The 123,255-nt window shown below is 52.3% G+C and overlaps 1 protein-coding gene across 5 annotated transcripts; it reads right to left on the bottom strand.

Annotated features, from left to right (window-relative positions):
- Positions 1-8,847: 8,847 nt before the first annotated feature.
- OTOF (otoferlin) lies at positions 8,848-119,776 on the bottom strand. 5 transcript variants are annotated; one of them, XM_086624725.1, is made up of 46 exons: positions 119,536-119,776; positions 113,267-113,325; positions 101,728-101,816; positions 83,104-83,203; positions 76,633-76,844; positions 53,377-53,450; positions 50,808-50,934; positions 50,369-50,423; positions 46,852-46,983; positions 46,328-46,390; positions 45,819-45,903; positions 44,703-44,862; positions 42,876-43,062; positions 42,350-42,536; positions 41,480-41,703; positions 39,899-40,007; positions 39,230-39,413; positions 37,032-37,152; positions 36,312-36,412; positions 35,784-35,874; positions 34,790-34,906; positions 33,421-33,573; positions 32,754-32,943; positions 32,234-32,358; positions 31,209-31,343; positions 30,560-30,721; positions 29,005-29,124; positions 27,674-27,835; positions 27,219-27,381; positions 26,354-26,484; positions 25,410-25,439; positions 23,879-24,016; positions 23,101-23,167; positions 20,365-20,519; positions 19,643-19,777; positions 18,623-18,760; positions 17,402-17,529; positions 16,621-16,791; positions 15,921-16,081; positions 15,062-15,204; positions 14,474-14,562; positions 12,244-12,342; positions 10,336-10,577; positions 9,783-9,961; positions 9,503-9,603; positions 8,848-9,028 (listed from the first exon to the last, which is right to left on the bottom strand). In XM_086624725.1, exons 1-46 carry the CDS (start codon positions 119,612-119,614, stop codon positions 8,848-8,850), a joined length of 6,054 nt encoding a protein of 2,017 aa, XP_086480851.1. In that variant the 5' UTR covers positions 119,615-119,776. The 5 variants fall into 5 exon arrangements, with proteins under 5 accessions (XP_086480851.1, XP_086480840.1, XP_086480848.1 ...); XM_086624714.1 differs by lacking the exon at positions 25,410-25,439 and adding an exon at positions 72,807-72,893 and having other exon boundaries at positions 119,536-119,614; XM_086624722.1 differs by having other exon boundaries at positions 20,365-20,489; positions 119,536-119,614.
- Between the last annotated feature and the right edge of the window lie 3,479 nt (positions 119,777-123,255).

The following is a 123,255-nucleotide window of genomic DNA, read 5'->3' as shown; positions in this document are numbered from 1 at the left end:
AACGCTGTGAGAGGTTGTTTGATCTGAAATCTTAGAATGTCGCTTTGTCTCCGTGATGCACTGTTCCTCCACTGTCTCGCCCGGCTGTGAGCTGCTGCGCATTTGCGGCATGTAATATACCCTGAAAACCCCCTTTGGGAAGTGACAAACACGTGGAAGCCGGGCTTCCTCCCGAAAGTCCTGCAAATACATGTCGTGCTGGAGGAGAGAGATCTCTCTTAAAAACTGAAACCACTTCCTATCTGCACAGGCTTTATCTTTGGAGAATCCTGGGTTTTTGGTGCCTTAATGTATTGCACCTTGAAGCTAGAACAGTATCTCCTTAAATCAGCGCTGGCAAACAGGCTCACTCGTCCCGAGTGCTGCTGGGCTCGTAGCAGAGCCAGGAGAGAGCAGACCTGATCTCAGTGCACACGTGACGATGTTCCCGACTCGTGCTGCTGTGAAGCTGGGGTTGAGTTTCTGTTTGGGCTGTTAGAAACTGATTTCTGCTCCCAGATTCTGGGAGGCGAACAGAAACAAATAGAAAAGACCAAACCATCTTGCCGTGGTGAGGTGTGACATGCTGAGAAACAAACTATTTATTAATAATAGTGGTTTTAAGTCTTAAGGCTAAATGCATTCCTGGCTATCAGCATCTGAGGGTAACTGTGTCACGGTGGCGGCTGCTCACCCCACTGGCTCTGTCCTGCAGTGGGATGTGCGCCCGGCGATGGGACAGGGGCATGTGTGGGCTGGGTGCGACGTACGTGTGCTCGCTCCTCAGCTCCTTCTTTCCGAGAGCTCATCCGTGTTTATCTCTTCTTCCAGGGATAGCGTTAATCATATTTCCCTAATTACTGATGGACCTGCTGAGTGGATAATAGGACTGTCTTATGCTCTCCTAAGTCTGTTTTGCACGTTTTATCTTGATACAGAGTATTACCAGGAAAAAAAAACAAACAAACACCTGTTCAAGGAGGGTTGGAGTCCTTCAAGACCCGCTGAGATGTCAGCCTCCCGGTCTCAGGCTCCAGGCAGGTCCTTGTGCAGTGGGAAGAGGTGCCCACCACTGCCAGCTCCTTCTGGCCCTCACCGCGCTGCGGCTGGTCCACCTTCACTCCGCAGCAGGATTTTGTGGGACCGCAGGACATGCCCGTGTGCCAACACAGGACTTGGGTAGCCGGGGCGGAGAGGCAGTCCTGCTCGCAGCCTCCTTCATCTTTGTCCCGCGGTTTGTGCCACAGCTCCTGCCTCTGCGCCCACCTGGGGGCCCAGCACAGGAATTCAGTAGCGGAGCTGGGACTGAGGGGGAAGCGCAGGTTTTCCTGGGATTTGGGCAAAACTGGCTGTCACACTAAGAGCAACGAGTCTGACGAGTGCCAACACCGCAGCCGAGCTGCGGGCGTCGGAACGAGCGCCTCCGCGCTGTGCTTTCAGCTCGCTCCTTCCCTGTGGCGCCGCTGCGCCCCTGTCAACTTCTCTCTGCTGCTGTCGGCCGCCACAGGGTCTTTCCTCTCGTAAACATCAGCTTTGGCAGAGCCGGGGGAGCAGGGTGGTGTAAGAATGAGCTTCTAAGGCTCCGGAGACGTATGTTTAAGCTCCTTAAACAGAGCTGGCCTGGCGTTACCTCCCGGGTGCACTGAGCACCTGCAGTTCAAGTTTTGATCTCGGGTGGGTCAGTTCTAGCAAGATCTCTGAGCTCTCCTCCTCCTCGAGCGTCTGTGCCTGCTTGCAATAGACCTGGAAAGTCTCTGGAGAAGTAGTGCTTTTTGGAAACTAGCTCAGATCGTCTTTTTTTCATACGTGGATCCAAGGGAACAGTTGATTTGTGGGCAAACACAAACCGTAGCTGAGCTCTGCTTACCTTAGTTGATGGCAAAAACTGTGCATGGGATTTCTGTGTCTTTCTGAAACCTGCAGGAACCTTCCCTGAAGCTGTCCCCTTTCCACTTGTCCCTTTTAGCTTAGAGTCCATCGCTTGCTTGAGGAGTGGGAGCCCTTCAGCACCGGCCTTCCCTACACAGCCCCATCCCAGAACCTTTCCATGCAGTGTGTCAGCCACGCTGCAGCCCTGGTGGAGCCCTAGGTCAGCTCAGAAGCTTGTTTGCTCTTTGCTTTTCTAACGTGGATCTGCGGCCCTGGCATGGGGTGGCAAACTTGACCCATCCCACTTTTGCCCCCCACCTGTTCCACCTTGAAGCAGCGGCTGAGGTAATGTGGAGCCTGTTCTCAGTGGGACGCGGTGACGGTGAGTGCTATGCTGACTTCTCTGCTGCTGGAAAAGGTCACTGTTAGTTTGTAGAAGACCCTTTGGCCCATGCAGGTGTAGTCAGACCTGGCTCGAGAGGTCCCCAGGCTGCTCTTCAGGGAAGTGATCAGGGCATTGATGCCCCAGGAGCAGAGGTTCCCAGTGAAACTCACCGCTCGCCCTCCACAGTGCCGTTCATCTCAGCTAGCGACGGTGGTGTGGGCCGTTTGGTAGAAGTTGGTGCTGTGCTTCAGGTTGGAGACCTCCTTAGCTAAAACCTTCCCCCCTGCTTTGTGATCTGATCTAGGTGATCCTGCTCTGGCAGGGGGATTGGACTAGATGATCCTTTGAGGTCCCTTCCAATCCCTAACATTCTGTGATTCCTCCCGGCAGCATTTCAGATTGACCTGCTGCTGTCCCTCCACCTTGTAGCTGAAGTGGATGCTGGTTTAGTCAGTGGTCTGTGTTGCACTGGCACCAGCCCCTCTGGAAGAGGAGGGTGGTGGGTCCCAGGTAGGTTTTGGCCCTGGTCTTCTGAGTGAGTGCTGAATCATCGCTTCTCCAGCTGTAACCCTGTGCCTAAGGGCAAAGCAAGGCAGCAGCATCAAAGCCAGCCGGCAGAGGAGGTGTGAGCTGGGGCATTTCAAACACAACCTGGCCATCCGAGTGGTGTTGCAGACAGTTGCTGCTCTCTGGGCTTCTACCGCTGGGTCCCTGCTGGAAATACAGGACAGAGAACTTCTCCGCAGCCCTTCCGAGCACCTTCAAAGGCCTTTGTCCTGTGGCTGCTCAGTTTTCCTGGGCAGAGTGGGGAAGGAGTTGATGCTGCTCCCTCGTCCTTCTGGATACAAGTTTGGAGGCACTAACTGGACTCTGCAGCTCACTTCTGCCACCGACTCCCTGCGCAGCGGGGCTGGAGAGCCAGTGCTGCTGGCTGCTGTCCTGTTCCTGGAGGTTGTGAAATGATGCAGGGAAAGATGTGTTTGGTGCTGGTGTGGTTTGGTTGAAACCTTCCCTGTTGAACCTTTCTGAGGAGCTGCTGCCAGCAGCGGCCTGGCTCTCCTGGGGCTCTGGGTGCTCTGCTGGGCTCCTCACCAGCACTGAGCGATCTCAGTCCCTCTGCATGAGGTTGCCCCTAACCAGAGCTCAGATGAAGCAGGTGGCTGTGAGCAGTGGTCCCGGCACTGCTGTGGTCCCAGGGACCCCACTGGTTTCCCTGGGGTCCTGTCTGGGAGTTTAGGTACTGCAGTGGGTTTGAATTCCAGTCTGTTAAATGCTATTACTGAAGTATTTGTTGTGTTTAAACCAAACAAAATAACTATTAAAGTTCAGCAAGGAATAAAATTTTCCAAGCCTTTTAACGGTGTTTGTCCTTTTTTTGTTTGTTTTCTGTTTCCTTTCTGCTGAGCAGGCAGCCCGACGTGAGGAGGAACTTTTGGGCAGCAGTGCCTGGGCTGGAGCTGCAGCTCCACTGGGAGCATCTGTTCGTGCTGTGGCATGGCTGGAAAAGCTGCAGGAGTGATGCCTTTTATTCCTCTGCTGTGTCAGGCTGTGGTTGTGGTGCTTTTCAAGGTGCTGCTGAGCAGGGAGGGCGATGGCTGTGTTGCCCTGGGCTGACTCTGCCCCATGGCACCCCCCTGGGTTAGTGGGACCTTCAAAATCATCCAGTTCCAACCTCCCTGCCATGGGCAGGGACACCTTCCACTACACCAGGTTGCTCAAAGCTCCATCCAACCTGGCCTTGAACACTTCCAGGGATGGGGCAGCGAACTGCTCTGGGCAACCTGTGCCAGTGCCTCATCACCCTCAGAGGGAAGAATTTCTTCCTTAGATCTCACTGAAATCTCCCCTCTTTCAGTCTAAAGCCATTGCCCTTGTCCTGTCACTACACGCCCTTGTCCAAAGCCCCTCTCCAGCTTTCTTGTAGCCCCTTTAGGTACTGGAAGGCTGCTCGAAGTCTCCTCGGAGCCTTCTCTCCTGGTTGAACAATCCCAACTCTCTCAGCCTGTCTCCATAGCAGAGGTGCTCCAGCCCTTGCATCATCTTTGTGGCCTCCTCTGGACCCACTCCAGCAGCTCCATGTCCTTCTGATGTTGGGACCCCAGAGCTGAACACAGCACTGCAGGAGGGGTCTCAGGAGAGCAGAGCAGAGGGGCAGAATCCCCTCCCTTGACCTGCTGCCCACGCTGCTTTGGATGCAGCCCAGGACACGTTGGCTTTTTGGGCTGTCAGTGCATGTTGCTGGCTCATGTTGAGCTTCTCATCAACCAACACCCCCAAGTCCTTCTCCTCAAGGATGCTCTTAATCCCTTCTCCGCCCAGCCTATACTTGTGCTTGGCATTGCCCCGACTCGTGTGCTAAAGCTGAGGTGTATTTAAGTGACACCTTGTCCTTTATCAGCCGTCTCGACGGCCGCCCCTAAGAGGATTGTTGCGGTAGGTGTAATATACTTAAGGGATTGTCAATAACAGCAGTATTTCGGCAGCTCACCCTGTGCTGGCGGCACAGGCTGCCATCACCGACTGTTTAGACATCTCAGATTCACAGGATGACATAATCTGTAAATTAACCTTTATGTTATGAGCCTATTAGGAAAGAAAATGAACAAACAAGTGCTCCACCCCCTTTGTACAAACAAGGCTAACACGAGAATTCACTAATTAATGATTTAATTGGAAGGGGAAGGGCTGTATCTGTGGTTGCCACCCATATTTATCCAGCCATGGTCTCCTCCATCTTCCCCCGCCAGTGCACGGTGCCCCGGTGATGGGCACAGTCCCCACTGGCAGCTCCTTGCACATCCTTCTGCTCCCCCTCCCAAACTGGAGGGACCCTTGCACTTTCTCCCAGCTCCTCTAGGGAGGGGGGCTACCTCCCCTTGGGCACCTAAAATCTGGGTGCTGCGATCCAGTCTGGGTGCCCATGGCACTGGACCTGGTCGCGTGGCACATCCGCCCACCTTTGGACTCGGTGGGGAGGGAGGACAAACCTCTCTCTGATAAACACTTGATGTTGCTCCAAGAAACGGAGCCAAACACGCAGCCCCGGAGCCCTGTGTCCTCTGTGCCACGTGACCTGGGTGACGTGCAGGTGCCAGAAAGGGACCGATCCGCACCCAGCTCCCGATTGTGCCCAATTTCAGGAGTCATTTGGTGTGCAGATGGGTCAGGAACAGTGAGAGGCTGGGGAGATGATGGGAGCAGCTGTGAAGGTGACCTGGTTAGAAGGGGAAAATTGCTGAACAGAAAGAAGAAACAGAAGAAAATATCTGCTGAAATAGTGGCAGAGAAGAGACAGCCTGGAGCATCCTTGAGAAACACAGTTGGTACCTCTGGAGTGTGGCTGGGTGCCGAGGAACTGGAGCTGTCCTGAGACACCAGTGGTAAGCGCTGAGACAAGGAACTGTAACAGCAACTTGTGGCCTGAGCAGGTGAAAAATAGTCTGGAAATGGGGGGAAAACATCCTGAGAATGTAAGAAGGGGTAATTGTCACTGGATGTTCTAACTGCAAGCACAAGAAAACAGTCTGGAAAAATAAAAATTGGTCAGAGTGAACAGAAAACATCATCATCTATTGGCTGTTGCAGGTGAAAAATAGGAATTAACAGCATATATCCATGGAATTGTAGAATCACAGATGGGTTTGGGTTGGAAGCGACCTCAAAGATAATCTAGTTCCAACCCCCCTGCCAGGGGCAGGGACACCTTTCACTACACCAGGATGCTCAAAGCCTCATCCAACCTGGCCTTGAACACTTCCAGGGATGGAGCATGGATCATCTTCAAAGTTAAGTCTCTGTTATTCCAGCAATCCTGCTCTGGGCCCCGTGCTGGGGTTGGTTTGGTTTGCCCTGCCACTGCTAGGATGGCTGTGTCCCCTTCTGGGATCTGTCTAATGCGCTTGATATTGCACACAGACGTGTGTGTGTGTGTAAATATATGTATATAAATAATCTATCATAAATGTATCTGGAGTTATGTTATATGTAAGTTTACTTCACTAGTAATAAGACTGTAGTAATCCATAATATTATATATATTTGATTGCTGTTATTGAGTGTTGCTATACTATTGATCACTGATGATAATTTGTAATGGCTCGATACAGATCTATTCATAGAATCACAGAATCATTTAGGTTGGAAAAGACCTTTAAGATCATCGAGTCCAACCATAAACCTCACGCCGCCAAGGCCACCACTACACACAGTGTACACACCAGGGGTAGTTTGTGTGGTATTTGTGCCAATGTGTAAAGAAGTAGAGAAGTTTAGAGTCTGAGCTTCCGTGTCCCTGCGTATTATGGAATCCCATGGACCTTTAGTCACCATGTCTGCACACCCGGAGGACGGGGAACCCTTCATGTTGTGATACGGGTTCAGGCTGGGTTTGGGGTCTGGCAGTGGGACGTGCTGGTCTGGGGCTGCACCTGCGCAGCCTGAGGCCACGTTGCTGCACTGCTCGTGACCCGCGCGCATCTCCGGTGCCACGGGTGATGGGCAACAGCAAAGGCAAAGCTCACGGCGATGGGCACAGCGGCTCTGCTGCCTCCAAAATCGCATGGCTGCTGCCGAAAGCAGCCCAGGACTGACAGGCGCAAGCGTGTGCTGGGGGGGTGATGCAGACTCAGCTGTTGCTGAGTGGAGATGCTGCCGGAGGAAATTTCACCTTTTTTGGGAACCACCCAGATGATGAAAGATGACAAAAGTGCCCCAAAGAGTTTTGCTTGATCTGTCCAGATCCAGGGAACAGGGGCTGGTGCAGCCTGAAGACCAGAGTGCTGGGGAGTGTTGATGGAGAGCGGGGCTGGGGATGGCGGAGAGCCCGGGCCAGTCTGCGGGAGGGGACCGGCCGCTGCCACCCACCTTCCCTCCATGGGCTCACCCACCCCTCGCTCTGTGCCTCATGCTGCGGGGCTGGGCCTGCCCCATGGCCCCGTGTCCCCAGACCCTACCTGACCCAGAGCATCCCTGAGCTGGCAGGGCTGGCTCCTGGGAGCTGGGAGATCGCCCACCTGCTAGGGAGAAGCCAGAGAGAGACTGCTGGGTCTATCCTGTCCCCCAGTAGATACAGTGGCCTGGGAGTGCTGGGATGACGGGGAGAGATGGGATGGCCTCTCGCAAATTTTCCATTTGGACACAGAGGGAACTGCTGGGAGGGAAAGCAGGCGGAGAGGCAGGACCCAGCAGAGCCAGAGAGGCGCAGGGCCCTGATGCATTGAAGAGGCCACATGAGATGAGGATACTGTGGGGCATGCGGAGGGGTTAATGCCAGGGATGCCCGGGAGATGCCCACTGCTCACACACCTCATCTCCTCTTAAGTCTGAGCCCTGTTTGGACTCCAGTGCTGGAGAGAAGCGACTGGGGCTTCCCTGCCCGGCAGCAGCCCCTCTCGGTCCCCGCTGTCCCCAGGACATCGCTGCCTGCCCGCTGCCTGCCTGCGTGGAGGGGACAGCAGGGCCCTGCCTGCTCCGTACCCCTGCGGCTGAGGGATCAGGGCACGGAACTGGGGAGAGGCGGCGGGAAAGGAGACTGTGACTGGAAAGCAGCAGGAGGGAAGGAGGAGAGGGCTCATCTTGACGACCAGCCAGCAACAAACTCTCCTCTCTCCACTAACGCGAGTTCTTGGCGGCGAACCCAGATGTGAAATCCAGATGTGAAATCCAACCTTTAATGACTGATCAAAGCAGTAGTACCCTAAAAACATCCGCGAGATCTCCTCACTGAGGGTCCTGCACACCTGAAGCCGAGAAAGGCAGCTTTCCCACAGCTGAGCCTCGCCATGAGCTGGGGGGAGAGCCCGTCCCTCACGCCCCCGGCAAGACCCCCGCCCCAGCACTGCTCAACCCAAACGAAACCAGCCCAGAGCCCAGGCTGGGGAGAGAACCCGGCTCCCTGCGAGCCCCCGGGGATGTCCCGCCACCACCACCCCTCCTCCATCGGGAACCTCAGGAAGATGTTGGAGGTGCCGGACCCTCCCCCGGGGAGGCAAGGGCCGGGGCTGCCCCCGCCCGGCCCCGGGGCTCTCCGCAGGGCGGTGCCGGGGGGCGGTGCCGGGGGGGTCCCCGGGGTGGGACGGGCCCCTGCGCCGGGGGGCAGCGACCTCCGGGGCTTACGTGTGGGGCAGGGACGGCGCTGGCCGGGGGCACAGGCTGCGTCCCGCTCGGGGGGCGGGCACGGCCCCGGTTCTCCCCGCTCCATCCTTGTTTCCGAACGTGCCTCCGAGGAGCCTTCCGGGAGCGCTCCCGCGGCTCCACCCACGCAGCCCCGGCTCTCGCTCCCCTTCTCCCGGGGCCAGGGTCTCAGCTGCCCGGGAGGGCACCAAAGGGCTCTGAGCCCCCCGCCCTGGGTGCCCCGCAGTAGCCAGGCGGGCACCTCCGCCAGCCCCGGCGAGGGACGCGCACCTCGGGATCGACGCTATCCCCCAGCCCCTTTCTCTGCGCCCAACGCCACGGCCGGGACCCACGGAGGAGGGACGCCGAAGAGCAGGTCTAGCAGCAGCGGGGAGGAGACGTTCCATTCCCCGAAGCTGCTGAGAGCCCACGGGGAGGAGAAGGGCACGGAACCGGGGATGGCGCTGGCACGGGGCTGGGGGCGTGGGGGAGGCTCCCATGCCTCACGCTCCCAGCAGCTTCTTGACCATGTAGCCCGGCATGCTGTAGAGGAAGAGGGCGATCATGATGAGGAGCAGCAGGGCCAGCACGATTTTGATGATGAGCCACTTGTAGCGTGTGCAGATGAGGTATTTGATGGACTTGAGCGGGTTCAGGAACCAGATGAAGGACGTGTCCGGGCGGCTGCAGGGGAAGCAAATACCCATCTTTAACGCCCTGGCCATGGAGAAGGGACACCCAGCTGGCAGCGTGACAGCGGACACGGTGGGCGAAGGGAGGTGCAGGATCCCCTTCCCTGGGTAAGTCTGCACAGAGTGAGAGAGCCCAACCAGGAGGACCAGGAGGGTGGACAAGGGGAGTCAGTATGACACAAGCCAGATGAAGAAATGGAGGTTCCTGAGGGAGCGTGAGGATTCCAGCCAAAGCTGGACTCTGGTGGTGAGGACCAGAAGGGAGGAGGGGGTGCCAGGAGGCCAAGGAAAGGGGATGGAGCCAAGAAGAGAGGCAGAGGAGGAACAGAGTAAGGAAAAGCAGCGGGGCAGTGAGTGGCAAATGGTGGGGAACCATCACAGATGTCTCTGCCCATGACTCTCATTCCTGCATTCCCAGGCGCGACCCCTCCTTGCCACCCCACGAGGAGTGGGGTTTCCTCCTTACTTGGGTTTCTCCAGTGGGTCAGGCTCATTGCGAGCCAGCCCGGCGGGGGATTTCTCTGCCTCCTCTGCTGTCAGAAGGTGTAGCTCAGCCTCGACTTTGCCCTGCCGAGAGCAGAGAGCTGTGCTGGGACCAAGGCCGTGCTCTCCCACCTCAGCCCCTCTCCAAGACACAGTGACAGAGGGGACCTGAGGGAGCAGAGGCAGCTGCGGGATGGGAAGAGGGTGTCTGCATAAAGCGCAGTCCCCAAGATGCCAAATCCCTCCCTTTTCCCCATCCTTACTGTGACCTCCAGCTCATCGTTCTCATCTCTGGCCACGAACGGCCACCATCCCTTAACTCGCTTCTGCTTGAAGATAGAGACCATGGGCAGCTCTGCCTCATTCGTCACCATCTCCAGGCTGCACTGCTTCGATGTCTTGGCTCCCCGGGGGAAGCGGTTCAGGTCCAGCTCGATGGCCCCTGGCAGGAGAAAGGGGAGCACAGATATTGACACCCCCAAAACGCTGAGTCCTTGGCTGGGGGTGAGCTGGGCCAGCATCTCCTGCCCTGCAGAGCAACTCTGAACTAGCTCTGGGAACTAAAAAGCTGACAACTTTGCTACAGGAGCTGCCTTTGAACAGCAGCAGTGGAGATGAGGGCTCTTGTCCTACTCACTCTTACCAGCAGCATCTAAAGGGGTTTGTAGGACGTTGTGGACTTGAGGAGCAAAGCCGCCCTTCTAGGTTCTGTTTTTCTGCAGGCTTTGTCTCATCCCCAACTGCTCCCGTACTTGTCCAGCCATGGGCTCCTGGCTGGCTGCCCCACTGCCCCAGCTCAGCGGACCCCCCACTCACCGAGGAAATCATCGGCCGAGAAGTGGTCGGCGTCCCAGACCTGCAGGGTGAGGCGAGCCGGAATCTTGTACTCAGTCTCATCCCAGGAGAACATGGACTCCTTCTTGGAGATGACGATCTTCTCCTCCGCCATCAGGTAATCAAAGGGGAAGATGTAGCGCCAGTTGAAGTTGCCTTCGCCGGTGAGCGAGTGGTAATGGACATCTGTGTCTTGCTTGTCCTCCTGCTGCCCCTTCAGCCACCTGCAGAGCCCAGAGGGGTGACAGACGTTACAGGAGGGAGGAGAGGGCACAGGATCACCCTGTGCATGTAGCCAGCATGTCTCCAGGACAGACTGGAAGGACCTAAAAGGCGCCAGCAACAGGCTGGGGCTGCTTGCATCCCTGCAGCTGCATCTCCAAGGTCTAGCATAGAGGCAGGAGGGCTTTAGAGGGCGTCAGGGGTCTTTCTCTGGGCAGGGACATGTCAAAGAGGTGGACAGGAGCAAGGAGCATTGCTGGGGAGCCTGGAGCAGAACACGCTGGAAGGATGTCCCCATCTCACACTGGTGGAGAGGACAGATCCAGGAGAGGCTGTAGAGACCTTCTCACTCCACCATGGGGTAGTGAGGTCTCCCCTGATGTCAGTCTGTGCTGGTCACCACAGGCTCTCTGTGTTAGGACACATCTGTCCAAGCCCATCGAAGGTATTTAGGGCTCTGCATGAGGGTGGGGTTGTCTCTGCTGATCCCACCTCCAGCGAAGAGACCTGAAGCACCCAGCTCAGCCCTGCACCGTGGAGACAGTGGGGTCCCAGTCCTGCTGCCCTGGGCAATGGGGTGGCCATGCCCACCTCCACCATTGCATCTGCTTGTGCCACCCCATGTTCTGGCTCCAGTGAGCAGGATTCCTAGGGCAAAAGGGACACAGAGGATGGTCCATACCAGCAAGTCTGCGCCCCGGGGAACGCAGCTTTGTTTTAAAGACCGTGAGAGTCCCCCCATCCCCTTTCTTTGATGAGCCCAGGCATCTCCGCTCCCCAGGGTGCTCTCAGGTTTTTGTGCATCTGTTTGTCCCGAGGGGCTGCAGCCATCAGGGACAAGGCTCCATGCTTAAGCACCCAAAGCAGGTTCTTCTCTAGGCTCCGAGCATGTCCATGCCTTGCTCTGCCCCGCAAAACGCAAAGGTCAAGCGATTCCCCCACCATATAGATGGGGAAGGGCTGGAGCATCTCAGATTCAGAGCTGTTGCAGAAAACCACTAGGCTGGTGGGAGCCAAGATGCTAAACCAGACCCAGTTTCCGAGAGCAGCATGAGATGGAAGCAGTGGAGACCTGGCCTGAGCTGGCGAGGCTGCGGAGGAGGCTCTGAGGAGCCTGGCAGCCTAGTGGGAAACCACTGCGTAGTTGGCCACCAGCCTGAAACGCCATTGTGTTGATCTGAGGTCTTGTAAAGAAGTGGGCTATGGGCAGATGGAGGTCCTTCTCCTCTCTGTATGGGTGAGTTTTGGAAGGTGCTCTCCCCTACTGCCGGGTGAGAGTGAAGCAGAGGTGGGAACAACCTGAAAATTTGGCTCCAGATGTTGGAGCTGGAGGTTGCGGGGATGAAACGCCAAGTGGGGGCATGAAGGGGGAGACAGGACCAAGTGGCGAGGCCTTGACATAGATGTCAGACACCATCTCTTCCACCAGGAAAGCATCATCTTCCAAAACCACCTCATTGGGGTTCCAGATAACAACCGACCCGTTGTGCAGCCGAGAGAGAAAGAGATGGAGAGACAAGAAGACAATGGCAGTGTTGGCGCTATCTGCCCCTGCCCCATAGTCCATGTCCTATCCTCACCACTTCCCCGCTCCAAAACCGCCCCAGGGATCCCTCTACCCCAGGAAGAAGCTGAGGAGGTGGTGCTGGCATGTCACGCTGTACCTACCCCCTGACGAAAATGTCACTGGACTTCTCGCCTGTGAAGTAGTCATCGTCCTCCAGGATGACCTCGTCTGTGTTCCACACTATCACTCTAAGCTCGTATCTGGCAAGAGGAAGGGAGACAAGGAGGCGAGGTGTGGGGGCACGGGGGTGATGCTGCCAGAAACGGGAACTGCTCACAGGGACCGTATCTGAGGGACCCTGAGGGCAGGAACAGGGTGGTGGGATCTCCGCATGAGCTCAGGGCAGCCCGGGCAGGGTTCAGCGTTACCTCTCTCTGCTCTGAACCTCTGCAAGGCTCAAGGGGACAGCCCAGGTTTGGTCTTTGGTCCACTGGTGGCTAAAATGGAGTCTGCAAAACACTCTGAGACTAGCTCTCTCCCTGGTTTCCCCACCTTACTCAGCAGGGCTGTGTCTCCCTCCCCTAAAAATGGGGGGACATTTGTTGCTGCCTTCAGAGTGGCCCCTGCTCCCATGTCCAGGGCAGCTCGTTGGGCATCACCATCCTCCTTAGGACTCTAGAGGGTTCAGAGACTCTTGAGATACTCCCAGCGCTGCCATTTGTGTGCAGCAACTCAGGGTTTCCCCAGCCCCATTCACATTGGTTGGGAATTCTGGTGATGGAGAAAGCAGCTCTGGTGGGAGTGGGTGGGGGAAGAGCCGAGCCAGGTTTCTCGCAGGGCACAGCTGCAATGTGGAAAGGCTGGAGGGAGGCTGGGGGACGGTGGCAGAGACGCAGCCATACTGGCACAGACACATTGCTAGAAGCACCAGGGAGTCCTACTGGTGAGGGGAAGGGGGTTTACAGCCTCCTTACCCCACCTCCTCTGGTATCTCCCTCTGGCAAACCCTGGCTGAGCCCAGCTGTGGGACTTCAGCCCCAGCTCCCTCCTGTCTTCTCCTGTGTGTGGGACCTTCTCCTATGCTGAGCGTCTCCAGCACCTACAGCCAGTGTCAGGTGGTGCCCAGTGCTACCAGCAAAGACAGGGGAGATGGGTTAAACACCAGCCGTAACCGTGCTTGAAACAGCCTCTCTATAGAATCATGGAACGGTTTGGGTTGGAAGGGACCTTCAAGATCATCCAGTTCCAACCATCTTCCATGGGCAGGGACACCTTCCACTACACCAGGTTGCTCAAAGCCTCATCCAGCCTGGCCTTGAACACTTCCAGGGATAGGGCAGCCACAGCTTCTCTGGGAAACCTGTGCCAGTGCCTCACCACCCTCAGAGGGAAGAATTTCTTCCTTAAATCTAATCAAAATCTCCCCTCTTTCAGTTCAAAGCCATTGCCTCTTGTCCTGTCACTACACACCCTTGTCCAAAGCCCCTCTCCAGCTTTCTTGTAGCCCCTTTAGGTACTGGAAGGCTGCTGGAAGTCTCCCAGGAGCCTTCTCTTCTCCAGGCTGAACAGCCCCAACTCTCTCAGCCTGTCTCCCTATAGCAGAGGTGCTCCAGCCCTTGCATCATCTTTGTGGCCTCCTCTGGACCCGCTCCGACAGCTCCGTGTCCTTCTGATGTTGGGGTCCCAGAGCGGAACGCAGTAAACCCTATCCGCAAACCTATCTGCAAAAGAGAGCTTGAGCCAATCAATAGGAATATCTCAGCTCCAGCTCATGGGTCACCACTGAGCACAGCTCTCCTGGGCTGCACTGTAGATATCCCTCTGCTTTTCTAGTCTGTGCCGGTGCCTAGATCTTGCCCTTGGCCTCAGCTTTCCCGCAGCTGCCTGCCCTGCTGTTCAGACCCCAGCTGCAGCCCACTGGCATCAAGGGCCATTCTCTCCATCCAAGGAATCATCTGCTGGGCAGGGGAATGCTAAAGAATCCCCCTGGGATTGCCCAGTGTTGTCCCTGTATCCTGGCCCTGGGGTGGGAAAAGGGGCCCAAGGACATGGTCTGGCAGGGTAAGGCAGGGCTAGGAGGGATGCCGAGGGAAGAAATGTCTGTCTTCTCTCTAAATGATTTGGGAGAGGGCAGGGTGGGAGGGAAGAACTCTTTATTGTACTGCCTGTTGCCTGCTCTGTGCTGCTAGATTGACGAGCTCTGTCCCAGTAACCTTCCCTGCCCTGGTTCTAGCCATCACCTCCTGGAAAGGGTCCTCCAGTCTTGGGATCTCTGGCAATGCCAGTATGGTTGAGGTACCCAGGCAGTGGGCAGGGCAGGAGAGGGGAGAAGCAGGGCTCCATTCCCAGCCTCGAGTTTCCCGGGAGCTGGTTGGCTGGGAGGTTCCTTACTTCTTTGGTTTCCTGGGAGAAATATCAGTGGCAGGGCCAGGCGCTGGCATGTCCATGGGAAACATGTCCACCCACATCTCCAGGCGACCCTGCAAGGTTGAAGAGGTGCAGTCAGCTCCCCTTGTTCCTCCTTGCCCCCCAACCTGGCAGTGTCCCTCCCCCCCAGCTCCTCTCGCTCTTCAACATCAGTCTGGCTGTGCCAGATGTGGGGCAGGGCCTGCTGCACTGAGCTCTGCCAGATATGGGGCAAGGCAGGGCTCCCCTGTGCCACAAGTCCTTTTCCACCCCCTGAAGTCCTTTTCCATCTCCTGGCATGGTGTGGTGTGGAGGTGCACAGGCATGGGGGAATCAAGGGACCAAGGGACTTGGGGGTATGACATGGATGCAGGTTGGGGCAGGACAGGCATTGGAGATATAGTCTGCTTGGGTCAACAGGTGACTGTTAAGGGCTGTTGATGCCCAAGTGCCAACTCTTTGCAGATTGCCTTCCTTGTCTCTGCTGCCCACAACAAGGTGGGTTATGGCTGGTCTGCTCAGCTAATGTCTCTGCTCCCTGTTTGGAGCCCCTGCAGCTGGGACTTTGAGGACCTGCTCGATGCCTGGCTTGTCAGGGTTCAGCAGCGGACGCGTCTCCACGTGCTCGGGGACCAGCTTGCAGCCTGCCCGTGGGATGTCCTCCCAGTGGCGCAGCACAGCCAGGGCCAGGTGTTCATCCGTCTGCTTCTTCTGACCTGTGCGGGCAAAGGGAGGGCTGAGCTCAGAGAACGGGGCAGAGAAACACCAGGGACAGCAAACAACCTTCCTCCTCTACCCTTAATCCAAGGGAGCAGAACTGCCTACTAGATAGTCCTCTCTGCTTCCTTGTGTACACTTTGTCCTTCGGCCAACACTTCCTAACTCCTCTCCTTCTCCTCTCTCTGCCCCTAGTCACCTACAGAAGGTCCAGATCCCCTGCCAGTCTGCATTTTCCCAGGCTCAGCAAGCTCCATATCCATTGACCACGCTCTTCTCCTCTTCTGCACCCCTCCTGGCCTGCCTTCATCTATTTTGAGCACACCTGAGTGCCTTGGGACACCACCATGGCTTGGGGATGCAGTTTCATGGAGAATGGCTTCCCAAACCCTGGAAAGGCCAGGGTGGGCTGTCTTCATTGCTCCTTGGGCATGCACTTCCAGGAGGAAGTTTTCAAAGGCAGCTTTGGTGATGCTATGTCACAGACGTCCATGAGTGATTCTGAGCACAACTCACTGGCCAGGGTGGTCTACAAGACTCCATCTAACTGGTCACGTACTGGAAAGTCCATTTAAGGTGGTGGATGGAGAGTGGTTGCAGTGCCGCTTTGGAGTGATGGGACCACTATATCTTTCTGTGATCCTGAATGAAGAGGGGACACCCCAGACCCCCTGCTCCCCTCCCCTCCACAACCTTCATCCCATGGGGCAGATACCATTTTCATCCTCAATCTCCGTGGGGCCGGTGAAGACCCTGTTGGCAACTTTCACTCTTCCTCCCGGCCCAAAGTGTGGCCCATCCACCTTGCCCTCTTTGCACAGCTTGGAGAGGATCTGGGAGGGCTTCATGGGGTCACGCCAGGCGTTATAGCCATGTCTGTGAACAGGAGGGCAAAGTCAGTGTAGCAGTAGCAAGATTTGGAGGAAAAAGCCATTTTGTTCCCCTCTGCCAGCAAAACAAAGGATTCACAGGGAAAGGATCTGAGGCAGCAAACGTGAAACTTCAGAGCAGACCAGGTCCCTCTGTGGCTCCTCTCTACGCTTTGCTAACACTCTCCCACCCCAGCCCCTTCACTCTGTGCTGACTCAGACCTGAAATTCCCAGTGCACCCCACTTGTCCCCCTGAGGCTCAGCATTGCTCCTTTGGACCTGCTGCTATTTCACTCTGGCCTCACCCCTCTACCCAGTCCCACCAGTGCCCTTCAGTTGCTTCCTCTCTGCCCTGGGCTCCTTAGAAACTGCTCCACCACTGCCCAGCTGTGCTGGTCACAAAACCTGTCTTAAGAGTGAGGGTACAGCACAGACTCCCTCATTATCAGACAATCTATCTCCTGCAGGAGATCTAGGCTTGGTGTGGAAGATGAGACAGGCATGGGTCCAGGCAGAAGGTCGGGCAGGGAAAGCTTTGCTCGTACATAGAGTAAGTCTGTGACACCCCACAAGTAGCTCGATGCTTGCTGTAGTAACGGTTCTCCAGATCAATCTTGGTCTCTCCAATGAGGTCGTCAGTCCCCACCAAGTCCCAGTCGTAGATCGCCACTGTCAGCATGGACTCCATGGGGAAGGTGGCCTCGATGTCAAAGGATCTAGGTGAGAGGAAAGAGAAAAGTTGTTGAAGGGTTTGGTTGCTACTCAAGACAAACACATGGGTGAGATGGGTCTGCTCCCATCTCTGGACAGTGTTTAATTTGTGTCTACCACTGCAGGACATTCAAGGTAGGAGTTTCAAGTAAAGCTGTTTCAGATCCAGCAGCCCTAGACAGGAGGTGGCACAGGGTGCTTGCTTGATCTGGATGTCTCAATAACCTTGAAACTACATTTGCATGTCACTGGAGATCCAGGCCATACCCTCACTGGAGATCCAGGTTATACGCTCACTGGAGATCCAAGCCATACCCTCACTGGAGTTTAGGCCTAATGGTTCCTAAAGCAGGTACATCATCTTGATCAGATATGGATGTTTCTTGAACACCCCTTACTATATTGACCATACCGCTTGGCAAAGAAGGACAGATGGCTGAAACGAGGATGCCCTACACTGCTTGCAAGGACAGTACTGTGTGATGAGTCTCGTCTTTTGAGGCCAAGCAGCAGCTGTGGGACGGCTAGGGTGCTGGTCCAAGGGCTGGCAAGCTTGGCTCAGGCTTGGCTCACCCCTTCCAGGTGCAGACAGGTAACAGGGCTGGGGTAACTCACTTTCCAAAGACAGGGTTCAACTGCTTGGAGATGTAGTTCTCCTTGTCTTTGATGTCCGTCTTCCCCAGCTTGATGGCAATATAGGGGTCAGCCTTCCCATTGATGTCAGCTGGGTGAAGGTCTGTGGCCTGGAGAGAACAGATGAGATATGTCAGTGCCGTCCACAATAGCGAAGAATTCAGGGATGGCCCTGTTCTCCATCCCTGAGACCGTCTGGCCATAGGCATGTGGCAAAGCACTTTGGATCCCCTAAATACAGTGTCTTGGGGATAAATCCTGCCTTGTGTTAATCCCTGTCCCGATTTGGGGAGGGGTAGGGGCTGGCCGTGTCCCCACAGAGAGACATAACCACAGTCTCCTTTGGCATCTCTTTCATCAGTGGAAGGAAATGTGTTTCTCTAAAGAAATACCAGAGTGACAATGTGACCAAGATGTCAAGACAACTGTCCTCTTCCCCTCTTGTTCTCTCCTCTTGCTACATTAGGGCCAAGGGCTCCTGGCTTCTTCCCATAAAGGAGGTGAGTATTCCCAAACTCTCCAGTCCCAATCTCCATCATGGCACACAACAGCAGATGCCCAAGCCAGGACGTATCCAGCCAGTCCTGGCTGGTAGTGGTGTGATCAGGCTGGTGTCAACCATTGCAGCCTCAGTCTGTTGGTGATGGATGGGAGACTTGTTATCCCGCTGGGCAACGGGATATACCATGGATGATCGGGCTAGCAGGAAACGTAGCTGAAAGTAGGTTGCACTTGTAAAACACCAGGACAAGGTGGTGACAAAGAGCAGCCCAAGTGCTTCTAGCAGGACTGAGATCCCTCAGTAGCCTCTCCCTGGCTACAGTACCTCATTCATGTGCTCGGGGACACAAGCATCACTAGTTTAGTGGTCAGGAAAGGATTTTTTTCCAAGAGCACACTCCACATAAAGAAATGCTTCACTTAAGCACTGGGACAGTGCTGGTCCCCCCTGCATACCAGGAGAGAAGTTTCTGGATCTGGCAGGAGCTTGGATCTGTCTTGCTCCCAGCGCTTGGAGCACATGGATATGGAGACACCATTCAAGTCCTCGTCAATCAGCTGCTTCAGTCGTGCTGCATCCTTGGCCCTGATGCAGTAAGCACTAGAACCTGACATCTCCACAGCTTTGGGACCAGCTCCTGGATGCGTGCCGTGGAAGGGAGCGCAAGACCACCCCTTGCCACACCGCACGGTCATACTCACCCGCACAATATAGACTCGGACCAGCACATTGATGGGGTCATTGCTGGGGATCCCCTGGAACATGCCGAAGTTGGGGTCGTATCCTGCTTCCTTGGTGATGTCATCAGGGAGAGGCACTTTGTAGACACACATGGAGCCCTGGTGTGAGGGAACGCACAACCTGATGAGAGTCCAGCTGCCCAGGGGCATGGGGTAAGCAGACCCATCCCAAACTACCCTTCCTGAGGAACCGGCCAATATCCTTGTTTCTAGCCATGTGCTGGAGCAGACAGGCCAGATCTGGAAATTTCCACCACTATGCAAGGACCTCTTCAGGGATTGCAACCATGAGCAGAGAAACAGGTCAAAGAAAAGGAGGTCGGCAGAGGAATCGAGCTAGGAAGGTGATCATGGACAGGGATTTCCAAGAGTAAAAGTGACAGGAGGACAAAAGCAATGGGAATAAAAGCGTTGACAAGGGATGGGCTGGAAAATCTATGAACTACCACATGAAACACTGCTGATTTCTACACTCCCTAAGCATCTGGTCCTAGCTAAGGTGGGGAACTGCCTGCTCATCTCCTCTGCTAAGCAAACAAAGGGCAAAACTGGCATCAACAGGCTTCATCTGGCCTCAAAAAGGTTCTTGTCCAAGAATCTTACAGCTGACAGACGTGCTCCTACGTTGCCTGAGGGACTGGCAATGGCGCAACATGGCCGTGAGCCCAAGTTACTGATATTGGTGAAAAACTGTTCAGAAAGATAACCCAGGGCATGACTCATTTCCACAGTGGGCAAGAAAGAGGAGCTGCTTTTCCCTTGGCCTTCTGTAAGAACCATCAAGGACCTGTCTGCCCGCAGATCACCATCTCGGTGGCTGCGCTCTTTGAAGCCATCTGATTTCTGGGGCTATCTCAGGAGCCTTTCTCTCCCTGCAAGGTGCCTGCAGCTGAGTCAATGCAAATTGGTTTCTATCGCGTCCTGTTGGCAAGGGCTGCCCAAGCTGCCCCTGCACTAGCCCGACTCGGCCACCAAACTCACCTTGAACCTCCCCACTATTCGCTCCTCCTCTGTTGCATTGTCATCGTTGTCCCCGATCTTCCCGCGGAGCAGGTTAAAGGTGTGCAGCCAGTCCTCAAAGTTATCAAACTCTGATTCTAGCTCTTTGTTGAAGACCTGAGATGACAGAAAGTTAAAGGAGGGGAATTAGTTTTAAAAAAAAGAAGAAAAAAAAGTGAGGAAAAGATATAGTGACTACTCAGGTCAACTCAGAGGGAATATGGACACCTCAGCTCCCAATGCCCAATTCTCCAGGGAAGGAAAAGATCTCCAGGGTCATTGGGTTGGATCTTGATGCCACGAGCACCTCCCCAAACTGATAACGTACAAGAGGGAAGCTCAGCTGACAGGACGAGGCGGTTGTCCCCGCTCTGTGCAAGACCCAAGTTCTGAACCCTTCTGAACCCTAGAACCACAGACTATGTTAACCCTAATAAAGACCACGGGCCAGTACGCTGAACCAGAGCCCATCCCTACCCTCAGTCCTGGCTGGGCCGGCCATTGCCAGCCTGGAAAACTCTCCCCCTTCTCTCAAACTATGGAGAGAAGCTGGCAGTCCCAAGGCACGTCTCACCTAGGGTTAGATACCCCTCAGAGAGGCAAGGTGCCTCAAGCAGGGTTGATCCATCCTGCTCTGGTCTCCAGTGGCTTCCAGCCTGCCATTGAGCAGGCAGCGTCTCCTCCTCCCCTGCCAACACACGCACCTTCAGTTCATCAATCTTCTGCTTGTTCTTCTTCTCGGGAAGCTCAGGGGCTGACTGTTGCTTCTTCTTCTTATCGTCTTTGGGTGCTTTGGACTTCTCCTTGTTCTTTGCATGACCCTTGGAGCCTTTCATGAAAGAGTCATCAAGTTTGATATCTGAGCTCGAGGGGAAGCAGCGGGGAGGGAGGAGATGGAAATGAGGGTGAGGAGGGGTGGAGGAGACAGGGAGGGGGGACTTGATCAAAGTCCTTCAAACAGGAGGAGCATGAAAGCTGACAGCTGCAACTGCCTGCAACTCCCACCCAGTCCTCTCCTGCCTTTCCTTGCCTCTGGCCACTGCTGCCCAGCTCACATCTCCAGGAGCCCAGAAGTCTCTGTGCAGGAAGCTTCCAGAGTTGACCTGAGCAGAAGTCATTCAGAGGACTATGAAACATGGACTGAGAGTGCTGGGCTCTGCCTAGCTTCAACAGCAGTGCGAAGACCTGATCCTGCCCACGGCATCTCCTTTTTTTTTCCTTCTACTTGAGATTTTTCCTGCCGTGTGCAGCCTGAAGAGTAAAACCCCAGCCCAGGTATCACGGAGGGGACAATGCTTGACCCTCAGCACCAGATCACAGGCTGCTGCCCTTAAGGAGGTTTTGCCCATTACCTACTGCAATGACACGTTGTTAAGGTCTCTATTCAGAGCAGCCACCAGCCAGGGACATCAACTAACCTGGGAAGAGGCTGCCTGGAAAGGCACACGTTCAAAGAAAACTTCTCCCACCCCTCTAAACCCCCACCCCTCACTGCCTCTGACAACTTTCATGACTGCCGGGATGCAGATGGGGACAGACTGATGACAAAGGCTTAATGCGGAAGAGGAAAAGAGGAAGGAATGGGAATGCCAAGGGGAAATGGATCCTTCTTAGAAAACAGAAAGAAAACAATGAGGGACACAAGACATCCCCTCCAGCAACCCTGCTGTGACAGCAAGCCCAGGAAGAAGCTGCTCAGAGTTGTCTCCAAGCTCAGCAAGACCCAGCCTCATCTTTATCATGATATGAAGACTAGTCTTCCAAATGAAACCAGGCTCTGTATTTTTCTCAGCTAATGGATTTTGCGTTGCCCGGGCATGACAGCAAACTGCTGTCATAGGGACATGGAATATAGGGACAGCACGGGTGAAAGTCTTCAGGGAAACTCCTCCAAGCCCCACTGGTGGGACTGGGCCTCCAGGCTGCAAATGGACAAACTCACCCTTGACCAACATGTCTCGGCTCACCAGTATTCTTAGCCCACATCATAGAATCACAGAATGGTTAGGGTTGGAAGGGACCTTCAAGATCATCCAGTTCCAACCCCTCTGCCATGGGCAGGGACACTTTCCACTATATCAGGTTGCTCAACGCTCCATCCAACCTGGCCTTGAACACTTCCAGGGATGGGGCAGCCACAGCTTCTCTGGGCAACCTGTGCCAGTGCCTCAGCACCCTCAGAGGGAAGAATTTCTTCCTTAGGTCTCATTGAAATCTCCCCTCTTTCAGTTCAAAGCCATTGCCCCTTGTCCTGTCACTACACACCCTTGTCCAAAGCCCCTCTCCAGCTTTCTTGTAGCCCCTTTAGGTACTGGAAAGCTGCTGGAAGGTCTCCCCGGAGCCTTCCCTTCTTCAGGCTGAACAGCCTCAACTCTCTCAGCCTGTCTCCATAACAGAGGTGCTCCAGCCCTCACATCATCTTCATGGCCTCCTCTGGACTCGCTCCACTTGCGGTACAAAATTTGTCTCACCCAACTTTACACATCTGCAACACCCCATCTGAGCTACAGACCCCTGAATTCCTTCAGAGAAAAATGCATTTAGGACACAATTCATCTTATTGTAATATAGTATTGAAAACAGGTCAGAGAACTTGCCCTAAAAATGTATATTTTTCTTCACTGCCTGTGCTAGAACAGCAGGCAAGGAGGACTCTACATGCAGGTAAAAGCAGTCAGATTAGATAAATCCCAGACCTTTTGTCTGGTTGAACCTTTCCTTGTGAAACTGGAGCAAAATAAAAAATAAATTTAAGCCTCCTGGAAAATGAGGATGGAAAACCACATGAAGGTGATGTAGAAGTATCTATTACTTGACATGGGCCATAGACTTCAAGCACACAGCACTACAGCTAACACATCTGCACGGCCAAAGTGACAGGACTTTTGATGACATATGGACTTGTGATTGCACAAAAATGTCCTCAGACAATAACACGGATCCTGGTCACTAGTCTTCATTACTTGCACATTGCTGTCCTTCCAGCACGGAAGGGTTGGAGACTGCCACAATACCATACTCTGATTTGGATTCAACTGGCATTAGCATCTTCTTCCCCCTGACGGTGGTGAGGCACTGGCACAGGTGGCCCAGAGAAGTTGTGGCTGCCCCATCCCTGAAAGTGCTCAAGGCCAGGTTGGATGAGACTTTGAGCAACCTGGTGTAGTGGAAGGTGTCCCTGCCCATGGCAGGGAGGTTGGAACTGGATGATCTTGAAGGTCCCTTCCAATCCAAACTGTTCCATGATTCTGTGTTAACCCAACACAGCTCACACCAGGACTGCATTCACAAAAATGGTGATGGGGATATACAACACACTACGAGCATCTGGTTTGGCAGAAAAGCAGTGATGGACTCCAAAAGGGATGTCCAGACATCAAAAGGAGTCCTGGTCCTACCTTTCCCTGCCAGGCTCCCTCTCTTGTTCGCAGCCTGCTTACCCTCTGTAATCTCCATCTCTTCCTTCTCTTCTGCTTCTGCTGCGGCTGCTTCCTGCTGCCGGAGTTGCTGGGGAAGAAATGAAGCAAACAGGGAGTGGTAGAGGTTTCTGTGCTCACTGGAAACACACGTAACTCAGGGACATGTAACTCAGGACAGGTTGAGGGAGGGGATTCTGCTCCTCTGCTCGGCTCTCGGGAGACCCCCTGCAGTGCTGCGTTCAGCTCTGGGGTCCTCAACATCAGAAGGACACGGAGCTGTTGGAGCGGGTCCAGAGGAGGCCACAAAGATGATGTGAGGGCTGGAGCACCTCTGCTCTGGAGACAGGCTGAGAGAGTTGGGGTTGTTCAGCCTAGAGAAGAGAAGGCTCCAGGGAGACCTTCCAGCAGCCTTCCAGTACCTAAAGGGGCTACAAGAAAGCTGGAGAGGGGCTTTGGACAAGGGTGTGTAGTGACAGGACACGGGACAATGGCTTTAAACTGAAAGAGGGGAGATTTCAATGAGATCTAAGGCAGAAATTCTTCCCTCTGAGGGTGATGAGGCACTGGAATACCTGTGTCTGAATACAAACCAGTCAACCTAGACTGCACCCAAGGAAGAGGAATCCTGCTCAGCTCTGCCTGGTCAAGAAAAAGACTTGCCGGCAGTTGGTCAAGGTTAGCGAGGAAAGTGCCACAGCCTGCAGCCTTTGGAAGTAGCTGGAAATAGGTGAGACCTTACAGGCAGGAAACGTTTTCCTCTTCCATCCTGACATACACCCCTCCTCTGCTCTGCACCCACCTCCTTCATTGTCTCAATTGAAGCAAAATACTTGGACCACCAGTCCAGCATGCTCTCGTCCGGCTCCTCCTCTTCTACTTCCTCTCCTCCTCCTCCTCCTTTCTTCTTCTTTTTCTTTTTCTCCTTCTCTTCCTCAGACTGCAGGGACAAGGGAAGCAAAGACAGAGAAGAAGAGGGATCAGACAAAAGCAAAATGTCTGTTAAGTACAAAGGTGATGGGTGAAGCACTTGAGAAGGCAGAACCTTGTCCTTGCCATGGGTCGGGATGCTATCCAAAGCACAAGTACAGGTTGGGCTGAGAATGGATTAAGAGCAGCCTTGAGGAGAAGGACTTGGGGGTGCTGGTTGATGAGAAGCTCAACATGAGCCGGCAATGTGCGCTGGCAGCCCAGAAAGCCAACTGTGTCCTGGGCTGCATCCAAAGCAGCGTGGGCAGCAGGTTGAGGGAGGGGATTCTGCCTCTCTGCTCTGTTCTCCTGAGAGCCTCCTGCAGTGCTGCATTCAGCTCTGAGGTCTCAACATCAGAAGGACATGGAGCTGTTGGAGTGGGTCCAGAGGAGGCCACAAAGATGATGAGAGGGCTGTAGCACCTCTGCTATAGGGAGACAGGCTGAGAGAGTTGGGGCTGTTCAGCCTGGAGAAGAGAAGGCTCCTGGGAGACTTCCAGCAGCCTTCCAGTACCTAAAGGGGCTACAAGAAGGCTGGAGAGAGGCTTTGGATAATGGTGTGTAGTGACAGAACATGGGGCAATGGCTTTAGACTGAAAGAGGGGAGATTTCAATGAGATTTAAGGAAGAAATTCTTCCCTCTGAGAGTGGTGTGGCACTGGCACAGGTTGCCCAGTGAAGCTGTGGCTGTCCCATCCCTGGAAGTGTTCAAGGCAAGGTTGGATGAGGCTTTGAGCAATCTGGTGTAGTGGAAGGTGTCCCTGCCCATGGCAGGGGCTTGCAACTGGATGATCTTGAAGTTCCCTTCCAATCAACCCATTCTACAAACCTCCAGGCTGAGCGGCCTCCTCACTTTTCCCCATTTACAGCCGCAGACACTGCAACGCAGAGCAGTAGAGGAAGTTGTCTGAGGCTCCAGAGAGACACTGTGTCAGAGTCCTGAGACACCTCCTCCTGCAAATCATCCCATCCATCTATTTCCCAGGCTACAGCACCTGAACCTGACATGGCGGCAATCCTCCCTCTGCTGCCAAAGTGCCCCGGGTCCACTCCGTGGTGCAATTAACCCTTTCGCAGCTGGTACCTGCTTGTGGTGGGAATAACCTGCATCTCTCCCACAGGGTGCTGCCTGCCCAGCTCCTCCTGGGACAATCAGGCTGAGAAGTCCTGGCCCAGAACAGCTTCCCAATCTGCAAAGACCTGGCTACTGCCATATTTATTGATGAGACAATGTTGCTCTGTCTCTGCCTTGGGATGAAGGGGTGCTGGTCCCCACCTATCTTGGGGCTGGTGAAGATGCCTGGTCCGTTAAAAGCCACACAGAAGAGTTGGAAGCAGGGATGAGGAGCAGATCCATCACTTACCACGTCCACCTTCACCACTGCATCGGAGTTCTGCCAGCCGGGGTGGAAGGGAACAGGGAGAGGGAGAGCAGGTTAGTGGCGCAGCCTCAGTCGAGTACACACACACTGGTACATGCATGCACTAGAAGTCAAGGACACCTCCACAGGGATGAAGGAACCGAACACCTTGCAGGAAGAGCCTTGGGGTAAAGCTCTGCATACAGGGCAGATGTCTGCTGTGGAACACCAAACCCATCTTCACGTGGGAGATGTGTCCCTGCTAAGGGAGAACCACAGTCCTAAATAGTGAGACATTGGGTCTGGAGAGACGCTTTGGCTTTCAGCATAGATAACACCTCTCCGCTCTCAGAACTTGTCTATCTAGGAAGGTCTGCAAGCAACTGTGGTAGAATTCAAGCAGCATGATGGTGCTGGGGCGTTCCAGACATACTCATGCACACATATCCTGCCCATGGCAGAGGGGCTGGAACTAGATGATCTTGAATGTCCCTTCTAACCCAAACCATTCTATAGTTCTATGAAATTCCAGTTCTAGGCAACAAAATGGGCAAAGGTACATGTAGTGTGTGAACAAAGCCTGATGCCTCTGGCACACATCATAGAATCATAGAATCATACAATGGCATAGGCTGGAAGGGACCTTAGAGATCATCACCTGTCCGATGCATGCAGTGCCACGCTTTCAGGGCAAGCACAACAGGTCTAAAGAGCTTTGGCTGCCTCAGATGGACTCTGTGTGGCTGGATCAGCTCTATGGCACATGCAACTGCTGTGTCTTGTGTGGCTCAGGCTTGCTGCATGGTGGGTGTGCAGCAACACCATGCTGACCACCCAACCCCATGTTCAGCAGGACAAGGCAGCCTCTCTTTGGGTGGAATCCCTCAGAGACTGGCAATTCAGTGAGGAAAGAGATGTTAAAGTGGTGCTGACATATGGCTACTCACAGCTTCCAGCTTCACCATCGTCTCCATCTTCTTGATGGGAACCTCAGGTTCCATATTGACGACAATCTCCCCTGTGGGGTGAGAGTGATGGGCCCCGTTGGCCATTGCCAGATAGCCGTTGAGATGTTTAGCTGGAGAGAGGACAGAGAAAGAGAAAGAAAAAGAGAGAAGGACAGTGTAAAGGAGAAATTGAGAGCTCAGGTGAGATCCTACAGGATTCATGCAGAAGGGAAGTGCGACTGCCTTGTTGAGAGAAGAAGAGAGGTGGAAATGAGAACAGACCCTTACAGTGTGATTAAAAATCCCTTCCACAGCAATGGAAAGCAGATGATAAGAAAGGCTTGTTATTTTCACCTGCACCAGCCTCCAGAGGAGAAGTAGCAGAGGAGATGATTGCCCCAAAAGTATCAGCTAGCATGGACATGACCACAGGTCCAGACCTCTGGCTGGAACAAGTGGTGGCCCTCGGTAATCCCTTTGGAGACCTCCTGTCTCTGCCCAGCCAAGAGTGCTTCCACTTCCACCAAGGACTGGGAGGAGATGAGCAACTCCTGTGGCTCACCAAGCCCTCAGCTGCTGCGCTGGGTGCAGGGCAAGTGGGTTTGTGATGGTTTTTGCTGTTATAGCAGTGAGACTCCAGAGCAAAAAAAGAAAAAAATCAAAGGGGAATCATGGCTTCACACCATGTGCCTTCTCACCTCCCCTTGACCCAAACCCTGAAGTGCTGCTTGCTTAACCAACAAGGAGGTAATATCCCATAATTCTTACAACCTTCTACTCAACTCCCTATTCTCCGTGCCCCTCAGGTGTACACAATGCCCTAACAACCCATACCAGCCAGGTCCCCATGGCCCAAGCCTGGTACCTGTCATATTCCAGTGCTGGGCTTTCTTATCTGGTGGGCGGTAGATGAACTTCCGCAGGGAGCTGACAGCGTGGGACCCCACCAAGGTGTAACGCCCGAAAGCCCGGCAGTCCACCACCCAGATGTTGAGGGGTGGGTGGAGAAGCTCATTCTCTGGGAGGTCCTGGGAAGCAAAGATGTGCTGGTTATCAAGGGTTGGATGTGGGCTGTGGGATGTCTACTGTGGTGGTTGGAAAGGCCAGTAGGGATTAAAACAGGGATCTTGTTGGAGGAAGGGGTCCGGAGCAGCTCCAGCATGGCTTGGGAGCCCTCAGAGAAAGGCCACCACCAATTTGGCTTGAGCTCGTGTCCTCCATTGCTGTGGGGAAACTGAAGCAAGGGGCTAGGAGCCATGGTTTGGGCTCCAGAAAATCTAGGTTTCAGCTGAGGGCTCAGGGGGAAGAGGAAACACTCACCACTTCAAACCACTTGACCAAAGTGCTGAAATTGGGGTTTTTCTTGTAGTTCTGGATGAGGGCTGACTGGACTCCCTTCCCCGCACACTCAATGTCCACCCGGGGCCGGTCCACCTGGGCCAGGTTCACTCTCTTTAGATCCCTCAGCCCCCAAAACAAGATCTAGGGCAGGAGGAGGGGAAAGAGCACAATTGTGAGAGGGACTGTCCCTGGCTGGAGCTAGGGTGGAGGCAAAGGAACTGGTTCTCCATATCTCCCAGGACCAGGGACCCTACTGTAAACATCATTGCCTGGGCAGTGGTGGATCCCTGAGGTATCTTCTCTTCCTCCACATGGCTCAGGGCTGCAGCACAGTCTCTCTCACTGACACCCCACATAATCCATCCCACGCCTGATCTGCAGAAGCCTAAGATCTCCAACCTGCTGCCCTCAACACTCCTTTTTCTGCCTTTCTAACCTTTTTCTGCCATGGGACTCCACAGAGCTGGACCAGACCAGCTTTGCCCACCCACAGTGGCTCTTGATTCAGCACTAGCATCATTTTGTCAAAACGGTATCAGTATCACCGGGGAAACTTGGCTCTCCCTTCTTAAGGTAACAGATAGCCACTGTAACCAAAAGTTCCCCTAAACTGAGATTTTTCCACCTCCTGATTCCCCATGGCTGTGTCCACCTTGCACATTAGAGGAGAACAATTTATTTAACCAGATGCAAATGTGTGGAAGACCATCAGATAGGATTCTTCTAGAGACCTGGAGATCTGGTCAGCAGCATCTCACCTGAGCAGAGCATCTCAGGCTGCTCAGCATCTCACCTGAGCAGCCCCTTCAACCACAGGTGAACCGTGCACTGAACGTCACTGGCTGTACTGCCTGGATCACCACTGTCCACCAGGACAACCAAGAGAGAGGGACCCTGACTGGATGCAGCACCCTTTAGATATCTACAGATACATGAGAGGCATCCTGCCTTCAATGTCTGAGATGGGTGGGATGCAGCTCATCCAACTGCTGCACTTGCAGATGTATCTCTAACGTGCCCTGCATTGTGTCTCAGCCCAAAAGCCACTCACCACAGGGCTCTGGACTTGCTGTGGTGTCCACATTTAAGACAGCAGGGAGTGATCCAGTCGCCTGTTCTTTTAGGGCAGCTGCAGCCTCGCTCCTTGCGCGGCCAGCACAGGCAGACCCTTACAGTGCAGATATCTGGTCCTAGTGCCCAGATAGTCATCAGAGCCTCAACGATCCCTTCTGGCCTTCAAACACTGATGGACAGGCTCTCCTGCCCCACGCAATGCTGAGCATTACAATTTGGTGCTCCAAGGTGATTACCTCCACTCTGTATCTACTCAACACTGGCCGAATCCCCAGTGGCACTGGCAGGATGGGGCCCCGGTCCATATCTGTGGGGCCGTCGATCGGGGGCAGGTCTGACTTGCCCCCAGGGCCGATCTGGAAGAGATGCAGTGTGGATTACAATCTGTTTGTTGAGCTGGTGCTCAGCTGCTGATCAGTCTCAGCTGTAACTGGCACACCCTGGTCTCACACATTGGGTCTGTGTTGTCTCAGAGGGTGCAGGAGCAACAAGAGTTGCTGAGCATCCAGCTGACCGTACAGCGCAGGTACTCTGACAAAAGGCATATGCATGAGCAGGATGTACGGGGTGGTCCCGTGCTTCCACACAGGACAGACCCAGCAGCAAAGTGAACTTCTCAGCCCACCAACACACCCCAGCCCCAGGGCTAATCCTTTTCTTCCTGCAAGGAGTTGTATCTGCCTGGGCTGGGCGTGAAGAGATGCAGAAATGGTCCGAGAGCTCAGCCCAGGAGCAGGCTTCAGGTCCCATTTCCAACCCAGGGCATGAGGGAGATCAAATATCCCATGTGAGCCATTCCCTAGAGAAACCACCCCACAGCAAGGACAGTTGGGAGGGAAAAAAAAGGGCTTGGATGAGCACCTGCCCTGGCAGGCAAAGGAGAAGGGAAAAGCCCCTTGGGGAGCAGGACAGCAGGCTGCAAAGCTGCCCTGATCTCACCATCGTCATAGGGCATCTGAGGACCTTGCAGAAGGACAGGCATGTAAAGGAAAGTCTCCTTTGAAATAAAGCGGAGACTCAGAGGTGAAGGGATCACCAGCTCCGAGGCACTGCCTGCTGCCGGCACACACAGATGAGACACCAGCCTTGGGACCACTGCCCCTGGCTCGGCTGCATTAGCCGTGCCCAGGGCAGGTCGGTCCTTGCACATCCCAACCCACCAGCACCATGCTGAGTTTGCTGGGGCCTCTCTCTTTTCAGCTGGGACGTCTCATGCCCCCTGCACACCAGGAGACTGCTGAGACACGTCCATACACACACAACAGTTTCAGTGGAGGGGAAAGGAGGCAGGAAAGTGGGAGAGTGGAACTCTGCTACCCCCACAGACTCTGAGGCTAAAATTTCATAGAATGGGTTGGGTTGGAAGGGGCCTTCAAGATCATCTAGTTCCAACCCCCCGAATTTCACCCTATTTCTGGGGTGCTGCTATGAATTCACACCCCTTTTTCTCAAGACCTTCAAATTGGCATCTCCAGGAACACCAGGACTCCCATTGGCATCTCCCATATCCCAGTGATAATGCAGAGTTTGGGCTAACACAACACTTCAGTGGGGTGCCTTGTCCAGCCTGGGACTCACTGCACATCATCTTGACCAGCACAACTGGGCAGGAGCTGCCCTCTCACTGGGTTGGTGGCTGTGTTAAACCCTTCTAGCTTTTCCAGGACCTATGAAATACCCGCTCTCTGCAGCACCTAAGATATATAAGCACAGGTGAAGCCCCGCTCCCTTGCAACCCTCCATCTCATCTTTTCCATCCCTTAGTCTGGGGTGGCTTTGGCCAGCTGGTACCTGGAGCAGCTCGAAGGCAGCCAGCAGGTCACCAGCTGTGGAGTTGCCCCGGTAGATCTGGTAGTACTCCAGCTGCGGGGGGAAGCGTGGCAGGCAGTAGTGCTCGTCTGACATCTTCACCACCGGTTTGGCAAAGGTGCGGCCCATGAAGTCAGCTTTGCCCTGTAGAGGCAGAGAGAGCACTTGGGAGACCTCGCGTTGGGTCAGCAAACCCAAGGCAGCCCCACAGCTCTTCCCCATCAGAACAGGACCAGCCTGGTGGGCCTGGGACACCAAAGCTCAGTGACAGCTTTCACTCCTGGCTTCCTCAAATAAGGTGAAGGAGGTGGCCTAGGGCTGGGACAGCAAGGAGGCCAGGGCTGAGCATTTTTTCTAAAGGGAAAGACTCGGGTAATGTCTCCTTGCCTCCAGCCTCACAAAAGCTCTTGCTTTGCTCTCCAAAAATAAGATATCATTAAGTTAAGTCTGAGATCTAATGAGCAGCAGAGGCTCCTGGTCCATGCCATGGGAGATGTGGAAGATCCATCTTTCAAGGGTCAGGAGAAAAGTTCCTTCTCACATCCTCTTCACCATCTGCCCTTGCCTTTGACTCAGGAGTGATCCCAGCATCTAAATCATTAACGTTTTTCTTCGCTGAGAGTCATCTTACCACCGTGTCCTGGTCGTAGATCTCAATGACAATTATAGGAGGGTCATCCCGCATCTCATGGGCTTCCCCATAGAGCTCCACGTTGTCAAAGACCAGCAGCTGGTCCCAGGTTGGACAAAGAGTCTCATTGAGAACCTGGAAGAACAGGAGAGAAACTTACTGCTCCAGATAAGGGCTAAGGCCCTGCACAAGGGCAGCAGACCAGGCGTTGGTCTCAGCTTCCTGGCAGCACTAGTGGGCTGCTGCACAACTTTTTGGACCAGTGAGGCATGGGGTATCTCCCAAGGACTCCTCTGAGAAAAAACAACAACCACCCAGCAGCAGGCAAGCAGACACAAATTATTCCCAGTGCCCACCAGGCTTGCTAAAGTTTGGTGGCCCTCAGCCCGGGAAGGGAAGACACAAAGACCACTTTAACATAGAATCATATAATAGTTTGGGTTGGTTGGAAGGGACCTTCAAGATCACCTGGTTTCAACCCCCGTGCCATGGGCAGGGACACCTTCCACTACACCAGGATGCTCAAAGCCTCATCCAACCTGGCCTTGAACACTTCCAGGGATGGGGCAGCCACAGCTTCTCTGGGCAACCTGGTCCAGTGCCTCACCACCCTCAGAGGGAAATTTCTTCCTTAGATCTCATCGAAATCTCCCCTCTTTCAGTTTAAATCCATCACTCCTTGTCCTATCACTACATGCCCTTGTAACATTGTGTGTGCATCTTAGGAGAAACATGCTCCAGCTCCTCCTAACCAGGCAGGTGAAACCCACAGGGACATGGGACAGCTGTGCGCTGGTGCGGGGCGACATGTCGTGAAGGTATTCCTGGGGAAGAGCCTTCTGGAGACAGTCAAGCCCCAGTGCCATGACTGTTTTCCCACCCCAGGACCTCATCATCAACCTAATCCATGATCCACTAGCAGTCACGAGACTGGATGAAGATGAAGGATGAAGAGCTGATGGGACCATGCAACCATGCAACACCAGAGCCCAGCCCAGCCTTCCAGGTCAGGAGATGGCCTTTACCTCAGTGCATTGGCTCTGGGAAATGAAGAAGACTCGTGCAAAGGGGTCCGAAAGGCCACTGCTGTCGGCTGCAAATAAGCTCCTGGCTTGATACATATGGGCTCGCAGCTGGAAAACCTGCTTCTCTGCAAGAGAGAGGGGAAGTGAGACAGTTAGACACACAACCCTGGAGCCCCGTTGTGGGGCTGAGCCTGCAGAGAGGTCCCAGGTGCATGCCTTTGCTCAGGACCAGCACTGATGAAGGGCACAGGCTCAAAGCATGAGCCCTGAATGGGTACGGACTTCCTCCATGTCCTGCTCATGGTGTGCAGAACGACAGCTAGGAACAGGGTAGGGAAGAAGGTGCACAGTTCCCACACCCCAGCTCCCCATGGGAGCAGTGGGATCTCAGACTGGGACAACTGGAATTATTTCCCCTCCTAGCTCCTGGAAGCCCTTGGTCCAAATGGCGTCTAGCCAGGCACTCTCCTGCCCTCTCCATGTCCTGTCCTCAGACCCGCTGCAGGCAGGAAGTTCTTACTGGTGTAAAGGAGGCTGATGGGTGGGAAGGATGGCAGGTTTTGGCCTCTGGCGGTCTTCTTCTCCTCGAAGCCACAGGGCAGGCCGCTCAAGAAGTCTTTGCGCTGTTTGTTGAGGCCCAGCCACAAGTACATCTCCATCTTGGCCTGAACTGTCCAGCCAGCAGGTCCAAACCCCCTCTTCCCAGGTAGCTAAGCGCAAAGGAGAGAAGAGTTTACATGGATATAGGGAAGGCCTTGGAGATGGAGAGACCACCTCTTGCAGCATCCAACTCCTTCTGGTGCATCGTTTTTACCGCTGCCGCTTAAAACCAGGGACCCAGCCTTCATCATTTTGGATCATGACACTGCTTTGGCTCATGAATTACCTTCTTCCCACCATGCTGGCTTCCTCTTTCTAAGACAACATCCTCTTTTGTGGCCAGCTGGATCAAACATCTCCTTCCAGACATTTCTCGCTTACTGGACTGGGTAAGATCAGTGGCTCACACTTCCTAGCAGCAGAATTCCACCCCTACCAGTAGAGTATGGGTCTGTTTTGCCTACTATTTAAGCCCCAGCAAAACTGGATACACAACTCTCTCATCTCCATCTCCCATCCTCCCAGTCTGTCCTTCCTCCAGCTCCCTCCTCTTAGCTGCAGTTCCCCCAAGGAAGACAGACCCGCACCTTGAGGAAGATGGTCTTCACTTTGGCGCAGTCTTTGCCCATCTCCTCGTCCACAATGGAGTAGAGGATATCCTTAGAGGGGATGCGGGCGTAGGCAATGCGCTTGTTGTTACTCATCATCCAGATGAAGATGTCGGGAATAGTGTGCTGGGGCTGTGAACATCAGCAAAGAGCCCTGTCAGTGTCTCAGCTCTTTCTGACCACCGAGGCATCAGCAGGGCTGGAGACCTTCTGAAGGCAAATTCAACAGATGCCACAGGAGGTGGGTGTACCTATTGTCACATTAGAGCCATTGAAATGGTTTTGAGCCTCTCACTGTAGAAGCTTTTCTGCTTAAGTCACTCAGAGCTAAGCTCAGCAGGGTGAAGCCTAGCAGGAAAGAAACTGGGATTTACATGTGTTCTAGTTTAAAAAAAAATTAATTTTGGATTAGAAGACTAAAGATGTTCCTCTTCTCTTCAGTCAGTGGCCACGGGGACCATATGGCAGGGGCCATACCTCCATTCCTTACTACGGAAGAGGTTCCCAGTCTGGACAGGTCCCATCACACCTCATAGTCTGGTTTATGTTCTGCTGTGGTGAGTCAAAGCCAAGGAAAGCCTCGCTGTAAGAAGGGACACATGGTCGAGGCTGGGAGCCTGCCATGGGAAATGAGAATGGGAGGTGCAACGACTACAGCTCCCATGGACCAGTAAGCCTCAAAGCTGACCCAGTCCTAAACTGTAAAAACATCAGAAGAATGGTGTAATCTTCTGAAAGAAGAAAAGGATATTTTGCAGCTATTTGGAAAATATTTCCTTTGGAAGTTCTGTGCACAACTCTAATCCATTGGGTTGTTATCTATTACCCATGAGCTGGAGTGAAGAAAGAGTATGCTGCAGCAATAAAAATTAGATGGTTTGAATTCTGCAAGAGGACAGGGCTTCATCCCACAGCCCTTTGAAGAGCCAGTTACTTTAACAACTCCCTACCGAGCCAGGATCCGAGTCAGCTCCCTGCTGCTGACTTCAACGCTGCGTGGACACGTGCCACCTTCCAGTGACTGATCCCCCAGGGAATGGCATGGCCACACAATGGATGAAGATGGCAAAACTGCCTTCGGCTCAGCTGCAGGAGAATCCAGCTCTGTTACTGGCTGGGACAGGCTCTTAAATCTGTTTTAGCATTGACTCGTTCCAACCCAGCTGTGAATGGGCAACCTGGGAGGCATGGGGTGGTGGGTAGACTCGGAGTGGCTCCTTGCACAAGACCCGTGCTACTGGGGACCTCTCCTGCTTAGAGAGCTTGCAGAGAGGTCTCCATCCATCTCAGGCTGCTGTCACCATGTGCTGACCCAGCTAACGCTGTCTCTACATGCAGAGGGACTCACCTCATCCACCAAGAACCGGAGTTTCTGCAGGAAGTTTTGCACCAGCTTCAGCTTGTCTTTCATGGTGTTCTTCTTCACCTGAGACCGCAGAGTGGTGGCTTGCTGCCTCATGTTCTCCTGCAGTTAAAGGGGAGCCAGGACATCACATGAGCAAGAGCAGAAGGGAGCACAGAGAAGGGAGCAGCACCAGGCAGGTCCCTGGCATTCGGGACGGGGTGGTGAGGAGGCAGATGCCTTAATCCCACCATGTGCATCCTGCTGATGGTACTTCTGACACCTGTTCGTTAACCTTGGCACGATGCAGGCAGGGCCCCTGACCGTGCAGAGATGTCTGTCCCAGGAGAAGATGCGCAGGGCAGAGAGGTGTCACCTGTGCTTAGGGTATTTTGGGGTGGCTTCAAGCCTGGTGTTAAGGATGGTCTCTCCCCTTCTGCTGACCCTGCTGTAATTCAGCACCTGACCATTCAGAAAAGGGGATGTAGAGGCTTTTGCACGTTAAATTCACTACTCTGTAGGAAGCAGCTGGCTACTGGAGCCAGTGTCCTTGGCTGTGTCAGCTGGATAAGCCACCTGCTCTTTGTACATCCCTTCTGCACATCTAACTCCTTTGCAAGGAGCTGGGCTACCAGCCCCAAACATCTAGGCCATATCTAGCCCTGGAGCAGCTGTGCTCTGCAGAGCTTCCATAAATTACTCCTTCCCAGTTTGCTCAGCCATTTGACAGCAATGTAGCTCCTCCTCTGCACTCCTGGATTTCTTTACAAGGCAAAGCAGAATGTGGTGGAGGGGAAGCAGCAGCATGGACCCAAGCACCACCTGGAACTCATGCAAGACCCATGTGGTCTTAGGCTCCTCTATTCAGAAATAAACCTCAAACTCTCAATCCAGAGAGACTGGAAATCAGCACAACTATGGACCAAAGCTCCGCACTGCATTGACGACATCCAGTCCCCGCTCATGAACCCTCCTCCCTGCCCGTCTGAATCCCATTTACCAGCTCCCGCATGCAGGACTTGAGCCTCTCCCGGTCCAGCCTCGTGCGGGAAGAGTGGTGCTGGTCCTTGTCAGCCAACGTCACGAAGCGCCTGGTGGAAGAGGTCAGCAGCATGAATCCCATGGGAGTCCACGGGCTCTCCCCAAGGAGCCGTGGCCAGCTGGAGCACCTCACTGGAGGAAATGCCCTTGTTGCCCCCAAGTCTTCAATGCAATAGTGGCCAAGAGGCCTCTTTGCACCCAACGCTGAGTGTCATGCATGGGGTGTAGGTACTGATCAGGTACCCGCCTGAGGAGGCTATAAGATTGAGACTTTCACCACTAGTTTGGAGTCTCTGGGGTACAGATGTGTCACCTCACCCATGCTCCAAGCCAGAAGGCAGCTGACATGGCGCTGTGCCAATGGGATGAAATGCTTGCCTGTCATCTGAGAGGATGAGGCAAGGTGACGTTATGCTCACAACCTTGCCTGTAGCCCCGCAGAGAGCAGGGGTCTGCAACGTGCCACCTTTGCCCATCTTTTACTCACAAGCACCCACTGCTCAGCTCTTCCAGGACTCCTCGGAGCCGGCGCTCTGGGTGTGGCTTCTCAGTCTTGATCATCTCCTGCACGTCATTGAGCCCCTCCTCCTGCAGCATCAATGGGGGACGCAGTGAGGGGGTGGTGGGGCAGATCTCCATGGTCGGGAAAAGTCTCCCCCTGAGGTCCAACCCCGTATAGAGCAGCTCTGTGGGGGCTGCCAGTGGGAAACATCTGCTGCTTCTCCAGACCTGCCAGCCTGAGGGCTCAGGTCTGGCACACATTTGGCTGTGGAGACCTGGCTTTGGGTGATGGGAATGGCTCCACCACCCTTCACGAGACTAGCTGGCCAAGGTCCACACTGTCTCGGCTGGACCTGCCAGGCTCTCCCTTTGCAAATCCTGCTGTGATCCTGCCAACATGCAGCCATCACAAAGGCTCCTTGGGAATTAGCTGAGACTATTAAGGAGACTCTGCCACCCAAGTGGTTCACCCCTCCAGACCAGGGAGACAAAGCCTCCCTGCTCCTGCTCCCTTTGGTGGGCATGCCTGGGTCTGACCCATGGAAACTTCAATCAGCTCCTAGGATTTGGACGTTCAAATTGTGGAGCATTTGGCACTGGGAGATGTTCCCCTTTCTGGCACAAGAGATCTTAGCTGCAGAGTTGACGTGCCCCATGCCAGCCCCATGCCCCAAGCCATCTCCCTCCCTCCCCAGCACGCACTGACCAGCTTGTCCGCAATTTTGTCCATGATGTTGGCGTTATACAGCCTGCGGCGCTGGTCCTGCCACCAGCTCTTGATATAGATGCAGGGCTTCTTCTCAAAGTATGGTAGGTGGAAATAGTTCCTGCAAGAGGAGGTAAAACAGATGCTCAGTGGTGGTAATGCTCCTGGCCAGGAACAGCCCCTGTCCCACACCTCTCCTCTCCATGGAGGCAATGCTGTGATGGGGAGGGGGGGTATAAAGGAGGTCAGGCATGGGAGAGAGGGGGCCAAGGTGAATTGCACCCTGAAGAACAGAAGCTCCAGCTCTCCTAGAACCCTTCTCAATGACAGAACTGGGGTGGATGGGTGCAGTGCCCAGGGATTGCAAATTTACCATCTCAGACCTGGTAGCCCTGAGAGACACTAGAGAAGGTCCCACCTCCGTGACCTCACCCTTAGCCCAGCAGAGAGCAAACCTCTCCAGCGTGGCAGCAGTGTGAGCAGGGAAAGGGAAACTGAGGCATGAACATCCTTTTCTGAATGCTGGTGAGCATATCCCACAGTCCCCTGCCCTTCCCAGCAAGCAGAGCTCTCTGCCCTTTGCAGTGCTGACAGGTTTCCATACTCTGGTGGGACGGAGGGGTAATAGACATGGTAGAGTTAAAGGGAGGACAAGGCTGAAGAACATGTTCATGCTTCTTGGCTGCCTCAGCACCAGACATGAGCTGGAATCCACCCAGTGTAAAGCCACTGCAGATCCCTCTGCACCCTTAGTGAAAAACCAGCTTCAGTTCATCCTTCTGAACCCATTGGGCTGTTTCCAGCCAGCAGATGCCAGCAGAGCCCCACGGGTGAGCATGAGGCTCCTGGTACCAGGAGATGGAGACATGGTGGACAGAGCATGAGAGGCAGAGCCCAGGGGACAGGCTCAAAAACAACATTGGTGCTTCTCCCCTCTGTTCGGCATACACCTTGACAAAGGAGCTGGTGAGCCCCAGGTAGACACGTCTATCTGATGTGCAAATGTCCTCGATTCAGTGTGGTTTGTTTAATTTCCCACTTGAACTAAGTCAGGAAGTTAATTCTATTAACATCTACCTACTGCTATAACACAGTTAAAATCCACTTTAAGCACATCTCATCAGCTTAAATCCAATTAGCTTTCCTTTGTACCAGCCCTTTGTATTCAATCCAGGCTGTGGCTGAAGCCCAGCCCAGACATCCCAGGACATATGTGCTGATCCTGTTCAGGTTGGGGCTTTCTGATCCAGCTGCTTGGGGCAGAAGCACCCACCAGAACCTGGATCTCATCCATATTTTAGGGTGACTGTCACCTGCACATAGAATCACAGAATGGTTTGAGTTGGAAGGGACCTTAAAGATGATCTCATTCCAACCCCCCTGCCATGGGCTGGGACACCTTCCACTACACCAGGTTGCTTGAAGCCTCATCCAACCTGGGCCTTGTAAAGCAGACCAAAAAAAATACTAAATTGTTGTAATTTTATGGCTGGAGGAAGCGAAGCAGAGAGAATAGAAGCGATTTGTCCACTGACAACCAGCTGCTTCTTCCGGCAGACCCAGGGTAGGACCCAGTTCCCCGAGCCCTGGTTCAGCTACCCACCAGAGTGTGGCTGTTGGTGATTGTATGTAATGGTGACAGACAGATTGACCAAAACTAGGGAGACTGAGAGGATTTTGAGTCTTTTACCCCAGTCTCCTGCCTAATACATTCTCAAGAACTTTCTCCAGCAGTTTTTTTGTGTCTCCGGAGAAGAGAAGGCTCCAGGGAGACCTTCGAGCAGCCTTCCAGTACCTAAAGGGGCTACAAGAAAGCTGGAGAGGGGCTTTGGACGATGGCGTGTAGTGACAGGATGTGGGGCAATGGCTTTAAACTGAAAGAGAGGACATTTCCATGAGATCTAAGGAAGAAATTCTTCCCTCTGAGGGTGGTGAGGCACTGGACCAGGTTGCCCAGAGAAGTTGTGGCTGCCCCATCCCTGGAAGTGTTCAAGGCCAGGTTGGATGGGGCTTTGAGCAAACTGGTGTAGTGGAGGGTGTCCCTGCCCATGGCAGGGGGTTGAACTAGATGGTCTTGGAGGTCCCTTCCAACCCAAACCATTCTATGATTCTATGATTCTATGATTCTATGATTCTATGATTCTATGATTCTATGATCTCTGCCCAGTGCACTTCAGTGGCCAGGTGGACATGCTTACCTGTCTGTGACCAGGGGCTTCATGGGTTGAGATGAGGAAACAGAGACCAGCTCTCCATCCTCATCACCTTCATCCTCACTTGAGTTCTGAAGCAGCTCGGACTCCTCCTCGTCCCCATCTCCTCCCTCTTTCTTCCTCCGTAGGATGGGTTTGGTCATGCCATCGATCTGGTTCCCATAGTTACCTCAAGAAAAAAAAAGTGAAATAAAGTCACAGGGTTGTAACTCCCATGGGGCTCAACCTCTTGGCTTTAATTCAGGCTGGACAGAAGTTTTCTGTGCAGGGACCATGAGGGACAGTGGAGTCCAACTCTCTGAAACTAAGCCCAGGAACCACAAATGAGCTATGGGTGTCTGTCCCCTGCTCAGGTCCCCTCTGGAGTCAGTACGAACACACACTGTCCATTTGGTGGTCAGACTCAAGAGGCACAAAGCCAGGGCAAGAGAGGGAGCAGTTCCACTGGCCATAGCACACCCACACCAGATGAGGGGCTCCGTGTAGCTTGTGCTGGTAAAGTAGCCATCACCTTCTCTCTAAACTGAGAGCCCTGCACGCTCTAGCATGTGTTAGCATGGAAAATGGGGAATAAATCCTGCTCTTGGTCTCATCATACCCTGCATTCCCTGCCAAGCATGCTTCAAACCCACCCTCCTCAAAAAAACAGCCAACCTATGGTGACCTCGAAGTTGATGGGTTTGTCACCAATCTTCCTGTCGATCATGGTAGCTTCCAGGAAGGCTCCAAAGAGAAAGAACTCCTCCATCTTCCCAGTGCAGTTCTGCAGGAAAAATCCCAGGGATCAGGGCTGAGCTTGGACAGAGGAACACCTAAGAGGGCAGGTCCTCTCAGGCAGAGGGGTGCATCATTCTGCACCTCTGAGCACCCTTATAAGCTCTGTGAAAGCGAGATGACTGCTGGGGCTTTCAAGAGGACCACAAGGGTCTTCTCTCCCCAAGCCCGAGCCACCTCTAGGCTCACTGCAGAGAGAGTTTAATTTAAGATTTTAGCCTAACTTTTAAATGTGCTGAGATCAGTCATCCCTTGCACATGAGGGACTGTCTACAGGACATTCTGGATCATGAGCCTGAGTTCATTCATAAACTGAATGAATCAAACAACACCAAACCAAACCAAACCAAACCAAACCAAACCAAACCAAACCATCTGCTTGGATGCTCATTCAGAACTGGAATGGCTTTATTCCCAGGTGGCTTCATTTCCCCTGGAGATGAATTAAAGCCACTTCTGAAGGAGAGCTTTCACACAGAGTGTGCACTGCCATCAGACTTCTCCATCTCTATTTCACACCCTTGGCTCATATGAATTGACATATGTGGGCATCCCCAGGTAGGACAAGGCTGGATGTGTCCGTTTATGCAGGCAGCAGCTTTGCAGGCTCTACAAGTCAGGACTAAAGCCGTGGGGCTTCTGTTGTTGGGAAAGAGCCACTCAGTTTCTCTGACCAGTTCCACCTTGCCAGAATTGGTTGGGAAATATATTAGCTCTTGGCTTCTGTTTGAAACCCATCTTCAGTCGGCATTAGGAGATGGGTCTCTTTGTCCTTGTTTAACTCGCAAGTGGAGAAACATCTCAAAGCTTAGGATATTCCCTCACTCAGATATTCCTTCTGCCCATACTCCTAAGAGAGGTGAGCATTTGAACGACCAGAAAATCTGAAATCCTTGCAAGGTTTGTTTTCATTTTGCTGGGGGATCCAGAACATTTAAGTAAATGAATGTAATTTCACTAAATGAAATGATAATCTGAGAGAGTTGGAGTTGTTCAGCCTGGAGACGAGAAGGCTCTGGAGAGACCTTCCAGCAGCCTTCCAGTACCTAAAGGGGCTACAAGAAAGCTGGAGAGGGGCTTTGAACAAGTGTGTAGTGATAGGACAAGGGGCAATGGCTTTAAACTGAAAGAGGGGAGATTCAGACTAGATAAAAGAAGAAACTGTTCCCACTGAGGGTGATGAGACACTGGCCCAGGCTGCCCACAGAAGTTGTGGCTGCCCCATCCCTTGAAGTGTTCAAAGCCAAGTTGGATGAGGCTTTGAGCAACCTGGTGTAGTGGAAGGTGTCCCTGTCCATGGCAGGGGGGTTGGAACTAGATGGTCTTGAAGGTCCCTTCCAACCCAAACCATTTTATGATTCTATGATTAAATCCTCACTTTGTGAGGCCAAAAGATAATTAACAAAGAGGTCTGAGACCCAAAACTCACCACTGGCAGCTATAGGGTTAGGGGCGACTTACATCAGCAACTGATGTGGCCTGCTCGACTTGCACCTCGGTGGAGCTGTTGATCTCCGGGTTGCTGGTGTCCAGGATCTCCACAGCAAGACTCATCAAAAGCCTGGCCCGGAAGGAGACGCCTTCACCCAGACCCTCGTTCAGCTCTTGGTGCTCATCCATCAGGGTGTAGTTCCGAGTGGAACCATACATGTTCACCCACGCGGGGCCAAAGGTGGGCAGGAAGCCTGCAGTAGATTGGACATGCACATAGGGAAGGGGATGTGCAAGGAGGATGGCCTTTGCCTCAGGGTACAAACTCACTCATGGATTGGCATCACTTTCCTGGTCTGTGTATGGTGATGTGTGTGTGCATGGAAAGACACGATTGCAACCATGCATGGAGACATTTCTGCAGTGAAGGAAGTGATAGGGATGTGCAGCTCACCAGCCCAAAGACAGACGTGAGTCTTCCATTGGGTGAGTCTCCCAACATGAGAGTCAAGAAAAAAGAACCCCCCGTTAGTCCCCTTGCTAGGGTCATCTTTGTTTTCACATTGGTCTTGCCTACGCATGCTGGTATGCTCATGTGTGTGTGAATGGAGGAACCTGCCAGATATTCATTGTTCTTGGCAATGAATTTTTTGTTCTTGGGCGTCTTTGCTTTCAAGTATCAGACTGGAGGCTTGTGACGGGGCTTGGTTTTCAAAGAGCATGTGTTCAGTGATCTCAGAAGACCACTGCAGCGAATAAAAGTCTCTCCAGCTGGGCACCAAGAAGCATCTATCTCCAGGAGCAGGGAAGGAGCCTAGGCTACTTTGCTAACTCTCTGCCAAAGGGATGTCTCTCTACCGTGAAGAAGGTAGATCAATCTGGCCCTTGGCTTAGCTTTACCTTTGTCTCCTTCGTTAGAGATCTTCCTCAAGTCAATGAAATGGGTACCAATGGCCACATCATTGACTTTGTCTGAGTCTCGGATCTGGATCTTTATCCGCTTGCACAATGGAGGGAACATTTCCGTGAAGACTATTTGCTCGTTCCAGAGAGGCTCATAGCTGCTCTTTTGTATGGATGTCTTCCCCTGCCGAGTGGGAGGAGACAGACGTTTGATAAGGGTTTGAGCTCCCAAGCCATTCCTCACAACCTGAACTGCTCCCTCGCTAATGCCCACTGAAACACGCATTCTGTCTCATGACTCTCCTCTCCCAAGTAACAAACTCCTTTCCTCAACTGGAGAGTGCTGCAAACCCATCATAGTCTACACAAGAGAGAAGAAACATAGCAAACAAGGTGGCTTCGCCATGCATCTCAGCATCTACGTGCCAGGACAACTGAGATCATCTCTGGCCACCTGTACAATGTCTGGTCCTGCTCACGTTACCTCCCAGGGTCACCCTGGTGCCGCATGCAGCCTGCTCACCTTCTGCCCTGCAAAGACCACCTGCACATAGGGGTCTACCAAGTCCTTGTTCTCCCCAATGAGAGCCTTCTTCACATTGGCCATGATGCTGGTGTTCATTCGGGGTAGCCCCTCTGCTCGATAGATCTTGATGTAGAAACGAGCCCACTGCCTCTCCGGAGGAACCCCATCCGGGAGGAGGAGGTTCCTGCAACATCAACAGGTAGGGTTGAGAACAGGAGCTGGGCTAGCAGGTTTGTCAGGAGAGGTTACCAAAAAGGGAGAAGCTGCCCCACATTCTGAGCACAGGCTCCATGGAGGTGGAAAGATGACCGTTTCTGCAGCGTATGTTTTATTGCTGTTCTGTTTCTGCCCATCCTCCTGTTTTGGGGTAGGGAGTTGTGGTTTTGTAAGAAAAATCTTAGAGGAGCCCCTCGAGGTGTCCCTGGGACAAAGGGCATTGCACTAAAGGGGTATAATTGCTATTGTCAGTGGAGTCTAGGGGACAATTAAACTCAGCCTAACTTAGAAATCTAAAGCAGGCCAGATGAATGAGATACTAGAAGAGCCTTTTTTCTTCATCAAGGTACAAGGGGAGCTCCACCAAATTGTTTTTCTTGGCACATTTGGCTTTCCTCTTCTGGGGGAAGAAACGAGAGCCATGGGGGATGCCATGAACAAAATAATTTTTAGAGGAATTGCTGGAGTTGTCCATGAGAAAGTGGGATATCATCACCAATACATCATGGAATGATGACCCAAAGTTCTTCAGGTGATGCCTCGAGCCCTCAGGTCCCCAGCAAGTCAGGAGAGCTGCACTGGTATTTTGCTACTAGTCTGGGTTTCTGACCATGTGGTCAGAGGCTGAGAGGTAGACTTGAAAGCCTGTGGTTACACTTGGAGATATTGAATTGACTTGAAATGCTTTGGGGCTGGAACTAAGTTTTAAACTCTCCTGATTTTTCTTCCATAGCCTTTTAGATGCTCTTGGGAGTCACAGAGCCCTGCCCACCCACTAACCCTGGGAAACTTCATCCAGACCTCCCTGCTCTGCCTTGGCAGTGAGTGATGAGACCCTATCCCATCCAAGGGCCAACAGGAGCACTGGGTAAACAGTGGGGACACCAGGTTGGTTGACATCAGGCTGGTGTTGGTGTAGAGAGCTCAATAACCAGTAGACGGTCTGACCTCATAAAAATGGCTGGTTTGTTCTTGATATGGCCTGGATTTGCACCAGAAATCTGCCACGTGTTCTCTCTCTGAAAAGCAACTTATTGGTTGCTCTGATTTCATTGCACAAGGTAGGTATGGATACTATAGAAGAGCTGTCAGCCTGATCTGGTAGAGATGCTGTCCTCATTGTACAATCCAAGGTAAAGAGACATCAAAGTGGCTGAGAGAGTTGGGGCTGTTCAGCCTGCAGAAGAGAAGGCTCCGGAGTGATCTTATTGCAGCCTTCCAGTACTTAAAGGGGGCCTACGGGAAAGCTGGAGAGGGACTTTTTAGAAGGATATGTAATGATAGGACAAGGGGCAACGGATTTAAACTGAAAAAGGGTAGATTTAGATTGGATATAAGAAAGAAATTCTTCACTCTGAGAGTGGTGAGGCACTGGACCAGGTTGCCCAGAGAAGTTGTGGCTGCCCCATCCCTGGAAGTGTTCAAGGCCAGGCTGGATGAGGCTTTGGGCAACCTAGTGTAGTGGAGGGTTTCCCTGCCCATGGCAGGAGAGTTGGAACTAGATGATCTTTAAGGTCCCTTCCAACCCTAACCATTCTATAATTCTATGATTCTATGAAAAGTCATTCCCAAGCAAGTCTGTGTGAAGCTGGCTCTGCAGATCCTTACCCTTCAATATCATCCTCGTCCGTCTCATTGGCTTTGTGTGGTGTCTTGATGTTGTCCCCTTTCCCTACCACAGCGATGTCACACTTTAGGTAACCTTTCAGCCCAGCAGTGAGATCCTCAGGGTCGGAAAGGATGGCCCATTTGTGGTAGAACTGGTGCTCTGGAAGCCAGGGGACAAGACAGTCACTCATCAGAATGAGGCACAGCAATTACTGCGGAGACTGGAAATGTAAGAGACATCTTCAGGTGTGAGGAATTCAGATAGAAACCCCTGAAAAATTCATTAGGAAGATGGGTCTCACGTTGAAGGCAGAGAAGCAATGGGGATAAACAGACTGAAGAAGGATGGAGCCTCTCCATCACTGGAAGTCTTTAAGGTCTCAGGTGCCTTTTGGATGGAGTTAGAAAGACTTCATCCTTCTGTGGAGCAGGGAATCAGACTAGATGCTCCCTTAAGGTCCCCCTCATCATTTACTGATGACCCCTGAAGTGCAGACTCTGGGGCTTCATTTACATCTTAGCTCTTGGGGTCAGTGATAGAGGCAGAGTGCTGCAACAGGCATGACATAGGAGCAAGGAAAAAACCCCCAGTGATTTTGGAGGTATCTTTTCTGAAGGGATGTCTATGTGTTCAGCTCTGGCACGCTGCAAGCATCAGGCCCTCAAAGAGGCATTGCTCTTCTGTTTACCATCACTGAGCGACACAACAGCAGCTCTACTCAACCTCTCTTTTTCCGTTGCACACCAGGCATCTTCCTTTCTTGGTTTAAAAGCCAGCGACAGAAGACAAGGTCCATTCCATGACCTTCAGCTATTTGGAAGGCTGATACCTTGCCTAAGCAAGTCACCTTGGGTCTCCTTCCTCAGGAGGTCAGTGGATAGACACCAGCACACCCAGAAGGCATCTCAGCTGTAACATCCTATTTTGGGATGGGATATTTAACCTTTTCCGGAGGTGCTGAGTGCTCCTTCTTGACCATGGAGGGAGCCCAGATGACTTGCATCTAGGACACTAAGCTAGATAAGCATCATCCAAGGACACGAGCACCTGCCCGGTACCTTGCAAGGACATTTATCCAATGGTGCAGGTACTGGTTGCAAACAGTATTTACATACCAGGTTGGGTATAAACTGTTCCAACATCCATCTTGAAGGAGCCTACTAACGTCCCACTGCGCAAGAGGTTTTTTGAGTGGATCACCTGGAAATCAAGAGGGGGGAAAACAGGTCAGACTTTTTTCCATGGCCTGGAAGCCATAAAGCTCTTTGCAGAGGTGTTCAGTGTCAGTTGGGAAAGGAGCTGATGCGTTTCCCTTGGTCTGTACAAGGACACTAAGAGGCACAGTGGGGTTGGCAGCTCTTGTATACTTGGATTGAATAGAAAAAACTGCAAAGAAATCAATCTTTGAAACAAGATGCAGTTTTCCAGGCACTATGGAAACAAACACTGGGACATTGACCTGAAGAAAGGGTCTTTAGGATGCTTGAAATCTATGCTCTGATTCCCTTTGTGAGAGAAATTGTACAGCTGGTCTGCGCATGGGACTATCTCCAGCACATACACAAAATGGGCTGGTATCTTCCAAAAGCCCCGCAAAAAGGACAACACAACCACGCTCACTTACAGACAGCTTGATGATCTTGTCGAACATGACATCTGGGGGGACGTGGAAATCGAAGACGAAGTACTGAAAGGGAAAGAGTGGTCATGAAGACAGGAGAGCCGGGGCGGGTTCTTTTTGGGTTGGAAGGCAGTACTACGGGGCACGCAGCAGCTAGAGAAACTGGGACTGCCTGGAGGAGCATCCTGCAGCACATGACGCGGCAAGGATGCATCCGTGAGAGTCCCAACACTGAGAACCTCTGCAGTCTGGGGAACCAGGAGGAAGCACTAACTTCTTAGAAAAACAGAATAATTCAGCATAGATCAAGTGAATGCACTTTTTACCATTTTTTCGCAAAATACCAGAGGGCAAAGGTTTCATTTCTCCTTCTGCGTGATTCGAGATTTCATCTCATTCTGACAAGAGGTGACAGAAGAAAAAAAAAAGAAAAAACCCCAAGTGACAAGAAATGACATTTAATTGACTAAGGCAAAGTAGACCCTGAGGAGCAGGTAGCTGTGAGCATCACCGGAGGACAGACTCACCTCATTGTAGTAAGGGCAGTTGGTCGACTCCTTCATGGATGTGTATTTCTTTTCCTCTCCAACCTCCACGCAGACCACGGGGTCCATGTTGAGCCCAACCAGCTGCCGGGCCTCGATGATGGTGATGCTGACCTGGGGAGAGGGATTCACACACCTTCAGCTCCTGAGAGCAGTGTCAGATGCCACTCACTGCCTTAACCCCCGTCGCCCCATCTCCCATTTTTTGAGGCATTTTCAGTTCAATGGTGGCAGCTAGCTCTGGGGTCTACTGGTCCCGCTCAAGACACTGGGCAGCTCAGACAAGCCTGAGCATGCTGCAACATGGTGTGGGATGCAGGAGACCTCGGGCATCTCTGTTGCTTCAGCCCCAGAGCATGGGTGGCTTCACACGAGGTGTAAAGTCAAATGGATTTAGCTAAGCTGTGGGAGCTCTGTTGGTGAGACGCCAGTTGACTTCACTTCCTTCAGCTAGAAATCACAAACGGATGATCGTTGTAGGTCCCTTCCAACTAAAATATTCTAGTCGAGTCTAGTCTATTCTATTCTTTATTATTTCTGGAGTATCCCCACCATTTCATGGGTCAACTCTCCTATATGCCTGCATACACACCTGCCATTTTATTGAAATTAAGTACTCCTGTATGTGGTACATGAAAAATAAATTAGGTCCAACAGAATATGAGCAAATCATCCAGATGAAACATTTGCATGTATTTATGACACAGAAGTTTGTAATTCATAATTCAACCCACCTTCTGACATTAAATTAATATTGGGGATTTAGACCATATCTAAAATCCTTCCTTTCAATGTTTAATTAGCATTAGGAATTCCTTCTTAGATTATAACTAAATTTCTTAATTTAAATAAAAAACTAGAGGTATATTTCTATGTAGGTAACAAATCTTTCAATTTCCAGCAACCTTTCTTCCAGAGTCATCTCTTTAAAATCTATTACAAGTTGGTGGTGGGACAGCTAACCTCCAGGTTTCAAAGCACAGAATCATAGAATGGTTTGAGTGGGAAGGGACCTCAAAGATCATCCAGTTACAACCCCCCTGCCATGGGCAGGGACACCTTCCACTACACCAGGTTGCTCAAAGCCTCATCCAACCTGGCCTTGAACACTTCCAGGGATGGGGCAGCCACAACTTCTCTGAATTCTATGATTCTATAAAACTTCTCTGGGCAACCTGTGCCAGTGCCTCACCACCCTCAAAGGGAAGAATTTCTTCCTTAGATCTAATCACAATCTCCCCTCTTTCAGTTTAAAGCCATTGCCCCTTGTCCTGTCACTACATGTCCTTGTTCAAAGCCCCTCTCCAGCTTTCTTGTAGCCCATTTAGGTACTGGAAGGCTGCTGGAAGGTCTCCCCAGAGCCTTCTCTTCTCCAGGCTGAACAACCCCAACTCTCTCAGTCTGTCTCCATAGCAGAGGTGCTCCAGGCCTCGGATCATCTTCGTGGCCTCCTCTGGACCCACTCCAACAGCTCCATGTCCTTCTGATGCTGGGGACACCAGAGCTGAATGCAGCACTGCAGGAGGGTCTCACGAGAGCAGAGCAGAGGGGCAGAATCCCCTCCCTTGACCTGCTGCCCACGCTGCTTTGGATGCAGCCCAGGACACTGCTGGCTTTCTGGGCTGCAAGCGCACATTGCTGGCTCATGGTGAGCTTCTCATCAACCAGCACTCTCAAGTCCTTCTCCTCAGGACTGCCCTCAATCCATTCTGCACCCAACCTGTACTTGTGCTTTGGATAGCATCCCAAACCTTCTAGGGAGGCTTGCAGCCAGGGCCATCTCTGCATAAAGACCTCCTCTCCACCCCTGCCGCGACCCACACCAGCTCCTGGAGATGACTTTCCTGGGCCCCATCCTCTTCATAGTCAGCTGTTCCACAAAAGCCAGTTACCAAAGAAAAGCAGACATAACGGAGGTCAGCCAGGCACCTACCTTGTTCAGGAATGAGCCCAGCACTGCAAATCCGGTTATACTCCAGAAATCAGTCATTTCCGCATCAACACCAACCTAATGATCCTCCTGTTTGCAGTAGCCAAATAAGTGGACCCGGTGGTCCTCTTGCCTCTTGCTTGTAATTTGTTTTGCACCTTCCCCCTCCTCTTTATGTTCTTTATGTTCCCCCCTCCTGAATCAAGCACACTCATTCCCTGTAAGCTTTGCAATTTGGTCCACAGCGGATGCTGCAAATGTTTTGCAATAAATCTCTAACAAAGATCATTATTTGCATCGTTTCAAGATATCCCCAGGAACGTGTTGCTGTGCTGAGAAGAAAGGACATTAAGCTGAATTACTGCTGAACCAGCATGACTTGGGCGTAGTGGTTGATGAGTAGCTCAACATGAGCCAGCAATGTACACTGCAGCCCAGAAAGCCAACCGTGTCCTGGGCTGCATCCAAAGCAGCGTGAGCAGCAGGTCAAGGGAGGGGATTCTGCCCCCCTGTTCTGCTCTCATGAGAACTCCCTGCAGTGCTGTGTTCAGCTCTGAGGTCTCCAACACAAGAAGGACATGGAGCTGTTGGAGCGGGTCCAGAGGAGGCCACAAAGATGATCCAAGGGCTGGAGCACCTCTGCTATGGAAACAGACTAAGCGAGTTGAGGCTGTTCAGCCTGGAGAAGAGAAGGCTTCAGGGAGACCTTTCAGTAGCCTTCCAGTACCTAAAGGGGCTACAAGAAAGCTGGAGAGGGGCTTTGGACAAGGGTGTGTAGTGACAGGACAAGGGGCAATGGCTTTAAACTGAAAGAGGGGAGATTTTGATTAGATTTAAGGAAGAAATTCTTCCCTCCGAGGGTGGCGAGGCACTGGCACAGGTTTCCCAGAGAAGCTGTGGCTGCCCTATCCCTGGAAGTGTTCAAGGCCAGGCTGGATGAGGCTTTGAGCAACCTGGTGTAGTGGAAGGTGTCCCTGCCCATGGCAGGGGGGTTGGAACTGGATGATCTTGGAAGGTCCCTTCCAACCCAAACCATTCTATGATTCTATGACTTGGCGAAAACGAGAAGAGGAGCCAATGTACGAATCATTCTGGCACGAGTAGTAAAAGAAAAGGGAGCAGCATGGATCATCCTAGCCTTGGGAAACTAGATGTATGATTCTTCTAACTCTAGACAAAGTGTCAGGAACAGAGCATCACTGAACAGGGCAAGAGCAGCCACATACCAGCCTGTTTGAGGAAATTCAGTGAGTAACCTATCGCCAGCCTCACCGATCTTGAATACTAAGCAGCATATTGAAAGCTCTTGGGGAGTAAGAGAAATGTATTGGAGACAGCCTGTTTCAGTCACAGGTTAATTTGGGCTTTCTGGGCTTTGTAAAATGAAGAGAAAAAACAGTTAATATTACTTGAGTTTATCACTCAACCGTTTAAATGCCAGCTCTTGGAAAACTGTGTTTTGTGAGAGCAGTGTGTTGAAACTCAGCACAAACTTGTTCCCTGCAAAATGTTTCCCCCCGGGTTGTGACCCCCATGAGCTGAGGTTGAGGGCATTACATTGTCACGTACCTGGTAATCCATTGGCCTCCCAGCACTCGGCTCCATTTTGATGTCAGGCTTGGACCTTTGGAAGGGCAGAAGAAACTCTCAGTCAAACCACAGATGGACACAGGGGTGTTGGAACTGGATGATCTTGAAGGTCCCTTCCAACCCAAACCATTCTGTGATTCTATGAATTAGACCTTCTGCAAGCTGTGACAGAGGATTTGTAGGATCACCCCTCAAAGTTCCTGCCCTCTTTGAATCTGAGGAATATAAACCCTTGGGGGTGTGAAACACCACTGAACATCGGTCCTTTTTGCAGCAGGTCAGATGTTTCCAAAAAATCATCGGCCGCATGGAGCAATGTGGTTTCCATCATACCCCATCTCAGGGGACATGTGGTTGTGGGGTGTCGGCCAATGTGCCTTCACCTCTTGGCTTGAACAAGCTCACATCTGGCTCTCACCTCTTATTTGAGACATTGGTGGTGACAGCTGTGACAGAGGCCAAGGAGATGGTGTCTGGCTCCAGTCCACATCCCTGTCTCATGGCTTTTCGGTCCAGGTCTTCTGCCTCCAAAACAGCAGGTTCATCTGCATAAAGGAGACAAAAGAATGTCTCTTGTTGTTTCCACTCAGTGAATAATTAAAGGCAAAGAGAAAGGTAACCAATACGTCCTGTCAACCTCACCTGATAATACAAAGAACAATGGTCACCAGGTCAGGTCATGGGTAACCTGGTCTAAAAAGGGGTTGAAAAAAAGAGTTTCGCCTGGTGTGACACATTATTCTGCCTGGGCAGCGTGTCTCTATATGGTTTTGTGAAGGCAGAAAGAAAATAGAAAATGAAAAAAACCTCCAGACTTCAAGGGGTGGAACAGCATTTGATTGAGTGTTGCATCTCTAACGGCCAGAAGAGCAGTTGCAAAGACAAAGGACCATCTAGCTTTGGGGTAGAGGTGTGGAAAAAACAGGAGAAAGGGGTCATTTCCCAAAAACAAAAATTGCTGCAGGAAGAGTCAAGACCTCAGATCCCACTGGCACTGAGACACAGCTGTTTCCCTCCGTTCCACGTTTCTACTGGGAGAAGTTGCTGAGATGCTCCTTTCTTGTCCACAATCCTGTGCATGTCGTGTCTGCCCCTCTTACCTTTGCTTTGGTCAAGAAATGACCACAAAGCAGAAATGGTTGGGTTTTTTTTGTCTTTCTGTTGGGCCAGAAACACCAGTACAGCTGTTGGGTCGCTGGTTTGCTTTGGTGGCACTACATCCCTTCATGCAGCACAGACACTGCTCCAGGGAAACACATTCCCTGTCTCTTTACTAGCCTAGGCAGGCTCATAGCTTGCTCCAGGAGACTGGTGTGCTCCAGAAGATCAGAAATCAGGTTTTTCACCATAGTCTGGCCTGGTTTTGTGAGATAACATGGGCTTCAGCTGAAGCAAGGGAAATGTAGGCTGAGTATTAGGTAAAGGTCTCTGCCAGGGTTGAGACACACACACTACTGCAGGTTGGGTGGGGAAAGGGTGTCCTGAACTCAACTGGGAGTTTTGAGATGGAGTCATAGAACCATAGAACGGTTTGGCTTGGAACGGACCTTCAAGACCATCTAGTTCCAACCCTCCCTGCCATGGGCAGGGACACCTTCCACTACACCAGGTTGCTCAAAGCCTCATCCAACCTGGCCTTGAACACTTCCAGAGAGCCACACCAGCTGGGAAGGACCTAAGCAGGTTCGATCCTGCCACATGTGGGTGGGTGGCCAGACTCACACCCTCCTAGCTTGGTTTTCAGTGATTCAGTGGGTCTGCTTGACCTGAGCAGAACCAGCAGTCCATATGGGAGGAAAACAGACCATGGCACCAAGAGGGATGCTGGCTTGGCCAACAGGCAGAGGGTGCAACACATCCACTCCGTCCCATCACCAGTTGGCCAGACCAAGGGTAGGGATCACAACCAAGACAGCACTGAGGCGGAGAGAGGAGAGCCCTGGTGACGTGTGTGGAAGCCAGAAGTAGGTGGATAGCTAGTGAAGAAGTGATTGCTGTGTTAATATCGGCTGCCAGGGAACATGGGGAAGGAGGGAGAAGGTGGAAGAAGGAGCTCCATGGCCCCACTGACCAAACCATGCAACATGGCAGCTGCATTGCAGCAGTTCCCTGACTCCATCTGGGAAGGAATTCTACTATCTGACTGTGCTCCCTACTCCTGCCTTTGCATCCCAGCTGCCTTCCCCATGGTCTTGTGTGAAGCTTCAACCATGAGATGAACGCCCAGGCACCAGGGAGAGAGGGAGGCCACTTACATTTCAATGCCATGACTTCCCACACCCCGCCAGTGTCTCTATTACACTGGTGTCCCAGGCCAAATTCCCCTTTTCCGACCCTCAAATCCATTTGAAAATCAGCAGAGATTGGCCCAGAAACACTACCTAAAGCAATGCTTTGTCTTCACCCGCGTCCCCCCATTTCTTTGCTGCTGAAACCCAATCCTTTGATCTGGATGGAAAGGACGACAAAATTCCAATCGCTGACCCTCTTGAGCGTTTCCAGAAAGGTGTCCCATTTCAGCAGTGCCCAGCCCGGGGAACATGCAGCCCCACCACTGCTGAGCCCTTCTTCTGCTGCTGCACCGCGCAACCAGCAAGGTGCTAGGGTTGAAGCCTGCCTTGCACTGTCACATTTGCAAACCATCCCTTAAATATAAGCCAGAAACCAACTGCATGACTCCCAGGTGTTGCCAGAGTTGCATGTGGTGAGTGATATCTGGCCAGGGCACAGGTTGCCCAGAGAGGTGGTCAATGCTCCATCCCTGGAACCATCCAAGGTCAGGTTGGACGGGGCTTTGAGCAACCTGATCCAGTTGAAGATGTCCCTGCTCATGGCAGGGGGTTGGACGAGATGGCCTTTAACGGTCCCTTCCCACCCAAACCATCCCGTGATTCCATGGGGTCTCCCAGGTGCTTTCTTGAGGTGTGGAGGACAGCCACAAAGCAGCCTCAGAGCAGGGAACAAACCTCCTCCCAGGAACAACCTACCTTGTTTCCGATGGTCATCTTTCAACGGACGTGTCTTACCAAGCTTCATGGCTGAAAAGACTCCTTTCCCGGCTCTGGAAGAAGAGAGGGAAGAAAAAAACACCAACCATCAGTGACTGTATTTTCAGTGCTGTTTTCTGGGACTCAGGGGTGGGAACAGGAGCCTTTCACAGCTCAAAAGTGAGAGAGAAAATATCAGCTAAAAGATTAATCAGGGGCTGCTGCAAACATGCCACAGGGCAGAGTCAAGACAGCAGCTAAACGTGTCGCTTTGTCACCTCAAACCATGAACTGAAAATGAAAACATCCAACCGCTTCCCCTACTACCTTGCTGTGAGAAGAAACATTAAAAAAAAAAAAAAAAGAATAATCTCTTTCTGGATAGATCAGCTGCAAACCTCTGCAGACCCTGAGGTCTTCCTGCAGCCTGTTGCAGCAATGTGATTTTTCTCCTTCCGGCCTGGTAAACAGCAGGTTGGTCTCAGCTCCACGTCTCCCATCTAGACTGAGGTCAGATTCACCCAGGGCAGTTTGGGCTGGACTAGCTGATAAAAATCATGGTTTGCCAGTCGCTTTTCTAAAAATATCCATCATTTCAAGGCCAGTTGAATAAGTGTAACTTCTAGCTCCAAATGCTCCAGCTCAGCAATCAGCCTGTGCGACCACAAGCTCTTCAACAGTTTGGGCTCCTGCGTGACTTGGTGTTTGTGACACACATAAGACAGCAAATACCTACAAATACAGCAGTTGGGAAATAATAGGATTTCTGCACTGTAAACTGGGTTGCTCTCAAACGCAAGCGGGCACAGACTGTTAAAGACAATAAGAGGTATTTTCGGGAGACTGTTCCCTGTTTTTTTTGGAGGTAAGTCCATGCTGCTGTTGCAAAGAGGTCAGAGGTTCTGAGTCACCCTGGTGAAAGTTTAGGGAGGCTGGATGTGATGTGGATTTTTAGCCTGAAGGTTCAGCTGAAAACTTCAGTAGGAAAAAACCTCCACAGGATTTGTGAAACTGAAAGCAGCAAGAAGCAAAAGTCAATAAACGCTCTTCTAGAGAGCAAACAACTGGAGAGAGACTTGAAGGCAACGACCTGTGACTGTTGCAAAAGCAGAAAATGGTAAAGCCAAAGGGAATTGTTTTTTTATCAGAAAATAGAATCATAGAACAGTTTGGGTTGGAAGGGACTTTCAAGACCATCTAGTTCCAACCCCCCCGCCATGGGTAGGGACACCTTCCACTACACCAGATTGCTCAAAGCCTCATCCAACCTGGCCTTGAACACTTCCAGGGATGGGACATCCACAACTTCTTCAGATAACCTGCTGCAGTGTTTCACCACCCTCAAAAATTCCCATTAACAGAAAGCGTTGCTCTTTGCAGAAGCTTTGCAGGTCTGATGGACACGTTCTTGGGCCAGCTTGGAAGCAATGAGGAACCTCATCTCCAGCCTGGACCTCATCTCCAAGCTGGCTGCCAGGGCCAGGGTAGCCGGGGCTCAGCACCAGCCCTGGATGCAGCAGGATGGGGATGTGCTGCCCATGAGCCAGGTGACAGCAGTGAAGCTGTGGGATCCTCCCAGTCTCAGCTTCGATCATCTCTGGCTGGGGCCAAAGGATGAAGTCGCACCCTTTTTTTTTTTCAAAACAAAGAAGTCCTGGCCCTGCAGCCACAGCCTGATGCATCTGTTGTCTTAAATTAACAACTGGGAGTTCACAGGTTGCTGGCAGAGCCAGAGCAAAGAAGAAGAAAATTGAGGGAAATAGGAGGATAATGTACGCACCAGGCGAGGGGGAATCCATTTGGGGCAGAAGGGCAGCATAAGGTACAGGAACTAATCACAGCTGAGGTTTGATGGGGACTAAAGCAATGCTGGGGCCTCAAGGCAGCCCCTGGTAGCTGTGATTGATTCATGGGATGCTCAGTGGAAGGGCAGGTTCTCAATGGACAGAAGGAGGGAAGATGAGGGCTAAGTTTCCACGTCTATAACCCTGCCAGGGAACACCTGCCTCACGGTGCTATGGGGGAAGTAACACTTTTAAGCTATTTACAAACTTTTTTTTTTTTTTTTTTTATGAGCAAATGCTGTAGCAGCTCAGTCTGTGAAACTCCGCTCTGAGACCATTCTCCATCACTGAGTCCTTCCAGCAGCTGCAGGAAATCCAGCAGACACAGAGCCCCCTGTAAGACAACACACTTCCAGGATCGGTTATGTTACAGACCCTTCTTTCCAGATAATTTCTTAAAAATGAAGAAAAAAAACCCAGTAAATCCCACCAGCCATTTGATGAAGGCAATTTGTTTGCAGATGGTTAGTGATAAAATCATGGAATAGTTTGGGCTGGAAGGGACCTTCAAGATCATCCAGTTCCAAACCCCCTGCCATGTGCAGGGACACCTTCCACTACACCAGGTTGCTCAAAGTCTCATCCAACCTGGCCTTGAACACTTCCAGGGATGGGCCATCCACAGCTTCTCTGGGCAACCTGGTCCACTGCCTCACCACCCTCAGTGTAAAATATTTCTTCCTTAGATCTCATAAAAATCTCCCCTCTGTCAGTTTAGAGCCATTGCCCCTTGTCCCATCTGTACCTGTCCCGGGAATTTCTGAGGTTCCTCGGGAACCTCAGAAATCAGGTTCCTCCTCCTTAGAGGAGGCTGAGAGGACACCTGATTACGGCGTACAAGTACTTGAGAAGGGATGGTGGGGAAGTGGGGGAAGGGCTCTTTACGTTAGTGATGGGTGATAGGACAAGAGGAAATGGGTATAAGCTTAGTCAGGGGAGGTTCAGGTTGGATGTTAGAAAGAATTTCTTCTCTGAAAGGGTTGCCAGCCACTGGATTAGGCTGCCCAGGGAAGTGGTTGAGTCCCCATCCCTGGATGTGTTTAAGAAAAGGGTGGATGTACTGCTTAGGGACATGGTTTAATGGGGGATTAGGGACGGTTGGACTGGATGATCTCTAAGGTCTTTTCCAACCTAGAAATTCTATGAAGTAAAACAAAGCAGAAGAGCAACTGGTGATGGAACCAGTGGGACTCTGCAGGGAAGACATTGGCAGCACTGGTCCTCTACCAGGACCCCAAAACAACGAAGTCCTCGCTCGGGACTGAGGTTAGCACAGCATCTGGTGCCCATCAGTAGAACGATGAAGCTGGTTTTGGGCCACGTGGAACAAGATTGGGATTGAGCACCTGGTCCCAGCAGCACTAGCCCAACCCAGATCCTTCCAGAGGGGTGCACGTGGGAGCCGGTGTCACCTCCAGCCCCTCCAGAGCGATGACCCTCACTGTCAGCTGAGCCCCAGTAACCGTGCCGGGGACATGGGCTGCAGGAGCCTCTTGGGGGTCCCAGAAATGATAAATAGCCCAGCAGCCTCTAGCACATCCATGAGATGAGCCTCAGCTCCAGCTGGTTTGGAGAGCGAAGTCCAGCGGGCACAGGGTCCCTTGGTGGCATATAGCTTCCCTGTGCCCGTGCCCTGGGCACATCTCCCCGCTGCTCTTCTCAGCCTGTTACAACATCTGGTGCTGCCTCTTTTCCTTCACCTCTGTCCTTACTGGTACTATCACAGTGGGTGGGAGCCCTGCGGGGGGCAATCATCTGGGAAATGATGGGGTTTAGGGGTCACTCAGGGGAGAAAAGAAAGGAGAATGGGGGGTGAGAAAAAAAAGGAGAATGGGAGGTGAGAAAAAAAAAAAGAAGGAGAATGGGAGGTGAGAAAAAAAAAGAAGGAGAAGCGGGGGGAGCAAAACAAAAGAAGGAGAAGCGGGGGGAGCAAAAAAAGAAGGAAAAAAGATAAAAAGTGGATTTTGGTGGATTTGGGCAGCACTCAGTACATGCTAAGGAAAAGGGAAGCAGCAAGTGAAGGATGAAACGAAGCTGTCCTAGATGCTTTAGAGACAGCTGCCCAGTGGCTCACTCATCCCCCAGACCCATCTGTCACCTTTTCAGAGCCAGATGAGCACCGACACATCCCATCCACCCCCCTCTTCCCCTTCCCATCCCTCGGGGGTACTACCTTCACCCGCAGCTGTCCAGGACTGGCCTTCCCCCAGGAGGAGATGCTGGAAGAGCTCAGCTGAGAGAGGAGAGCAGCCAGCGGTGTGCCTAGGGTGGGGTGGCCATCGCGGTGCCAAGGGCAGTGCCGTGCCCACATGCAGATCGGGGCTGAGCAGGGATGGGGACCGCGGCCAAGGCTCCTCTCCGGGCACAGCAGGGTCTTTGCGGCATTAAGCAAAGGTCGTGCCAACTGCTCTGGCTGCTCCAGCCAGCATCCGACGGCGCGGATGGGAAATCGGGCGCTGGCGGAGAGCTGACACTGTCCCCACATGAATATTACATGAGAACCCGCGAACCTGAGACGCCAACACAGGCTGCGGCAGCACCGAGAGCCCCCTCCATTGCCGAAGCCCGGCTTGAGCCTGGTTTGCTAAAGAACCGAGACACCGGAGAAGATGATAGAATCACAGAACTGTTTCAGTTGGAAGGGACCTCAAAGATCATCCAGTTCCAACCTCCCTGCCATGGGCAGGGACACCTTCCACTACACCAGGTTGCTCAAAGCCTCATCCAACCTGGCCTTGAATACTTCCAGGGATGGGGCAGCCACAACTCCTCTGGGCAACCTGGCCCAGTGCCTCACCACCCAAGATGCTGCTGCCCGCTCCCCTCCAAAATGGTGCAGGCTGCTGGCCCATCACAACCCAGTTTGGCAGCAGGGTCAAGACTGTGTTCCTGCAAGTTTTGGGGTGTAGGATGGAACACCTTGCCTCTGTTCCCAAGCAGGGACAGGCTTCCAAGCAAGCTCAAACCCATATGAGACACCAGAGCATCCACCCAGCCTCCCACCACACTCGCCCCGTGGATTTTCTGATGTTTGATATGGGACCGAGCAGGTGAATGGTCTTCAGTTGATGGTGAAGCACATGTCCTCCATTTAGTTTGCTGTTCCCAGAAGCACTTGGCTTTGCCCTTTAGGGTTCCACCTGTACGACTCTTCGGGACGCGGGCACAAAGGCAGGGTTGGAGGCACAGGCAGGGAGGTGGAAGCAGTCCCTCCCTCCCGGCCAGCTTCTAGTTAAAGATACTGTTACAGGTTACTGGTTAATTATTCATGGCTGAAAAGGACATTTTAATCATTGCATTTTACTGGGGAGTTTGGAACAGGGTTTCCACGGCTCATTTCTTTGCAGGAATTACACCGCCTCCATCGCCCCCATGCTAACAAGACTTCCAGTTCTCCCACCCGTACCAGGGACAGACCCCACAGGATCATCCTACACACACCGCCCTGGAGCCCAGGGAAGACCCCACCCCTCGGACCCACCCTCCTCTCCCCCATCCCTGCACAGCCGGACTGTGGAGGGCGGTCAGTGAGGACCGGGCTGCTCCATGCAGAGAGATCTCTTCCCATCTTGTCTTGAAGACATTTCTCTCCTTTCCCCTCATCTCTTACACCATTAATCAGGAAGGCCCATCAGTAAGATACCGCCATAAACTGATCCTGCAGCTGCAGAGCACTAAATATGAGCCGGAAGAGCCCTCACTGACTGGTAAGTGCCCTGTGGTGGCCGCAGGGATCATCCCCTGGATGCAGGGCACCAGCCTGCGCTGGCAGGAGATCCCAGCTTAGGTTTCAGTAGATCTGCCATACTGGAGAGCTGGAGGATGCTGTTGTTGGGAGAGAGCTCAGACACAACCTGGTCTGGTACCAACAGGAGGGATAAAAGAAAGGCAGAAGCTGAAGAAACTTGTCTACATGGATGATGTGGCAGCCTGATCTGTGGGCACAGGAGCTGCAAAGCTGGTGCCAAGTCCCATTTGCCCAGCCCTGCACTGATGACCTCCACTCAGACCTTCTCCTACCCTGACCCCTGGTCGGGTTGTCCATGTCCAAGCTGGGAAACTCTCCCCCCTGCCAGGACCCATCAGAACCTTATGGGAGCCAGGCTTCTCTCCAGACCTCATGGTTCCTTTCCAGTGCTACCAGGGACCACTCCAAGCCTGTCTTTTACATTTGGCTTTTGCTGTAGATAAATATTCCCTGCAGACATCAAGGTCTCAGGCCACACATCATCCAAGAGATCCAAGCTCCTCCAGAGCTTGCAAGCTCAGCTTTAGAGAAAGGGAGAGCACACCAGGTACCGGATCAGCCACAACACAAACTGGGAAAGCTGGAAACAAGAAGGAGGAGAAGGCGCAGGGAGAGCAAAACCTACTTGTGCTCCTTCGTCTTCTCTTTGCCTTTGCTGGAGCCGGTGGCCACGCATCAGGGGAACAAAAAGCAAACAAGCTTCAGTGCACTTCGAGTGCTTCAAATCAGACCGTAACGTCAGATCAGGCTGCTTTTCCCTTCGCAGCTTCCCTGCTCCTCCCACGTGCTCCCTGTGCCCCAGCCCCAGGCTGTGGTCATAGGCAACCTTCTTCAGCCAGGCTGGCCCCAGACCACCCTGTCCTGCCCACATCTGTAGTTGAGGTGGATCACATTTCTCTGTCACCCTCTGCCAGGCTAGAGGTGATTAGGGGAACCACACCAGGAGCTGGAGGTGATGGGCATTCACTGGATGCCTGTATGGGGCCAGTAAAGCAGCTACAGATGTTCACACATATGAGCAGGTAGATGCACAGATTGGAGATGCTAGCAGAGCTGGAGACAAGGCTGTTTCTCCTTCTTGGTAGATGGGAGTGATCTTCCTCAACCTCCCACAAAAGTATATTCATATCAGCCCTCCAGAGAGGGCTCAGCTGGAGGAGATCATGGAATCACAGAATGGTTTGGGTGGGAAGGGATCTTCAAGGTCATCAAGTTCCAACCCCCCTGCCATGGGCAGGGACACCTTCCACTACACCAGGTTGCTCAAAGCCCCATCCAGCCTGGCCTTGAACACCTCCAGGGATGGGGCAGCCACAATTCCACTGAGCAACCTGTTCCAGTACCTCACCACTCTCAGATGGGCTGGATCTGGGAGTCCTCATCCCTGCCCAGAATGACACTGCATCCTCCCGCCCCAACACCAGGCAGGAAACATTGACTCCTCACCTCCCTTTTTCGCTTTGCAGACCCCTGCTCTGCCTCTGCTTTCTGCCTTTTCAAACCCATTTTCCTTCTCTCATGGTTCCTACATGTCTCTGTTCAGGTCCTGCCTCCCTGGTCCCTCTTTCTTTCCTGGCTAATCTCCCCCTATTAGGCATCAGCAAAGTGGGGAGGAGAAAGCAATTAACCAGCTCTAGAAAGTAATTAGAAGGGCTGCTTTTTAATTACAGCTTGTTACTCTACCCCATGGCCACATCTGTGCTGGGGACATAGGGCAGGAGGGTGGCTTCAGAGCACAGACCTCTGGCTCTCTGTGCACTGAGCTGCTGGAAAACCACCCAGAAAAAAAGACTGTGTTGCTGGATGGGTTTTTAGAGATGTGGAGTCCAGAAGACCCAGCTCCAGCACAAGACAGAGGATCAGGACTCAGCACTGGGTGGGAGCTTGGGAAGAGCAGGGTCCTCTTGTTCAGCCAAGGAAACCCACCTAAGAGCTGCTTCAGATGCACACACTCCTGCCCTCTCCTCACACCGATGCTTGCTCCAAGAGAGAATCTGAAGAAATTATTCCCTTGCCAGCTGAGCTCCTCGTGGGAACAAGCCAAGAGTAATGCCAGCAGCTCCCCTGGTTCATCTGCATTGGAAAAGTTGCCCTAGTGCCCCTGCCCAGGGCCGGGGAGAGGATGTAAACCACTCCATGCTTTCTCTGGCAGCTCGTGGACATGGTCCGAGCTCCCCGTGGAGCCATGGCTCATTGCCATCTCACCTGGCACCGTGGCTGGTTGGTCCGGGTCTCAACATGTGAGCCCTTGGCATGGCTGTAGGGATAAGCATCGCCGGTGCAAGACCCTTCCCTGCCATAGCCAGGCTAGGAAACTCTCCTTTTTCCCCTCGGTGCCGACTCAAACTGCCAGGATGGAGGGCAACACCCTTGGGCAGGTGCGACAGGGCAGCGCCTGAGCCCCTGTCCTGCCTCTGTTCATTTCACTGGTGCAAACGTGGCCTGGATGAGGGATGCGAGAACATATCTGTGGTTGCCCTCTTGCTCCCAGCATCTCCATCCTCTGCTCTCCGGGCTCCCTGTTCCAAACCAGCTCCATGGTGCTGCTGGTCCTGGGCACTCGGATTGTCAGTGCCGGGGTGAATGAACTGACTGCACTGCGTGAGAGGTCCAGAGGTCCTTCTCCAGGGGCGGGGGGAGCAGCTGACACCAGGCCATTCATTCTCCCTCCCTTCTTTTATCCCTTCCCCTCCATCCCTGACTGCTAAAGGTGCCTCTTGGACTCCAGACAGCCCCAGTTTGGGCTCTGGGTGCCTGGAAAAGGGCATGGATTTTCCATCATTTTATGCCTTCACTGGCACAGGTGGGCTCGTGGTCCTGCCCTGCGGCCGTTGTGAGGGGACACTGTGACACTGCTGCAAAGGGCTAAGGGCTGGGGCTGGAGAGGGATGGGGGGATCAGGGTACCTGAAGGGTAACATGAGGTGTCTCTTCTCTCTCCCCTTGGCCTTAGCTCTGCAATCACAACAAGCGATTTGTTCAGGCGTGATTCATCCCACTGTGGCGACAAAGACCCCCGCCTGCCTCCTCCCCCTCGAAAGCCCCATCAGCAACATGCACCGAGGCATCAACCACACCCAGTTCTCAAGGATGTCAGAGGGAGGTCTCGCTGCGACAGGACTTCCTAACCTGCTGGCATCAGGGCGCAGAGATAGTGACAGTGCTGGTGGTGCCAGGATGAGCTGGGAGAGGAGAGGGTGCATGAACAAGACACAGCAATGGAGAGAAAAAGAGCATTGCTTCAGGGTGGAAGGATGCATGGTATGGCTCTGGGATGGCTGGTGTTGTGCATAGATGGATGGACAGGTAGCATCACAGTAGGATGGATGGGTGGGATAGGTGGATAGAATGGTACTGGGATGAATGGACAGACAGATCTGTACTGCAGTGGATAGATGGATGGATGGATGGATGGATGGATGGATGGATGGATGGATGGATGGATGGATGGAAGGATGGACGGATGGACGGATGGACGGACAGATCGTGAGAATTGCAGTGATAGATGGAAAGAAACGCAATGAGGTGGATGGATGCATAGGATTGTCTTGAGATGGACAGAGTGGTGGATGGTAAGAACTGCATTGGGATGGATGGAAGGATGGATGGATGGATGGATGGATGGATGGATGGAATGGCACTGGGATGAATGGACAGATAGATCTTGTACTGCAGTGGATGGATGGATGGATGGATGGATGGATGGATGGATGGATGGATGGATGGATGGTGAGAACTGCAGTGACAGATGGATGGAAAGAAATGCAATGAGGCGGATGGATGCACAGGATTGTCTTGAGATGGACTGATGGACAGATTGGTGGATGGTGAGAACTGCATTGGGATGAATGGGTGGATGGGTGGATTGATGGGTAAATAGCTAGGCAGACAGGCAAATATTACCCTCAAAGGTCCTTTGGAAGGCCCCTGAATAGAAGGAAATGTGTCCTTGCTGGACGTAGGGGACAATAGACCGAATACAAAGAAGCCCTGCTCTTTGGGGAGGAGGGGATGGGGTGAACACAAGAAAGCTCTGCTCCCCATGAAGAAGAGGGCAGGAAGCAGGTAGGATCTTCCCCCAGGTCCAAATGTCATGCAGGGACGGGTATGACAACACATGTCACACACATGCACACACGATGCCCAAATGGCCTGAGCGATGCAGGGGGTCCATGTCCAGTACCTAAGATCTTCAGGGTCTTCGCTGTTTGGAAGAGACACAGCCAGGAGGATGAACATGAGGAAGAAACAAACCCACCCAAAAAGATATACCCCGCCCCCAGCCCGTGGGACCTGGCCATGACAGGGGAAGGGGCTAATGGCTGCCATCCCCTCCACTCCGGGTGGATCCTCCTGGGCTGATGCTGAGAAGGTCTCAGCTGGCACTGCATGGCGAGGAGGCATGGTCCCACAGCTCTTTGCGACCAGCCAGGTCCTGCTTGCCAGTGGCTCTTCTGCAGGTTCCTTCTGCATCCTCTCCACCTCCCCTCAAATACTGAGCAGCAGCAATGAAGAACAGACTTACAGGGATGGGTTGGGGCTGGGATCATGGTCCTGGACTCACTCACACCAGATAAATTTATCAGCTCTTATTCATGGTGCCTTTGGGAGTCCTCTAGCCCTACAGATGGGGTGATCATCATCGTAATTTGCAGGATTTGGCTGTAGACGGACCACAGGACCTGCCTTTCCTTTGCAACGTGACATGGAGGAGGTCTGCAGGTGTGGCTGGGTCCTGCAGAAAACTCCTGGAGCACAGGGCTCATGTTCTACCCTATAGCCCTTCCTTCCTTGCAGGCTTCAGCTCAGCTTCAAGCCCTCACATGCTGTCCTGCACTTACAAGACCCAGCGCTGTGCTGCTGGTACATGAACCATTGGTTCCACCCAGGTCTGGAACATGCATCCCGCTCTCCTGGCTTAAGATTTGGGAATTAATTTGAATTAAGGAAGATTTGGAGCTTAAACCAGATTGTATCTGGCACTGTATCCCAAATCCTGGGTGCATTTATGGCTAGACAGTCACATATTCATGGGACTGGGATGGGCTGGGATGAGAGCAACCTCCCGCCACCCCAAAAAGCCAAGATCTCACCAGTCATGACATTTTGGTACCTTGCTACTGACTTGTATCCATCGTTAAACTTAATCCTGAGTGAGGCACCAAAGAGAAAGAGAGGAAAAAAATAATAATACCAGTGTCAGGCTTCTCGAAACAGCCCATCAGCAGTGAAGGACACATGGACGTTAAGCAACCTGGTGTAGTGGAAGTTGTCCCTGCCCATGGCTGGGGGGTTGGAACTAGATGATCTTTGAGGTCCCTTCCAACCCAAACCATTCTATGATTCTATGGACTTGGTGAGTGCAGGGACATCGCTTCCAAGGAGGGGTGGTGGTGTGTCCAAGCCACAGTTCCCTGTCACAGGGTGCTCAAAGGCAGCTGATGGGTGGTAACTTCAGCCCAGGCTCCTCTGCTCACACTGTCTCCAGGAAAAACTCAGCCAGAGACAGGATCCGCGCTTCTGGCACAGGGCACAAGAGCCGTCACCACCCCAGCAGCTGGCATCATCCGTCGCTCTGGCCAGGTCTGGAAGATCTCCTACACTGGAATGGTTTGGGGTCAATCTAGATCAGCTTCCAGGAAATATGTCAAGATGCTGGAGGCTCTAGAGTCCTTGAGACCTACAGCAGCATCCCGTCCATTGCTTTGAACATCTTTTCCTACGCCTTTTTCCTGCTTTTCAGGGTCCTTGGGATGCATTTTTTCCTAGCAATTTAATGGTGCACTGGAAGGGTTGCAAAAAGGATGGGGGAAACTCGACGGGCTGATTGTCTTTGGGAGATGATTTCACTTTTCTTTGCTCAGGACGAGAAGGACCCTGGACTTGCCCATTTATGCTGATGGAGACCTTGGTCCGGTGTGTGACATCCCTAAGGCATGTGCCCAAATGCCACACTTGAGTTAGCAATTTTGGACTCTCCTTATCTACTTGAAGGTTACGAACTGTCCACACTGGTCTTCCACGATAGCCACAGATGGAGACACACACATCCAAAGGCCAAGTCAGATCCTACATGGGTAAACATCCCTTGGGAGATTCCTCCTTCCTTTGACCTTAGGGGCAACCTAGGAAGATTGGGATCATGGCAAGAGCCTTGCTGAGCTTCCTAGGGCCATGCAGGATGGTGCTGGGATGCACCTCATGCATTACCTGATTTCTACCTCTCTATAGACACAGCAGCTCTGGAAAGCCAGCATAAGCAGCAATAGCACCAAGCAAACATGTCTGTACCATTGACCAGCCCAGGTTGACCAGCAAAGCACTCAGGCCTGACAGAAGAAGGGAGTCCTGCTTCTCCCAGCCTCCCGTCATGGGTATTTTCATCCCCAAGTTCAACTCCAGTGCTTGTTAATGACCCCAGCTCTGGAGCAAGTGACCCATGGGCATAATGAATTGGCAGGCGGAGGGTTGAACTCAACCAGACGTGTTTTGGATCCACTGGGCACGCACAAGAAAAGACATGATCAATAATTCACCGTGACCAGATTGCTTGCGGCTCTGGAGCTCTGTCCTGCCCATGAATATTTCAAGGTCAACAGCTATCAAGTGATGCTTCCTGGGATCTCAGTTTCAAGGTGGTCAGGAGCCGTGACATGCACAGCCCTATCCCACACACATTTTGGCAGTCCAGCATGGTCTCCCCTCTCCCTGAACCACCTCTGGAAGTGCCCATCTCTCTTCACTAGCCACAGAGGCAATCTAAGGACACGTCTGTATCAGGAAATAAACAGGCCAAGGCTCATTCTCTGGCCATGACATGGCTCGTGTCTGTACAGGTAAAGCCCTTTCTCTCCACAAACTGCATCCCAGCTACCTGTTGGAGAGGTCTCTGGTCTACCATAGAACCATAGGACGGTTTGGGTTGGAAGACCCAAGACCATCCAGTTCCAACTTCAAGACCATCCAGTTCCAACCCCCCTGCCATGGGCAGGGACACCTTCCACTACACCAGGTTCCTCAAAGCCTCATCCAACCTGGCCTTGAACACTTCCAGGGATGGGGCAGCCACAACCTCTCTGGGCAACCTGTTCCAGTGCCATCACCACTCTCAGAGGGAGGAATTTCTGCCTTAGATCTCATCTTTCAGTTTAAAGCCATTGCCCCATGTCCTGTCATATTGCAGCCCTGTGCTTTCATCAATATATATTGATGTATATGGAGCCAAAGCCATGCTGGGAACCTTGCTAACGCCCTAACAGCTGGGAAGGTGCTACCCCCTGTGCCCTGGCTTGCTTCATCATATGGATGCTGTAAAGGGTGAGCAGGTCCCTGGCCTGTGAGCCCTGGTGTAATACATAAATCTAGACTAGACAGATCTAAGCCTCCAAGTTTGACATTTAGGCTTGGATTTAAGCAAGACTTTCAACATGTCCCAGCTCTGCAGAGGCAGGATTTCAGGGCTAGTGTCTGAGCAGGGCTGGTGTGGGTATTTACCTAGAGTGCTGCTCTTCTTCCGCGTCATCTCCAAGGCTAGGGCATTTGCAGAGAGAGAAGAAAAAAACAAACCACTGTGATATGAAGATGGAGGGTTCTTCCATTGCGTCAACGTTTTAAAAAACCAGGATGATTCGCTTCAGGAAGAACTTCAGAACATTCCAACACAGCAAACCACTCCATGCAGGAGAACTCATGACTACCCTGCACTGGGCCAATCCTCCCTCCACCACCCCTGGCTGTACCTGTGGGGTCCATGCATGACCCAAGCTGGGTTTTCTGTGGCTATTTGACTGGCTGAGCTCCACACGAGAGTGGAAGTGAACTGGTCCTCTCCACCCCGACCTCCTTCCCACACTTCTCCCTTTTGCTTGGGGTGAATCTGCCTGAGAACGATGCTCTGATGGTTTTAGCAGCACCGGTCCAAAGGCACCTCTGCTCCTGACTCCATTCGAGTTGCCTCCCCTCTCCCCAGAGCAGACCCTGCAGGTGCTGGGGATGAGGCAGAGGTCCCACGCATGGTGATCCATGCTTGGAAAGCTGCTGGGTTGCTCTCAGACGGCTGCTTCAAGCAAAGCACGGGGGTTCTGTTTACACCAGTGACAAAAGTCTCACACTTGGGGCACCTGCTGGGCTGCAGACACACGAGGGTAAAACACTCATAGAGGCGCCCTGCAAAGGAGGGAGAGAGGATGGGGATGACTTCTATCAGGGCAAGGCATCACCCGGGAGCCAGCACTGGCCAAGGAGGACACTCTAATAGGTGTAAGAAATTAAAAATAAAACAAAAAAAAAGGTCTTTTTGTCCCAAGTCTGAGCTGTGTTCGTGGAGACCAGATTGCTCCTGAGGGTAGGAGTCAGAGCCCAGCATGGTGTCTGCAGTTAAGGCTATTTCTCCCCAAACCATGTCACTTGAGCACATTTCAATGTGAGAAACCATCTCTCCAGGGGCTATTTCAGCTGGGGTGCTAATGGTTTTCCTCCTCCTCACTTGTACCAGCTGCTTTCTCCTTGTCTTGTCTCCAACTGGCCACCCAAGACCCACGTGCAAAACAGGGAGGCAGCCCACGTGGGAGAAGATGAGCAGTCAGAACTGGTCAGCAGAGACTTACTGCTGAGTTTCACCTTTGGTGGGGCTTTGATCTGCTGGTAGCACCAAAGCCTAGTCACCTGCATGGTGGGAACCTGGTGCAGAGACATCCACGGGGCTCTGCAGGAGCTGGATCGAATACAATGTGCGGACCCTTTGCTGATGCAGATGAATCTGGCATGAGGTGAAGGCACAACCTTCAAAAGCCTTGATGGAGATTTGCAGGCTGGGGCACTGCTCTGCTCCATGGGAAGGTGGCAGGACTGCCTCAGGCCATGCTGAGGATGGAGAGGGCTGCGCCTCTGCTACCAGACCTGCCAAAGCTGTGTGATCTCTGGACTGAACCATCTCGGGGATGTCTACGACTGAGACATCAAATCATAGAATGGTTTGGGTTGGAAGGGACCTTAAAGACCATCCAGTTCCAACATCCCTGCCATGGGCAGGGACACCTTCCACCACACTAGGTTGCTCAAAGCCTCATCCAACCTGGCCTTGAACACTTCCAGGGATGGGTCAGCCACAGCTTCTCTGGGCAACCTGCTCCAGTACCTCATCACCCATCAGAGGTGCTTCAGCCCTTGCATAATCTTCGTGACCTCCTCTGGACCCGCTCCAACAGCTCCATGTCCTTCTTGTGTTGGGGACCCCAGAGCTGAAAGCAGCACTGCAGGGGGGGTCCTACAAGAGCAGAGTAGAGGAGCAGAATCTCCTCCCTCAACCTGCTGCCCACGCTGCTTTGGATGCAGCCCAGGACACGGTTGGCTTTCTGGGCTGCCAGCGCACACTACCGGCTCATGGCGAGCTTCTTATCACCCAACCGTCCATCAGCAGGCACGAGTTATGCCATAAGGAAGCATGGCTGAGGGCTGTGTTTTAAGAGGAACATTTCCAGCAAGGCAGCAGCCTCCAACAAACTGCTCTCTGCAGGTCTGGTGAGACTGCAGCCGGATTTCTCAGTGCGCTGTTTGTCTCTGCCTGAATCATTACAAAGGTGTTCCGGGCCCTCGGGTACTTTTCTTTGTCACGGAGGAAAAATAGCAAAAATTGCTTTGCATCTGCACTTCCTTGCCAGGAATCCTGCTGGGATTTTATGGGGAGCAAATGGCCATCTGTCCTGGTTTCAGCTGGGGCAGAGTGCGTTTTTCTTTTCAGCAGCCAGAAGAGCTCTGTGTTTTGGTTTAGTCTGGGATTTGCCAGGAGAAGAATGCTGACAGTGCACTGATGTTGATAGTTGGTGCTGAGACATCAAAGACCTTTCAGCCTCCCGTGTTTTGCCACTGTGCAGGAGCACAACAGGCTGGGGGAAGCACGGCTGGGACAAAGGGCTTCCAACTCCCCTTATGATTTCAGCTTAGATTTAGGATTGAGAGAGCTAATTTGGCCAATAAAGTATTCCATATCATGCAACATCATGCCCAGTGTATAGGTGAGGATTGACTGGGAAGTTGGGATTCTCAGGGTCTCTCTCTCCCTCTCTCTCTCTTTCAATCTCTTTTCTGGCCTATTTCCCTTCTGGGATTGTGGTTACATTATTATCATGATATTATCTATATTATCATATTTTAATTAATATTTTAATCATTATTACTTTAATTATTATTATTAAATTGTTCTTATCTCAACCTACAAGTTTCCTTCCCTTTTCCCCTTTAATTCTTTTGCCTGTTCCCCAGGGCTGCGGGAGCGGCTACCTGGTGTTTAATTGCCAGCTGGGCTAAACCACGACACCTTCACTTAAGGCTTTGTTATAGAATCATAGAATCTATGAATCAAATCATAGAATGGTTTGGGTTGGAAGAGACCTTAAAGACCATCCAGTTACAAGGCCACGGGCAGAGATACCTTCCACTACACCAGGTTGCTCAAAGCCCCATCCAACCTGGCCTTGAACACTTCCAGGGATGGGGCAGCCACAACTTCTCTGGGCAACCTGGTCCGGTGCCTCACTACTCCCAGAGGGAAGAATTTCTTCCTTAGATCTCATAGAAATCTCCCCTCTTTCAGTTTAAAGCCATTGCCCCTTGTCCTGTCACTACACGCCCTTGTCCAAAGTCCCTCTCCAGCTTTCTTGCAGCCCCTTTAGGTACTGGAAGGCTGCTCGAAGGTCTCCCCAGAGCCTTCTCTTTTCCAGGCTAAACAGCCCCAACTCTCTCAGCCTGTCTTGTTCCCACAGCTGAGGGTCAGGTGGTCCCTGCACAGCACACGTTGGGACAAAGCTTTCAAGTCTTGTTTTGCTACAGGAGATAAAGCACAGACTGGCAAATAGAGGGCAAACGCATCCCTTGCTCAGCGCTGCCCAACAGCTCAGTGCTGTTATCATCCCAAACATCCCCACCAGCCTTCCCTAGAGCGACGGTTACCTCCTTGGGAGCCCTTGGATGTAAGGACCTCCCCACCTCTAAGCCACCGGAAGCAGGTGACACTAGCCAGGAACCTGGCCAGACCTCCACACCTGACTGCACGCAGGTCTGACCTTCCAGGCAAAAAAGCTAAGTCTGAGCCCAGGCAGAAGTTCAGTGACTTTCAAGGCTACAGGTCAACAGTAAAGGTTTGGAGCCAGCTTGGTGGTCAGTGTGTGGTCCCACTGTGATCCAGTTTTGAAAAACACATTTAAAAAGCCCTGAAGGGGTTATTTATTTACTTCTTGACTTTTTTTAACCAGGTGGATCTGCGCCATGCCCCGGCCGTCGGCTTGGCCAGGCAGGCGGAGGTGTTGACAGTGAAAGCGCAATTCATGGCTGCACTTAAAGGTTTTTTTGCCTTTCACCATCCCAGAGCCCAACCCTCATCTGTGCTTCCATTTGGACCGTTTATTCACCCTGTACAAACTTGTGCCTCCCCTGTCCCATTCCCTCACCCGAGATTTTGCCCAGAAAACAAGAGAATTCACGTCGTGCCAACGTCTCCTATGAACTGAAGTCATTGCTTTGAGCACGGAGGAGCAAACACAATATTTCCACCCACTGCAAGGTCTGTGTCTTCTCCTGACAGCACCGGGACCGAGCCTGGCTGCAAATAACTCCGATATAATCCCCGCTGCTGGCACAGGTTTCCAACACGCATCTCGCCGCATCGCTGACACCTCGATTAGGCTGCATGCGAACGGCCGAGAAGCATTTGGCGAGCTCAGAACTAGTTATGTATTTATTCCTCGTTGCTGCTGCTTTTCCCATTTCAAGGTCTGTTTGCTTCCCCCCCCCTCCCCTTCTGTATCCCCTCAGGAAAGGGAATCAGCTGAATAATGACAATAATGTCCCTAATGAGCCAGGGGAGGAGGTAAACAGCTCTATGATGGAGAGGACATTGACAGAAAGCTTGTAGAAATCCAGGGAGACCTTTCCACTGCCTTCATTCGCATTCAAAGCCCTCCCAGGGGGAAATAGAGGGTGGAAATAGACTGTGAGGACACACAGAATTACAGGCAAAGGGGCTGCCAAGAAGATTTCAAGTTCAACTTCTTCCCCAAACGGCATCAGCTCGCCCCAAGACGGTCCTCAGATGTGCATCCAGCTGGTACTTCAGCATCTCTAGGGACGGAAGCTGGACTCTCTCCCAGTCAGATCTGGGGTTTCTCTCCCCTTATCTCCCTGCTGCCTCGCAGAAATTTGATTTTTGGCTGTTCTGTGCCAAAAATGACAAGCAGCTCATCCTGAACCCAACCTAACCCTTGAAGGCAAGGTGGGAGCTGGACTTGGCTTTGAACTTGGTCACCTTGGTTCGGCCAGGTCTAAAGGTTGGTGTGGCACAGCGGGGATGCCCGCCTCAGTCCCCACTCTGAGCAGTGGCACCCATGGGAGGCTGAAGGCATTGCACAGCAACACCCCATCTAACACACGGAGTGACGACTCCCTCACATCCGGGCTTGGCCCAAGTGGCATGTGAGCTTTTGGGAGACTCCCAGGTACCCACCAGCCTGGTCAGAGCACTCTGACTGCCTGTCTCTCCATTTCCAGGCACCCAGACATCCCAATGCACCTACAGCCTGGGGCATGTGCAGGAACAGATGTGCTTCTGGTGCATCCTGCTCACTGGGCAGGTGCTATAGCCACGTTACATTACGGGTTCAAGGGCACCTTCCCCACCTTTGATGCCAAACTACCTGACATGCATCGCATACATGCTGATGCTTTCCATCCAAAGGAAGGGTTTGACGTGGGCAATCCCTAATCTGCTCTTTGGGACTGGCTCATGGTTGTTGTTGCACTCCTTGTCCCCCTCAACCCTGCCTGGAGATTGTTTGGATCAGTGCTAGGTAGCCAAAACCTTCTCAGAGATTGTCCTAATAATTTACTAAGTTTATGGGCACTTCAGGTGCTTGGCCTGGCAATGTCCAATCAATGAGACTTGACAGAGGTGTCTACCAGTACAGATGTGGCCACAAATTCCCATGACAGAGAGTCAATATCTTCATATTGTTCTTCATATGTTCAAGGCCAGGTTGGATGAGGCTTTGAGAAACCTGGTGTAGTGGAAGATGTCCCTGCCCATGGCAGGAGGGTTGAAACTAGAAGATCTTTGAGGTCCCTTCCAACCCAAATCATTCTATGATTCTATGATTCATGCTAGTGAAGCTTAAGGCACTTGGCGACAGGCTGCATGGGGAGATGCTACAAGGAACAAGCTCCCCAGAAGAGTTGTGGGTAGGAAGAACCACCCTCATGCTTTTTGCCACCGCTGGACCCGCATGAATTGAGGAGTTCCCCATAAAATGCTCCTTTCTCTGCCCGAGCTGCTCTCAGAGGTGTTGGGTCAGTCCCTGGGTTTTATCCGAATTTCTCTTTTTTTGCGTCTCCTCCTCAAACTCTTTCTGGCACACGGTGGAGAACAGCTCACGGCACCGCACTGCGAGAAACGCCACTGCAAACAGAAATCAGATCTTCATGCACATCACAAAGAGTAGCTCCCCATGCACTGGACATGGCTGATCTCTGATTTTGGGGACAGCTGTGCCTGACATGTGGTGGGACCTGGAGAAGGAAGGGGGCCTCAAAGGTGAGGTGCTACCCCACTTGCAGCCTCACCCCAAGGCCCCTTCTTCATCCTGGATCCCAGCACCCCTCCTGAACATCCTTATCCTTTCCAAGGATGCTTTTCCAGCTGCTCCGATGCTTCTCCCCACTAGCTCTCCCCCAGCCAAGAGTTGGGAATCCAGGGGTAACGCTTGTGGGACACCCATAAGGACCAGGCAGGAGCAACACAGCACTGCAAACCCCACTGCCACCAGCACGAGTGGGTGCTGACCGGCTCCCTACCTCGTGTTGAGGGATCCCTGGCTAAGGGTGTCCCCCTCTCCCAAAAGTTCATCTTCGCTGTGGTAGTACATCTCGTCCTCTTCCATCCTGTGAGGGTGGTGACATGGAAAACATCAGCCCTTTGCCTTCCTCGTTATTTGTAGCAGCAGTGGTGGTGATGGCAACGACCGCAGCCCCCGGGGCTAGTAAGGGTGAGTACAGGGCAGCAAGACCCAGCCGAGCCCGACAGCCCTCCTGTGCTCAGAATCATGGAATGGTTTGGGGTGGAAGGGACCTCAAAGATCACCCAGTTCCAACCCCCCTGCCATGGGCAGGGACACCTTCCACTACACCAGGTTGCTCAAAGCCTCATCCAACCTGGCCTTGAACACTTCCAGGGATGGGGCAGTCACAGCTTCTCTGGGCAACCTGTTCCAGTGCTGTGGGACAAGTGCCTATATCAGAGGACATGGAGAAGCTCCTTGGGACAAAAGCAGGAGGTGAAACCCATTTCAGTCCAGCTGTCCACACACAAACTTATTTGGGACAGTGGGACCAGGATGCATTGCTTTTTTGGCATGTCTGCTAAGGGATGCTCTTCCCTCTCCTCCTTTAAAAGAGATGCGTATCAGCTTGTCCAAGGCTGCACAGCCTGCTCCTGGCCATCCAGCCATGGGAAGGAGCTCTAACGGGTTCTCTGGGCAGCACTGGGGCTGATGGGCCACCTGCGGCACTCAGCCTCGCTCAGGATAAGCCCTGTGAACGAAGGGTGTGGTTTTTTTAAAAAGCATTGCAAATCTGAAGGAGAAGCTGAAGCCAGATGTCAAGGGCCTTTCACCAAACTGTGACCACCAGGAATCACGCTCCCACCTGCTAAGAGGTGCTGACCTGTGGGGGAAATGCGTTGGAAGGACCATTGATGGCCATTTCCATTTCCATCGCACACCATTTCCAGATGGCACAGCCAGATTTAACCTCCACGTGGCCCCACTGCCCATCTATAACCATCACGTTTGCTTCAGCTCTCTGACGGGAAGGACTTTTCATCAACTACGTACAAACCAACCTCAACAAGTCCTTCTGCTCAGCACTGCCTGCAGCCAGCGCAGCTCAGCAGCCTTCAGCCGTGACCCATCTTCAGGCACCCAGGCAGGGCTGCTCAGCAAACCACGCACCTTCATTGAAAAACTGCTCCCGGTGGGATCTATTGGACTAAAGGTGCCTGTCCTCACCCTCCAGCTGAGCTGGACATCTTAGATTTACTCTACAGTGCCTGGAGACCTAATCCAGAGCCTCAATTCATCCGACCGCCTGCCGCAGGTCATGCATCAGCCATGCAGTGGTAATTACATCTCCGGTGAGGGTGAAGTCATAGAACCATAGAATTATAGAATCATAGAATATTAGAATCATAGAGTCATAGAATCATAGAATTATAGAATCATAGAAACATAGAATCATAGAATCGTAGCATTATAGAATCATAGAATCATAGAGTCATAGAATTACAGAATCATAGAATCTTGGAATTACAGAATCATAGAATCTTGGAATTATAGAATCATAGAATCTTAGAATTATAGAATCACAGAATCAGAGAATCTTGGAATTATAGAATCATAGAGTCTTAGAATCTTAGAATCTTAGACTCATTGAATCATTGAATCACAGACTCATAGAGTGGTTTGGGTTGGAAGGGACCTTCCAATGTCATGTTCGAACGTGAAGTCACGTTTGCATCACACCACCCGCGTCTCCACAGCCCACGTGGCGCAGGCAAGGATGTCGATTTCCCAACAAACAGGGGCTGACCAATGGGCCAAAACCCCCTCCGCAAGCTGGGCTGTGCCGGGTGCGCTGCCCCACCACCCCCCTTTTTAAATCCTTCAGCATTTTCCCCGCTCAGCAGCGTCATGGTCCACTGAGCTGGGAAACCAATCTGCACTTCCAATTTGCTTGAAAATTGACAGCTTTCAGCCCAATTCACACAGTTAATTAACTGCCTAGGAGTGATGCGAGCGACTGGAGATATCTGCCCTCCGTCTTACACCATGGGGAAAAAGGAATTTTGCCCTTATATGGCCACAATAAAGCGCTAAACCCAGACAGAAACACGATTGCATAAACCCAGCGAGGGGGGATGTATGGCTGCAGCAGTACCTGAGATGTAAATGCTATTAAAAAAGCAGCCAATTTCCAGGAGCATGTTTGGATTCAAACCTCCCAGCTAGGCTCCCAGGCGGATCTGGAAGCCCCAGGGCTGCCCAGGTTTGATCCACCGGCACTTCACAGCTCTCAGACAAGGACTGCGGCAGTCCTGGGAGAGCGGTGGGTGACCTGAGGACTCAGCTCTGCCTGTCCCACTTACACAGTCTCTCTCCTCCACCAGTTCTCTCTTTTTCCATGAGACTTTTAGCAAGTTCAGGACTTTGATGTCTTCGCTCTTCCAACTCAAAGAGGCCAAGGGGTTCAAGAGCTACTGGAGTGGAGACGGACAGACAAAGTGGAAAACCCAACTGCAGTAACTATGCAGAGCTGCCTGAAAATGTGGCTTAGCAGCCCGTGAACATGATATATTTATACACAAGTGGCTTCACACTTGCAAAACTCTGTTGTCTGATGAGCTGGGTGAGGACCTGAGCATGGAGTTCAGCCCTGGAGTTGCTCTGGCCTCAGTGTCCATCCACGCCCTGGCCTCCTGGCTGCATATGAGATAGTGAAAGGGCTGCTCCTCCCAGCCAGGATCGAGCCCTGAACACCCATATGCAACAGCTCATGGTAAAACTGGTCCCAGCTTGCACTTCATCCCAATGGACAGCCAACCACAGTGTCCCCGGTCCTGAGCCCTCTCCACCCACCCCCGGCACCAGGCTGGGTTTGCAACTGGTTTACAGCAGCTCTGTGTCAAGAGTCAGAAGGATACGATCCCTGGATTTGTTTTCATTCAGCATCAGGTCCTGTGAGCTCAGAAAGACACAAGGGTGATGCTAAGGACCCTCAAATGAATAGAAAGCTGGTAACAGCATCTCTTAGAAGAACTGGAGGGGAGGTGTTCCCACCTGCCATCACATGGTGAGGGGTCCCTCAGCTCATCCAAATAGGGGTCACCTGCCCAGGCACTGCCTTCGTAATGGGATTTCATTTAAGCCTGGTGAGGTATGGAGCTCCCAACAGACTGTCATGGAGGGAGCTTTGACGATGTCTTTGGGAAGCCAAGTGCTTGTCTGTCAGAGGGTTAACGCTGCAAGGGCTCATTCTCTCCTCTGTGCCAGAGCATCCCTGGCGTCTCCTTCAGCCTCTGCTGTGCCAACTGCCTTGCCATGCAACGTGCACCCTCATGATGGCCCTTGGCACATGGACACAGGCCAGAGGCACTGTCACTGTCACCATGAGCTGCATTGAGATGCAAGAACCCACACATGACTCTACACCCCCACACATGGCTCTACATCCCACACGTGGCTCTAATCCCATCCAATATGAGCCCCGACCGACCGCCAGACCCTTAATCCTCTCTGAATCTGCACTTAATTACATTCGCTCTCTGGCATCTGCCACGTCCTACAAACCTCAGCATAGAATCATAGAATCATAGCATCTGCTGTAAGGTTCGGCTCTGTGCAGGGCAGGTGTGATGGAGCACCAAGGACCCGCTGGCACCGGTGAGTGGACATTTACAGCCTGTCCTCAACTTGAGCAGTGATAATAGGTTTTCTGAAGACCAGGAGATGTGACGCACCTTACAGGAGCACTGGGGCAATGCTGCCCTTTCATGACAAGCCAAGAAGCCAAGCTCTCCCCATCCCTGCTGTCATCATACATTTCCAAGCGCTGAGAATCACATTACCTCCTGAAGCTCCGTTCCATGGACTGCTGGTTGGATTTACTCGGAGAGATGTCCAAGCCCTGCCGGTGGCCACAGAGGAGGCTGTCTGTCTCTAAGGGGTACCTGCCATCCCCCCCGGAGTGGGCGCTGGGGGTCTCCAGGAACTCCTTGTCGTTCCACATGCCCACTGTCCCATCCAGAGCCTGGTACCTGATCTCTATGGAGATGCTGGTCTGCAATGCACAAGGAAGACGCAATCAGCCCCCAAGGGCAGCAGAGAGAGGAAGGAAGGTCATGCAAAATCTGAAAGGCAGGAAGAGCTGTTGCATCAGCTGGCTTGATCTCTGAGCCTCACTGACCCCAAAGTCTCTTCTTTCCGAGTGCATGAGACAGTTGGGGAGCAGGTCTTTGGCTTCAGGAGGTGGTCTGACCCAGTTCAGGCATGGTGCTGAAGCCTCCCTCCCGCTCAGGGACCTGATTCACTTGGAGCATCCCAGACCAGCTACACCAGATATGAGAGTCACCAAAGGCCCTGAAGAGCAGACAAACCCCTCGAGGACCTGAAGGCACCATGAGGAGACAGAGCCATGCCATGTTGGTGGGTTTTTCTCTGTGGCACATCAGCCCGTTAAGGATTTGTGCCCTGCTGTTAAGTGCTGGGCTGCCAAGCTCCATGGGCACATGGTGCTCCTTCCTGGCCCCAGCCCATCTCCAGGCAGGGCAGGGTTTGGCAGGAGATGGACATCCTTGGGGAGGTTTGGATAGATCTCGGTTTGCGGAGGGTATCTCCTGACCAGGACCAGCCTGGCTGGGGCTTGGGGATGGGAAGGGACTTGGCACTGCATCTGCCCAAGCTTGACCTAAAGCTTCTTCTGGATGAACCAAGTAAGATGCTCTCCCTCTTCTACATGGTCATCCCCCGCTTACCCACCCAAGATTGCATCAGGCTGCTGCTGAAAATTCAGGGTTGGAGCTCCCAAACATTTTTGCCCCCCAAAAAATCCTTCTCTAGATTTAAAACCCCATCAAAAATGTGAAAGTTCACCTTACTGCAAAGAACTGCTGGCACTACCTCTGCTCTGATGCCCAAAGTCCTTCTAAAACCACAGCTTTGGATAAAGAAGCCAGAAAAATATCTCCACAAAAAACATATCTATTTTGAAAGGCAAACAGCTGCTATGAGGATCAAAACAAAAGCAAAAACTGTCCTCCACCTCCATTCAGCTTCCACAGAGAAATTATAAGTTCTATTTGATGTGAAGGCAGAAGGACAGAACAAAAAGGCCAACAAACACTAAATGGGAAAATTTATTCCAAAACATTCCTTTTTTCATTTATATTTAAAAGGAGGGACCGTACCCCGACATGCTTCAACCACAGCTCGTCAAAGGAGTGATGAAAGGCTGGAAGAGACAAGATCCGGCCTGGAAGGATTCTGTGCCTTTAGCAAGTGACAGCTAAGGACTGACTCAAACCCTGCTGGAAACAGAGCTTCGTGGCAGGTTTTGACTGATTTTGTTCTTCGCATGGCAAAACCACAAATTCACGTCAATCAAAATGATTTGCCACACTGTGCTGACCTCACCGAGCTGCTTTGGATTGTTTACAACATCAAACGCAGAGAAGAGACAGAGATCCACGTTGAAACATTGGTTTTTTTCACGTTTTCAAACTGCCTCAACGCTGATGTGAAACACTTGATTTTGAAACCTCATTTTTAAACTATATTTAAAGGTTTTAAAACCCTTTAAAATAAATGAAAAATCATGGGTGTAATAAACTGGAAGATTTTGTGTTGGGCTGAAAAAAAACACACTACTTTGAAGAGAAATTAGAAGGTGTAAGCTAAACCCAAGAGAAATCCACATTGGAAACAAAACTCTCAATTTAACAGTAAAGAAAACAAACGAGCGGAATGATTCGCTAAAGGGCCAGTGGATTGCTCTGTCACTGGACTTTGGAAAATCATTTTAATTTGTTTTGGGTTTTTTCACCACTTGAGATAATAACAAATTCTGAGATGTCCCAGAGCTTCTCTTGTAGGAGGCCGGACGACACGGCCGTCATACCCCTCCCGGCTTTACAATTCCTGACTCTTTCAATCTCTTTGCTAAGGCAAGTCAATAACGTTCTTTGGGCTGGCTGGAGTGGTTTTGCGGTCAGCCCAGAAAAAGGACAACAATTTTCAACCTTTCCTTTGCGTTTGATTACAGAAAGACGAAAGTTTGCCTGGAAAGTGCTTTACAAGAAATGATGGCAGCGAAGAAGCGCCTCTCCCTTTGTCCGGAGCCGGGGCTGATGTTCAGAGCTTCATATCAACATGTCCATGGCACAGCCACCCCCGAGCGGGTTTGGAGGTGGGACAGTTGTGTTGGGGCAGGACCTTGGCGAGAACCTCAGATCACGGTGCCAGCCCAGCATCTTGCAGAAACGGAGCTGCGCGGCGTTACGGCCCCTTGAGCACCGATGCTGTGCACGCCAGAGCCCCACCAGAGAGAATGCAGTGCCGGAATGTGCTTGGGTGCCTTTTGCAGAGGAAACGTGCCTTTAAAACCACAGGTTTTAAGGATTTGAGTGAGGGGAGGTTTGCCGACAGGGGACATACAGAGAGGCTCAGGGGAGACCTTATTGCTCTCTACAACTACCTGAAAGGAGGTTGTAGGAAGGTGGGAATTGGTCTCTTCTCCCAGGTAGCTAGTGATAGAACAAGAGGAAATGGCCTCAAGGTGCATGAGGAGAGGTTTAGATCAGATATTAGGACAAATTTCCTTACTGAGAGTGGTCAAACATTGGAACAGATTGCCAAGGAAGTGGTGGAGTCACCACACCTGGAAGTGTTCAAAAAACGTGTAGATGTAGCACTTCAGGACATGGTTTAGTGGGCATGGTGGTATTGGGTTGACGGTTGGACTTGATGATCTTAGAGGTCCCTTCCAACCTTAATGATTCTATGATTCTATGATTCTACGATTTGTGTTTGAGTTTGCTCAAAGCCAGGAACGTGTTGTTTCTGAGCAAAACCTTTTTCTTTGCTCCTCAAAGGACACGGAGCACAGACAACCAGTTATCCCATCTTGGCTGATGGACAGTGGCTTTCCATACCTGCCCACCTCTGCCTCCTTGATACGTTCGATCATTTTTCAGTCCCTCTCTCCTCCTGCGACAGCCCTCGCTGGCCAGGGGCCACTTCTATGCCTACTAAAAAAAAAAATCCGCATCTTTTGAGTCCGGGATAAAGTGAGTCACCTCTCCAGGAGGGCTGACTCTGCTGCCCATCAGGAATAGAGATTCTATTCCAGATCTATATTTCTACATAATAATCTATTCCAGATTTATACTTCTAATAACATTTCTCCATAACAAATGTCCCAGGTGTTGCCCTCTGGATTCTCTCTTCTCCAGGCTCCCTCACTCCTAATTTATCCTGCTGGAGCAAAGGCTGGGAGCAAGCAGTTTGGAGTGAGAATTTATAGAATCATAGAATCATAGAATGGTTAGGGTTGGAAGAGACCTCAAAGATCACCTAGTTCCAACCCCCCTGCCATGGGCGGGGACACCTTCCATACACCAGAGCCTCATCCAACCTGGTCTTGAACACCTCCAGGAATGGGGCAGCCACAATTTCTCATCACAACTTCTTATGATGCTGAGCTGTCTCTGCACCCCTGAAGTTGCCATGGATACTGCATGGGAGAAGGGATCTGAAATCCTGCCGAAAGCTCGAAACGCAAACGCATCCGCTCACCTCCCGAGTCTGGTTTGAACTGAGGCGACCTGGGGCTAAGAGGATGCCCTGGGAATGCAGGGAAATAGAGACGCAGCATTTCTGCTTACAGCAAGCACTAGAAGTGCATGATTCCTGCACGTGTATCTGTCCGGCTTGCGGCGTGCAGAACACGACGGGATTTATTGTCTTATCCAAGGGAGATCCATACTCCAGTAAAACTTGCCTTGCCCAGGCTGTCCCGGTTTTATAGCAATAGACAACAGTTGGTATTTATGTTTTCTGTGGATACCAACTAAACTCACACCAGCAGAGCTGCCCCGATGCAGAGGAGATGCGGAGATGAGGTCCTCAGAGGGCCGGTGATGACCATGGGTCATCCAGAGCATCAGGCACGGGCTGGGGAAGGTCGTTTCTTCTCCAGGTGCCTCCAGTTAGGAGTACATGGCTTATAAAGAGGCAAAGGGAAGGAGACTATTTGCTTTGACCTACTGTGCAGCTGTTCCAAGCTCCTGGCCAGACTGCAAGGCACTGGGCAACGCAGGTACCTCCTCAGTCCTCCGTTAGGTCATTCTAAAAATGTCATCATTTTGACATCAAGAAGTTGTATGTATTTCATTTTCACCCCTTGGTTTTCCTCTCTCCCCTCTGTGTCACTGAAGGGTCTTAAAAATATGAGATTTTCTTCCTTTGGTGGGTCCCATTATGCAACTTCTCAGCCTGAGAAACCAAAAGAACAGCGGGAATTCTTTTCTCCATCCCTGAAATTATTGTTGCATCCTGGGTCTGCAGCCCCTCTGCTTTTTCTCCTGCCTCAGGACTGTATTCCTCATACTTTTATTGGTTTCATTCCCTCCACCTCCCCAGGAGAAGTCACCTCCTGTCTCCTCCTGATGAAACTGCTTGTCGTTTCATTGCTAATTGCCTGTTGTTAGCGCAGAGGGTTACACGCAATTGCACTTTTCCTTTATGCTGAGCACAGGAAGCAGCTGATAAAGGAATAAGAAAAGGGGAGAGGGGGGAAGCTGAGCTTTCATTTTTTAATGAAAAAATCTGGATTTTGTATACCAAAGAAGATGAGAAGTAGCTGTATTTCAAAGTGTGTTCTAAAACTCAGTCTCCATGGGAAACAGCTCCCGTGGGATGCATTAACTGGGTGGATACGCTCGAAGTGACCCAGCAACTGCTCTGCAGACAGGGAGCCTTCTGCTTGGCATCGGGGGTATGGGACGGTGGGTGCAGACCCACACCGGGGGCATATTCCTTATCCTTATTTTCCCCAGAGGGATATAGAGAACGGGACTTCAGGAGAGCTGCTGCACGAGGTATTCCTCATGTTATATATATGGAGGCCAGCAAGGAGTGGTGTTCCTCAGGGGTCAGTATTGGGGCCGGTGCTGTTTAACATCTTTGTTGGCGACATGGACATAGTGATCGAGCGCACCCTCAGCAAGTTTGCTGACGACACCAAGTGTGTGGTGTGGTGGACACACTGGAGGGAAGGGATGCCATCCAGAGGGACCTGGACAGGCTGGAGAGGTGTGCCTGTGCGAACCTCATGGAGTTCAACAAGGTCAAGTGTAAGATCCTGCATGTGGGTTGGGGCAATCCCAAGCACAAGTATAGAAAGCCAACTATATCTTGGGCTGCATCAAAAGGTTGAGGGAGGGGATTTTGAGGTGCTCCCTGCAGTGCTTTGTTCAGCTCTGAGGTCCCCAACATCAGAAGGACATGGAGCTGTTGAAGCAGGTCCAGAGGAGGCCACGAAGATGATGCGAGGGCTGGAGCACCTCTGCTATGGAGACAGGCTGAGAGAGTTGGGGTTGTTCAGCCTGGAGAAGAGAAGGCTCTGGGGAGACCTTCCAGTACCTAAAGGGGCTACAAGAAAGCTGGAGAGGGGCTTTGGACAAGGGCGTGTAGTGACAGGACACGGGGCAATGGCTTTAAACTGAAAGAGGGGAGATTTTGATGAGATCTAAGGAAGAAATTCTTCCCTCTGAGGGTGGTGAGGCACTGGCACAGGTTTCCCAGAGAAGGTGTAGCTGTTCCATCCCTGGAAGTGTTCAAGGCCAGGATGGATGAGGCTTTGAGCAATTTGGTTTAGTGGAGGGTGTCCCTGCCCACGGTAGGGGGGTTGGAACTGAATGATCTTGAAGGTCCCTTCCAACTCACACCAATCGATGATTCTATAGAGGGGTCAGATAAAAGCAGCGTTCAGGTCAAATACTGTAAATATTGAGCATTTCAAACACCCGGTGCTCATGGTACAGACTAAAGCTGATGCCCTGATGGCCGGGGCAGAGCCAGCATGGGATTGCTCAGGTGCATTAGGGGAGCACTGGGAGCAGAGCTCAGCGTGGGACTGCAGTCGAAGCTGCTGCTTAGCATCTCCGCAGGGATCTGAGGACCTTGCTGTGCTCAGAGGTGCCCAGGAGTCTCCAGCAGCAGGATGTTTTCAGGCTCTTTCTGAGCTGTGCATGAGCAATTACACCCTGTCTGTATGCGGGTTAAACCGATCCCTTCCTGCTTTGCCCTCATCCTAAACTTCTCATGGCGTGCAGAACGACCAGCCTTTGCTGTGCACCCTCAGGATGGTCGCGGCTGCCTCAGTCCTTCAGACCAAGAATAACGGGACGAAGGAAAGGTCAAGGATTGGGGGATTCAGGTGCATAACACAGACTTCTCTGTTCCCTCAGAGTCAGTAGAAATACGGACAGACGGACCAACAACTGAAGGGCAGCAGCAGTTGCTTATTCTTCGTGACCTACCTGAATGGTTGAATTATTGTCATCTATGAGCGTGTCCGTCACCTCTACCTGCCCTTCCTCCACCACCTTTTGCAGGACCATCCGGAAAGTGCCAATGAGCCTATGGAGCAAAGAAGAGAGAAGTCAGGTGAGCTGTGGTGAGCATCCACTAGCATCTGTTTTCAACGGGACAGGGCTTTGCTGGCCAATTTGCACAAGGACATGTGGCTGGTTTCACTTCCCATTTGGTTTAAGAGGAGGTAGATGTCAGATGTAGGATTAGAGCATGGTCAAGGACTCTGGCAGCTGCAGTCAGTGACCCCAGCTCAGTGGAGTTAGTGGGCAAAGGAGAAGCCAGGAGAGAAGCCATTTTGAGGTGACACTGCTGGGACAAGCAGGGAAAGAGACTTTGGGAACATCAGCCATTAACTACTGGGATGAAACAGAACCACAGAATCACAGAATGGTTTGGGTTGGAAGGGACCACCAAGATCATCTAGTCCCAACCCCCCTGCCATGGGCAGGGACACCCTGCACTACACCAGGTTGCTCGAAGCCTCATCCAACCTGGCCTTGAACACTTCCAGGGATGGGCAGACACAGCTTCTCTGAACAACCTGTGCCAGTGCCTCACCACCCTCAGAGAGAAGAATTTCTTCCTTATTTCTAATCGAAATCTCCTCTCTTTCAGTTACAACTAAGGGAACCCAGACTGGTCTTTTCCATCCTGAATGTCTGCAGTTATTTCTGCACTGGTAAATTGAATGAGGTAAGAACCAGGTCACTGTTCCTCACCTATCTGCACCAGGACATTGTCAGCACAGGCCATGGCATGAGGAGGTCCCATGTCAACATGCCTGACCACAGCCTACCCCCCCAGGAGGGATTCACTCAGGGCAGAGCATCCCTGGAGCAGTTTGGATGTACCTGGTTGTGTGTGGGATGAGTGGAATAGCCCAGTCTGGTTGGGTTGGCCCAGAGTTGGAGAACAGGGCTCACGTTGGTTACTTTACTTGGATAGACATAGTCTGAAGGCGCTGTACATGAGTCTGAAAGCTGCTCAGAGGAGAAGATTGACTCTCTTCTGCTAAGGGAGGTCTAATCGTAACCAATGCCTGCAGGCTTATGTCCTTGTCCTAGCCTGCTGTCTTCAAGCAAGTCAGCAGAGACCTAGGGGGGTTAGGCTGTCTACATCCTGGGAGCTTTCACAGAATCACTTAGGTTGGAAAAGACCTTTAAGATCGTTGAGTCCAACCATTAGTTTCAAGACCCAACTGGAAAAAGCGAAGAGCCACCCGGTGTCAGGTCAAGCTGACCCAGTCTTGAGCACAAGGCTGGACCAGAGAGCTCCTGAAAGGCCTTCCAGTCTGAATTATCCTGTGACCCTTTGTTATGATTCTGCGCTCCTTGATCCTACGATTCTTGCTGTGGTCTATAGCGTGTGAGGCAAGCTGCACATCAAAGCTCGGTCCCTGTGTATTTGTCAGAGCAGGCAGGGATGAACGCTGATATGTGAGTGTATAACACCTTCCAACCACCACTACCATTTCTCCCCCAAGCATCTGATCGACACCTAAACTCACAGAAGATGAGGAGGATAAAGGCATCTAATCACCTCTGCTATGGAGACAGGCTGAGAGAGTTGGGGCTGTTCAGCCTGGAGGAGAGAAGGCTCCAGGGAGACCTTCCAGCAGCCTTCCAGTACCTAAAGGGGCTACAAGAAAGCTGGAGAGGGGCTTTGGACAAGGGCATGTAGTGACAGGACACGGGGCAATGGCTTTAAACTGAAAGAGGGGAGATTTTGATGAGATCTAAGGAAGAAATTCTTCCCTCTGAGGGTGGTGAGGCACTGGCACAGGTTGCCTAGAGAAGCTGTGGCTGCCCCATCCCTGGAAGTGTTCAAAGGCCAAGTTGGATGAGGCTTTGAGCAACGTGGTGTAGTGGAGGGTGTCCCTGCCCATGGCAGGGGGATTGGAACTTGATGATCTTGAAGGTCCCTTCCAACCTAAATCATTCTGTGATTTTATGATTCTAACTGCTCTTAGTGACTCCTGCCCAAGCTCACTGCAGCCTCCTGCTCTCACAGCTGGTGAGTGCAGCACCGTCTGCACTAAAAGCAGCCGCGTTTGTTAAATTATGGTTCCAAACAGATACTGCAGAGTGGAGAAGCCTGGCACGCTCTAATAGAAGTCATCACTTATTTGTCAGCTCACAGCTTGTCAAGGAGCTGTGGCTTTATGTTCTTCGTGTTCTGCTGTTGCACCAGAGGGACCTTCCCAGCCGGAGAAGAGTCAGCTATGAATCAATAAGTGACTCCCAACATGGAAAAATCCCTGAAACAGTGAACACAGAGCTGACTTACACCATCTGCATGTCACCTCCAGAGCCGCAATCCCAGCCAACAGCGAAGATATTACATGGCACACCAGGAATACACATGCAGTGTTCTGTCGGCTGGGGCTGGTGAGAAAGCTGCTGCTGATTAAAACACACCCTGGCAAACCTTTAGGGGATCTCTTAGTGTGATGCTGATTTATCAAGATGTGGTTTCAGAGAGGGAAAACAGAACTCCCCATGCTGTGCAGTGGGATATTGAATCATAGAATGGTTTGGGTTGGAAGGGACCTTAAAGACCATCCAGTTCCAACACCCCTGCCATGGGCAGGGACACCTTCCACTACATCAGGTTGCTCAAAGCCTCATCCAACCTGGCCTTGAACACTTCCAGGGATCAGGCAGCCACAGCTTCTCTGGGAAACCTGTGCCAGTGCCTCACCACCCTCAGTGTAAAAAATTTCTGCCTTAGATCTCATTGAAATCTCCCCTCTTTCAGTTTAAAGCCATCGCCCCTTGTCCTGTCATTACATGCCCTTGTCCAAAGCCCTTCTCCAGCTTCCTTGTAGCCCTTTCAGGTACTGGGAGGCTGCTGGAATGTCTCCCTGGAGCCTTCTCTTCTCCAGGCTGAATAACCCCCACTCTCTCAACCCATCTTCATAGGAGAGGTGCTCCAGCCCTCACATCATCTTCGTGGCCTCCTCTGGACCCACTCCAACAGCTCCATGTCCTTCTGATGTTGGGGACCTCAGAGCTGAACACAGCACTGCAGGGGGATCTCACGAGAGCAGAGGGGCAGAATCCCCTCCCTCGACCTGCTGCCCATGCTGCTTTGGATGCAGCCCAGGACATGGTTGGCTTTCTGGCTGGCAGCGCATGTTGCCAGCTCATGGTGAGCTTCTCATCGACCAGCACCCTCAAGTCCTTCTGCTCAGGGCTGCTCTTGATCCATTCTCTGCACTTTCCTTTCCCACAGGGAACGGCCCTTCTTCACACGAGTCCCTGTGTTTCCTTGTGCACATACCTACATGCGTGGGGATCAGACGGTACCATCATGGGCGTTTCTCTGACCAAAGACATCCAACCGTGCTGTGTAGGTATCCAACTGCTCACCACTCATTTAATTACACATTAATAAACCAACCAAGGAAACCAGAAAAACGACCTTACAGTTGCAGCAGCAGCAGGAAGGTCCTGCTTTCCAGCAGACCTCTAACAGGTCCTGCTGTAGGTTGCTGGTGGCATGCGATGCTCCAGGAGCAAAGGAGCGAACTGTGGCAGACCAGGTGTGCTGTGCAGGATGGAGCCCGTCCCTGCAGGACTTTCCCCTCCTCTCCTCAGCTCCCACGTGCTGTACATGGGCAGACCCCAGCACGGAGCTGCTTAACTCCATCTCCAAGGCACCGTGTAGGGCATTGAAGATGAGTACCTTTTCTTCGTGTGCTTTGTAGTGCTTCATGCCTGATGAATAATGCATCATCGCCTCCCATGGAGACCTGCTTCTTCTCTGAGATGGGCTGTTGGGGAGGAATGAAGCTGCCGTACCAGCCCAGGTTTCAGGGTTTGTGAAACAATGTTATTTGCTGTTTGCAAGAGCAGCAGCTCTCTTGCGTTGGAATGGCTTCCTTGGGAGAAGTCTGGGCTGTATTTCCCGGGATTAGAGCACAGGCTCTGTCACAGGGCGCTGGAGGGCTGTGCTCTGCTCGTGGCTGGGTTTGACGTCCCCAGGTCAGCGTGGAGGGACACTCATGTGGCTCGAGCTCTAAACCCAAGTTATTTTAGTGCAGTTGCTCACGAGCCGGGTTTGCCCACGAGGGTTGTCAGGCTCAGCCGGTAATGCATGGCACAGCCCTCGCTCTTATGTGTTTGCAGGTTTTGGTATTATTTAACCTGTTTGCTGACAGCGCAGTGTAACAACGCAGTCCCTTGGAAACGCCCCACAGCTCTATGGCGTGGTGGTGGTGGCTTCTCTTCTCCTCTTAGGTCAAGGTGGATCCAGGTCCCTTCGCTCACAGATGTCTATTGCCCCAGAGCAGCCCAATGAAGGAACAGAAAGCTTCTTGCACGGACAGAGCAATGGCAGATGTGCCTGTAAGTGGGCACATCTCTCGGGCAATGAGGAAAGTCCTTATTAGCGTGGTGGGAAACAGAAAATTACCTGGAACCAGCCTGATCTCCAGAGAACTCACCCCTGGCCTCAGGCTCCCTCCCAGCAACTCTGGTTAACCAAGTTACCCTCAGGGAAGAGACATGGTTTTGAGACAACGGACGTGGTATGATGTCAATGGGACTGAGGAAGAGCGAGGCTTTCGCTCGTCTTTGCAGTAGGCTGTGAGTATATGGAGAGTCTTCAAAGCTCAGCTGTTACGTGGTGGCTTGTTCAGCTACCGTACACCGAGCACGTGTCTGACACCAGATGTGTGTTCACCAGGCTTGGACAGATTGCTGAATTTTCCCGATCAATTTAATACTCTAGAAAAGCTCTTACATGAGACTGCAGGCCACCTTCCACTTCAGCATCCTCAGGGTGATGGAGGATTAGCAACAGTCAGACCACAACACTGCGGCTTGGGGCATTCCTGCTTTCTACTTAGGCTGCAGAGGCTGCTCTGAAATGGTTTCAAGCTGCATTACCTTATTTTGTGATTGCAGGGGGTGGGAAGGTGCCTGTACCCAGTTCTCCCTGCTTGAACATCTCATGGTTCCCCATCCCAAGCCCCTGCTGCATCAGCAGAAAATCAGTGCCAGGCTGAAACTCCTCCCGAGGGATCTGGCAGCAGGCCTCAAAGCTTTTTTATCCAACGGACAGTATGTCTGAATCACAGACTTGTTGTGTGGAAGGGATCTCCTGCACTGAGGAGATCACCAACTCTACAACCAACCAACACCAACTCTAGATGAGTTTGGCCATGGCTCTATCTACCCAAGCCTCAAAAACCTCCATGGATGGAGATCCCCCAGCTCTTTGCTGACCTGTTCAGGCTGCAGCACCCTCCTGGGGAAGATTATTTTCCTGATGTCCAACCTGAACCTCCCAAGCTACAGTCTGTGCTGGTTGCTCCTTGTTATTTCACCTGTCATTGCCATTGTCTCTGTAATTTACCTCCAAATACCTGCAGGCTGCTATTCAGTGGTCCTTCAGTCTCCTCTCCAGCAGACCAACCAAGCTCTGCTCCCTCCACCCCTCCCTGCAGGTTGCATGGACCAGGCACTAGTCAGTTGAGGGTTCATTTATGGTGGTAGTGGTAGATTCAAGGTTCCTCAGGGGTCAGTACTGGGGCCAGTGTTGTTTAACATCTTTGTCGGCAACATGGACAGTGCACCCTCAGCAAGTTTGCTGATGACACCAAGCTGTGTGGTGTGGTGGACACACTGGAGGAAAGGGATGCCATCCAGAGGGACCTTGACAGGCTGGAGAGGTGGGCCTGTGCGAACCTCATGAAGTTCAACAAGGCCAAGTGCAAGGTCCTGCACATGGGTCGGGGCAATCTCAAGCACAAGTATAGGCTGAGCAGAGAATGGATTGAGAGCAGCCCTGAGGAGAAGGACTTGGGGGTGCTGCTTGAGGAGAAGCTCAACATCAGCCGGCAATGTGCACTGGCAGCCCAGAAAGCCAACTATGTCCTGGGCTGCATCCAAAGCAGCGTGGGCAGCAGGTTGAGGGAGGGGATTCTGCCTCTCTGCTCTGCTCTCAGGAGACCCCCCTGCAGTGCTGTGTTCAGATCTGAGGTCCCCAACATCAGAAGGACATGGAGCTGTTGGAGTGGGTCCAGAGGAGGCCACGAAGATGATGTGAGGGCTGGAGCACCTCTCCTATGAAGACGGGCTGAGAGAGTTGGGGTTATTCAGCCTGAAGAAGAGAAGGCTCCAGGGAGACCTTGCAGCAGCCTTCCAGTACCTAAAGGGGCTACAAGAAAGCTGGAGAAGGGCTTTGGACAAGGGTGTGTAGTGACAGGACACGGGGCAATGGCTTTAAACTGAAAGAGGGGAGATTTGGATTAGATATAAGGAAGATATTGTTCCCTCTGAGGGTGGTGAGGCACTGGCACAGGTTTCCCAGAGAAGCTGTGGCTGCCTGATCCCTGGAAGTGTTCAAGGCCAGGTTGGATGAGGCCTTGAGCAACCTGGTGTAGTGGAAGTTGTCCCTGCCCATGGCAGGAGGGTTTGAACTAGATGATCTTGAAGGACCCTTCCAACCCAAACCATCTATGATTCTATGATTCTACATCATGTAATAGCAACGCCACGTTATAAACAGGAGTAGCTGGGGGGTTTCTCTGGTGTAGCAGTTGTCACTTTGCTAGGAGGAGTGTGAGCGCTCTGGCAATCTGGGTGCTGAAGGCTTTATGAAATGGTACTAGCCACACACCTGTACGGTTGTTGTCCCTGAAGTCATCTGGATCTGGCCCTGCCAATGCAAACAGCAAAAAGACTGGGGGGAAAAACCCCAAGCTCAGCAGTCAAACAGGGAGCAAATGTCTTCAAGAAGCATTCCGTGCACAGCCCTCCCATGCTTGCTCAGGAGCATGGCTGTGGGGTGGGGGAAGCTGGGGCTGATGGGGGAGACCCCAGAGTCAGACAACATCTCCGCATGAGAACAGGAGAGCAGAGATGCCCCAGGCAGAGGACATTTCCCATCAGGAGAGCACATGCCCCAGCTGCAGCAGAGAGCCAGGGGTCCCTCCTGGACCCCCCAAACCAACTTGCCAGACCCCTCCTTCTCCTGTGACCTGCTGCGGTGCTGCCTCTGTATGGGGCAAGGCCACTTGGGAGAAGCCAAGAGGCTGGAGCCACATCACATCCATCTCCAGCCTGTCGACACTCTTCCCCAGCCGAGCCACAGTCGAATGCTCACGCTGCCTGTGAGTGCTGGGAATTGCGGGCTGCTGCTACTACGGGAGCGGATAAAAGCAGGTGTGACTGAGCCAGTCCCAATCCTATGGCAGCTCTTCCCCAACCACCATATCCGGATGGCAACAGGCAAAGAACAGATGCTTCCATCTCCTGAGATGATGGTGAGATCGGCCCTTTTGCTGTCCTCTTAGAGCATTTTTGCAACCCTTCCACCCGACTGATGTACTCCTCCGCTGCCCAGCCTTCCCGCAGACCTCAGCCCAGCTCTTCTGCAAGAGCGCAAATTATTGGGAAGATGCATTATTGGGATAATGCGCTCCTTCCTCGGCCCCCTCCCACCCCACCTCCCCCGGAGGGCAGGAGCCGAGTGAGAGGGAATGAAATATTCAGCGCTTGTCGGCGCAGCCTTTCGTTTCCAAGTGTTTCATAATTCATCAAGTGTCCTGCTCCTCTCCCCAGCGTTTCTGCTGATGGAAAAAGAAGGAGTTTTTCTGGGTCACGCATCATTTTATCAGACTGTAGGAAGGTCTCTGGTTTCAGACCCAGCCTGGCTGGTTCAGTGCTTAGAGCTCGCCCAGTGCCTAGGGTCAGCGCGGGCTGGGACCACTGCACGCCCCAGCACACCCCACGCTTTGCTCGTTGCCCATGTGCCATGTGCCGTCTTCCCATGAAGATGACTGGTGCAGTTCAGGAGAGACACGGCTGGGGGTGACGCTGGACCCCACCAGGCATTGCTAGCACTGAAGTCCCCGCTCTGTCCCAGCAAAGGCTCTGAGGCCAAGATGTGCATCTGGCTTTGCTGAGAGCGTCCTCCAGCCCGTGAGGTCCTGTCCCACCCTTCCCTGCTAACTCAACCCTTGGATGCTCATCATCAGATCCTAGGAAGTGACAAAAGGCAAATCGTTGGCTTCTCTCCATCCCTGGAGGTGTTCAAGGCCAGGTTGGATGAGGCTTTGAGCAACCTGGTGTAGCGGAAGGTGTCCCTGCCCATGGCAGGGGGGGTGGAACTGGATGATCTTGAAGGTCCCTTCCAACCCAAACGATTCTATGATTGTATGATGAGCTCCTGTAGATTTGTCAGTTCCCGGAGCGATGGCCACCAAATTCACACTTCTTGGTCCATGCTCAGGCCACCTCTTCCCTTCCTTACTGATAAGCCAAACAGAGAGAGCTGCTGATGGCTTCAGGGTAGGTTTTAACGACTCTAGCTGCTCCTCTCTAACCAACCCCACTCATGGGGAAACACAAACCGCTGCATGACGAGATCTGATCCCTGCAGGGCTCTGCCAGCTACCACCATCCTGGGTGAGGAGTCCCTGCCCGCAGCTCGCATGCCCCACACCTCCAGCACCCGCCATGCCACTTTTCCGCAGAACTTTTCATTTCTCTATCAAAACATTGCGTGACACCGAGTCAAACACTGTGCAGAAGTCTCAGTGTAACCAAATTACCTCTTTAGCAACCAGATCTCTAATCTCATCCCAAATTAGTTACCTGACAGGATACATTTCAATACGACAGGGCTGACTGACACTCATTATCCTATTCCACTTGTCTGCTGCGGTGAAAAGCAAATCCATTTATATTTAATGAGAATTTTTGCAAGAGTTTGCTGGGAAAAAAAAAAATAATTCACTGAAGTAACTTCTAATATCTGGAGGCTGTTGAGCTGGAACTGCTGTTGTGTCCTACATTTCGCCAGCTCATCTGGATGATAACGAAGCGATAATAATCATGTATGGTCGCAAGTGTAAGCTCTGACTCGCCTCCTGCACAGGCTGGGTGCAAAGGGGATAATTAGGAGGGAAGGGATTGAGGAAACTTTAACTTAAAGAGTCAGATGATTACAGGTGAAGCTGCAATTTGGCTGGAGAGCGAAAAAAGCTCTTTATTTTGGTTCCTCGCCTGACCCACGAGAGGAAATGGTTTGTGTTTATCAGCGCTGCCCAACACTGGTTTGTACATAAATGCAAATGCTGCAACTTCCAGCCGTACCATCAGACCCCCCAGTATCCAACAGCAACTCCCTTTCAGCTTGTTTACTTTCAGTTTTTCCAGTCCGAGCTCACAGAGAGCCCCTGCTTCTCCCCCCAGGTACCCCAATGAGCTTTGCAGAGCAAACAGACCCACCCAGCTCCTCATCAGAGCAGCTCCCTGGTTTCTCATCACCCATTTTCGGACCCCTTGCACATCTCTGGTCTCCCAGCCAGTCTTGCCTGGGTGCAAGGCATCGTAGAAGAGAAGGCTCTGGGGAGACTTTCTAGCAGCCTTCCAGTACCTAAAGGGGCTACAAGAAAGCTGGAGAGGGGCTTTGGACAAGGGTGTGTAGTGACAGGACGAGGGCAATGGCTTTGAACTGAAAGAGGAGAGATTTCGATGAGATCTAAGGAAGAAATTCTTCCCTCTGAGGGTGGTGAGGCACTGGACCAGGTTACCCAGAGAAGCTGTGGCTGCCCCATCCCTGGAAGTGTTCAAGGCCAGGTTGGATGAGGCTTTGAGCAACCTGGTGTAGTGGAAGGTGTTGCTGCCCATGGCAGGGGGGTTGAAACCAGGTGATCTTGAAGGTTCCTTCCAACCCAAACCGTTCTATGATTCTATGATTCTCTTCCTCTGCACAGCCTGCACTACATAAGCCACATCATCCCTTGCTGGCCATGTCCAACTTCAGCAGAGCTGGCCGTTGCAGTTACCTTCTCCCTTGCTCACTCTTGGTGAGCCAAGCTGAGGTCTGGACTCTGCTCATCTCCATCTCTGAGGCTTCCCTTCTCCACAGGGTTCAGTATTTCGGCTCTTTTTTCACATGCCAGCCTTGCCTGCAAAACTGGACAAGCTGTACAACATGGAAAGCTGTACGACTCGTAGAAAGGCTGAGCTGATACCTCCGTAGACATCTCAGCTGATTAACTCGCACCTCTGACATGGTGTGGAAACTTCTGCTTTTCCAGGTTCCTGCCCCTGGTGACATCAGTCCTCTCAGGTCATCACCACGATCACCCTGTCCATCTATCTTTTACCTTCCATGGAAGATGATGCCATAAAGTCTTAATGAGACTTCGGACTAGCTTGCTGTAGCCATCCCGTTGCAAGGGGCTTTGTGCAGGAGAAAGATTTCAGGTAGATGATACATCTGCCTGTGGACCAGGCAGCTGTAGGTGTTACCACAGAGACCTGTCCTTAGGGCTGGGAAGCTAAGCTGGGCTTTACAAACCTCAGGCTCTGGAGCACTTGCCACCCACCCTACTTTGTGGAGGGGTATGTGAGAGGAGACCCAGCTCGCTGGACTGGTCCCCACCATACCCATTTTGCATCACCTGGAAAAGAAGCTGGACTAGGACCTTCTGAGGTGAATCTCACAGCTCAAGAAGTGCAATGGACAATGGAGAAGGAAAAAGAGTGTTGATTTAAGAAAAATCATGAAAATAAAGAGTGTAGCTCATGGATCAGGAGGATGGGGGAGCCTGAACTCTCAGGACAACAAATCCATTTGTAATGATAACCCAGATACATCAGGAAGGACCACAGTTCATCAAATCTTGTCGTTCAGAGTATGAGTCTTCTGGCATATGCAAGATGTCCACCTGAGGAGCCCTGGGGCTAGAGGGGATATCTTTGTGTTCAGTAAACTCACACAGCTTTTTCTTCCATGAAGATGTAAAATTCAGTTTCAAACCTATAAACTTTTAGTATCTCATGGTGGGACTCTCCACAGCCCAGCCCACTTCATCCTGAACCTGCTCCCACTATCTTTGTTTTCAACTCTTTCAAGTTTTCCTACTGAAATGGATGATGAATAACTGTTTCCTCCCCAGTTTAACTTTGCGATTATTCATTACGTGCTTGTTTGAATTGGACTAATTTCAAAGAATCATAGAATGGTTTGGGTTGGAAGGGACCTCAAAGATCATCTAGTTCCAACTCCCCTGCCATGGGCAGGGACACCTTCCACTACACCAGGTTGCTCAAAGCCTCATCCAACTTGGCCTTGAACACTTCCAGGGATGGGGCAGCCACAGCTTCACTGGGCAACCTGGTCCAGTGCCTCACCACCCTCAGAGGGAAGAATTTCTGCCTTAGATCTCATCAAAATCTCTCCTCTTTCTTTAAATTTAATTTACAGTTCCTCATATAAAAGCTGTTCCAGATCTTTTATCTGTTCTATTGGATCCCTTTTGCTCCTGCACAGTTAACAACACAAAACCAAAGGACTCTTACAACCAACAGCAGCTGTTGCAAAGACAGCCTGTAACAGTGTTGGAAAGCAACTTTCTGTGTTTCCAGTGCCGAAAGGAATAGTAGAAAAACTTGGTTTAATGATGTTTGAATATTCAAGGTCACTGGATGGCTCCCATCTACTAAGACAACAGGTATAAGATTCCCTCCAAGACACCTTCCCATAATAAAGTTTGGGGATCCAAACCACATGTGAAAATGACAAACATTAACCCTACGTTGTGCAGGTGGTCCCCAAATCCCATAAGATCTTCCCATATGATTTTTTTTTGTCTTGCTGGTGAAATGAGACGGAGCCAAAGGCAAGCCAAGCATGAGGCTGGCGTGAGGCAACCTTATGTAAACATTTTGTCTGGGTTACAAGTGTACTCAGTTTAATTCAAAGAGATTTCATTGTTTCCTGCCTTTTAGCAATTCTCTAGACAAAAATAACATCTTGATGTGCATACCAGAGGCATCACTCATCCTGCGGCCTGGTGAGTCAGACGCAAACCCCTTGATGCCACCTCAGGGATCTTCCTCAGGGATCCCTGGGATCTTCCACACAGAGAGGGAAGAAAATGGGGAGAACTGAATCTTCTGCATCACTGACGATGCTCCAAGGTCTGCAGCTCAGCCCTCGTGATGTATCAGCCAGTCAAGGGCCACCTCTACTTCCAAGATGGCTTTCCAGTACCTAAAGGGGCTACAAGAAAGCTGGAGAAGGGCTTTGGACAAGGGCATGTAGCGACAGGACAAGGGGTACTGGCTTTAAACTGAAAGAGAGGAGATTTCGATGAGATCTGAGGAAGAAATTCTTCCCTCTGAGGGTGGTAAGGCACTGGCACAGGTTTCCCAGAGAAGCTGTGGCTGCCCATCCCTGGAAGTGTTCAAGGCCAGGTTGGATGAGGCTTTGAGCAATCTGATGTAGTGGAAGGTGTCTCTGCCCATGGCAGGGGTGTTGGAACTGGATGATCTTGAAGGTCCTTTCCAACCCAAACCATTCCATGATTCTATGATAATAACTTTTCCACTATGCTCTTTCTCCAGTGACTCTACAGCAGATTGTTTTCTGCAGATGAAACGGTGAGCACCTTGGTTTCTGCAAGTTGCAGGTACTTTCACACAAAGACATGAATTCTGCAAAGATCTTAATTGCTGGAGAAGCCGGAGCACAAAGGACAAAACAAAGGTCTATTTTTATCCCGGAGAGCACAGCACTGTATTAAAAGCCTTTGGTATTAGTCTCTTTGTCTCCCTGTCAGGTAAGGAGACCCAGCTCCTGCCTCTTCCCCAGCGATCAGTTTTCTGTAGGGGCATGTTATATGTACCCCACCCCGGTGGGCTGTCAGGCAGCCGACGGGTTTGCCACGGGGCTTTTGCCCTTTTGGCCAGATCCAGTTAATGCTTCTCGCCCTGGAGAGGCAAACAGTGACGCAGTGGAAGACAAACCACCTCAAAGCTAAAAGCTTTTCGTTTTCCTGCAGCCTTCCTCATGCTTAAGGGATGTGGTCATTTTATGCACAAGGAAGAGTTGTGGCTCAGAAGAGGCTTCTCCAGGCTGTCGCAGCAGGTCAGGAATGAGAGCAGCAGCAGGGACCAGACCTCCTGCCTCAGGGATGATGCTCTGTGGCCACTGCACAGCCATCCTCTCGGATGTCTCACCAGCACGGTGTGCTGCCCCGGCTCCTGCCTCCACTGCTTCTTGCATCTTGCCCTCTCCTGTGCACAGGGTCCTCCACCCCACATCACTCATGCGTGTCTCTCAGATCTTCTCCTGCTCCGACACACTCAAATCCACATCTGGGACCTCACAGCACACCCCTGTCTCCTGCTCATGCCTTCCTTCCAGGGTCCTCACTGTGGTATCACATGCTATGAATTTTCACCCATCTTGAAGGAATTTTGCAGGTCTACCCAATGGACCAGAAGAGAAAGGAAGAGGTGAAACTGAGTTCCAGTAGAAACATGGCATTCCTACCCAGGTCATCCCACCATGCAGCAGTTATTGTCTTCATCACCTGCTTTCCAGGATGAGATGCATGGCATCAGATGAAGCATCTCCCATCTGCGGGATGGGTGTATAGGACCCATGACTATTGGTCCTTCTCTTGTGTGGAGCATTTTCAGTCTCCACCTACATTAGTAAATTAAACCATGGGCAAGGACTGGCCATGTCCCTCACCCATCCCGACCAGGACAGGGCATTCCTGGGGTGGTTTGGATGAGTCTCAGCTGGAGGGGAGAGTTTCCCTGCCTGGGTATGCCCTGCCTGCTCAGGGGCTGGAGTACAGGTTTCTGGGCGGGTGGCACCACTGGTCTCACCCATTTGAGTTGTCCTCACGAACTATCTCCCCAACTCCATGCTCTGCCCCTTTCTTTGGGCATTCCAACTTGCAGAGCCCCAGGGAACAGCTCACAGGGACAGCCACCGTCCCAGAGCCAAGCCCCACCGGAGCCCACAGCTCCTCCGAGGAGCCAGGACTCAATCAGCTGCATAAGGAGGCTGAGGAACATGGCCGTGCCAGCAAAGGATTAGCTTACCAGCTAATTAGCCACGTGCTGATGGCCACTGAGGCAGGAAACAAAAGCAACTCAAGGAACCACACAGCCCCACCTGGGCAACAGCCCCCTCCATTATTCAGGGCAGACCGCATCAGGTGTCACGCCTTTATCTGGGCCTTTGATAAACAGCACTAATCAGCTGCGTGTGAATTATTCACCAAGACCACGGCTCACCTTTCCGAAGCCCAGTACCAGGGCTCTGCTTCTCCTCGCTCCTCTCCATCCTCTTCTTCCAACAAATTTCTGTGCAAGAAGGATGAGCTCTAGTTACAGCACTGGCTTGTGACCCTGGGCTTTAATTTATGCGGGGTTTTTTTGTACCAAAAATTCTCTGCTTTCCCTTGGGGAAAGATCAGCTGCCGGGGGTTGGATAGGGCCATTGGCTGTGTCTTGGCACTAATATCCTGGTGTAGATGTTTCTCATTCCAGCAGGAGAAATGCTGTGAGCCTGAACAGATATCCCTGGGTAATTCCTTTATATTTACAGCTCGGAGCAGTCTGTGCTGCAGGTTGATTCCTGCCACTGATGCTCAGATCTGAAACGTATTCCTTTCTCCGTCAGCTTATGGGGGCGGACTAAGGCTTTCCTGTTGTTGACTCCTTTGGGCTCCTGGTGTCTTCTGCTTCAGGGAAACTTCAGGCTTTTTAGTCCATCCTTCAGCCGCAGCCTGTTCTCAGTTCCTTGTGCCCAACGTACGTCATAGTGGGGCAGAGTATCCTTGATGCTCCTGGCTCTCCCAGATCCACTCTCCAGCATTGGGGGTTCAGCTCCATCCCTAAGCGTCCATATGTGTTGCCATGTAGATGCCCCTGGAGAGTCTGATACAAACAAAGGACCCGGCAGATGCAACTTTGGATCTACAGGAGACATGGGTCCTTCCGAATTTGGATACTCAAATAGCATGGAGACCCCATGTGGGCACTTCCAGAGTGAGATCTAAGTCCCACATGGACATCTATACTGCAGTTGAGAGCAGATGAAGCCTCTTTTGGGATTCTGTTTCCCACTGCTGTCAGAGGAAAGCCAGGGGAGATGTCTTGTTTGGTGTTTTCTGAAGGGCGCTCTTGATCTGTGTGGTAGACACACTGGAGGGAAGGATGCCATCCAGAGGGACCTCAGACAGATGGAGACGGAGACCCCCACAAAACCTCATGAAGTTCAATAAGGCCAAGTGCAAGGTCCTGCACATAGGTTGGGGCAATCCCAAGCACCAGTACAGGCTGGGCGGAGAATGGATTGAGAGCAGCTTCTGAGGCGAAGGACTGGGGGTGCTGGTTGATGAGAACCTTCACCATGAGCCAGCAATGTGCACTGGCAGCCCAGAAAGCCAACCATTCCTGGGCCTGCATCCAAAGCAGTGTGGGCAGTAGGTCGAGGGAAGGGATTCTGCCCCCTGCTCTGGTCTCATGAGAACCCCACTGCAGTGCTGCGTTCAGCTCTGGGGTCCCAACATCAGAAGACATGGAGCTGTTGGAGCGAGTCCAGAGGAGGCCACGAAGATGATGTGATGGGCTGGGAGCACATCTCCTATGACGATGGGCTGAGCGAGTGGAGTTGTTCAGCTGGAGAAGAGAAGATCTGGGGAGACCTTCAGTACCTGAAGGGGCTCCAAGAAAGCTGGAGAGGGGCTTTGGACAAGGTCGTGTAGTGACAGGACACAGGGCAATGGCTTTGAACTGAAAGAGGGGAGATTTCGATGAGATCTAAGGCAGAAATTTTTTAACACTGAGGGTGGTGAGGCACTGGACAGGTTGCCCAGAGAAGCTGTGGCTGCCCCATCCCTGGAAGTGTTCAAGGCCAGGTGGATGAGGCTTTGATAACCTGGTGTAGTGGAAGGTATCCCTGCCCATGGCAGGGGGGTTGAACTAGATGACCCTTGAGTTACCTTCCAACCCAAACTGTTCCATGATCCTCGTGATCCCAGCTCCTTTCCTGGGCTGGGCTGCTCCAGTGGCTGAAAGCAAGGAGAGCACACTGTCTTAGGTACCTATTAATTGCTGAGGGACAGCCTGAACACACAGTGCCACAAACATGCTGTGGGGATCATTTACCACTGTCTGTAAACACCAGCATGAAACTGCTTCTAACCTAAAGGGCTTTTTAATTTAGCAGAGAGGGACGAACAGGCAATTAACTCCAGCAAACGACCACAGGGAGGTGCTGAAGGCTCCACTGCTGCCCTGCCGCAGCTGATCTGATTGCTGCTCTGAAGCAGGGCTGGTGCAGCTGTGTCCCACCGCAGGTCGAGAGCAGACTCTAACCGGGGTCCGGCTGCTGGGGAGGACGAGCTCTGCACTTCGGTACTTAAGGGGACCGATAAAATGGGGACAGACTTTCTATAAGGGCCCATAGTGATAGGACAAAGGGTTATGGTTTTAAGACAAAAGAGGGGAGATTCAGACTTAGATAGAAGGAAGAAATTGTTCATGCTGAGGGGTGGTGAGACACTGGCCCAGGTTGCCCAGAGAAGTGGTTGACTGCCCCATCACTCAAGATCCGGTTGGACAGGGCTCTGAGCAACCTGATCTGGTTGAAGGTGTCCCTGCCCATGGCAGGAGGGTTGGACGAGATGGCCTTTAACGGCCCCTTCCCACCCAAACCATTCTATGATTAGACTACTGTATGATTTCGAGGCAAACACACCCCTGAGACAAGAGCAGCAGCTCCTGTTCCAGCCTGTAAGGACAGAAAACAGGTGAACACACCAGATAAATATTCCTGTTGGCTGCTGTGGGCCAGGGTAGATTGTGGATAATCATCCCAAAAGAACCAGCAGCCTCTGATCCACGACACCAATGTTTAATGAAATTGGAATAATAGAGAAATCCCAGCACTGCAAAGATTTCACATGGGGTGGATGCAGGGAGCTGGGCCAGCCGGCAGCCAGCACGGGAAGGGGTAGGAGAGCTTGAGCAGGATTCAATGAATAAGCCATTAAAAAGCAGAGTGTAATCGTGGACATCCAAGGTAGGTTACGAGGAGATAGAGCCTGCCGAAACAAGGTCGGTTTTGCTTCTTCAGAGTAGTTTGTTTGGGAACTGCACAGAAGGAGCAGGTTCTCACAAAACATTTGGTTTGATGCTGCCTCTTATTAGAGCTACACACCAACAAGAGCAGATTATGGAGAAACTCTAAAAACAACCTCAGGAATCAGCTGAGAATATCTTTGAATGGACAGTGCTATGGTGCAATTTCACTGTTAAGCCCCATGGCTACTACACCGGTAAGTGGGATGTGAAAATAACTTATAATCAAATTTTCAAATAAGTCAACAGTCAACCAGGAGAGAGTGGAGGCAGAGGATGTGCCTGAGCCAAACAATGATTCTATGATTCTATGTGCCCATTGCTCATCAACCTAGTGACCATCACAACTGCCCTACCTCAATGCAGATCATAGATGCTTTGGGTTGGAAGGAACCCTTCAAGATCATCCAGTTCCAAGCCCCCTGCCATGGGCACGGGACACCTTCCACTACACCAGGTTGCTAAAGCCTCATCCAATAGGTACCTATAGGGGGTGGTGTGAATACAACTCAAAAAGTGACTCGTACTAGTATGGCTCCTCTGCCAGAGCTGAGAATCTCCCCACAAGCCCTGGAACCACTCTTCTACCTGTGTCTGCCTCCATTCCCCACCCAACCCATCCCCTGGGCTACTTGCCTTTCTCCTCCCAGACAGCAACTGAATAAAACTAATTTTTTCAACTCTCCTTCTGCTACTCAATCTCCTACTTAAAAGCAAGACAAAGGAGGTAATTTTTTTTCTCAGTTTGTTGTTTTGTGTTTGTTTGGCTCTTTTTTTAAAAACATGTATATTCAGTATGCTGCTCTGCATGCCACCTGTCTGTATTCTCATTTTTTTTTGGCTCTGAAGCAAGCTTTTGCATGCACACATGTCTGGAGATGTTTGGGAGACCCAGCTGAGCTCCAGCTAGGGAAGACACCAGATTTCAGGACAAAAATGTTCATGCAACATCCAACCACAAGCAAGAGCCCTTCCTCAGCTCTCTTCTTCCTTTCCCCTCTTTAATGTCAACGTAAACATTCTGCAGGACAATTCACATATGTCCCTCACATTTTGTGAAACGGTCCTGTATTTTTGCAATGACAGCATGGAGAAACGTAGGAAATATACACTAAGGCAGACAGAAAGGACAAACTTTCCTTGTGTTCATTATTAATGAATAATAAGAGGGCAAAATTGAGACTGTAAGAACTTAAAAAATGTTCATAACATTGCACATGATGCATAAGACATGACGACCACTGTAGTATCCATGTGAGGAAAAACTACAAGAACAAGATAACCTGCAGAATTTGCAGAAGCTGAGCAACTACATTCAGGTATCAACTTCCACCTTAATAATTAACCAACAGATTTCAGTTTCTCTCAAACACATGATAATTGTATTGAACCAAATAACAACACCTTGGGAAAACGGTAGCATAGTCATGGCGCTGACCACCATCTAGTTGCTGGTGGTCAACAGCCTCACTCACTGAGCTGTACACATTGCATATGAGCTTCCTTGCCCTCCCCAGGAGACATGACCAACATCTTCCTCACCCTCCAGTCTCCACACCAATTAGGGATGTGGCTCCAGCTCAAGCAGGAGATCCCTCTTCCCACCAGAGAGGACCTGAAGGGTTGGAGGGAGAGAAGGGTAGACCACACTCTTACCTGTTGGTGAAGACTTTGCTGTAGTTGAACACCTGGATCTCCAGGATCTCATTCCCATCAATATTGCTTGCCACTGGCCAGCGGAAGGTCTACAGAGACAGGACAGGAGGGAGAGGTCAGGCTTGCTTCAGGGAGCAGCAGCAGAGGTAATGAGGGTAGAGCTGAGATGACCATTAAAAAACATTAACGAGCCTAACGAGCCTAACTAGCCAGATGACCATGAAAAAAAAGCCCACTTTGTACTACATTCAGCTCTGGGGCCACCAACACAAGAAGGACATGGCACTGTTGGAGCGGGTCCAGAGGAGGCCTCAAAGATGATGCGAGAGCTGGAGCACCTCTGCTATGGAGACAGGCTGAGAGTTGGGGCTGTTCAGTCCGGAGAAGATAAGGCTCCGGGGAGACCTTCCAGCAGCCTTCCAGTACCTAAAGAGGCTACAAGAAAGCTGGAGAGGGGCTTTTGACAAGGGCATGTAGTGACAGGACAAGGGGAAATGGCTTTGAACTGAAAGAGGGTAGATTTTAGTTATATCTAAGGAAGATATTGTTTCCTCTGAGGGTGGTGAGACACTGGACCAGGATTTCCAGAGAAGCTGTGGCTGCCCCATCCCTGGAAGTGTTCAAGGCCAGGTTGGATGAGGCTTTGAGCAACCTGGTGTAGTGGAAGGTGTCCCTGCCCATGGCAGAGGGGTTGGAACTAGATGATCTTGAAAGTTCCTTCCAACCCAAACCATTCTATGATCCTATGAATATGAAGAAAGCCTAATGAGCCTATCTTTTTCCCAGCAAAAGGGCAGTCAGGTCTGTTTTACAGGGAACTCATGAAAAATGTGCCTTGCTGCCAAATGTTTTATATATATAGTATGAATATTAATACACATTGTATAAATGTGTATATATAGTATATATATACACATACATTTTACATGTACACATCTATACATTTATACATATACAAAAAAATACATCTCTCTATATACAAAAACCACTTTGATTTGTGTTTGTTTTGCTTCCCAAGGCAAGAAGACCCCCTGCCAGGCTCAGCCACCTGAGTTGCCTTGGTTCTCCAAGCCACGGGTCTCTCGTGGCCTCCCAAAGCTGAGCACACCCCGTTGCCAAGCTGCTCTTGGAGTGTCGCAGGATGGGAATGAGACGCCCCAGATGCGGATGCAGCAGGGTTGAGCCCGGCACCACTTACAGTACCTCGTTCAAAGCCTTGAAAGGAAAGTGCTTATCAAGCAACTGCACAGGAAGAAATTAGTGACTCTTCAGAAATATGCCAACACTTATTTTTAAGCTATTTTTCCCCCCTTTTTACATTTCCTGCAGTGAGTCAAGGAAGCAAATGAAAAAAAATCCTGCAATATAACAGAAAACTAGAAACGGCCCCAAGACAGTGATATCATTTTGCTTATGGTCCAGCCTCACACCTCGTTCTGCAGCCGCGTTTACTTTGGTCTCTCCATCATGGGGATGTAACTCAACCCTTCCTTCTACAAAGGAGTGGTGCTGGTTTGGGTTTTTTTCTTCCTTTCTCAGAAATACCATTCCATGTTTGTCCACAGACCAAATTTTGGGGAGGAATGGGGATGAACGGGCATCCCTGCCTCTGTCACTAGCACATTCGGGCAAGTCCCTGTTCCCAACCCTTGGGCTATGGGGTGGAGTCCAGCAGTCAGCCCTTGCTCTCCAGGTACACCCAGCACCAAGCACAGGGAAGTCCTGCTCCACAATTAGGTCCTCTCTAATGAGCAGATCCCAGAGCTCAAGTGTGACTACCAAGGCAAGGCACAGAAATAACGACGTGCAGGCACCCTCCCCACCTTGGTCTGAGGTTTGTCATGAAGCAAAATAACAAATAAGGTCATTTGGAAGCGTGATGGCCTCCCCGGCTCCCCCCCGAATAGCCTTGCTGACAGCTTTCCGCACCAAGAAGCTTGTCCAGGAATGTTGGGCTCAGCAAACCCCAGGGGGCTGCCAGACGATGCACAAGGTGGAGGGGCACGCTTCCGTCTGCTGTGCTCTGCCACATGCCATATGGTCCCGGGAGCACACGTGCACATGCGCCTGCACACGTGCCTGCACACTTCCGGTTCCAGAGGGACCCCCCTGTCTACAGCCACTGATGCAATTTGCTTCAAGCCCTTGGAGTTTTGCCCAAAATCCCAGGGAATGCAACGCGGGGAACCATTTTACACCATCAGAAACAATCCCTTCATGACATATCCCTGGTTTCTCGGGGCTGGGCTTTGGAAAGAGGCTTGGATCCGAATTCTGCTGCAGATCCCCTGGATTTGCCTAAATGCTTCAGGACAGAATCCAGAGCGGATGCTCTCAGTTTGGGGTTTAAGACTCAGGTTTGGGATTTCTCCACCTGTTAGACGCTTAGAGGTCGCCTACCTAAATCAACACCCCTCATCCGGGCTCTCCATCACTGCAGAAACTCTGGCACGTCCCATGTACAAACCGAATCATGGCTTACCTTTGAGAGGGGATCACACTCTCTCTGTCCTTTCTGGACAGACTATCCAGCCATGGCTATATGCCTGAGATTGAAGGAGGGGCACCCTGCTCTAGAAACTGTCTAAAATTCACCTCCTGTCCCCCCCAAAAACTCACTAACCAGACAAGGAATGGGCACTCAGATCCCCAGACCATCAACAAACCTCTGCATCATGGTCCCCAACCCATGATCCATGTTGTCCCAGTCTGCCCAGTCATAGAATCATAGATGAATAGAATGGTTTGGGTTGGGAGGGACCTCAAAGATCATCTCGTTCCAACCCCCCTGCCATGGGCAGGGAAACCCTCCACTACACCAGGTTCCTCAAAGCCTCATCCAACCTGGCCTGGAACACTTCCAGGGATAGGGCAGCCACAACTTCTCTGGGCAACCTGTACCAGTGCTGCTTCACCACCCTCAATGTGAAAAACATCTTATATCTAATAGAAATCTCCCCTTTCAGTTCAAAGCCATTGCCCCGTGTCCTATCCCTGCACGCCCTTGTCCAAAGCTCCTCTCCAGCTTTCTTTCCCCATCTTTCATTGCACCAACGCACTGTCCTGGGCACTAATGAATCCCTGGGCATTGTTCCCCCCCGAGGCTGCTGTAACCTTCTCCAGCCATCATTTGATTTTCAGGATTTTGGAGAGGTGGGTGGTGAATCCGGAGCACCCAGACCACGTTCAGCATCCTGTGGGTGGAGGTCAGGCAGGGAAATGAAAATGCAAGTCTCTGTGCTTATCTCGCTGAGTTACAGCCACCTCAGCCTCAGCAGCCAAAAAAAAACAGCTCAAAAGAGCTGGGTGATATGGTTTCCCCCCTAAGATAGACATTTTTTATTATTATTATCTTTTAAGCCTGGAAAGGATTATTACAGTGGCTCAGCCTGACCTCTTAAACCCAGCCCATGGTTTTTTGTCTTTCACTCAGACACAGATACACCTTGTAGCTCAGTCAGAACATATTGTTAACAGGGAAAAAAGAATAAAGGAAAAAAAAAAAAAAGACATCCCAGAATTCAAGCGACGACATTTAATTACACTGTCAGATAAGCCGTTTCCACAGCTGATGACCTTCAGCGATAAACATTTGAACATTTGCACCACATTTCTGCTTCGAATTTATGGGCTTCAGCTCCCAGCCTTTGCCCCGCGTCCTCCCACCAACCCACAGTGCCCCCTCAACTCTTTAATTTGCCTTTTGAGATGTTGTTCCCCGCTGCCCGCAGAGATGCCCCCAAGGAAACACCCCGGGGCTGAGCTGGTGCTCCCTTTGCAACGCAGAGCGGCAAAGTGATGCCCCAGTCCTGGGAAGGGTACCCTCAGGATGCCCCAGAGAAGAAGACCGGAGACGGGCGCCCTGCTAGAGGCACCCCAGGCAGGGATCGTCTCATTGCCAGTTCCAGCTGCTTTCGCTGGCATCTGGGCAGCTGCAGGGCACCAGGGAGCTGTGGCATGTTCGTGCGGGCTTGGTTCTTTGCAGTCAGATGTTCCTTCCCATGGAGTTGCCCTTTGTGGAAGAGATGAACGAGGGCAAAAGTTTTCGGAGCTGAAGTTTCCTGGGTTTATTTCTAACAGGCCCTGAGGGACAACTTGCCCTTGTCGGTTCAAAGCGCAGGGCTGAAGGGGAACGCTGTGCAGCAGGGAATGTGGGATGAGAGTTAACACAAACCACACCATGGAGGGACTCAGGGGTGGTGGAACCCGGAGCGAGTCCCACATCTGCCTCCCCAAGCTGCTTTCCACCCAGCCACTGACACCCAGCAGCACCAGGGACCGGGATGGACCCTGGAGCGCTCCCAGATGCAGCATGCACAGAAGGCACCTGTCCATCCTCTCAGACCCACCCCGTCCTGGAGAGTCTGACCTTTGCAAGGGGCTGCACTTAACAGCCGCTATTTACTGTGTTTATCCATCACCAGTGTCCTGGGCTGCATCCAAAGCAGCGTGGGCAGCAGGTCGAGGGAGGAGATTCTGCCCCTCTGCTCGGTTCTCATGAGACCCCCCCTGCAGTGCTGCGTTCAGCTCTGGGGTCCCCAACAGCAGAAGGACATGGAGCTGTTGGAGCAGGTCCAGAGGAGGCCACAAAGATGACCCAAGGGTTGGAGCACCTCTGCTATGGAGACAGGCTGAGAGAGTTGGGGTTGTTCAGCCTGGAGAAGAGAAGGCTCCAGGGAGACCTTCCAGCAGCCTTCCAGTACCTAAAGGGGCTACAAGAAAGCTGGAGAGGGGCTTTGGACAAGGGCGTGTAGTGACAGGACACGGGGCAATGGCTTTAAACTGGAAGAGGTGAGATTTCAATGAGATCTAAGGAAGAAATTTTTTACACTGAGGGTGGTGAGGCACTGGCACAGGTTGCCCAGAGAGGTGGTAGATGCCCCAGCCCTGGAAACTTCAAGGCCGGACGGGGCTCTGAGCAACCTGATCTGGTTGAAGATGACCCTGCCTGGGCAGGTTGGGTTGGCTTGCGATCGGCCTTAACAGTACCTTCCCACTCAAACCATCCTGTGATTTGATGATTCCATGAAATTGCTCTTATTTAATGTTTTTGCAGGGAAAGGTATGTGGGGACGTGTGGTGAGAGAAAGCTCAGCGTGTGATGCACCCAATAAAGAGGTGAGAACCCGCAACTGGATGGCAGCTAAGGCTCAGGGAAGCCCAAGAAAGGGGCAAGAAACAAGATCCTGATCTACCAGACACTGCTGTGAGGGAGAGTGTGTGTGCCAGCTGTGTGCAAATGTGGAGAAGGAGAGAGAGGGCGCACAGCTGGAGCAGCATCTCACAGCGCCTGAACCGGGGTTGGTAACCATGTGATAGCAACCAGCTCTCAGGGACTCAGCGCCATCCTGAAACGCCTGTGGGATACTCTCCCTGCTCCCTCCTCGTTAGGAAACTGCGCAGAGCTGGGGCTGCTCCCAAAGGCTTCCCCACTTCCGTCCCCCTGCCGCCTTCTCGGGCTGCTGCCTCTTTATTGTCCTGCTGGTTTTACTGTTAAAAAGCCTTTCTAAAAGCCCTATGCGAACTGAGCCAGCGATACCTGCTGGGTTGATTTATCTGGTTTTATTAAGGAAGGGGGAAAAAAAAAAGGTAGAGGCAGAGAAATGCCTCAGCAGAATGCAGAAGTCAGACGCTTCCAGTGACGATGCTTCCACTCCTGTGAAAAGGAGCCGGGAAAGGGCATCTCTGCAAGGCATGTCACCCCTTTCTAAGCCATGTCACCCCTTTCTAAGCCATGTCACCCCTTTCTAAGCCATGTCTCTCCTTTTTAAGCCACGTCACCCCTTTTTTAGGCCATGTCACCCCTTTTCCTGCAGCACCTGGCAGCCTTGGCTGGATGCTCACCCTGCCTGTTACCTACAAGCCTGATTAACCAGGGGCATTTCCAGATGTTCGGGTCAAGGCTGGAGCTCTGGGTCTCAGCTTTCTTGGCAGCAGTGCTTCACCCTGTCCTGATCCCTTTAGGAGAGACTGAATGGAGGCACGGAAGACTACACAGGACCCATCCACAGCTCTCCATGCCCAGTGCCATCCCGGAGTCCCCTTCCCTCCTGCACCGGGTGCCTGCAGGAGAGCTGCAGGACAAGCCCATCCAAGAAGAAACCCTTTGGGGTGCAGGTTAGGACACAATGCAGCCATTGTTGACTCAGTAGAATGCAGCCGTAGAGCTGTAGCGATCCTCTGGAATAGGCAGAAGCTAATCTTCCCCAGGCTCTGGACAAGCACAGGCTTTGCATAATTCACTAAGCAATGAATAAAAATAATTGCGGGAGAAATCAAGTGAAACCAAACACATGGAAACCACTGGGGCAGCCCAAATTCCAGCCCAAGTAGTGGGTCCTCATGAACGTTAAGTGGTGACAGGGAAGCTGACGTCCTCTTTAGCACTGTCAAAAAACCTTTTTGGCTTTACACAACCCTAATGTGAATTTTCCACTCTGTCCCCAGCTGTGCGATGAGGCAGGGAGCACCCTCCTCATCCTCACCGAGAAAAGCCATCAACCAGCTCAGCTTCAAAAGCCTTCCCTGCACTGGCAATGAGACATCCCCCGCTCCCATCCAAATCACCCTCCAGACACAAAGTCACCATTTCGCCCCATTTCAAGGGGAAAAGCAGGAGGAAATGGGCTCATTTCTGAGGTTTTTCACCACCGCAGGTCCCAGCCTGGCGCTGGGAGCTTCCTGCACCACATTCTGCACTGAAACAGTTGTTCCCGGCGCATCCCACCTTCTCCAGCCGACGGATCTCTCTCGTTCACCGCGTCCTGCCCACCCCGCTGACAGCTCCGCTGCCGAAATTACCATCCAGCTCTCAATGGTGATGGGAAGAGAGGTGATCCGGCACCGAGGGCAGTCCCTTTCACCCGGCAGCTAATGGCAAAATTCTCTCTGCAGGAGAGCTGGCACCTTCCCAGCATGGTTCCAGCCACCAGGGCTCACTGAGAAGGCAGCTCCGTTTTGCGCTCTGCAGGCTTACCAGACAACGTGTGCCCATCAGGTCCCTTCGAGAGCTCCCTGTGGGCAGCCTCAGGCAGGGGAACAGCTGGCGAACAGCTGGGGAACAGCTAGGGGACAGCTGGAGTGTGATGGTGATGTGGTAATGACATTTTATTTGGTAAAATTTGTCAGCCAGGCTTGTCATCGGTGCCGTAATGACTTGCCTCGTGTGTACGCTCAAAAAGAAATATCTGCTTTCCTGAACGACCTCATCAGCTAATTACTCCAAGTATTCCAGAGCACATTCCCTAGCTCACAGCAGGCTACTCCACTGCTACTACTGCTCTTACAGGGCTCTCAGCAACTCACAGAGAAGGACGAGCAGCAGCCTCCCCATTCCCCCCGTACAGGAGGTATGGCCCACTCAGGCTGTCCTTGCAGATGTGGCTCAATTCTCAGCAGAGCTGGGAAGGTGAGCCCAGAACTGTGTGCTTGCCGGCATGTTCTCTGGGTCACCCACCACGTGCCATCAGGACACATTGCACTGTTCTGTTTTGGGTCAGGCGGGGTAGTGTGGGGTCAGATGCCGTGGCAGGACCCAGCATCAGCACACGTTTAGGGAATCAAAAGCCTCCTGGAGCCACTATGCATGTCTGGGCTCATCAGTTAGATGCACCCTCAGCAAGATTGCAGATGATACCAAGTGTGTGGTGTGGCGGACATGCTGGAGGGAAGGGATGCCATCCAGAGAGACCTGGATGGGCTGGAGAGGTGGGCCTGTGACAACCTAATGAAGTTCAACAAGGCCAAGTGTAAGGTCCTGCATGTAGGTTGGGGCAATTCCAAGCACAAATGCAGAAAGCCAACTATATCCTGGGCTGCATCCAAAGCAACGTGGGCAGCAGGTCGAGGGAGGGGATTCTGCACCTCTGCTCTGCTCTTGTGAGACCCCCCTGCAGTGTTTGCATTCAGCTCTGGGGTCCCCAACAGCAGAAGGACATGGAGCAGTTGGAGTGGGTCCAGAGGAGGCCATGAAGATGACGTGAGGGCTGGAGCAACTCTGCTATGGAGACAGGCTGAGAGAGTTGGGACTGTTCAGCCTGGAGAAGATAAGGCTCCGGGGAGACCTTCTAGCAGCCTTCCAGTACCTAAAGGGGCTACAAGAAAGCTGGGAGAGGGACTTTGGACAGGGCATGTAGTGACAGGGCAAGGGGCAATGGCTTTAAACTGAAAGAGGGGAGATGTCAATGAGTTCTAAGGAAGAAATATTCCCTCTGAGGATGGTGAGGCACTGGCACAGGTTTCCCAGAGAGCTGTGGCTACCCCATCCCTGGAAGTGTTCAACACCAGTTGGATGAGGCTTTGAGCAACCTGGTGTAGTGGAAGGTGTCCCCTGCCATGCAGGGGGGTTGGAACTAGAAGATCTTGAAGGTCCCTTCCCACCCAAACTGTTCCATGATTCTATGGTTCTGTGATGCACACTAATGTACAACTATGGCTCAAGGCTCCCTTGTACCTGCTGTCTTTTAAGCTCTTGATCCCTCATCCTCCTGATGTGCACCTGTGCCCATCCTCTCCTGCACACTGCCTGGGGCTCGGGGGCTCAGGGCTTGGCTGGGATGCTGCAGGATCGTTGTAAAGCACCAAGCACTGGGAACAGCAGGCATCTGGCATCCCACCAAGCCTGAGAGAGTGAGTGGAGCCTCCAGCCCTTCCGCCCCAGCAGGGAAGGATCTCCTCATTGAAACCACAGAGTTTTGGGATGTAGGCAGCTCCACCAGTGCACATCTCCATGGTTGTTATCCAAATATTCAAAATTCAGGATGGTGGTTGCATCAAAAGGGCATCTCCAGCAGAGACAGAGTCATTATCCCACTCCACTCAGCACTTGTCAGGCCACACCTGGAATACTGTGTTCAGTTTTGGTCCCTGCTATACAAAACAGATGTGGACAGGCTGGAGAGGGCCCAGAGAAGGGCCACGAAGATGATCCAAGGACTGAGAAGCCTGCTGTATGAGCTGAGAGAGCTGGGTTTGTCCAGCGTTGAGAGAAAGTGGCTCAGGGGAGACCTCATCACCATGTTCCAGTATTTAAAGGGTGGCTCCAAGAAGGTGGAGACTCCCTTCTACAAGGAATCCCATGGAAGAAATGAGGGGTGACAGGCACAAGTTACTCCTGAGGAGATTCCAATTGGACACAAGAGGGAAGTTTTCACCATGAGAATAATCAGCCATCGAAATAATCTCCCAGGGAAGTGGTGGATTCCCCAACATTGGACACTTGTAAGATTTGGCCAGACAGAGAACTGGGCCATCTCGTGCAGAGCGTGCTTTTGCCAAGAAAGGGTGCACCAGAGGAGCCTTGAGATCCTTCCAACCTGATATTTATGCTTCTGTGCTTCAAATCAGTTATTATACTAACAAATTGCTGCGTGCACAGCCATAGAATCTGCATCCTGTTAACACAGCAGCTTTTTCCCCCCTGCCTCGCCGTTGTAGAAGCCTGGGTGGAAACATATCTCCAGCCACCTTTTCGCTGTGCCTCACCAATCCTGTGCCACCCTGCAGCTACCGGGGGCAGACCCCAGCCTGCCCGCACCCTTCTTCTTCGTCTTGTCCTCCTCGGCAGTTCAGGGGAGTCTGAGATCCAGCTCATCCCCTAAAGCCTGGAGTGAGGTCTAACCCGTGCCAGGGGTGCAGAGGGCAGGGGGGAGCTGAGGGTGCTTCTGGCCACGTAAGCTGGAAATACCACGGGAAAAATCACCCCACAAAACCTTCCCGTTGCCTGGAACCAGGATGGAATCTTATTTTCTAAAGGTGGAAAAAGCTTTAGGAAGTGGTAAACAATTTGAAGACATTACTATTCCTCATAGCTTCTCGTATTCTCCAGCCCCTGGGGGATGGGTTATCTTTTGATGAGGAACACCCGAGCAGCCAGAGGAAGCATCCGTTCCCTTTCAAAAGCATAGTTCCATTTTGAATGCGACTCCTCAGCAGCACCTCCATTCCCTGCATGTGTGGGTGACCTTATTTCAATCAGCTCAGAGTATTTTCTTGGCAACCTGCCTAAGAAAAGGCTGTGTTTTAAAACCACGCAGCACTCGCGTTTCAATTCCTTCTCTCCCCCTTGTCAAGTACAAAGCTGAGCACTCAAAGCAGATACAGCACCTGATCTGCACCCAACGAGGATCATAGAATCACGGAATGGTTTGGGTGGGAAGGGAACTTCAAGATCATCAAGTTCCAACTCCCCTGCCACAGGCGGGGACACCTTCCACTACACCAGGTTGTCCAAATCCTCATCCAGCCTGGCCTTGAACATCTCCAGGGATGGGGCAGCCACAGCTTCTCTGGGAAACCTGTGCCAGTGCCTCACCATCCTCAGAGGGAAGAATTTCTTCCTTAGATCTCATCGGAATCTCCTCTCTTTCAGTTAAAAGCCATTATCCCTTGTCCTGTCACTACACACCCTTGTCCAAAGCCCCTCTCCAGCTTTCTTGTAGCCCCTTCAGGTACTGGAAGGCTGCTAGAAGGTCTCCCCGGAGCCTTCTCTTCTCCAGGCTGAACAACCCCAACTCTCTCAGCCTGTCTCCATAGTAGAGGTGCTCCAGCTCTCGCATCATCTTCGTGGCCTCCTCTGGGCCCGCTCCAACAGCTCCATGTCCTTCTGCTGTTGGGGACCCCAGAGCTGAATGCAGCACTGCAGGGGGGTCTCACAAGAGCAGAGCAGAGGGGCAGAATCCCCTCCCTTGACCTGCTGCCCACGCTGCTTTGGATGCAGCCCAGGACACGGTTGGCTTTCTGGGCTGCCAGCGCACATCGCCAGCTCATGTTGAGCTTCTCTTCAACCAACACCCCCAAGTCCTTCTCCTCAGGGCTGCTCTCAGTCCATTCTCTGCTCAACCTGTACTTGTCACCAGCTTGCCACCCAGCATGAAACAAAAGGTGCAGACAGGGTGAGGGAGGCTGGATGATGGGGTTCAGGCTGAGCACCAACAAATGAGGCACCAACAATTTGAAACAAGGAGGAGTTTTTCCCCCTGAGGCAAGGAGAAGGAGACCGAAGAGTCCAGTGGGATTTGCCCAGTGGAGAGGAGCAATTTTTCCAGAAACTTTAGCGCAAACAAGATGAATTCTTCCCTCTGAGGGTGGAAAGGCACTGGAACAGGTTGCCCAGAGAAGTTGTGGCTGCCCCATTCCTGGAAGTGTTCAAGGCCAGGTTGGATGAGGCTTTGAGCAACTTGGCGTAGTGGAAGGTGTCCCTGCCCATGGCAGGGGGGTTGGAACTGGATCATCTTTGAGGTCCCTTCCAACCCAAACCATTTTGTGATTCTACGATTATTACTTTTTTTTCTTAATTAATCGCCCCACGAGGAAATGCTGTAGTGCTGTTCCCACGTCACGGGACACCCCATCACTTCTGCCCCAGCCAGATCACAGCCAAGTGACCCACTTGGTACCTGCCAGAAGAAACCCTGGAGCAGACAACCAAGATGCCAACACACATAAACTGAGGAACGAGGATATTCATCCGGAAAGGGAGATACAGCAAAGCAAATCAGATGTGGGAGACAGATCAGGAGGAAAACACATCATCTCTTACCTCATCAAACCTGGCCTCATCCTCACAGTTCTCAAGCACTCGGGTGTAGAAGGAGAGCCCTGGGGAAGAAAAACAGGTTAGTTGCAGCAAGGCAAGGGGTAGATGTGGGTGGGGCTGCACAGCCCCAGTGGCAGCGGGACCCCAGGGCTGGGGTCTGCGGGGGGTGGGATGGGGGGTGGGGGGGACGCAGCCCACACCAGAGGGTAAATCCAGCTTCAGCTCCCCCATTAAACACCACGTTAACCTGCTTGAAGAGCTAATTAAGAAGAGTTTTTTTCGGGACGGTGCTTAATTGGTGCGTTCAAGCATTCTCTCATCTATTGCTGAGCAAAGGGAATGGAGCAAGCCCCTGGTTGGGGATGGTAGCAGCTTCTGCAGTGGTTTCACATTGCTTCCACGGGAGGATCCTTGAGTGGGATGTGGGTCTACAGCCCCTGGAAGCATCCTTGAAACCCAGGCATGAGATTTAGGACCAACTGCCCCAAAAAACCCACCGCAGCACCTGCACCAAGCAGAGGAGCTGCCCGGTTTGAGTTCAAGCGCATGCCCACCCCCACGGCAGCATCCCTCCGGCCCCAGATCTGCCCCTGGAGCAGGGCCTTGAGGAGAATGAGAAGGTCAGGCTGCTCTGGGCAGACAGAGGAGCCTGGAAAACCCCTGGTCAGCCAGGAGCAGCGATTGGATGGGAAGAGGAGGAGAAGCCCAAGGAGAGCAGCCAAGCGTGGGCATTAGTTCTGGAAATCACAAGGTTTTCCCAATTTGCCCCAGCTCCTCGGTGGCCCAGTGTTTCCAGCCACTCTCTCTTACCCACCCACACCCCTCTTCTGAGTCAATATTTGCAGTTAATATCCACTTTATAACGCCGCTGGAGGAAAACTTATGAAAATGCTAATATTTAATCACAGAATAACATTGAGGCTTTCCCTCCCAGAAAGGAAAACTGTCTCCTGGGTAATTAAAAGCATCTCGGTGCGTGAGGCTGGTCTGAGCCCAGCAGCGCGTGCCAGGGCACCCCTTACTGCCGCAGGGTCAGCTTTTCCTTTGTTTTACCAAAGATTGAGGTATCCGGATGACACGGGGCTCGGCAGGGAACGCTCCATCCCTTTCTGATTTAACTATTACAGAAGGAGAGCCAGAAAATGGTATTTTTCAGGGTTTCTGCTGCCTGCAGCATCCGACCTGGGTAACAGATGCCCGGGAGGTGCACTCTGCATCCCCAACCACCCTCTCAGTTCCCTGTCAGGAATCACTGCACCCACGGATGCATGAGTTTCTTGGGAATAAGGTAGAAAACTGTATTTATCTCACGGCAGGTGACTCTGAGTGAGGCTGGAAGAGATCATGAACCTCCCTGGCTGCCTCCCTCCCAGTGCTAGGAGACCCAGTGCTGCTTCCCTCCTTGCTTTCCATGGGATGGGATGGGAGCTGCAGTGGGATGCAGCCCAGCCTCTCCTCACTCAAGAGAGAGGACCCGGAATGAGAATGGGACCAGTCCTCTGCTGGAATGGAGCCACTAGGAGTAGGGCCATGAAGATGATGTGAGGGCTGGAGCACCTCTGCTATGGAGACAGGCTGAGAGAGTTGGGGTTGTTCAGCCTGGAGAAGAGAAGGCTCTGGGGAGACCTTCCAGCAGCCTTCCAGTACCTAAAGGGGCTACAAGAAAGCTGGAGAGGGGCTTTGGACAAGAGTGGGTAGTGACAGGACACAGGGCAATGGCTTTAAACTGAAAGAGGGGAGATTTCGACGAGATCTAAGGCAGAAATTTTTTCCAATGAGGGTGATTAGGCACTGGCACAGGTTGCCCAGAGAAGCTGTGGCTGCCCCATCCCTGGAAGTATTCAAGGCCAGGTTGGATGAGGCTTTGAGCAACCTGGTGTAGTGGAATGTGTCCCTGCCCATGGCAGGGGGGTTGGAACTAGATGGTCTTGAAGGTCCCTTCCAACCCAAACCATTCTGTGATTCTATGATTCTATTTGCAGAAAACCCCAAATTCACCCATAGTTGAGTTCCACCTACAGAGCAAAGAGGTGGAGAGCTGCGATGGCAATGAATTTGAGGCTCTGGAGCCCTTTCCAGTCAGCCTGGAGCACATACAGGGTGGCTGCTGTGGAGTGCTGGGTGCCTTACAAGTCACTGAAGTTCAAAATCAATCCCAGATCTCCTATAATCAACTGGGAAGGTCATAAAGGCAAGAGATACTGTTGGTTAACACTCCCCACTCCAACCTCCCAGGGCATGAGCATCCACTGGGAGTTTGGTGAGTCAAATCCAACGCCATAGTGGGAGACAAGTCCCTGATGCTCTGGGCTGGGAGTGGATTTTGACCACCCTGCTGGTGTAGGGCCTACCTCTCCCCTCTGCTCCCATCCTAGGAGCTTGATAACCTGGTACTGCTCCCCAGCTGCACCCATAGGTCCAGAAACAGGAGCTCCTCTTTGTGCCTCAATTTCTCCTATTTGCAAAACACAAATAGTGCAGCTACAGCTGCCGGGGGCTACTGGGAGCACAGGGATCCCTGGGAGAAGAGGAGCAGCGTTATTCCACAGTCATCCCACATGGCTGTCAGTCTCAGCCCTGTCTCAGGAACGCTTTTATCGAGGTTGTGATTTATTCATCTCCCACCTGAGCTGAAGTCGAGCAGCGATCCGGAGCACTGCCCACCTGCTGGAACACACACGGCAGCCTGTCACGCCAGAGTCCAACTCCTCCTTTAACGTCTTTTCGTGCAATAATAGATGCTTTTGGCTGAATGAGCGAACACCCACTCGGGAATTCGGCCTGAACCTCCAGGTTGCGCTGGCGGCGGGTGAGGAGGGGGAGGCATTCTGGATGGCAGCTTGACTAGTGAAGAGCATCCGCCTCTGCAACACTCAGTAACTCCAGGAAAACTAGGGTGCTGAGGAGTATCAGCACAAGGCTCAACCTGTGAGCTGCTCTGAGGAGCACCAAGGGATGCCAGGCTGGTGGAGGTCACCTCGCTCCACGCTAAGGGTGTCTAAAGCTCCCTCTGGAGTCACTGGAGAAAGGCAGGAGACTCTTGTCTCTGGTGACCGTGGCACCAAAACCCAGCCACCCACACTGGGATGTTCCCCTGGGTCTGGCTTTGAGGATCCAGGCTAATGTGCCTGGCTCCATCTCATCCTATCCTATTCCATGCCATCCCATCCCCCTCTCGTCTCATCTCGTCTCGTCTCGTCTCGTCCCGTCCCGTCCCGTCCCGCCTTGTCTCATCCCATCGCATCCCATCCCTTCCCATCGCATCCCATTGCATCCCATCGCATCCCATCCCATCCCTTCCCATCCCATCCAATCCCACCCCTTCCCTTCCCATCCCATCCATTCTCATCTCATCCCATCCCATCCCATCCCATCCCATCCCATCCCATCCCATCCCATCTCATCCCATCCCAGGGTAGAGGTTAGCCCAAGACTGAGCAGCCCTGGGGCAGTTTGGATGGGCCCTGGTTGGGGGGAAGCACCGTGTCCAGCCTGGATGGGGATCGGGACAGGGATAGGGCAGCACCATTCAAATCAAATAGCAAAAACACAGCCAGGGTTTCAAGAGCCTGTCAGAGGGGACACAAGTAATGCAGCTTCTCAGCAGCACTGAAATCACCACACCGTGACCCTGCTGCCCATCATTCCCCAGTTCCCATGGGGCAAGGGGACAGCAAAGCACTGTCTGAGCCACACAGACATGAAACACCAGAGGAGCTCTGCCCCATCCATGTGCCAAGTGCCCAAGCACTGGAATGCTTCACGGCCACCTCCAGCGTGGGACCCGGTGGGGAGCAGACTCTGTTCCTAGATCCGGGATGGTGCACCAGCACCGTGGCTGTGCCCTGTTCACCCTAGAAGCAGGAAAACCTTCTGGCAGAAGGCAACGTGGTGCAGTGCCGCGTGTCCTCAGAGCTACCTGCAGGTCAGGGTCCAGCCCCGGTGTCTGCAGGACCTGGCCCTTGCTCCACCAAAGCAATGAACACTCTGGCTCTGCCAAAGCAATGAACAATCCTCGCAAGCACTGTAAGCTCATCAAGGAAAGACCAGGCTTTATGGAGCATCTGAGAGCTCCTACTTTACTATTAACAACGGTTGAGATCCACGGTGCATCAGGAAGACCACCTTTCCATAAGCACCGTACTGCTTAGGTGCCCTCATGATGTAATAGTTCTGGTCCTCTTGTGCAGAACAAGGTCCTGTCCCTGTCCCCCACACCAGGTCCAGTCCTGGGTTCACATCTGGTGTCAGCCAGCACCAGGGGCTCAGTGCTCTCCCGCAACCCAAACCGATGGTGGTACATGTCAAAGAGGTACAGGGGATCCGTCACAGACTCCATGTCCGCAGCGCAGACACAGACCTGACTCCACTCATTCCCCTTTCTGGGACAAGGGGTTTGGCTAAGATGTAGAGACACTTCAGAGCCGGATGTGCTAAACACCAATGTGACGCTTGAAGCTGCTGCTCCTGACCACACATTGAGCAGCACGAAAAGGGAACAAGACCAAAGCCCTCTCCACCCACCATCCCGTCTGAGGGACAGGTCGATCCTAACCCACCTGCCTGCTGCCTCCATCGATCCACCCACGCATGGGATTGCTCCTCAACCCACCTCCACCACCCTTCAGCAACAGGATTTTGCGAGACACAACCTCAGGATCCAGCCCTGCTGGGGCTGCTCACTGGCAGCCTCTCCTCTAGGACTGAGCTTGCAGATGACCACAGCACCGGGTGTCCCGGTCACAAGCTCCATGGCCGCTGGACAAGCAAGAGAAGCAGCATCCCATCCCAGACTGAAGGTATGGGTGACACCTGCCACATTCACAATATGAGACTAAATACCCAAACCCCCATCCAACCATCCTCGAAGATGAAACCCAATTGCTTCCTTGGGAAAGAAATGACCATGAGGAGCACCAGCTCCTCGCGGCTCAGCACTGGGGAAGGAAACACTGCTGGGAAGCAGAGCATCATCCTCCCTGGACGGCATGACAGCGATAGCAACCCTGCACCAAAGAGGAGCTGGCGCATGCCCAGGAGGACGATGGGGATGGGAATATGGAGGGGGGTCCTGGAGAAACACGGACCAGGGGACTGGCGGGAGGAGGTGTGGGTGGATGCCACGGGTGCAGAGCGGGCACAGTGTTGCATCTCAGGGTGGGTGTCACTCCCATCGCTCATCGGATGCACCGCAGGGTCTCCCCGTGGCTCTTACACAAAGACCTTGAGGTGAGGACAGATCTTGCCCATCCAACAGGGACTGTGTGCTGGGCTCAGGACTGGAAACGTGGGTCTTCTTGGGGCTCACTGGGAAAACCCATGGTGGCCTTTGTCCCTCCTGCAGACCCCCCTGGATCCCTGCTCCCCACTGCCTGGGGAGGTGGTGGAGTTGCACCAAGGATGGCTCAGGGCTGGGACCAACCTTCGCTGTCAGCCAGGGATCCGACCTGTCCCCAGAGATGGGATTTAACAGCCCCTGCACCGATGCTGGGAGGGACAGGGAAAGATGGGAGGAACTGGACCTTCTTAACGACTCTACGGTCATTAAGCGAAGGCCGCTCCAGGCAGCGCTGGCCTGACTCCCAGGTGATGACCAAACCCACTCCCTGCTCTCCGGCGACGCATTCCCAGAGAGAAGGGGTGGCTATTCCCAACTCCCATCCCACTGCACCGCCTGCCTGGGGGGGTCCCGCGCAAAGCCCACGACTGTAGAATGGGTCCAGTTTGGCAGATTTGCTGAGGTTATGCACCCCCGAGGAGTTTGTACTCCCATTGGATCTTCCCTTGGAAAGCTCCAGAGGTGGTGTGGATGGATCCCAAGGGAAGGGCCAAAGCTGCAGCACCCTTGGCCGAAGCCCAGGGATGCGCCAGGTGCTGGCACACGGCAAGTTCTGCTCCCGGCCCCTCCAGTACATCTTGGGGGGTGGCACAGCTCCGCCACTGAGCCCCGGGCCCTTTGGCAGGAGCCCCGCTCCCCCCGTCTGGGGGGATTTGCCCCCCCGGGACATTCCCCTGGGCAAATCCCCCTCCCCAGGGGCTTCCCATGGTGGGGGGAAGGTGGGGGCTGCAGTGTGCCAGGCCGGGTGCAGGGGGGCCCAGGAGAGCGGCTCTAGTCGGGGGTGGGGGGCGGAGGTTATGCCCCAGCCGGGGAGGGGTGGGCAGCCCTTAGAGCTGGCAGGCTCGCACCGCGGCCGCGGTGGGGAAACTGAGGCAAGGGTCAGCGGTGGCAGAGGACACTCCCCCCACCCCCCAGACCACTCCCTCCCCCCTACCTCGGAAAGCCGCTTTGGCGATGCGGTCGGCTTTGCCGCGGAGGCCGGAGACGGTGCGGAGCTGCAGCAGCAGAGCCATGGGGCGCGGAGCGGCGCGGAGGGCTGCGGAACGCGGTGCGGAACGCGGTGCGGTGCGCGGTGCGGTACCGGCTGGCCGCGGTGCGATGCGCGGTGCGGTGCGGTGCGGTGCGCGGTGCGGTGCGCGGTGCCGCGCTCGTAGCAGCGCTGCGAAGCGCGGTGCTGTGCGCGGTACGCGAAGCCGCGGAGCGGTGCCCCTCTCAATGCTGAATTATTTAGCAGCGAAACCGCCCGCCCTCCCCTCCTGTCCCCTCCCCTCCTCACCCCTCCCCTCCCCTGCTGTCCCCTCCCCTCCCCGGGGACGGCGGATGTTTCGGGGGATACACGTCCAGGCTGCAGGGAGGTCTCCCTCCAGTTGTGAGCGGGGAAACTGAGGCAGGGATCCCCCAGCACGGTTGGGTGCGCAGCATCTGCAAGCTGGAGCCTCTGGGACAAGAGTGCTTACACCCCCCCTCCCCCCTCCCGCAATGTATCATGGGAGAGAGGAGGTGGGGGATGTCCAGGAAAATCTGAGCTCACCCCCCACCTCCCAGGACTATGAGGAGGGTGCAGGACCTTGCACTTGGCCTTGTTGAACTTCATGAGGTTCGCACAGGCCCACCTCTCCAGCCTGTCAAGGTCCCTCTGGATGGCATCCCTTCCCTCCAGCGCGTCAACCACACCACACAGCTTGGTGTTCTCAGCAAACTTGCTGAGGGTGCACTCGATCCCACTGTCCGTAATATATAGCCACATAAATAATATCTTTACAATCTGGACTTGTGGGCTCAGTTGCAGTGGGTCTTGCCTGTAGGGTTGCGCATGAACATGTTTCTTGAGGTCTTGTCCTTTATTTCAAGGAAGGCGACTAACGCCTGGATTTGGGAAGAGGAAGAGCGTAGACACAAGGTTCTTCCAGCCTCGCACATCTGCTTTTCCTACTTGGGCGTTTCCAAGAAAAATCCATCTGTGGTGAAGCATGAACCCAGGAGAGCTTCAGCATCATTGGAGAGAGAGGAGTGCGGGTGGAACCTTCACAAATGGATAGTAAAGCACTGGAAGTAAGACATGTGTTTCCATCTACCACTGTCAGCTCTGGGTTGCTGTCGTCCTGCCAGCGGAAAAGATCATTATGCTCATTCGTAAGTGCATGAGAGGGAAGAAACTTGAGGGGATTAACGGTGTGTGCCATCTCTCATTAGGTTCGTAATTAGCTCCTGGCAGCACGGCCCAGAGGGGAGGGTGCTGCAGCACAGCGGGAGGAGGTGATGGTGAAGGCAGCAGCATGCTGGGTGCCGACTGGTGCTGATGGCTCAGGGAAAGGCTACAACCCAACCTGCTCATAGCTCAACGCCCTTCTGGATGGTGGAAGATCATAGAATCATAGAACAGTTTGGGTTGGAAGGGATCTCGAAGTCTGAAAATGTCCCGCTGCTGGAGACCCTCAGGCAGCTCCGAGCACAGTGTGGTCCTCAGATCCCCGCAGAGATGCTGAGCAGCGGCTTTGACTGCAGTCCCATGCAGAGCTCTGCTCCCAGTACTCCCCTAATGCACCTGAGCAATCCAAAGCTGGCTCTGTCCCGGCCATCAGGACATCAGCTTTAGTCCGTACCGCAAGCACTGGATGTTTCAAATGCTCAATATTTACAGTATTTGACCTGAACGCTGCTTTTATCTGACCCCTCTATAGAATCACAGAATCATAGAATGGTTTGGGTTGGAAGGGACCTTCAAGATCATCTAGTTCCAGCCCCCCTGCCATGGGCAGGGACACATTCCACGACACCAGGCTGCTCAAAGCCTCATCCAACCTGGCCTTGAACAATTCCAGGGATGGGGCAGCCACAACTTCTCTGGGCAACCTGTGCCAGTGCCTCGCCACCCTCATTGTGAAGAGTTTCTGCCTTAGATTTCATCGAAATCTCCTCTCTTTCAGTTCCAAGCCATTGCCTTGTGTCCTGTCACTACACACTCTTGTCCAAAGCCCCTCTCCAGCTTTCTTGTAGCCCTTTTAGGTACTGGAAGGTCTCCCCAGAGCCTTCTCTTCTCCAGGCTGAACAGCCCCAACTCTCTCAGCCTGTCTCCATAGCAGAGGTGCTCCAGCCCTCAGATCATCTTTGTGGATCTCCACTTGCACCCCTTGTGATTTATCCTCTTTCTTTATTTGGCACATTTATTGCAGTTATGTTACCTAGAAGGAGAACAGTCTTCTTCAGGCCCTGGTACCACAGCCTGGGTCTGCTTGGGTTATTGGGCTCCTGGGGATTTCCCGCGGCAGCCTGGATGGCACAAGAAGAGAAATGTAACACAGGAAAATGTACAGCTCTGTATACATACATGCACACTTACAATACATATTAACACCCCCCGTTAGCACTTAAACATCCCTTGGAGCATCTCCCAGAGATTCCCATGGATGAAAGGGGCCGACATCAGCCCCCGGGTGCGACGCCTTGGTCTGGCTCTCAGGCAACAGAAAAAAAAATAGGAAAAGAAAAACACAACTTTCTGTAATTAATAGACAGGATTTTAGTGGTTTGACAAAAAGGGGAGGCTGATGTGATTTTTCCAAGTGTAGGAGGAGAAGAGCTGGGAGAAAAATAGAGAGAAGGAGTTAAGAGAAAAAATTTCATTAATTTTGGACTTAACGCTCTGTGGCATCATCATAAGACGGTCGCTCTGGAATGTGCGGTCGGATTTATTTTAAAGCGATACTGGTGCTGTGGGAGGCGTGCACAGAGGGACTGGTTAAAGCCTGATCCTGCCACAGCAAACGGTCCTTTCCCCCTTTCCTGTGGTGTAAAGCCGTAGTAAATAGGAGCAATCATCAGTGATTCAGAGGTGGGTGTGTGATTTTATTCACATGCAGCGATGTGGAAATTGCAGAGACACAGTGAAAAACTGAAGTTAATGTTTGTAGAGGTCATTTTCTCATCTTGCTCTGTTAATCACCGGCAGGTCTCTTCTGGCTCTTGAGAGCCAGAGAGAGCATTTTTAATGCACCCCACTTTGACAATCCTTGTGTTTTGTTGACTTGGGTTCCCGTGCTGCTCCTGCTCATCTTCATTATCCAATTTATGGGTAGAATCATAGAATCATGGAATGGTTTGGGTTGGAAAGGACCTTCAAGATCATCTAGTTCCAACCCCCCTGCCATGGACAGAGACACCTTCCACTATACCAGGTTGCTCAAAGCCTCATCCAACCTGACCTTGAACACTTCCAGGGATGAGGCAGCCACAAATCCTCTGGGCAACCTGTTCCAGTGCCTCACCACCACCCTCATTGGAAAAAATTGTGGTGTTTTAATGAAATCAGCAATACGTGGGGTGTTCCTCCTGCCTGATGCGGGCAGGGCTATGGTGCTTTGCTGGAGGTGGAGCTGTTGGGTGTCCCAGCAGATCACCCCGTCGCCTGCTCCGCTCTCCTCCCTGCCTGGAGGGTGCTGGCAGCGGGGGGCAGAGCCCATCGAAGGGGCGAATCAAGCCCCGAGGCGGGTCCTGGTGTCCTGCTGGCATTGAGGACGGTGTGCTTTGGGGACAATGAGATTTGGGGACAATGAGCTTTTGGGGGCAGCCGGCTTTGGACACAGTCTGCAGATTCCCATGCTGGGTCACCGGTGGCTATGTGGTTCCTCTCTCCCGTTGCCAGCTGAAGTCCCAA

This window comes from Tauraco erythrolophus, chromosome 2 (assembly GCF_009769465.1).
Source record: "Tauraco erythrolophus isolate bTauEry1 chromosome 2, bTauEry1.pri, whole genome shotgun sequence".
Lineage (NCBI taxonomy): Eukaryota > Metazoa > Chordata > Aves > Musophagiformes > Musophagidae > Tauraco > Tauraco erythrolophus.
This window is presented reverse-complemented; position numbering and strand designations above follow the sequence as displayed.

Coding starts and splice junctions, on each gene's coding strand:
- OTOF (XM_086624714.1), bottom strand. CDS start 119,614: ATGGCTCTGCTGCTGCAGCTCCGCACCGTCTCCGGCCTCCGCGGCAAA. Junction 44,863..45,818: donor AACAGTTTATACCCAACCTG/GTATGTAAATAC, acceptor CCTGGCTTCCAG/AGCACCAGTTCTACCACAAA. Junction 41,704..42,349: donor CTCTAACGAAGGAGACAAAG/GTAAAGCTAAGC, acceptor AATCTACTGCAG/GCTTCCTGCCCACCTTTGGC.